Source organism: Molossus molossus, unplaced genomic scaffold (assembly GCF_014108415.1).
Source record: "Molossus molossus isolate mMolMol1 unplaced genomic scaffold, mMolMol1.p scaffold_m16_p_6, whole genome shotgun sequence".
NCBI lineage: Eukaryota > Metazoa > Chordata > Mammalia > Chiroptera > Molossidae > Molossus > Molossus molossus.
In genome coordinates, this window is record NW_023425399.1 from 33277026 (window position 1) to 33421204 (window position 144179).

The following is a 144179-nucleotide window of genomic DNA, read 5'->3' on the forward strand; positions in this document are numbered from 1 at the left end:
TCCTGCTTTCAACAATGGACAGAGCATCCAGACAGAGTATCAATAAGAAAACATTGGACTTGAACTATGCTTTAAGCCAGATATACCCAACTGACATCCACATAATATTTCATCCAACAGCAGCAGAATATGCACTCTTCTCAAGCACGTATGGAACATTCTCTAGGACAGATCATGTGTTATGTCACAAAACAAGTCTTAGCAAATGTAAGAAGAATAAAATGATACCAAGTATCATTTCTGACCAAAATATTATAAAACTAGAAATCAATAACAGGAGGAAAACTGGAAAATTCACAAATTTGTGGAAATGATACAAAATACTCCTAAACAACCAATGGATCAAAGAAGAAATCAAAGGGAAATTTTAAAAAGCTTGAAACAAACAAAAATGGAAACACAACATACCAAAACTTATGAGATGCAGCAAACAAAGTTCTAAGAGGAAAGTTTATACTGAATAATTTATTGCAAAAGAATAAAACTGAACCCCCTGTCTTACACCACTCACAAAAACTAGCTTGAATTTAATTAGAGACTTAAATATAAGATCCCAAAATATAAAACCCCTAGAAGAAAATATAGGGGAAAAGCTCCAACAAAAACAAAAATAAATATGTGGGACTACATCAAAATAAAAAGCTTTTTCACAGCAAATGAAACAATTAACAAAATGAAAAATCAACCTAAGGAATGGGAGAAAATATTTGCCATCTATCTCATAAGTGGTTAATATTCAAAATATATAAGGAATTCATACAACTCAATAGCAAATCATCATCATCATCATCATCCAATTTAAAAATGATCAGAAGATCTGAATAGAAACTTTCATACACACAGGGGTTAGACTGGTGGTTGTCAGGAGATAACGGGTGGAGAAAATGGGGAATTACTAGTGAAAGGGTACAAACCTAATTATAACATGAATAAATACTGAAGATCTAATGTAGAGCATAGTGACTATAGTTAACAGTACTGTACTATATACTTGAAAATTGCTAAGAAAGTAAATTTTTAATGTTCTTAACACACAAGCTAAGTATGTGAGATCATGAAGGTGTTAACTAATCTTATTGTGGTAATCACTTCACATTACAATATATATGAGTATCAAATCATCATCTGGTACACCTTAAACTTGTATAATGTTTTATGTCAATTATATCTCAATAAACTAGAAAAAATGCTATTATCACCTTAGATTACCTCAATTTATAATTAATTTAGAAAAAATAATAAACAATGGTCTTGTGATCCTGTGTATTGATTCAGAGTAAAGAGATTATTTTGTAAAATCACTAAGAGCACTGCATATTCAAACTACAAAAACCTTTTGGTTGGCTTAGGCTCAAAATTCAGTCCTTCTGTTGCCATAGTGCATAAAGGTCTATACTTTGCTTGATGTTATTTCTTGCTGCCTCTGAAATCTATTGAAATATTTTAATTATCTTCAGTGTTGTTGGTTCTCCCTAATTATTCTCCAGAGGCAGACGAGAAAACACAGATATGAAAATAAAGCTTGATATTTCTATGAAAACAGCTTGGTGGTAGGCAGTAGAAATGTCGGAGGAGTAAGTGGGTGATTTTTCTGCATAATTTATATGCAGAACAAAAAATTTCTATAGTCATAAATATTTATATAATGACACTTTTGGTTATAAGAATTCTAATAGTTTTGTAGAGTTTTAAAGAAACATTAATATATTTTTGTTGTTGTTAATTCTCAGTCGAGGATATTTTTTCCCTTGATTTTTAGAGAGAGTGGAAGAGAAGGAGGAAGGGGGAGAGAGAGAAAAAAACATTGATTGGTTGCCTCCTGCACGTGCCCCAACCAGGGCCAGTATCAAATCTGCAACCCAGGTGCATGCCCTCATCTAGGAATCAAACCCAAGACACTTTGGTGCACAGGCCAAATCTCTAACCATGGAATCACACCAACCAGGGCAGTACTTAATAGATTTTTAAATTCCTGTTTATGCTGATGCCTTAGCCCTGATTTTAAGAGAACCTAAAGAGTTTCTAATTTGAATTCATTAAATTCACTGTACATTTTCTATGAAAAGACCACCAAACAACATATTCCATTGTCAGGATTAAAAACTCAAGCCCAAAACCATTTTGTTAATCCGGACGTCTTTTTTTATTTATTCTCTATTCTTTAATCATTCAATGTTGAATCCACACACAGATGTAATGCAAAGAAGGATGTTCACATGGGTTTTTATTAATCTCAGGATTGCTTCTGAGCAAAAATGAGAGAGGGAGTAAATGAAAACGTCCCTCCCTTTCCATTTCTGGAATTCTATTTTGTACAAGGCATGTCTTTTCATAACGCATAGGAAAGTGGTTGCTTTTTCTTCCTGTGACAAATGAAATTGAATAAATACATATTGCTTTCTTAACACCTTTTGTGTTTGAAGTTAAGCAGGCTTCTAGAAAAGAAAAACGATATCACGTGAAATGCAAAGGTTGAAAGAGCATCTATATTTTATTTAATTTATATATATTACTTTGAAGCTTTCCAATGCTTTTTAGATCACCTCTGTAACTTCATACACATTTAAACATTTAGAGCATTTCTGCTTTAAACATCCTTATATTTTCAAACATTTTCAGCACGTCAGCAGGAAACTCAGAGAATGCTGAGCCTGCTTAATATAAACTGATACTAGAGCCTAGGTGATGTCCTGGGCCCTAGAGAACTTTTGAGAAGGTGGTAGCTTATGAGATTTACCAAACCTGGGCAAGATGTCAGTGAACTGGAAAGAAGATATTCTTACAAGATTCAAAAAAGTTGTATTTCCCCTTGATGTTACAAAGCTCAGATATAATCAAGCAAGGTTTACCTTTACCAGGTTAATCACCAACCCTTAGTCATTAAAGACATGAAACCATGATCTCTGCCAAGAGAAAAACTGAAAAAAATAAGGCCATTGATTTTATTAAGGTGATAAAATAGGGAGAACACCTACAGTGTTTCGGCGGGGCAGTTTGCCTTAGACTTCTACAGGGAGGAGTAGACAAGTTATATAGGTGGAGTAATCTACAGTTGGAATATTTTGCAATCAGATGATGTCAGTCAGCTGAACAGAAAATGTTTATCTCTGTGTCTAGCTAGCTAATCATTCATGAGACAGAGCTGGAAGTGCAGGTCTGCCTCTGGCCTTTCAATAAGCTCAAGCAAAAGAAGAAAGGTCTATTTTTGGCTGTCACCGGGTAAAGAAGAAAGTCATCTGCAATCTGATGAGAGTCATGAGAAAGAGTGGACCGCCAGTCTTATCTAAGTCATTTGGGGAGGGTGTTTTTATTCAGTAAATCATTTCCCAGAATCGGAAAAGGTGGTGGGATTTTGGAGAACAAACGCTGAGAGGATATCTTAACTGTTCTGTAATCTGGAAGCACAGGGCTCAGGTACAGTTCAACGTTGTCAGCTCATTGACTAATTGGCTTACCCACTCACACCAAGCTGCCCACCTTTCCTGAGAACAAAACCAATTCTCTATCATCACGTTCTCCCCTGTTTAATTATTCACCAGCAAAATATCAGCATTCCCCAATGTCAATACTGAAAAGACCAGATGCTCAATTTATTATTAAACTTGTTTACTTTGTGAGTTTGTTATCATTTATTTATGCTAAAGTGAGCTCCCAAGAATTTACACATAAAGCAAATGCTTATAAATTAGGTTGGAGGTCACAGAGTATAATGATTATAAGCCTGTGTTTTACTGTCGGCCTTGTTCTAAATTTGTCTTTTCAAAGAGAAAGCTTTCTACACCTCTGCTTTCTCATCTCTAAAACAGGATATTGCCAGGAATGTAAATTGGTGGAGCCACTATGAAAAACAATATAGAGTTTCCTAAAAAAATTAGATAAAACTATCACATGAATTAGCAATCTCACTTCTGGGTATAGAAATAATCTTTTTTTTTTTAATCCTTTCCTGAGGAGGATATTTTTCCATTGATTTTAGAGAGAGTGGAAGGGAGGGAGAAGGAGAAGGGAGAAAGAGAAACATCCATGTGAGAGAGACACATTGATTGGTTGCCTCTTGCAGGTGCCCCAACTGGGGCTGGGGATCAAAACTGCAACTCACCTATGACCTTGATCAGGAATCAAACCCACAACCCCTTGGTGCATGGGCCGAGGCTCTACCCACTGAGTCACACCAGCCAGGGTCGGATATAGAAAGAATTTTGAAGAGATATCTAAGTCCCACATTCATTGCAGGATTATTCACAATAGCTGAAATATAGAAACAACTTAAGTGTCCATCAACAGATGAAAGGCTAAAGAAGATGTGATATATACATATACCATGGAATATTATTCAGCCATGAGAAAGAAGGACATCCTGACCTTTGAGACAACATGGATGAAACTTGAGGGCATTTTGCTAAACAAATTAAGTTAGACAGAGAAAGACAAATCCTGTATATCACTTATATGTGGAGACTCAAAAAACCAAACTCAGAGACAGAGAGTAGAATAGTGGTTACCAGGGGCTGGAGGTGGGGGAGATGGGGAGATGTTGATCAAAGGATATAAACTTTCAGTTATAAGATAAATAAGTTCAAGGGATCTAATGTACAGTACGGTGATTATAGTTAATAATACTGTATTATATACTTGAAAGTTGCTAAAGGAGTAGATCTTAAGTGTTCTAACCTCAAGAAAGAAGTGATAAGTGACATGATGTAGGTGTTAGCAAACAATACAAAGCTTATCATTTTGCCACATATAAGTGTATAAAATCAACATGTTATACACTTTAAACTTACACAACACTATATGTTAATTATATCTCAATAAAGTTGGAAAAAAAGATATTATAAATAAATAAATGGGGCTCTGGTTCCTCCCATCCTCATGAAGACATAATCAGGATTAATTCTGATAATGTCTATAACTGAACTTCTCAAACTTTACTGTGTATCAGTATTCCCTGGGCATCTGATTAAATAAAGGTTCTGAGTCCATGGGTCTGGGGGTGGGCCTGACAGTACGTCCTGGCAAGTTCCCAGACCATGCCATTGCCGTGGATTCGCCACCACGCTCTGAGTAGCAAGCGTCTAAAGCTTAGATTGTACTGCCCGACTCATAGCAGTTAAGAAATAGATGCTATTTTTTTTCTCAGCCGCTTCTATGTGCTATTTTTATTAGTTTATACACCTGTGCATAAAATAAGGCCTGTATTAGAGGAAACATGGCATGAAACTTTCTGTAAGCTACATATAGACTCTATGGTCTTTGCCTTATGAATGTCCTAGGTGTGGCTAGAGAATAATGAGACGTAGAAACCACATGTGAAAATCACCCTGGCTCAGATTAGGATCAGTGTTCGACTTCGCAAGAATTGAGGATACCTCCTCAGCTCTCTCTCTAATGACTCTTAAATTGTGTTTTAACACTGAATTTTGCTTCCAACATTGTCAATCTTCTAAAGTACTCCCTGAAAGGCCGGAAATGGTCAAAGCAGTACACCAGGTTCTGCTGAAGGTCAGTCAGGAAAGGATAGGAAAGACCATGATGCTCATAAGACATTGATTCAGACATTTTTCTTTGGAAACCTGGAGCTTACTTTATTTTATTTTTATCCTTACCTAAGGATATGTTTATTGATTTTAGAGAGACAGGAAGAGATAGAGAGAGAAAGAAAGAGAGAGAAAGAGGTGAGAAAGAAACATCCTTTCCCATATGGGATAAAACCACAACCTGAATATGTGCCCTGACTGGGAATTGAACTCTTGACCTTTCAGTGCACAGAAGGACACTCCAACCAACTGAGTCACACTGGCCAGATCTGGATTCATTCTTTAAAAGACAATGCCAAGCCCTTGGCTCAGCGGTTAGAGCACACACCAAAAGACCTCAGGTTTGGTTCTGGGTCAAAGGCATGTACCTGGGTTTCGGGTTCTATCCCCAGCCCCAGTACACGTCATGTGGGAAGCAACCAATCTATATCTCTCTTACATTGATGTTTCTCTCTCTCTCTCTCTCTCCCTCCCTCCCTCTATTTTTCCCTCCTTCTACCTTCCTTCCACTCTATCTAAAAATCAATGGAAAAGTATCCTCAGGTGAGGATTAAAAAACAAACAAAAACAATGCCAAAAGAAAAATCTTCAGGAATATTTTGAGAAAGAAAAGCAGCCTATATTTCTAATGGAGGGCTACAATTTCCCAATTTCCATCTTCTTTTCACTAAACTGTAATGCTCCTTGAGCAAAAGCCAATTAAAGACGACCCAAGAGATTCCTCTCTTTTTTCCTGAAGGAAAACAGTCAAGGAGCAGAAGACCAGATGACGTTGAGTGCAAAATTAAAAGATCTGAAGAGGCCACAGATTTCTAAAAAGCTGCAAGAACAATGGGTCTGTCCGAGGGTGGGCCAGGACATCCTGAACAACTCACCACTGGCGCATTGATGTAGACGAATTAAAAGAAAGGGAGAAATGAAGGGGAGGCAGCTGTAAACTGCTTGGGGGGTGAATTGAAAATAATTAGCCCACATACATGATGCCATTTCTGGGTGCTCCCAAAGCTTTTCATTATTTTCCTAATTCCATCTTTCCCTAAAACTCATCTCCCAATTCAAATAATTTCTTTTTTATTGCAAGGTCTCCTGGTTGGGACTCTGAGCCTGGGCCCCAAAGGGGCCAGACAACTCTCATTTCAAATCCAGCTGGCTTGTGGGGGGAAAAAATCTGTTAAATGAGCTTTTCTAATGTATACAGCTGCTGTTGTTCATTTGTTTCCCTTCAGCTTTTCCGATCGAAGTTCACTCTTTTTAAATTTTTTTTATAGTAACTTGCAATGTGCACTCTCTTATCCATAATGCCTAAAGCTCAGAAAACTAAGTTTTTTGTAAATTTAATGACAAAACCAGACTCACGTGAGATGTTTTATAATGTCTACTTCTCATTCTTACTCTGAATTTTAATGTTTCATTGCATAGATTTAAGTGTGTTTATTACGGGATGCTGCTTTGGGCCTCCCTGGAGATATAACACAATATGCCATGCTCACTGCATTATTGCTTTACTCTCCGAAAATTCCAAATTCCAAAGCTTGTCTGGGATTGTGGAGCTGCAATCAAGAATTCCTCTTCAAGAGCAGAGATGAACTTGTTCAGCTGCTGGGGGGATTTGGGTTAAACTTGAAACAAGATCCTTATGGCCAGAAGAGTTGTAAAACATGGATATTTTCTCCTAAATGACTGTGTTGAGAGATCAGAAGCAATATTTAACATGGAGTTCAAACTTAAAAGTTAACACCAAACTGCTTACAAGACTCTGACCTTCACATATAAGAGGGGGTGGACAGGAAATGCAACTGAATGCATTTCGGGGAGTCACCAGATTAGGAAGAATAGAAAATAACATGTGAGCATTATGGCAATTTTATTTTATATTTATTTGGTTAATCCTCACGCAAAGATATTTTTTCCATTGATTTTTAGAGAGAGTGGAAGGGCCCTGTCTGGTTTGGCTCTGTGGTTAGAGCGTCAGCCCGTGGACCAATGAGTCTTGGGTTTGATTCTGGTCAAGGGCACGTACCTCAGTTGCAGTTTGTCCCTGGCCCTGGTTGGAGTCGTGAGAGAGGCAACTAGTCGATGTGTCCCTTTCGAGTTGATGTTTCTCTCTCTCTCACTCTCTCCCACTCTATCTAAAGATAAATAGAAAAATATCCTCAGATGAGGATTAAAAAAAAAAAAATAGTGTGGAAGGAAGGGAGGGAGGGGAAGAGAGAGAGAGAGAGAAAGAAATCTCATTGTGAGAGAGACACATCAATGACTGGTTACCTCCCACACGTGCCCTGGACCAGGGCAGGGGGTCAAGCCTACAATCCAGGTAGGTGCCATTGACCAGGAATCGAACCCGAGACCCTTCAGTCTTCGGGCAATGCTCTAACCACTGTACCACACTGACCAGGGCTTATGGCAAATTTTTGATGTGCCAACTTTGATGTCTCTGAAGCATTTAGTGTGGATTTCTCAATTAAAGGGGTAATTTTTAGAGTGATGACCTTGGTACTTAAAAGGCTCCCTGTGTGATGATAGATCTTTCCATTTTGTGTTTCACGTGCTTGAACTTGAAATACCATGAGCATTAGACTTAATGGCATAGGCCATGTTGCAAGTAGGAGTCGTGGCAATCAAACCAAACTTTAGATAATTGTTTCTCTACCTTGGCTGCATATTGGAATCACCCCTAGGCATCTTTGACAAAAAGGTTAATGCCTGCATCTCATCTTCAGAGATTCAGATTTAATTGTCTGGGTGGCTCCATGAATATGAGAATTTTTTAAGCTATCAGGTGATTTCAATATACAGCCAGGGTTGCGAATCCTGCTTTAGAAGAAGTCTCTTAACAAATTGGAAGACCTTTATTGTATATTATCTCCCAACATATCTTTTGGGTAAGCCCTTATAATGACTTTGATGAAGCTATCATAGGAGACATTGTGTCAGATACTGCTATGCAACAGAAACGGGTACAGGCTAACAGGAGGTAGGAGGTTTGTGTGGTGGTTACGCTAATTAAGAACTGAAAAGGGGTAATGTGGACAGATGGAAGAATAGGATGAGATTGACAGCTGTCACTGTTGGCTGACATAGTTCTTATATTTCATTCACCGGTCTGGGGCACAGGGACCACTCAAAGTCTCTGATACTTCAGTGTCAGCCGGTTAGAGACAGTGATCATGAAGCACAGCATTCAGTTTACGTATCGTTAGGACATCAGGTCTCAGACTTTAATGTGCACAAAAGTCACTTGAGCGTCTTGTTAAGATATTAATTCCCTAGAGTCAGAAATCCTGTATTTCAAGCCAGTGGCTAAGAACTTCTTTTCAAGGCCAGAGTTTTTCAAACTTCGGTGCTCATGTGAATAAACTGGGGGGCTTGTTAAAATGCAACCCCATCTCCAGATCCTGATTCTGTAGGTCTGGGATTGGCCTCAAATCCAGTATATTTTTTTCCAGCTGATGCTGCTAGTCCAGGACCACACTTTGAGTTTTCAAACATCAGTTAAATAAAACAGACTAGCATTCTTTTGAATTTATTGTTAACAGTTCAATATTCACTTTCAGAGGTAAGCATCTAGACATTATGTGAAATGAAAATGTCCTTATGAAGTTTATATATTAAAATTCTACCAGTCAATTGAAATATAAATATACATTTATTACTACAAGGGAAAATTGCTACTTTAGTTAATGATTACAAAAGTTGTTAATTTTATGTACTAAATCAAGGATTAAACACTTTCAAATAGTTAAATCAATAAGAAAATAGATCAGCAGCTAGTAAGGATATTACGCAAGAATGCCTCTAGATAACTTTAGGAAGAACATACTATCCTTTATGAGTCAAGAAATGTTTGCACAATTTTAAATAAGAATGGAAGACAGAATAACAGAGATTGCTTATAAACCATATTTATAGTCTTTGCAAAGGTATTAGTTTATTATTATTAATGATATTAACAAAATATGCTTCATAAATCATATTTTTATTTTGCTACTTAATTTCATTCAGGCTGTGAGTTTTTAAAGAAACCAACCTGCTCTAGAAGGTCATTCTAAATTAGTGATATTTGGCTTCACCCAATATTTATTTTAACACTAGGCCATTTGGCATTTAGCCAAAATGAATATTTGCTACACTTCCAACATGAATTTTAGGAGCTGAATCGAGGAAGCTCCAAAAAGCATGGGTCAGACACTGTCCAAAGGGCTCCTGGTTAACTGGAGCATCTCAGGCCTCCCTGCCCAGCTCCCCTCACTGAGAATCTTGTAGAAAGTCAAAATTGGTCCATTGATCTCCCTTATTCCAAGGGTTGGGTGAGTTAAGTTTTCTAGATTAAATAAAGGGTGCCTAGACAAATTGGAATCTCAAATAAACAATAAATTATTTTTTTAGAGTAAGGATGCCCCATGAAATATGTAACACATTCCTGCATTGTTATTTGCTATGCGTGCATTAAGTGAGGTCTTAGCTGCAAGAAACTTGTCGTAAGAGAGTGTTTATGAAACTCATTATTTCTTCCCTTCCAACATCAAATGGGAGACATCTGGAATAGAATGATAGTTTCTTTAAATTCATAAGGTGTGACAATAAAACAATTTGGGAAGGGCTCCATTTTTGTGTGTGTATCTATGACTTTGGTTTTGTTGTTGTTGTTGTTGTTGTTATAGACGTTTCTCCTTTTCTTCCCCCATTGACACCTTCCTGCCCATCCCTTCCACCCCGTCCCCGATTTTGTTGTCCATGTCCATTGGTTATATGTACATGCATATAAGTTCTGTGGTTTATCTCTTCCCTCCCCCCACCACCCCCTCTTCTGAGGGTTGTCAGTCTGTACCCTTATTCCATGTCTCTGGATCTACCCTATTCCTCAGACTGTTATGATCATTATATTTTACAAATAAGTGAGATCAGGTGGTATTTGTCTTTTTCAGCATGGCTTGTTTCACTTAGGATAATACTTTCCAGGTCCCTCCATGTCATCTCAAAGGATAAGAGATCTTTCTTTCTTACAGCTGCATAGTACTGCATTGTGTATATGTACCACAGCTTTTTTATCCATTTGTCTACTGATGGACACTTGGGCTGTTTCCAGATCTTAGCTATTGTAAATAGTGCTGCTATGAACATGGGGGTAGATATATTCTTTCTGATTGGTGTTTCAGGCTTCTTAGAGTATATTCCTAGAAGTGGTTTCACTGGGTCAAATGGCAGCTTAATTTGTAATTTTTTGAGGTAACACCCTATTGTTTTCCATAGTGGCTGCACCAGTCTGCATTCCCACCAGCAGTGTAGTAGAGTCCCCTTTTCTCCACACCCTCAGCAACACTTGTTTGATGATTTGTTGATGGTGGCCATTCTGACAGGTGTGAGATGATACGTCATTGTTGTTTCAATTTGCATCTCTCTGAAGATTAGTAATGTTGAGCATTTCTTCATATGTCTCTTGGCCATTTGTATGTCCTGTTTGGAGAGGTGTCTATTCAGTTCCTCTGCCCATTTTTTTTTTTTCCTCACCCGAGGACATTTTTCCATTTTTTGTACAGATAGAGTGGGAGGGAGAGAGAGGAAGGGAGAGAGAGAGAGAGAAACATCGACGTGAAGGGACACATCGAGTGGCTGCCACCCGCACGACCAACGAGGGCCGGGGACAAACTGCAACCGAAGTACGTGCCCTTAGCGGGAACCGAACCCGGGTCTCTCCGGACCGCAGGCCGATGCTCTAACTGCTGAGCCAAACTGGCCATGGCCCTCTGTCCATTTTTTAATTGGGTTCTTTGTCTTCCTTTTGTTGAGTTGTATGAGCACTCTATATATATTGGAAATTAACCCCTTATCTGATACATCATTGGCAATGATGTTCTCCCATACAGTGGGTTGCCTTTCCATCTTGATGATTGTTTCTTTTGCTGTGCAGAAGGTTTTTAGTTTGATGTAGTCCCATGTGTTCATTTTCTCCTTTGTTTCTGTTGCCTTAGGTGATGTATCAGTGAAAATTCTGCTGCGTGTGATGTCTGAAATTTTGTTGCCTACAGTTTCTTCTACGATTTTTATGGATTCATGGCTCACATTTAAGTCTTTTATCCATTTTGAGTTTATTCTTGTGTATGGTGTAAAATGATGGTCTAGTTTAATTTCCTTGCATGTAGCTGTCCAATGTTCGCAACACCATTTATTAAAGACGCTGTCTTTACTCCACTGTATGCTCTTGACTCCTTTGTCAAATATTACTTGAGCATAATGTCTTGGGTCCCTTTCTGGGTTCTTTGTTCTGTTCCACTGGTCTATATACCTGTTCTTGTGCCAGTACTAGACTGTTTTGATTACAGTCACTTTGTAGTATAACCTGATGTCTGGTATTGTGATCCCATCTACTTTGTCCTTCTTTTTCAAAATTGCTGTGGCAGTTCGGGGTCTTTTTTGGTTCCATATGAACTTTTGAAGTATTTCTTCTAGTTCTGTGAAGTATGCCGTTGGTATTTTGATGGAAATTGCATTGAATCTATAGATTGCTTTGGGTAGTATGGACATTTTAATGATGTTAATTCTTCTAATCCATGAACAAGGAATGTGCTTCCACTTTTTTATATCTTCCTTTATTTCTTTTTTCAATGTCCTGTAGTTTTCTGCAAATAGGTTCTTTACTTCTTTGGTTAAGTTTATTCCTAGGTATCTTAATTTTTTTTTTGCCATGATAGCAAATGGGATTGTTTTTTCAGTTTCTCTTTCTGTGAGTTCATCATTGGTGTATAAGAATGCCATCGATTTCTTGACGTTAATTTTGTATCCTGCTACATTGCCAAATTCATTTATTAAGTCTAGTAGATTTTTGATTGAGTCTTTAGGGTTTTCTATATATAATATCATGTCATCTGCAAATAATGACAGTTTCATTTCCTCCTTTCCAGTTTGGATCGCATTTATTTTTACTTCATGTCTGATTGCTGTGGTTAAGATTTCTAGTACTATGTTAAATAAGAGTGGCGAAAGTGGGCATTCCTGTCCTGAAGAAAAATTATTTTAGTTTTTGCCCATTGAGTATTATGTTGGCTGTAGGTCTTTGATATATGGCCTTTATTATGTCAAGGTATAATTGCTCTATTCCCACATTGTTGAGCATTTTTATCAGAAATGGATGCTGGATTTTGTCGAATGCTTTTTCTGCATCTATTGGTATGATCATGTGGTTTTTATTCTTCATTTTATTTATGTGGTTTATCACATTTATTGATTTGCAAATATTGTACCAGCCTTGTATCCCTGGGATGAATCCCACTTGGTCATGATGAATAATTTTTTGATGCATTGCTGGATCTGATTTGCTAATATTTTGTTCAGGATTTTGGCATCTATGTTCATCAGGGATATTGGCCTGTAGTTTTGTTTCTTTGTAGTGTCTTTCTGGTTTTGGAATTAGAATTATGCTGGTCTCATAAAAGGAGTTTGGTAGGCTTCCTTCTTCTTGAATTTTTTGAAACAATTTGAGGAGAATGGGTATTAGGTCTTCTTTGAATGTTTGGTAAAACTTCCCTGAGAGGTCATCTGGGCCTGTGCTTTTGTTTGCTGAGAGAGTCTTGATTACTTCTTCAATTTCCTGAGTTGTTATTGGTGTGATCAAGTTTTCTATCTCTTCCTGGTTCAGTTTTGGGAGACTATGTGTTTCTAGAAATTTGTCCATTTTGCTTAGATTTTCGAATTTGTTGCCATGTAATTGTTCATAGTAGCTGTTAATGATCTTTTGTATTTCTGTGGTGTCAGTTGTTACTTCTCCTCTTTCATTTCTAATTTTGTGTATTTGGGTTCTCTCTCTTTGTTTCTTGGTGAGTCTAGCTAAGTGTCCATCAATCTTGTTTATCTTTTTGAAAAACCAGCTCTTTGTTTCATTGATCCTTTAAATTGTTTATTTTTTTATTTTCTTTTTATTTTTTGGTCTCTATGTCATTTATTTCTGCTCTGATCTTTACTATTTTCTTCCTTCTACTTGCTCTGAGGTTTTCTTTTTGTTTGCTTTCTAGTTCTTTAAGTTGTGAGTTTAGATAGTCTATTAGAGATTTTTCTTGCTTCTTGAGATAGGCCTGTAGTGCTATGAACTTCCCTCTAAGAACTGCTTTTGCTGCATCCCATAGATTTTGTGTCATTGTGTGTTCATTTTCATTGGTTTCCAGGAAGGTTTTAATTTCTTCCTTGATCTCCACAGTAACTCATTCATTGTTTAATAACATGCTATTTAGCCTTCATGTGTTCCAATGTTTTTGCATGTTCTTGTTGCAATTGATTTCTAGTTTCATGCCATTGTGATCTGAGATGTTTGATATGATTTCAATCTTCTTGAACTTGTAGAGACTTAGTTTGTGTCCTAATATGTGGTCTATCTTTGAGAATGTCCCATGTGCACTTGAGAAGAATGTGAATTCTGTAGTTTTGGGGTGTAATTTTCTGTAGATATCTATTAAATCCATTTGGTTTAGCGCTTCCTTTAGAGTCTCTGTTTCCTTGCTAATTTTTGTCTAGAGGATCTATTCAGTGATGTCAACAGGGTGTTGATGTCTCCTGCTATGATTGTATTGCTGTCAATTTCTCCCTTGAAGTCCTTCAGAAGATTTATAATATATTTTTGTTCTCCTGTATTGGGTGCATATATGGTTATCAAGGTTATACCTTTCTGTTGGATAGATCCTTTCAATATTATGTAGTGGCCTTCTTTGTCTCTAGTATGGCCTTCATTTTGAAATTTATTTTATCAGATATGAGTATTAATACCCCAGCTTTTTTTTCCTTTTGTTTGCTTGGAAGATTTTTTTCCATCCCTTCACTTTCAACCTATGTGAGTCTTTTGTTGTGAGGTAGGTCTCTTGTAGACAACATATATGTGAGTCATGCTTTCTTATCCCATCAGGTACTCTGTGTCTTTTTATCAGAGCATTCATACCATTCACAATTAAGGTGATAATTGATATGTACTTATTTGTTGCCATTTTGTTTAATGTGGTTATTTTTTTCCTATTTCTTCTACTAATTACAGCAGTGCTATGAACATTTCTTGCAGTGCTGGTTTGGTGCTAATGTATTCCCTTAGCCTTTTTTTTTTTTTTTGTCTGGGAAGCTCTTTATTTGACCTTCTATTTTGAATGATAGCCTTGCTGGGTAGAGTTGTCTTGGATTTAGATCCTCCTTTTTCATGACCTGGATTACTTCGTGCCATTCCCTTCTCGCCTGTCGTGTTTCTTGTGAGAAGTCATCTGAGAGCCTAATTAGGGTTTCTTTGTAGGTAACCAGTTGCTTATCTCTTGCTGCTTTTAGGAGTCTCTCTTTGTCTTTAATTTTTGGCATTTTAATTAGTATGTGTCTTGGTGTGGGCCTGTTTGGGTTCTTCTTACTTGGGGCTCTCTGTGCTTCTTGAATTGGGATGCCTTCTTCCTTCACCAAATTAGGGAAGTTTTCTGTCACTCTTTCTTCAAATATATTCTCTAACCCTTGCCCATTTTCTTCTTTTTCAGGGACTCCTATGATGCGAATATTATTACATTTCCAGTTCTCTTACGCAGTCTTCCTGTTTTTTAATTGTTTTTTCCTTTTGTTTTTCTGATTGGTTGATTTTTTCTACCCTGTCTTCTAATTCACTGATCCGGTCCTCAGCTTCCTCTACTCTGCTGTTTAGACCTTCTAATGTGTTCTTTATTTCTAGTATGTCATTCTTTATTTTTTCTTGGTGGATTTTAATTTTCAATTGTTTGATCTTTGACGTTTCTATGTCTTTACTCATGGTGTTGATGCCCTTACTCATGCTGTTGAGCTTCCTCGGGATCATGGCTCTGAATTCTAGCTCTGTTAACTTGCTTAACTGCACCTCATTTATCTCATCTTTGGTAGAGGTTTCTTGTTCTTTCATTTGGCACTTGTTTCTTTGTTTCACCATTTTGGCTATCTCAGTGGGCTTTGGAGCCTGCAAATTTTCCCTGTGGGTGTTGGTGTTCTTCGGTTTGTGGCTCCCTTTCCTGGGTTTGGATAAGCAAGAGAGGACCCACGTTAAGCACCACAGTCACGTCTTACTTTCTTGGGTAGAGTTGAAAGCCCAGGAACGGTTCAGTTATTCTCTAGCTTTTTGCCTGTAGGCTATTAGTCCCCGGTTATTTGAAGAGCCTTGGGTTCTCAGTTGAATGAAAAATTCCCTCAGGTGCTCAGTATAAGGGGATTTCCCAAGGGTGGGGCAGATGCTGGTTGTTAATGAGCCTCAATTTGCATTTCAATGGCCCAGCTGGGTAGGGTTGAATCTCTGAGGGAGGTGCCACCGTCTCTTCCCAGAGCTCTGGGAAGGAGTAAAATGGTCACTGTCCTGAGTGGCTGCAACTCAGCAAAAGCTCTGAGCACCCTCCAAATCTCAAGTGTCCCCACACAGTTTCAGTCCAGTTCACCTTCACCGTGCTGGAGCCAAAGTGAGTGGCTCTGGCCATTTTGGTGCTCTGTCCCAGCTCTCTGTGCTGTGGAGCTGCTTGGGAGTTTAACCCGAGGGCACTGCTCACAGCTAAGACCGGTGCTGTGCATGGGCTCCCAGCCTTCCTCTCGTACCTCTGCAGTTCTACCAGGATCGATTCAATGTCCCTGGTTATGGTCCTCGCAAGCTGCTTTTCTGTTGCTTTTTCCCAACGATTTGTCTTTATTTTAGCTGTAATTCCAGTTTGGTCCTGGGATATGGTTTGTGTATCTTCCATTCACTTGCCGCCATTTTTTTGTAAAAGAGGGCCCCATTTTTTACTGGGAATGTTGTCTAATCATTAAAAGACTAGTTTAAACTGTGGTAAACTTTATTTCAATCCCTGTTCTACCATGGACTGGCTGTGACATTTTGACCTAACCTTTTACCTTATTTCATAGCTCTAAGACACCAGTGCTTAGAAAGTATAGCAATACAAAATGCCACCACGAAAGAAACAATGCTGCCAATTGAAGTATGACACAATGCAGTTCACATTGCTATGCAATATCTTCCTAGAACTTTTTCAATGATTATAAAGCATATCTTTATTTCAGAAATATTAAAATGTAGGGCAGAAACAAATGTCTTAGAATTGAATTATCGTATTTTGACTTGCCTCATTTATATGAGAATAATTATCAGTTTCCCTACTGAATACACACAGACATCAGACCAAGAAATTAATAATCAGCTCTTGTTTCCCAATCTAGTTTTAAATTGCACAACCAGGAACTTTAGCTTGCAGGTTAGAATGTTTTCCAATGTCAAAGTAGCATAAAGGGAAGTTGAAATTTCTTATAGTCTTTTTAGAACAAATATTGTATGATTCCACTCATATGAAGTATCTAAAATAGTCAAAATCATAGAGACAGGAGTAGAAAGGTGGTTTTCAAGAGCTGGGGTAGGGAAGTAATTAGTATTTAGTGGATATAGAGTTGTAGGTGTTGCAAGATGAAAAAGTTCTAGGGAGCTATTGCCTAGCAATGTGAATATCCTTAAGACTCCTGAACCATACATTTAAAAATGGTAAACGTGGTAAGTTTAATGTTATGTGTGCTTTACCATATTTAAAAAGTTCTTATTGTCTTTTTTATTTTTTTAAAGATAATTTTTTAAAAATTCTTTTTCTTTATTGATTTTAGAGAGAGAGAAAGGGAGAAGGAAAAAGATAGAAACATCAATGAGAGAGAACATTGATTGGCCCCCTCCTGCATGCCCCCCACTGGGGATCGGGTTCAAAACCTGGGCATGTGTCCTGACTGGGAATCGAACTGGTGACCTCTTGGTGAATGGGTTGACACTCCATTACTGAGCCACACTGGCTGAACCTTACTGTATTTTTTTTTTTAATTTCACCCAGGGACATTTTTGCATTTATCTTCAGATAGAGCAGGAGGGAGAGAGGGAGGAAGAGAGAGAAAAACATCGATGTGAGAGAGACACATCGAGTGGTTGCCACCCACACAACCCCAACCAGGGCCAGGGACAAACTGCGACTGAGGTATGTACCCTTAGCAGGAACCGAACCCGGGACTCTCCAGTCCACGGGCCAATGCTCTAACCACTGAGCCAAACCGGCCAGGGCCTTATTGGATTTTTTAAAAGGTTCTTTCATGTGTGGGTCAAAACTAAATAGTCTTTTGATCCACCAAGTGAAGAACTATCTTTATGATTATTATGCGTAAGAATACAATGTTGTTTAAATAGAAAGTAGATAGATCAGTGAGGTTGTATCATCTACCCACTCATCTATCCTTTGATCCATCCATCCATCCATCCATCCATCCACCCACCCATCCATTTATGCATCCAATAATCCACCCAATATTTGTTGAATTTCTATTCTGTGCCAGGTACTGGGATAAACTTAGAGAAATCAGAGATGAAAGAGTCCTTATAGTCAGGGAAAGCCCCCCAAAAGTACTACAATACCCTACTTCTTAACAGATGAGTCTTTTTGCATCTCAAATCTGAAAAATAGCTCGCGTCTCTTTTCCACATGTAATGCTCTCCTTTCTCTTCACAGACTATTCAAACCCCACCCATTTCTTCAAAAGTCAACTCAAATCCTCCTGCGCTATGAAGTATTTCCTGGCTTTTATGAACCTCCCCTTTCCCAAACTCCTAAGTTACTGAAGTATAAAATTTGGCTCCTTTCTAACTGGGTATTGGATAAGTAAAATGCATATATTAGATATGTTAGTGTGTTAGATAGTCATACAAGCTAAGGAAAAACATTAGGCAGGATTGGGAAATATAAATATTGGGGAAGAGGAGGGTTGAAATGTTAAATAAAGTAGCCAGTTAAAGGTTTACTCAACAGCAGAAGTTTGAGTAGTAACCTAAATTAAGTGAGGGGTGAGCCATGTTGGTACTTGGAAGAGTGATATTCCAAGCAAAGAAAACAGCTAGTACAATAGCCCTTAGATGTTGAAGCTACAAGACAAAGTGGTTCTAATGGAATGATAAAGGTATGAAGTTGGGAAAAGAACTCAGAGATAACATGGAGGCAGGTCATGTAGGACCTGTAAGTTTTACTGAGAACTTTGGCTTTTACTTTGAATGGAATGAGGCTGAGAAGTGATATAATCTAACTTATTTATTTTTCCTCATCTTATTTTATTTTATTTTTTAGTTCTCACCCAAGGACATTTTTTTCATTGATTTCTAGATAGAATGGAAGGGGGAGAGAGAGAGAGAAACATCAATGTGGGGAGGATACATCGAATGATTGCCTCCTGCACAATCCCGACCAGGGCCGGGAATTGAACCTGCAATCCAGGTAGGTACCCTTGATCAGAAATCAAACCTGCGACCCCTCAGTCCACAGGCTGACAGTCTAATCGCGAGCCAAACCAGCAAGGGCTCCTTAACTTATTTTTAACAGAATCTTCTTGACCTCTGTGCTGAGAGTAGATTGTGAAGGTGGGAACAAAAGGAAATGCAAGGAGACCAATTAGGAGGGCATTGCGATAATTTTATCAAGAAATAATGATGGCCCTGGCCAGTTTGGCTCAGCAGTTAGAGGGTCGGCCTGCGGTACAGAGAGACCCGGGTTCGGTTCCCACTAAGGGCGCGTACCTCGGTTGCAGTTTGTCCCTGGCCCTGGTTGGGTTGTGCGGGTGGCAGCCACTCGATGTGCCCCTTTCACGTCAATGTTTCTCTCTATCTCTCTCTTCCTCTCTCTCCCTCCCACTTTATCTAAACAAAAAAAAATGGAAAGATGTCCTCAGGGGAGGATTAAAAAAAAAAAAAGAAAGAATGATGGCTTAGACCCAGTGGTGGCAGTTAGGGGAAAGGGAAGTCATTGAATCTGGAGTATATTTAGAAACAGAGCTGTTAGGGTTTACTGCTGGGTTAGATGTGAAATATAAAAGAGAGTCAAGGATGACACCTGGGCAGCCAGAAGGATGAAGCTGCCAATAACTGAGACTGGGATGACTGTGGGAGGCAGGATTTAGGAAAAACCTTGTGAACTTAGTTTTGTACACGTTAAGTTTGAGAGGAGTATTAGACACGTAAGTAGAGATTTTGACTGGGCGAGTGAATGTGAGAATCTGGCATTTAGAGCAGATGTCTAGTTTGGAGTATATAGGTGATATTTAAAGCCATGGTACTGACAGAAATCAACTAAGAGAATGCAGGTGGAAAAGAGAAGAGAGCCAAAGCCTGAGCCCTGGAGATATTGCTGTAATGATCTCCATCAGGGCAGAAAACTGACCTGTCAGAAAGACTTGCTGCCGAGCCTGCATGGCCCTTTGACTGAAGACGGGGTAGGGAATCCTCCGGAGTGGAAAGCACAGGTGCTCATTGGGTATCTCTGGCATTCAGGGGAAAATGTTGGCCATGGAAATAGAGAGCTACCTGAGCATTCTGCGATATTCCTGTAAGCTGTCTCTAGTGGCACCACACATGTAAAATTCACTTTAAGACAAGTGAGAATTGCCCTGGCTGGTTTGGCTCGGTAGTTAGAGCATTGGCCTGCGGACCAGAGAGTCCCTGGTTTGGTTCCCGCGAAGGCCACGCGTACCTCGGTTGCAATTCATTCCCTGCCCTGGTTGGGGTTGTGCGAGTGGCAGCCAATTGATGTGTCTCTCTCACGTTGATTTTTTTCTCTCTCCCTCCTTCTCTATCTGAAGATAAATGCAAAAATGTCCTCGAGGATAAAAATTAATAATAAAATAAAAAATGAAAAGACAAGTGAGAATTATAAAAACATAAAAAGCAATTTGGTAACTGAAAATCACTGTTACAGGCTGTGACTGTCTGATACCAATTCTGTGACAGCAACTGGGTGTCCTACAATCAATTCTGACACTAACTGCCCAGAATTAGTGTAGACCCTACAGGTTAAGGACTAGTTCTCCACAAGTCTGCCCTTACTTCAGAGGCTGGCAACAAATGGGGTTCCCAGGACATCTGCATTTTATTTTTATTTATTTATTTATTTATTTTTTGGTGGTATGTGCCCCTAGTGGGAACCGAACCCGGGACTCTCTGGTCCGCAGGCCGATGTTCAACCACTGAGCCAAACTGGCCAGGGCAGGATATCTGCATTTTAACCAGCCAGGGACGAGGGTCCCCTAACCCTCTCAGGTTTTATAATTTGCTAGACTGATTTCAGACAGAAGTCAGGAAAGTACAGTTCTTACAATTACAGTTATATTATAAGGAGTACAGATCAGGAACAGCCAAACGAAGAGACACATAGAGCAAGGTTGGGAGCTGACCGGGTAGGGGTAGGGGGGCGAAAACGCAGAGCTTCTTGTTCTTTACTCATGTAATCTGGGTATGTCCCCCTCCCAGGACATCAGTGTATACCCGCCAGGAATTTCCACTGAGCCTCGGTAAAATATTGTACTTAATTTTATGTCAACTTGACTGGGCCTGGGATACCCAGATATTTGGTTAAACATTTCTGGATGGGTATATGAGGTGTTTTTGGATGAGAACCACACTTGAACTGGTTGACTGAGTGAAGCAGATTGCCTTCCCTAATGTCGGTGAACTTCATCCAATAATTGAAGGCCTGAATAGAATAAAAGCCTGAATAAGAAAGAATTCCTTCTCCCTGCCTGGATGTCTTTGAGCTGAGACATTGGTCTTCTCTTGCACTTGGATTAGAACTTGGACTGGAACTATATCACTAGCTCTTCAGGGACTTCAGCTTGCCAACTGCAGATTTTGGACTTCTCAACCTTCATAATAATGTGAGTTAATTCCTTATAGAAAGTCTATCTGTCTATCTATCTATCTATCTATCTATCTATCTATCTATCTATCTATCTATCTATCTAAATATTTCCTATATTTTATATCTATAACTATATACATATACATATAGGTAGGCAGATAGAATTAATAGATAGAAAGATAGACAGATGTGATAGATGAGAAAGAAAGACTAATAAGAGATACACAAATTTTGTTTTTCTGGAGAATTCAAACAAATACACTCAGTGTCCCAAGTTTTTATTGGGACAGTGTTCTTCTGAGTTTTTATTGGGGTTTCATTACTTAGGCATAATTGATTAAATTATTCATGTGATTGAACTCAATCTCCAGTCCCTTCTCCTCCCAGGAGGTTGTGCTGGCCCAAAGTTCCAACCTTCAAATCATGTGGTCAGTCTTTGTGGTGACCAGTCTCCAGTCTCCAACTAGGGTCCCACTCCATAGCACAACAAAGACACTCTTATTACAGGACATTGCAAGGGTTTTTTAAGCTTGGTGTCAGAAACTGGGGGCAAAGATGAGCTATATTCTCCATTGTACTGATTATATTTCCCAATGGCTGCAATACCGTCTCCTACCCCACATATTCTTTTCACTTTATTTCCAATGAGACATGGGAAACCTGTTTCCTCCCCTCGAGTCTAAATGTGCTCGTGATTACAGTGACAGTGACACTAAGTGACTTCTGAAATGGGGTCATAAAAGACGATGCAATTTTTGTCCGCTTTCTCTTGGGACACTTGTCCTGGAAACCCAGATACCATCTGTGAGGAAGCCAGGCTTCATGCAGAAGCATATGCAGGTATTCAGGTTGACAGGTCCCCCTGAGGTCCCAGCAGGCAGCAGCATCCATCCCCAGACATGTGAATGAGGAAGACTTCAAGAGGACTTGGGCTGTAGTTGCTATCTGGCTACAACTACATCAGAAACCTCTAAGTGAGAACTGCGTAGCTGAGTCCACTGAACCCCCAAAACCATGAGAGAATAACAATAATAAATTATTGTTGCTGTTTTACACCATAAGTATGTGGTTGTTGGTTTTGCAACAATAGGTAATTCATATACAGGGATTTCCCACGAATGAAATTTTGTGCCAGATACTAGCAACTCACTATTTTTTTAAATTGGAAATAAAAACTGGATGAATGCACTTAACAAAATGAGCATGTTGGAGACTTGCAGGCCTGGACTCCACTCCTAACGGAGCTGTCCCCATCAGTTTTCTCATTAGCTTCCTGCAGGACTTTGGACAGTCCTGACATATTTTTTGGCCGTGTTTTCTCATCTGTTAAAGGAGGGGGCTAATTTAGAGGACTAGAGGGTCTTGTCCAGCCACGTTTCTTAGGTTCTTATTTCTTATATATTAAACTTTCATAGATTTTTCTTCCACAAAAGGTAGTAATGAAAGATGGGTTCATTTTGACACTTTGTTACTACAGTTAAAGAACACACACACACACACACACACACACACACAATCTCACCCCACAAGGTGGTAAATCTTCATTATACATTTGGATGAAGAAAATGCAAATTCTCGGCAATTAAATTCCAAGTTAAGATTCGAACAAATTGGTATGAAATATTCTAAACTGATCGAGAAGTATCTTTCACTTAGAAAATGTCATCAATCGTTTTTTTAAATGTTCTGCTTTAGATAATTACCTGTCACTGATGATTTTCCCTCCAGCTTTCAGAGGCTGAGGATGATCTAAATCAAGCTCTGTGGTTTCTAAGCCCAGGCTTTCAACATTAAGAAACTAAATACATCCCTGCTCTTTCAGCTCCTCACAGTCTGATCACTTCCTGAGCAGATCCTTTTACTGAAGCTGATGGTACCTGCTATCCCCCTGGGCAGATTTTAAAGCACGAGAGTCTGAGAAATAATGAAGACAGACGGAGGCAAGGAAATTTAGTTTTATTGTAGAAAAAGTGACTTATGTTGGTTGTTAATAATATAAACTTTTTCCTTTATTTCTCTCATATATGATAGATATTTTATGGCTTTCACTTAACTTCTCTTGTTGTTGCCATATGCTAAGATGAACTCAATAATTTTTCCATCCAATGCAAGAAAAGAAGAAGTTTATACTGGAAGATCAATAAATAATATTGAATTCATCTCTCATCTTGTTCAGGATTACTGACGGTGGATAGAGTAATAAGACGATGCAGATGGGAAGACGTATACATTTTAAAAACATTTTTAAGTGTGTGGCCATAAACACCTTCCCTTCTTCCCTCCTCTATCAAATATACCACACATTAATTCTTTCAAAAGGACTCATCTTACCCCTGCAGACACGTTACCTATCTATGACACCTTACCCAAAAATAAATTCCAAATGGATTGTAGATCTAAGTATAAAAGGTGAAAATAATAAAGCTTTCTGAAAAAAAAATATAGAACATCTTCATGACTTTGGGGAGGAAAGATTTTTTTAAAAAACAGAATACAAAAACATTCACATAATTGAAAGAATTGATTTAATTGGGCCATATTAACATTATAAATTTATTTTCATCAAAAGGCACCATAAAGGGCCCTGGCCAGTGTGGCTAAATGATTAGAGCATTTTCCCAAGAACCAAAGGGTCATGAGTTTGATTCCCAGTCAAGGGCACATACCTGAGTCATAGGCTCAATCCCTGGCCTCGGTCAGGGTGCAAGCAAGAGGCAACCAATTGATGTGTCTCTCTCACATCAATATTTTTTTCTCTCTCTCTCTCACCCCCTCTCTCCCTTCCTTCCACTATCTCTAAAAATCAATGAAAAAAATATCCTCGGGTGAGGATTAACAAAACAAAAAGTCACCATAAATGTAGTTAACATACAACCACAGAAAGAACATTTTCAATACATATATCCAACAGAAGACTTTATCCAGAATAAAGAACTACAGATCAACTGAAATAAAAAGTATAAACAGAGAGAAATAGCCAAAAGATCTGGACACACATTACCCAGGAGAATATCTAAATGGTCAATGAACGTTTGAAAAGGTGTTCACCTTCATTAATTATGAGTGAAATGCAAATTAAAACTATACACAAATTGAAATCCACCAGAAAGGCTATTATTATGTTTTTTTTTTTCTTTTTTTTAATCTTTATTGTTGAATGTATTACAGATGTTCCTCATTTTTCCCCCATTGACCCCCTCCTCCCCACTCCCACCCCCCCTCCTGCCTTTTCCCACATTGTTGTGTCCATTGGTTATGCATATATGCATATAAGTTCTTTGATTTATTTCATCCCACCCCACAACCCCTCTTCCCTTTGAGGTTTGTCAGTCTAGCAACCAATTTGTACTTCTTAATCCCTTCACCTTCTTCACCCATTCCCCCATCCCTCCTCCCATCTGGCAACCAACAAAATGTTCTCTATATCTATGAGAATGTTTCTGTTCTGCTTGTTCATTTTGTTTGTGGACTCAGTTGTTGCTCGCTATGTATTCATTGCCATTTTGTTTGTTCATATTTTTTATCGTTTTCTTCAACATTTCATATAATACTGGTTTGGTGGTGATGAACTCCTTTAGCTTTTTCTTGTCTGGGAAACTCTTAATATGGCCTTTATAGCCAGAAGTTATAGGGATTCTCTTCCTGGCACTGGAACCCTGAGCAGGGCACCTGGTGTAAGATGGGGAACCCTCAGTCCTCAGGGAGGACCTTCCCAGCCGAGGTGTCCTCCTAAATTTTATCTACCACACATGGGTGTGGGACCAGCCCGTGGCGCCTCCGCCTCTCCTACCAGTCTCGACGCAGCTGCTTCTTTAAGTCCGTAGTTGTAGGACTTCCATTCAGCTGGATTTCAGGTGGTTTTGAATGATGGTTGTTCTGTAGTTTAGCTGTAACTTTGATGTGGTTGTGGGAAGAAGTGATACTGCATTTACCTACGCCACCATCTTGACCGGAAGTAGAAAGGCTAAAATTAAAGACACAAAGTAGGATGTGGAGCAACTGGAACTCTCACATGCTGTTAGTTGTGAGTTGCCCAAGCTTTATCTGCTAACACTGACTGGAAGCATACACCCTCCAGCAGCCCACTCCTACTTATATGCCCAACAGAAATGTGTACATATGCTCACCCAAAGACATGTACCAGAATGTTCTTAGCAGGATTATTTATAGTAGCCAAACACTGGAAATGACTCAAATACCCATCAGCAAAAGAACAAATAGATAAATGAAATGTGATCCATTTGGTTAATACAATATAAAAATAGCAATGAGAATGAAATATTTACAACTTCACAAAACACCATGGATGAATCTCACCAACGTAATAATGAGAATATAGAGATGGCCAATAGACATATAAAAAGATGCTCAACATTATTATTCATGAGAAAAACACAAAATAAAACCACAGTGAGGCCCTGGCCCACTAGCTCATTTGGTTAGAGCGGCGTCCTGATACACCAAGGTTTTGGGTTTCATTCCTGGTCAAGGCACATATAAGAATCAACCAATGAACGCATACATAAGTGGAATAATAAATCTCTCTCTCTCTCTCTCTCTCTCTCTCTCTCTGTGTGTGTGTGTGTGTGTGTGTGTCTCCCCCTCCCCTTCTCTCTCTAAAGAAAAAAATCAATAAAGAAAAATATATTATTAAAAAATAATAAAAATAAATCACAATGAGAAATCACCTCACACCTGTCAGAATGGCTATCATCAATAAATCAACAAACAAGTGTTGGCAAGGATGTGGAGAAAAGGGAACCCTCATGCACTGTTGATATAAATGCAGACTAGTGAAATCACTGTGGAATACAGTATGGAGGTTCTGTATTAAATTAAAAATGGAACTGCCTTTTGACCCAGCACTCTCACATCTGAGAATATATACGAAGAAACCCAAAGTACTAATTCAAAAAAATATATGCACCCCTATGTTCATTGCAGCATTGTTTACAATAGCCAAAATTTGGAAGCAGCCGAAGTACCCATTAGTAGATGAGTGGACAAAAAAGCTGTGGTATATTTTTTTAAATTAATTATTTTTATTAATTAATTTTTTTACAGATGTTTCTTCTTTTCCCTTCATTGACACCCTCCTCCTGATCCCCCCCACCCCATCCCCAGCACTGTTGTCTATGTTCATTGGTTACACATATATGCATATAAGTTCTGTGGTTTATCTCTTCCCTACCCACACCCACCCCCTCTTCTGAGGATTGTCAGTCTGTGTGGTACATTTACATAATGCAATACTACTCAGCTGTAAAAAAAGAAGAAAATCTTGCTCTGGTAGGTATGGCTCAGTTGGTGAGCATTATCCCATACGCTGAGAAGTTGCCAGTTAGATTCCCAGTCGGGGCACATGTCCCAGTTTCATGCTCAGTCCCCATAGGGAGCAGCTGATCAATGATTCTCTCTCCCTCTCTCTCCCTGTCCCTTCTTCTCTCTCTAAAATCAATAAAAACATATGTTTTAAAAAGAAGAAGGAAATCTTACCTTTGTGATAGCATGGATGGACCTAAAGGGAATTATACTAAGTTAAATAAGCCAGTCAGAGAAAAATAAGTACCAATATGATTTCATGAATATGTGGAATCTAATGAACAAAATAAATAAACAAAAAATATAGAAACCGATTCATAGATACAGAGAACAGACTGAGCGCTGTCAGAGAGGAGGGGGCTGGGGGCTGGGTGAAAAAGTGAAGGGATTAAGCAAGAAAGGAAAACTTCATAGACACGGTATGGTGAATTCCAGCAGGGAAATCGGGGGGGGGGGAGGGGGCAGGTAGAGGAGGGTAAAGGAAAGATAAATGGTGGTGGAAGGAGACTAGACTTTGAGTGGTGAACACACAGTACAATATACAGATAATGTATTGTGAAACTGTACACTTGATAATTTAACTAACCAATGTAACCCCAATAAGTTCAATCAAAACATATTTAAAAAATAATGAGAGAAAGAGGCTAGACATGGAGAGTACTTATTGACATTATGAGTCCTTTTACATAAAGCACAAAAAACAGGCAGAACTGATCTTTGTGATAAAAGTCAGGATAGTGGTTTCTCTTGGAAGAAGTAGTGACTGGAAGGGTCCACAAAGGAGGAATGTATGTTTCTTGATCTGAGTACTGATTAGATATGTATGTTTAGCTTATAAACATTCATCAATTGTATATTTATGTGCACTTTTTTTTGTTTCTGTATGTTATAGTTCAATAAGGCATAAAACACAAAAAAAATATTATCCAATCTTTTTTGAAGACTCCAGCTCAGAATATAATTACAGATATTCTACCAAATAGGTGTGCTCTTTAAAAAAAATAGAGTTAATCAAATTTGGGTTATTTTAAGTGCTCAAGTGGAAGCAGCTGTCTAAAGGAAGTCTGGGACAAATACTTTGATGAGATGAACAATTATTGTTGATGACATTTCAGAGTTCAGACATTCTCAGAGCGAACCTTTTCTAAAATCCCCTTTCACATTTCAACTCTCCAATTAATAGGTGCAAAATTAAATTCCGTTCTCTTGGGAGTCTAATAATTTTAAGACCTTTTGAAGATCTCTCAATCAGGACTCGATGTTTTCAATGTTTATTTTCACCTGCACTGGGCCAAATAATCAGAGATGTTCTTTTGAACTTTATAAATGATAAAGGCACTTAGAAGCAGAGAATTTAATGCATGTTCTATAAATATTCTCATGTCAAAGATATCAGATATGTGAGAGAATTAACATGGCATTCAATAATGCAAAAGAAAAACAGATTGGATTGTTATGAATTGTTACTGCTCTCTTGTGATAGCAAAATACTTTACATTTTTCAAACCTGTACAGAAATAGAGGATATAGTATAATGAATCCTCATGTACTCCTCACATAGTTTCAGTGTTTGTCAACATGCAGCCAAATGAAACTGAAGCCCAGAGAGATTAAGTAATTTATCCAATGTCATTAACTAAGAATTGGGAGTACTGGGATTGTAACCATTTTGCTTAACATCAAATCCATGCTCTTAATAATAGCCCTGTTCTATTAGCTTAAGCTTCTTTATTTATTTATTTATCTTCACCCGAGGACATTTTTCCATTTTGTTGTTGTTGTTCAGATAGAGTAGGAGGGAGAGAGAGGAAGAGAGACAGAGAAACATCGACGTGAAAGGGACACATTGAGTAGCTGCCACCCACACAACCCAACCAGGGCCAGGGACAAACTGCAACCGTGGTACATGCCCTCAGCGGGAACCACACCGGGGTCTCTCTGGACCACAGGCAGATGCTCTAACCGCTGAGCCAAACCAACCAGGGCTATTAGCTTAAGCTTTTAGAAAATATCCTCAGTATTAGATGTTGGTGTCCAGACCTGATTTCCATATTTTTCCAGTTGTTTCCTTATACATGTATTTCTCAAAGGATGGCCTGTTGGCCAACAGGAGGAATGCAAAACCTCAGCCCCCATGCCTGATCTCCTGTATCAGAGTTGTTGGAGTGGGGCACAGGGAACCTGTAAAAAGTTCTCCACATTTTTCTTATGCCAGCCCAAGTTTGAGAACCACTGCTTTAGACTGTACCAACTTGGTGATCAGGCTGGCTACTTGATTCTTCTACCTACCACTTTAAGGCCAGTTTAAGAGATATGAAGAGAGTTGCAACTCTGGATTATGTCTTTGGATTTTATAATCAGGGAAAGTCATAATAATAAATAGTTCTCTTTCTTGGGTCTTTTCCCTATTTATCTTCTTTTCCTCTATCATTTTTTCATATACTTCTCCATTTTCTTCCTTTTCCCATCCCCACTTGAACTTTGTGAAGCCAGTGCATTAATTTAGAAGTTTTGGGTACTGAGAAACACACGTGCAATGTGCTGATATATCGTGAAAAGCCCCTCTCTCTGCATGTTTTGTCTAAAGTCGGCATGGCAATTACCAATTCACCTTGAAGGCTCAGCCCAAATGGCATTTCCTGGTTCATCCCTCCATGACTGTCCTCTTTTCCCTGACAGAATTCATTGCAACTCATTTCCTTTATTCTGGCAGCTTGTACACAAGCATACCTCACACCCTCAAAGCACTTATCACAGGGGACTGTACAAGACATTTAAGTGGCTGCTTCTCCTGCCCCGGCCCTGACTGCTGGCTCTTTGAGGGCTGTTACTGTCTTATATTTTTCCTTTTATAACATGGTTCATGTCTAGCACACAGTGGGTAGTGAATGATTTCTGAATGAATGAAATGCGTCTTTGCTTTAGCATTCATGTAATGGGCCTGGTGTCCATGACATAGAGGTGAGGAGTGTGAAGAGTGGAGGAACATGGGATGGTGCAGAGAGAAATGAACAAGCCCCAAGAAGCAGCATGGTCTGATCATTGCTGCAGCCAACCAGACCAAATGCAGGTGAAATGTGCAAGGTAGGAGAGGGCACCCCCTGCCCATCAATGCAAAAAGTGGTACAACCGCTTTGCCAAGACTTGGTAAAGATTTCACTGGGAGAGTTATTCTGCTTGTCCCTTCTGTCTTCTGTTTCCTGGTGGTCAAGTTTTACTCCAAGGAGACTGGGGCAATGGAAGGCAGAGACCTGAGGAGTACAAGATTTGAGCACAAGGTTTGTTTCTAGTTCTGTAACACATGAAAAAATTCTACCCTTGGGAAGCTTTACTCTAGTAAGCATGTTTCTTGTTGCCTTAAACCAACTTCTAAAAATACTAGTTATTTTTTTATTATGAAAGTAATATATACTCGGTGTTAATGATTTTAAACATAGAAAAGTTGAAATATAGAACCATCCATACATTATCCCAAAATACCATGATTAATATTACTTATGTAATTTTTTATTTGCAGTTACAAATAAAACTCTATACAATGATTTAATTGAAATATACACCTAACATTTTCATTAATTTATATATATTTAAAAGCAAGAAGTGAGGTGGGGTTGTGCTGTGGTACGAAGGGTTTCTAAAATTCTTGTTTAAGAGTGCACAAAATGAAAGTCATCTGCTCTTAAATTTGGTTAAGGTTAGAGAACAGTCTCAATCATTTCATAATTTGACTGAAAATATTGACAGTGACCATTTAGTCTAAATGTTTTCTTCATTACAATGTATATTTTTCTAGAAGTATGTAAATCATTTCCTCTTATCTACAGAGCAGGCATGCCAAACTCATCATAGTTTTATTCATTTTAACATTGAACTTCCATAAAAATTATGCAATTTAATGGATGGGTCTGAAAAAACACACAAATGTTTTGCAGATTAGCAATGATATATACGCTCCTCACTGATCAGCCTGGTTGAGTACATTTTAAATTCAGACTTGCATAATGGCTGTTTGATGTACCTTTAGGCAGATTTATTTTGTAGCATTTGGAGATGGTACAAAGTCAAAGGCAGTGGTTTACTCTTCACTGAAAATAAAAGCAACATTTATTTTAAGAATAGTACTCAGCATACTTTACATTATTCTATTTAGATGGCAAGCTGTTATTAACAGGAAGCAAAAGGCTATTTGCAACATATGCTACAGGGTCATCATTAACTGTGCAAGCTTAGCATTTTTGTAAACTTTCAGACATACACTTCAATTTAGCTTGGTTATTCCTGTTATTTTCTAAGCTCACTTGATATATTTTAGGATGTAGATCCCAAACCGGAAAACCAAAAAGATCTTTCTTGTTTGGAATTGCCACTGTTATATCAATAGTTTATTGGAAAATCTATTTAAATAGCAAAACTTGACATTTGAAATTTTATAATAATGATAATAAAGCCTATAAATTAAATTATTTTATAAATTACTTATTTTCTATGTAAACTCCAGCATTTAAAGACACTGTTGAATGATATATATTCTTTTGTTCTATATCCCAAAATATATATTTCTTAGCAAGCAGGTAGGAATAAAAATTTGTAAAACTTGGAACATCACAAAAGAATATGAAAGAAAGTCTAACTACCCTCTTATTATTCAACTTTACTGGTAGTCCAAGTCACTGCAATGTCAGAAAAGGAAAAGAAGGGACAAAACTGTTATTATTTGCTGATGATACACCTCTTTAGCTTCAAAGGCCAAGAGCTTCAACTAATTTATTAGACTAAGAAAAGGGAGTTCAGTAAGAAAACTGAATAAAAGTTGAACATACAAAACCCAATGGTCTTTCTGTAGGCCAGGTATGACCAATTGAGAACCATGACATAGATATTTTATTCATAGCAACAACAACAAAAATTATAAAATATCTGGAAATTAACTCAACATAAGAAACATGCAAGGTATATAATGAAATAAACATAAAAGTATTAAAGTACTAAAAACCCAAGAGTCAAGATATACCATTTTTAAGGATGAGTAACCTGAATATTACATAGACATCTATTATGCACAAATAATAAAATCCCAATTAAAAGTCCAATGGATTTTTAAAGAACTTGTCAAACTAATTCTAAAATTTATATGAATCTCCAGAACATAAAACAGTGCCTGGCACATAGTAGGAGTGTGATAAATATTTATTAATTGAATGAATCAGTGAATGAACAGCTTCAACAACTATCTACATCAAATCACTCACATATTATATTTCTACCCCGGATCCATCCTCTGAGCTCTAGATTTGTACATCTCACTGCTATCATCATAATTAGCTAGTTATTAATATTAATAATAGAAAGAGAGCAAAGGGGAAATCAGACATTATAAGCATGATGATCTGAACAGCTCCATCAGAAAGCTACAATTTTATGCTCCCCAGGGAACCACTGCTCCATTCCCTGCAGATCACTGGGGGAAGGGAAAGGGAGATAGGGGCACACACACACAGTGAAGTTGGGGTGACGTAGGGAAGGTGCTTGCTTGTCAGTCTAGCCTGTGGAACAAAGACAATTGACAAAGAGTTCTTTCTCTCTTGCTTCACTCTTGCTTGCTTGCTCCTCTCTTGCTCTGTGACCAGTACTCCCTCTCCATAGCCACGTGGCCTTAAGCAGCCACATGGCCCATGGCCATGTAGACTCCACATGCAGTGGACTGCCACTAGGAACACAAGCTAAGCTAGCCAGATGCTAGACTAAACTGTGCTTTAATGTGGAGCAAAGACTCTGGGAAGTGGACTTAATTCTTGCTCTGCTAAAGACATAGTTGGATGTCTTTTTCCATGGTGAGATAAAGGGAACTGAGACATTGAAAACCCAGAGGTTTAATTCCACAGAAATAAAGATCACTCATCCTCCCATGTGAGTCTCAGGAAATTGCTTTCCTTGTAATATCGAAAGAACTTACTGCCACCAGTAACAGATGGGAACACAGAGGGCACCCCACCAATCACATAACAGCCTTCTTAATCTCTTCACTTGATTAGTGAGAGAGCAATTTAGACTCTTTATGTTTAAAACAAAACTACCATCCCTCCAGCAAATTTTTTCCACCAGTCATCAAAATAGTCAGCTAAAAGCAGGGCATTATCTCTAACCACCCAACTGTCCCTTTGTGATTATTTATTATAATATTTATTATAATTATTTTAAATGTTTTTATTGAGGTTTTAGAGAGAGAGGAAGAGAGAGAGAGAGAGAGAGAGAGAGAGAGAGAGAGAGAGAGACATTGATGTGAGGGAGAAACATCGATCAGCTGCCTCCTGCTTGCCCCCTACTGGGGATCGAGCCAGCAACCCGAGCATGTGCCTTGACAAGGAATGGAACCGGGACCTCTCAGTCCATGGGAGGATGCTCAATCCACTGAGACACACCAGCGGGGCCATATGTGATTATTTAAATCATCACATGTCCTGTTGTGTTTATCTGCTGAATATTGCTTGAAACCATCCATATCCCTCATCTATACTCCACCACTAGCTGTATCATTTCTTCCCTATTCTAGTGAATAACTTCCTAACTAGTTTCTCCTTGCCAAACTCATTACTTCTCCCTCTGCTGCCCTCCTACCTCAACTTAAAACAATGCCAGTATTTTTCCTGCTTGTAGTATTAATTCCAAACTCTTTATCATTACAAAGTTTGGCCTGGCCTGACCCCCACCGTAGTCTTCAGGATCATCTTTCACTGCATTTGCTCTCACTCTCTAAGCTTTGGCCACAGTGACCTTTCAATTCTTCAAATATGTATGTTCCCTCCTGCCAAAGGGTCTTTTTATATGCTATTCTTTCTGCCTGGAATCATCAAATTCTTTCTTTATCTTAATTAACTCTGATCATTCTATGATCTCATCCCAATCACCTTTCCTTAGGTAAGATCCTCCTGACTCCCTTTATGCTCTCTCATAGAAATGACATATCTCTCCTTCATAGCTCAGATTAATTTACCTTTATGTGGACGATTTTCAGACTTTACGCTCAATCAGAACAGGCAAAATGTTTTTTTTATACTTAAAATAGTGTGGGATGAGAAATAAAGGAATGAGAGAAGGAAGCTAGGTAGGAAAAAGATACACACACAATGACTTGACATGGTAAGCAATCAGTAGGTCTTCACTGAATTAGTGAGTTGAAACTTAATGTGGTTCTAAGAAAGTATAACTCATGGGTGAAATAACCAATTGCAGATTGTTTACATGTTGAAGTTGCTTCCGCAGGAGAGTCCCAGTATTTACATCAACACATTCATTATAGTGAAAATTAAACCAGAAAGGATTCAAATGTGAGTAGAAGGATTTATTCATGCAGATAATCAGGATTTAATTCATAGTAGAAAATGATGAAGATATTTCTTATAATGCTTAAAAAAAGTAAAAGAGTGAACAAGAACTTGAATTCATCTGTGTTTTAAAGACCTTGGTTTCACATGCTATAAATATAAAGTTAAATTTTCCATTATATTTCATCATCAAGTAAGAATAGCCTAATTTTATGCAATGTTCATGTATAATAAATTCATATTTAAAATAAATAATAATGACTAGTAATTTCTTTTGAGAAACATAGACATTTCTGTTTTAGATTTTAAGTCCTTATTTTGATGAGTAACCCAAGTGTTTCTTAATTTGTTAATATAATCATAAAATAGATTCCTACTTAGCCTTGGTTGAAGCATCGTTCAATAAACCAAAAGGTTTTGGGTTCAATCCCTGATGGGGGCACGTACAGAAGGCAACTGATCAGTGTTTCTCTCTCTCTCTCTCCCTTCCTAAAAAATCAATTAAAAAAAATATCCTTGGGATAGGATTAAAAATAATAATACTAAATTCTGATTTATACCACATATGTTTATTCATTTCTTTTTAAGAGTAAAAAGATGCAAAAGGTAGTTCTGATAATATTTTAAGCACACTGACAACACATGTTAATAATTTTTTGATACAAATTCAATCCATTTTTCTTAAATTCAAGGAATATTAAATTCCTTCACAATGAAGTCATCTACTCAATACTAAGATATATCAGATACTCTGATAAAGAGTAAAATATAGCTCATTAATCTATGTTTCTGTGAACCAAAACTGTCAGGGAGATTTAATAAATATGCCCATGGTGTATAGTCACTAACATAACCTAATGGAATAAGATTATACCCAGTTAAATTACTAAGCCTACAAGAGGACTTCAAAATTAAGAAAATGATTGAATAAAAGGTAACTCCACTCAACTTTATAAATTTATAGTTTTATAAGCTTATGCCAGTTAAATTTTTTAAATATTCTCTCTCTCTCTTTTTTTGAACTTCTAAAATAATTTGGGACTGTCAACCTAGTGGAATCCAAAGGAAGGTTTTGCCTAGCTCTCATTTGAGTTCTGATTATATGCCAACTTCTATGCTAAGAACTTTTAATTCACTATGTCATTTATTCTTCACAAAAACCAGATGAGGTTAAAAAGTTCACAGTGGTTAATAGTTTAATCAAGTATTTAAACCAAGGTCTCTCTGTCTTCAAGACAGAATTCTCAAACACCTTTGCTTCCTTCCATCTATGTAAATTGTATAGATATACTTATTTCCTCAAAATTGTAATAGTCTCTAAAACACGTCATCAACTTAACAATTGTTTTTGTATAGGGAAAAGGACACCAAAATAATGTACACTTGGATTTTAAGACACATTTAAATTTCAGAATAATGAAAATGGGAAAAAATAAACACATAAATCTTCAAAGTTATCTATAATTTATTAGTAGTGAAAGGTATTCATAATCTTCAAAAATATAGAAATATAGTATTAGGCATGGAGTAGTGAAAATTAATCCTATTCATAATAGAAACAAGATAATACAATACTTAAAAAGTAATGTATTAAAAAAGTTCAAGGTCTATAATAAAAAAAACTTTTAAAATTTTAATGAAGATTATGAACAAGATCTTACTTAATGAATAAAATGACCACCACATTCTTGGGTGGAAACATTTAATAGCCCCAAGTGTTAATTTTCCATGAATTAATATTCCAATTAGTATTCATTTTGTAATTGCATAAATTTATATGAAGAATAAAACTTAAAAATAGTCAAAAAGAGAGAAACAGTAAAGTAGAGACTTCCTTTACAAGATACTAACAATTTTATAAAGCCATTATAATCAATAGGTGAGGTATTGGTTTAAGAATAAGCAAATAGGGGACAGTGTAGTAAAGGGTAAAGGGGTTCAAATACATGGTGATAGAAGATTTGACTTTGGGTGGTGGGCACATGTTGCAATATACAGATGATGTATCATGGAACTGTACACTTGAAATCTATATAACTTTATTAACCAACGTACCCACAATAAATAACAAAAAAAACATAAACAAATAAATCAATAAAGAATTTCTTTTTAAACTCTAGAAAGACATCAGCACATAGAAGAGAATTTAACATAAAGACAGAGGTGGTATTTCAATTCATTAGGAAAAAATAATTTCCTGAATAAATGATAATGGTAAAACCAGTTCTTGATCTAGAAGAAAATTAAGTTGAACTTCTACCTAATATCATACATAAAAGTAAATGAAAGATGGATTAAAACTTAAATGTACAAGGTAAAATTCTTAAAAGAATATTTAGAAGGTTAAGAATCTTTTTAATCCTCACCTGAGGAAATGTTTGTTTTTTTATTGATTTTAGAGAGTGAGAAATGGAGAGGGAGAGAGAGAAAGAGAAACTCGATTGATGTGATCAGCTGCCTCGCTAGGCACCCCAGCCAAAGACTGAACCCTGCAACCTGGGTATGTGCCCTGCCCAAGAATGGAACCAGCGACCTTTTGGTATATGGGATGACGCTTTGTCCAGCTGAGACACACTGGCCAGAGCAGAATGCCAAAAGGTTTTAATCAAGACAAGAAATTCAGAAACTAAAAAACAGATATATTTGACAAGAGAAAAATTAAAGACTTTTATTTTTTTAAAGACTTTTAAATGGTAAAATATCCAATAAATGAAAGCAATGAAAAACAATGTGCAATATATATATGTATATATATGTACATATATGTGTATACACACACACACACACACACACACACACACACATTTGCATTACAGAAGACAAATAAAGGTTAATAGCTATAATAACATCTATAGTAAACAAAGCACTCTTCCAAATAAGAACATGGTCAATAGATATAGATAATTCAAAGAAGAGTAAATCAAATAGCCAACTATATATATATGTATGTATGTCTATATATATAGACATACATATATTTTTAAAGCTAAAGATATGTTTATTTATTTTTTAAATGTATTTTTATTGTTGAAAGTATTATAGATTTCCCTCCTCTTGTCCCCACTGACCCCTCCACCCTGCTCTCACCCTCATCCCAGGCCTTCACCGATCATCTGTGTCCAAGGGTTAAGCATATATGTGTGTGTGTGTGTGTGTGAGTGTGAGTGTGTGTGTGTGTGTGAGTGTGAGTGTGTGTGTGTGTGTGTGTTTATCTCTTCCTGCCCTCCTCCCTCTTTCCCTCTGAGATTCATCAATCTGTTCCAAGCTTCCATGTCTCTGGATCTACTTTGTTAGTTTATTTTGTTCATTAGATTCCACATGTAAGTGAAATTATGTGATACTTGTCTTTCTCTGACTGGCTTATTTTGCTTAGCATAATAATCTCTAGGTCCCTTCATGCTGTCTCAAAGTGTAAGAGATTCTTCATTTTATAGCTGCATAGTATTTCATTGAGTAAATATACCACAGCCTTTTTATCTACTCATCTACTGATGGGCACTTGGGCTGTTTCCAGTTTCTAGCTATTGTAAATAGAACTGCTATAATCATAGGGGTGCATATATTCTATCTGATTGATGTTTCAGGATTCTTAGGATATATTCTTAGAAGTGGGGTCACTGGGTCAAATGGCAGTTCCATTTTTAATTTTTTGAGGAAATTCCATACTGTTTTCCTTAGTGGCTGCACCAGTCTGCATTCCCACTATCAGTGTACTAGGATTCCTTTTTCTTCAAATCCTCACCAGCACTTGTCATTTGTTGATTTATTGATGGTAGCCATCTGGCAGGTGTAAGGTGATACCTCACTGTAGTCTTAATTTGCATCTCTCTGATAACTAGTGACTTTGAGCACTTTTTCATATGCTTGTTGGCCATCTGTATGTCCTCCTTAGAGAAGTGTTTATTCATGTCCTTTGATAATTTTTTATTAATCTTCACCCAAGGATATTTTTTCAAATATCTTCAGATAGACTGGGAGGGGGAGAGAGAGAGGGAGAGAAACATTGATATGAAAGAGACACATTGATCAGTCTCCTCCCACATGACCCCAACAAAGGCTGGGGACGAACCCTAACTGAGGTATGTGCCCTTGGCTAGAATTGAACCCACAAGTCTTTGGTCCATGGGCCGATGCTCTAACTGCTGAGTCAAACCGGTCAGGGTCCTTCGATCATTTTTTAATTGGATTGTTTGTCTTCCTTTTGTTAAGTTTATATGAGTTCTTTATATATTTTGGAAATTAATCTCTCATCAGATGTATCATTAGAAAATATGTTCTTCCATGCAATGGGATCCCTTTTCATTTTGTTGATGGTTTTTTTTTTGCTGTGCAGAAGCTTTTAATTTTGATATAGTCCCATTTGTTTATTAACCAAGAAGGTAAAAAACCTGTACTCAGAAAACTACATGACATTGGAGAAAAAAATAGAGGAAGATACAAGCAAGTTGAAGTATATATCATGTTTATGGATTGGAAGAATTAATATCATTAAAATGTCCATACTACCAAAGCAATCTATAGATTCAATGCAATTCTTATTAACATAACAATGACATATTTCACAGATCTAGAACAAATACTCCAAAAATTTAAATGGAACCGCCCTGGCCGGTTTGGCTCAGTGGTTAGAGCATCGTCCTGCGGTCTGGAGAGACCCGGGTTCGGATCCTGCTAAGGGCATGTACCTCGGTTGCAGTTTGTCCCCGGCCCTGATTGGGTTGTGTGGGTGGCGACCACTTGATGTGTCTCTTTCACGTCGATGTTTCTCTCTCTCTCTCTCTCTCTCTCTTTCTCTCTCCCCATCCCACTCTATCTGAACAAAAAATGGAAAAATGTCCTCGGGTGAGGATAAAAAAAAAATTTAAATGGAACCAAAAATGACTCCGAATAGCTGCAGCAATCTTGAGAAAGAAGAACAAAGTAGGAGGGGTCACAATACCAGATATCAAATTATACCACAAAGCCATTGTAATCAAAACAGCCTCACCCAGTGGGTATGCCTCTGTAGACTGAGTGTTGTCCCATGGACTGAGAGGTCCAGGTTCAATTCCTGGTTGGGGCACATGCCCCAGTTTTGGGCTCCATCCGTGGTGGGGAGTGTGCCGGAGGAAACCGATGGCTGTTTCTTTCCCACATCAATGTCTTTATCTCTCTCTGCCTTCTTTTCTCTCTAAAAAAATTCAATAAAAACATATTAAAAAAACACACAGTCTGGTACTGGCATAAGAACAGGCATATAGATCAACAGAGAACCCAGGAATTGACCCAAACCATTGCACTCAATTAATATTTGAGACAAGAGCACACAATGGAGCAAAGACAGCCTCTTCAATAAATGGTGTTGGAAAAATTGAACAGGTACATGCAAAAAAACTGAAACTAGACCATCAATTTATACCATACACAAGAATAAAGTCAAAACAGATAAAAGACTTAAATGTAAATTGTGAAACCATAGGCAGCAAAATCTCAGACATCTCACATAGCAGAATTTTCACCAAAACATTGCTCACTATATTTTTGATTAATAAGTTCTAATTTTTGTCTGGCTGGCGTGGCTCAGTGGTTGAGCGTCCACCCATGCACCAAGAGGTTGCTGGTTCAATTTCTGGTCAGGGCACATGCCCAGGTTGTGGGCCCAATCCCCAGTAGGGGGCATGCAGGAGGTGGCCAATTGATGTTCTCTCTCATCGATGTTTCTCTCTCTCTCTTCCTCTCCCTTCCTCTCTCTCTAAAGTCAATATTTAAAAAAAATAAAAAATAAAAGTTCTATTTTTTTCCGAGCAGTTTAAGTTCACAGCAAAATATATGTACAACCTCTCCCATTATGAACATCCTTCACCAGATACAATTGATGCACCTTCATTGACACATCATTATCACCTAAAGTCCATAGTTTAATTTTTTGTTTTTATCCTCACCTGAGAACATTTTTCCATTTTTTGTTCAGATAGAGTGGGAGGGAGAGAGGAAGAGAAAGAGAGATAGAGAGAAACATCGATGTAAAAGGGACACATGGAATGGCCGCCACCCACATAACCCAACCAGGGCCAGGGAGAAACTGCAACGGAGGTGCGTGCCCTTAATGGGAACCAAACCCAGGTCTCTCCAAACCGCAGGTCAACGCTCTAACCGCTGAGCCAAACTGGCCAGGGCAGGGTTCACTCTTGATGTATATTCATTCCGTGGATTTACAGATGTATGATGACATGTGTCTACATTGTAGCATCATATAGAGTAGTTACACTGATGTAAATATCTTCTGTACTTTACCTATTTATCCCTCCCTCCTCTCTAATCCCTGGCACCCACTAATTTTTTTTACATTGCCCTTAGTTTTGCCTTTTCCAGAATGTCATATAGTTGGAATCAATCATATAATACATAGCTTTTTTTTTTTCAGATTGGCTTCTTTCACTTAGTAACACTCATGTACATTTCCTCCATGATTTTTCATAGTTCATTTTTTTTAGTTCTAATATTCCATTGTCTGGATATACCACAGTTAATTTATCTACCATTTGGTGTTGTCAGTGTTTGAGATTTAGGCCATTATAATAGGTGTCTAGTGGCATCTCATTGTTGCTTTAATTTACAATTCCCTAATGAAGTCTCATGGTGAACATCTTCTCATATGCTTACTCACCATCTATATGTCATCTTTGGTGAGGTGTCTGTTCAGAACTTTTGCCCATTTTTTAATCAGTTTTCTTATTGTTAGATTTTAAGAGTTATTTATATGTTTCGAATAACAGTCCTTTATCAAACGTGTGTTTTGCAAATATTTTCTCCCTGTCTGTGGCTTGTCTTCTCATTCTCTTGACATTGTCTTTGGTAGAACAGAAGTTTATTGCATGTTGTTTACTTTTTCCATTAAAGTCCTTACTATATTAATTATATATTTTAAAAAATGTTTTTTTCTTTATCGATTTTTAGACAGAGAAAAAGGGAGAGGGAAAGAGAGAGAGAGAAACATCAATGAGAGAGAACATCGATTGGCCACCTCCTACATGCCCCCCACTGGGGAATGGACCCACAACCCGGGCATGTGACCTGACTGGGAATCAAACCGGTGACCTCTTGGTGCATGGGTCAATGCTGAAGCATTGAGCATACCAGCCAGGCTATTAATCATATATTTAAAAAAAATTCTTCGTCTGGTAATTCCAAGATTTATGGCATATCTAACTCTGGTTTTAATGCTTGTTCAATCTCTTCAAGCTGTGTTTTTGTCTTTGAGTATGCCTTGTAATTTTTTTCTTGAAAGGCAGACATTCAGTCCTGGAAAGCTAGAGGGGGCTAGAGCTGGGTATTTCCCTTCCCTCAGGTAGAATAGGCTCTGAGAAAATCCAGCAGGTTTTGTAAAATAGGCTTTGGCAAAACAGTTTCTCCTGAAGGCAGACGTATTAAGATGATGCTCTAGTGTACTTAAAGTGGTTGCTTTCCCCCTCTTGTTGGAAGCACAAGGGGATTTTTCTTCCATATTCACTCTAAGTAGAGCTCCTGAGGGGCAAAACTCACAGAAGTGTGGGTCTCCCCTATGACTAGGTCCCCTTGGAGTATTTAATTCTCAGCATTGTCCACACAGAACTTCCAGAAATTCATTAATTACAGTTCCAGTTTTCCTACTTGCATGCGTTCCTCCAGTGGATTTCTGTTTGTGGTTTCTGCTCTGATAAGTTGTGATTCTCTGTATCTACCTTGTCTGTCTCTCCTGTTTGGTGGGTAGCTGCTTGCTCTGAGACCTGCGTTCTCTGGCAGATTGTGATACTGTGATTTATAATAAGAAATACATATTTTGGTCTTTATCCTTGTTTCTGGCAGAGCTTCTAAAACCTATGGAATTTCATAAGAGATGAGAGCTAAACTGTCTTTTGTTATGCTAATGAGGTGAGTTTGGGATATCACCTTGGGATGGGGTTGGTTGCCAGGGGAACCAGTCAAGAATATAGAGTTGAAACTTTCAGTCCCACCCTCTGACCTTGAGGAAGAAATAAGGGATGGAAGTTGAATCAATTGCCAATGGCCCATATTCAATCAATGAGGCCTAAGTAATGAAGCCTCCATAAAAACCCGAAGGATGGGGTTGGGAGGACTTCTGGGTTGGTGAATACGTGGAGACTCAGGGAGAATGGTGCACGCAGCATGGAGGCTCTGTGCCCTTCCCCTGTGCTTTGCCCTATGCATTTCTTTCAATTTGGCTGTTCCTCAGTTCTATCTTTTTGTAATAAACCAATGATCTAGTAGGTAAAATGTTTCTCTGAGTTTTGTGAACCACTTTAGTAAATTAATCGAACCCAAGAAGGGGTTGTTGGAACTTCCAATCTATAGCCTATTGGTCAGAAGCCCCTATAGGACAGCCTGTCGGTGTCTGGAGAGTTTCTTGTTAGTTGTTATGACCACAGTTCAAATTTTTTATAAATTTGTGTTTCCTAAAGTTGTATACAATCCTTGTCAGAAAATACTATAAATGATTTTTTAAAACACACATTGCTTTTGTAGTTTTTAAATTACAGTTTACACTCAATATTATTTTATATTAGGCCCTGGCTTGTTTGGCTCAGTAGTTGGAGCATCAGCCTGTGGACCAGAGAGTCCCGAGTTTGGTTCCCACTAGAGGCATGTATGATTTCTATAACTAAAATTTCTTCAGTTATATATATATATTTTGTATTAGTCTCAGGTGTATAGCATAGTAATTAGACAATCACATACTTTACAAAGTGTCCCCCCTGATATTTCCAGTACCCACGTGCAACCATACATAGTTCTTACAATGTAATACTATATTCCCTATGCTGTAGTTATCAATAATTTTAAAACCACTTTCTTAAGAGCGCAAAAAAGTCATTATTAAATTTTTTTTTCTTAATGATTTCAGAGAGAGAGGAAGGTAGAGGGAGAGATAGAAACATCGATGAATGAGAACATCGATTAGCTGCCTCCTGCCTGTCCCCTGCTGGGCATGTGCCCTGACCGGGAATCAACTGGCGACCTCTTGGTGCATGGGCCAATGCTCAACCACTGAGCCACACAGGCTGGGTTCAAAAAAGTCATTATTTAAACTCAGATGGTAAAATATGAGATGAAAAATCTTGAAAATAATCTCAGAGGAGCTTATTTTGACAGAAATAAATGACAAGAAAAAACAGCAACTTAGTTAAGCCTCAGGCACTGTTTTGTGACTTACAGTAAGACCGAGGTCTGAATATTGTAGTATGAGGTTGCTCGGGATGCAGAATAGGAAACCCTGATAGCTACAAAAAAAGAAAAGGGAGCCCTGGCCGGTTTGGCTCAGCGGTTGGAGCGTCGGCCTGCGGTACAGAGAGGCCGGGGTTCGGTTCCCGCTAAGGGCATGTGCCTTGGTTGCGGTTTGTCCCCGGCCCTGGTTGGTCGTGCGGGTGGCAGCCACTCGATGTGTCCCTTCGCATCGATGTTTCTCTCTCTCTCTCTCTCTCTCTCTCTCTCTCCCTCCCGCTCTATCTGAACAAAAAATGGAAAAATGTCCTCGGGTGAAGAAAAAAAAAAAAAGAAAAGAAAAGGGAAATAATACAGAAGAGAATGAAATCAGTGACAGCTGCTCAATACTTTTGTGGGGCTCACAGGACATGTAGCATTCAAGTTGACTGAACCATAGGAGTCCACCAGGATTAGCATTTTATTAATCAAAAGAAGTTAGGATTTTGGCAGCACAGATAAAATTGGACAACTAACGCAAATTCAAAGAGCTTTTGAAGCCAAAATACTTATTTGGTCTTATAAAAAACCCCACTTCCTTAATTCTTTCATTTGTACTATATTAGAGAATCTTTCTTTGCATGTTAGACATTTTAAACCAACCATTAGTGAAGTATTTTCCACAGGATACTTAAATTACACATTGTTAGTATCTTTTATTATCATAGGTATCATGACCTCATTTAGTTTGTATAATCAAAGCTAGTTAGGCATTCATATGGTATAAGAGAAATTGTAGGTATCTCTAAGATCCATCATGCTCTGTATTCTCACATTGTTGAAGTGCTCTTTGGAGAACTTAAAATTAAAAATATATATTGTTTGCAGTCACATAAGTCATACAGGTTGTTATGTAAGCATATCAAGTACAAAAATCACTCTCATAATCAGTGCAGGCTCTGTCAAAACATCAAATTAGTTAGGTTATTCCTTTCTGATAATCTTTGGGGAATAGTCAAGGAGACTAAACATCTCGTACAGAGCCCTGTTTCAGCTGTCTAAACAAATCTCTCTCTTGATCGGAAGGAAAAGGCGAGCTTGCAAATCTGATATCTTTATCATTTTTTTAATGTGGTTGTTTCCACATAGTAACTATGGCATCCCATAATCCTTGGAAATTTTTACCACTCATCTATAAAATTTGAGTTTAGAAGTATCTAATCCGATGTTAGCCTGTATCTTTGGATTACAAGTAGATTTATTTACTTCTTTATTAAGAGTATAGTAATACTCATACAACAGAATGCAATCCCTGAAAACTATTCCTATATGGACACCAAGCCTTTGTTGGAGAGAGAATTTAGTAGACTAGGTGCACTAAAAGCAGTGGAATACCAGTACCTTAATAAATCGTGGCTTAAGAGGGATATAAAGCAACTTGACCATCTCCTATTAAAAATTTACATTGAGGGGAAATGGAAGCGAGCAGCGGGGCTGGCTAACGGTAAGTGAGCAGAGGCTGTTCACAGAGCGAGCTGACGGTGAATGCCAGAGGACTTGGATCTCAGCTAAAGGACAGTATTGCAGTTACCTGTCTTTTAGCAAATGAACCTTTTGAAAGTCATGATCTTCTTTGAAAGGTTTTTCAAAAAATGAACTTTTGCCCAGTCATCCTCTTGAATTACCAGGAAAAAAAAAATATTCCAGCTCAACCAAGATAAATTTTTCCATACTGAGAAATATCCAGTGTCTGTTTGCTCCACTAAAATTACAAATAGAATTCAAGGCAGCGCAACAGGTTCAGCATCTTCCATTTCTTGCAGCTCAAATCTTTCATTGGATATTTTGAGAAGTAATGATGAGACTTGGATTCGAAGATATTGTTAATGACCCATCACAAAGTGAACTAAAGGGAGAGCCACACTTTATGGTGGAAACAAACTTGGTTTACTGTAATGCCATGTGCTGATCATGAAAATAGAGGGACTACATCTGTTTTATAGTTGTCTTTTTAAAAAAAATTTTATTTCTTTACTGATTTTTAGAGAGAGAAGGATAGGGAGAGAGAGAGAGAAACATTGATGAGAGAGAACATCGACTGGCCGCCTCCTGCATGCCCCCCACTGGGGATTGGGCCCAACCTGGGCATGTGCCCTGACCAGGAATTGAACTGGCGACCTCTTGGTGCATGGGTCGATGTCAACCACTGAGCCACACCAGCCAGACTATAGTTTTCTTTTTGCTATAATTTTATGTATACAACATTAAGAGTATTGACACATAAAAAAAATTAAAATTAAAGAATAAAAATTTACATTGAGAAAATACTTATAATAAACATCCTATTTTAGCCCTGTAGTTTTTGTTTGAAGTGTTGTCATTTCATTTTAAAGAGTGTTAATTGACCTCTTTTAAAAAATAATTTAATAAAATTTTATTTTTCAAAATGTACAGCTGGTGGAACCTGTTCATGCATCTTCACCAGCAGCTGGGGCATCCCCACTTTTGGTGTTTCTGGTGTAAATTACTTGAGCTCTGTGCTTTGAAACGAGTTCAGTGAGTCCTTTACTAAGGAGCTCCCGAAGGACTGCCCTGGACAAGGAACCTCGGGTCTTCAGTTTCTCAGAGACAACAGCTGGGGTTATAAGCTTATAGCTGGGAACTTCCCTAGTTTGTCACGTGTTGCTTTGTCAAAGGAGACTTGGTTATGGAGTTGGTCCCGAACTTTGCCTTTGGACCACTCTTCTCTTTGGCTTTGCCCCCAGATTTCTTCACTGGGCCTTTGTCTTTTCTGGCTGACTTTCTAGCACTTTTCTTATTCTTGTCCTTGGGCAGCATATTGAAATTCGAAGGACAGCTGCTGCCACCACTGCCGTGATAAGACGTCCAGTTGACCTCTTTTCATTTGCCAGACACAATACTCCATGGTATTAGAAGTTAAAAAGAAAAAGATTTGCTCACAGTCCCTAACCTCAAGGAACTGGTCATCTAGCCAGTGGGACATATGCTTTTAATATTACTTTTCTTTTTATACAGAAAACAAACTGAAAAGATGCATTTAAAATGTGAACAGTGATGATCTCTGGGTAGTAGGACTGCATTTGACTTGTTTTTCTTTCGTGTGTTTATGTGTATGTGTCTAATTCATATTTTTCAAACGTTCTATTACAACATAATATTGATAATTATTTTATGGCTTATCTAGATCCTCTGCATCGGGGCCTCTCATGTGTCTGCGATGGCAGGGGCTACACTCATCTTGAGGTCCCACCAGAGTGGATCTACTTCCCAATTCACTCTGTGGTTGTTGGTAGGATTCAGTTCCTTGTGGGCTGTTGGCTGGAAGCCTCCCTCAGTCCCTTGCCATATGTGGGTCTCTCCATAGGGCAGTTCTCAGCCTGGTGGCTGGCCTCCATGAGAGTGAGCAAGTAAGAGGTCAAGAGAGATCCTAATATCAGAAGTAACATCCCTTCACTTCTGCTTTATTCTACACATTAAAAGCTAGTCATTAGGTCCCTCCCACACCCAAAGGATGCACTACCAGGAGGTGAGATCATTGGCAGCCATCTTAGAAACTACATGCAAAATACATTCGCACCCTCCCAGATCTCCAAGTCTCATTGCATTGCAACATCAGCGTGAAGTCCAAAATATCATCTGAAATCAGATCAGGGTGGGTGAAGCTCCTCGGGTGTAATTCTTTAAGTACAGCTCCTGGAGCACATTTCCTCTCCACCTAAAGACCCAGGAAGTTAATGAGACAAGTAACCTAACACTCTCAACAAATAATGATGGATCAGGCATGAATATTGTTCACAGAGGGGAAACGAAGACTCAAAAGAGTCACTACAACCAACTCACACCCAAGGGTAGGGGAGTATGCCAGGGCCTGAAAACCAGGAAGTGGGATCACTGGTGGCCATCTTGGAGGCTGCCTTTCTATTTGACTGTACTAATTAAAGAAGTAAAATTTTAGATAAATATTTTATGAAGCTTGAGGTATAGCTGATTTTTTTTTTATATATATATATATACTGCATTGTTGTGAGTTTGTACTGCAATTTTTTCTTTGGCTCAGGGTAAAATTCTTTTGGATTGAAAGATTATTGGAGGATATTGCTTAAAAATATCTTCCTTTATCATGGCTATAGACCTGATCACCAATTCTCAGGTTTTTCAATTTTTCAAAATGTTTTCCTAAAGATTAATTTAGCATCTGTTGCAGTCCCACACTTATTCCTTTAGCTGGATTCTGCTTTTTCAATTTATCAATACACCTTTCATTTGCATAGAATTCAAATTACATTCTTTGGGGAAACATCAGTGTCTCTACTTTGACTATGAGAGCTGTTCTAGTTTCTTTTTTGCACTACTGACTGAACTAGAGAAATAACTTTCCCACTTTTCTCTATGCTGCTTAGTTATTATATAAATCTATTTTTTCTAATCATATACTTCCTCAAAATGACAAAAATATAAAACTGTGATAAAAACTAGCAATTGCAGGTAGAATAGGTTCTACATCAAATTACTTAAACACTGATAAAGAACACTGAATTTTTACAAAATGTGCAGTTTGAGTACTTCTTTTGATTGAGCAATGTGTACTGATGGTTTGTGATATTTTGCAATCTAATTTTACTAACTAAAAATATCTGCAATTATATACAAACTAAGGCATAGATTACGGTAGATTAAGATTTTTTTTTATATATCTGCATGCTCTTAGAATGATGTCAAAATAACAACAGCAAAATTTAGAGCAACGAACAGTGGTATCTCTAATAACTGCAATTGCTTTAATAATGTTTCACATTTTTATTATTCTATGTATGGTATTTCTGTTCAAGAATCATAACTTTTTACTTATATAAGGAAATCTATAATTTCGTGAATTATCTTTCCAATAATGCAGAGAAAACAAATACACTCAACATTTCTTAACACCTCACTAGTTTTTATTTATTTTTTTGTAATATAAACCTGTTATTCCTTTACATCAGTTTTTATCTTCAATGACATATGAAAGATCCAAAATCAAATTGGCTGTCTCCACAGCCACCTGTAGGCCACTAAGCTTAGCAGTGAAACAGTCCACGGTCAGGTTGTTGGCTGAGTCCATGGCTTCGTGGGGAAGGCAGGGTTGTGGTGCAAAAGGATGGCGAGCACTCCTTAAGAAAGACCAGTTGAGTTCTTCCCAGCTACTGTATAATCCACAGCCACATCTCGAAAGCAAATCTGGCCAGTTAACAACAGAGGGAGAATCTGCCTGAACTGACCAAAAGTGTCCATACTTCATGTCAGTGAGAATTTCACCTCCATCATGTTCTAAAGAGCCAGTGAGAGATTCTAGCGCACTGCAAAATGCTTCAGAAATTAGTTGAAGTTCTGTTTGAGTACATCCACCATCTTTGAGAATGCTTTCTGGCTCATTGAAAGTCTACAGAGTAATGAAAGAATTAAAAACACATACAGTAATTAATGTCATAAAATGTTTCTGAAAAATAGAATACTTGATCAAACCCTTATTCATAAAGTTACTATTTATTTTCAGTTTAATTAGAGGTTTGGCACAATGCTAATGGGCAAATCTGAGTCAGCTGGCCTGGTTATTTATAATAAAAGTGTATGCTCTCAGTCATGTTATCAGAATGAGTGAATCAGCATAAACACCTCTTAATCAATGTATTCTGAATGACCGCCCAGTAGTGCCTCCTTAATATATGGAAAATAAGGCATAATGCTTGTTTTATAGGTTTTTACACAGAAGTTCCTGAAGACTAATGTCCAAATGAAGTACTTATTTATATTTGGAAAAATGTTTGAGATTTGTTTAAAATGAGAACACACATATTACTAGACAAAAACAATTTAGGAATGTGTGTAATTTTTACATTAATGTTTTAAAAATATTTTCTCTTTAAATTAATAAAAATTAATGACTTTAAATTGTTTTTGTTCTACAATCCTAAAAAGTTTATTCTAGAAATTCCATAATAGAAAAAAATGTAACATACTAGCAAACTTAATGATTAAGAATTCATATCTTAATCACTTAAAAACAGTGATGCCATTTTTTTTTCCCCAAGGAAGTTTGAACAAGATGAGATAATCTCTAATGTATATGATTTCCCCATATTTTCTCTTTTTTAACTTTTAAAAAATATGTTCTTTATTGATTTTAAAGAGAGGAAGGGAGAGGGGAGAGAGAAAAATATTGATGTGAGAGACAAATATTGATCAGTTGCCTCCCATATACACCGTGACTGGAGATTGAACCCAAAACCTTGGTATGTGCCCTGACTGTAAATCGAACCCAAGACCCTTCTGTGCCTAGGACGATGCTCCAACCAACTGAGCCACACTAGCTGGGGTTCCCACATTTGCAATGCTGTATTGTTTCTTCAAAATCCTATTCAAAATACCTTCCTCCTCCAAACTTTTTCTAGTTTACTCAATTCCATTTGCAGACTATATTATTGTCCATTCAGCATTTATAGATTGGCCCTGATTTTGTTTTCCATAATAGATATCTGATAACTTTTCATCAATGCGCTCTATCATCACATAGATTTTAAATTATTTGAGATAACAGGGTGGGGCATGTCTATAAAAAACACTAGAAGCTCTCTTGATAGCACTCCTGACGAACCAAAGAATCAACTTGCAAATATCTACAAAACACATACCTGTTTGCATCAACTTTCAAGTAAAGTAGGTCAGTATTTATGAAATAGTCAGAACTATAATGCACTACATTTATCTATTTTTAGGAAGTGGTTTTCTAGATTAATAACAAAGATTCTTTTTGAGAGAAATAATATATATCATAAGTGGATATCAATGTAAAAATTATAATAGAATGTAATATTTGGAATGCTTTAGAAAATAAAATTAATGAAGTCTTTTCTTGATGATCCAGAAAGTATTGAAGTATTTTGTAGAATCTCAACACTCTCCTTGTTGTACCACAGCAGTTGAGATCTCTAATATGACAACTCCCGTTAACAGAATGCTTATTTCAACATGCAATATTTAGACAATACTCAAAGAATGTGATCATTTGGTAATAAGATATAGTAATAATAATCATTGTGATAAAGATATTACCTTATATTTGGAAATGTTATTTTCCTCAAGTGTTTTCCAATACTATCTGATTTAGACTGCAGAGAAATTAAGCATTAAAGGCTCCAGGGAATTATGATTTGGCTTATCATCTCATAAAACGAATATTGTTGAGAACCGAGATAATCTGAAAAGGACTATGGAACCTACCTTGTGTCTGATATATGCTGCCAAGTGAGTTTCAGTACAGCCACCTCCCAACAAAACACATGGTTCCTTGATTGTTAACTGCAAAACATGCAGTGCTGTTTGACATGTGAGCTATAAAAAAAAGAAATCATCATAATCAGTGACATCAGATACACAAAGAAATATAGCCATGATCCCAAGGCAAATTAGTCAACTCAAAAAGCCTGATTTTAATTGCAAAAGAATAAAACCTGTGTTTCTAAGGTCGTAATGTGATAAATACATTTTGGAATAATGAAGATTAGAGATCAAATAAAAATACTTTAGCCAGATGTTTGTTTTCATGGACCAGATTAATATCATCTTTAATATATATGTAGCTCTGCAAGTTGAGATTTACAAATGAATGGCCTAAATTAGTTGAATGACTGATATAAAATTTATTTCAAGTTGCTCTGGAAATGATAATATAGCTACAAACTGGCAGTAATAAAAAAAAAATACATAGACTTTTAATATTTACCAATGATACAACCTTGAGCATATGTGATTCTTCAAGTTTGTGACCAATGTCATAGGTTATCACTTTCCTTATATAAAAGTTGCATGTGTTATTGCTGGTAGAGAACAACAAACACTATTGAGAGGTGGATGATGGGTATTATTGGGGAATTCATTATCTAAGTGAATTATTCATAGACATTTAACATCAAAGAATACATAATTCAAGTTAATTTCTTAAGTAAAGTTCATATGTTAAGGACTCTTAGATAATTGTAAATACCAGAAATAATAAATGGTAACCCACGCCAGGTCGACTCTAGTGTCTACTTGTGACTTACTTCTCCATTTTTGTTTTTGCTTTTCATACCACCTAGGGAAGTATGGGGAGAGGGAGGGAAGTATAGCTCACCAAATGTGAAAAAAAATTATACCTTTCTGAATGACTATTTAATCTCTGCCTCAGCCCTTAGATATGGAAATCCAAGTTCATTACCTACCTTCAACTCATCCCAGGCAGTGTCGTTTCTATTGCAGAGAAGCAAGCTGCAGACAGTTGCTTTGTTAGGAATAAGATGAATAAACCATTTGAAGCCAAATTTTGCAGTGCACAAATCTTTCACACTTCCATAACTACTAGGAGAGATTGAGCTGATGGAACCAATAGGCTGTGTTCCTATTTTTTAAAGTTTAGAAAACACAAAATATACGAGTAAAGATGGAGTATACAATCATTTAAAATTATATATTTTTTTCCTAGCCAATATAAGTCCCATAAGCATATCATTTAAAATATGACATATAGGATAAAGAACAAGATGTATCTTCTTAAACCTATATATTAGTATTCTGCTATTAAAATTATATACAAATGAAGTAAAGCAGAGGTTCTTTTAGTTACTGACTTTTTTTTTTTTTACCATATTTTAGAAGGTATTTTGTACTCTCCGGACACAAAATTTTGTGTACCTTTTCTGGGAGTCCAGGAACTCTGAAAGCCCATTCATGGATTAGAGATCTAAAATTAAGAACCCCACTAATCTGGAATAGGGTGAAAGTGAGGGCACAGGCTATTATTTTAAAAAGGCATTATCTTCACCTTAAAACATACAAATTAACCTATCCAAATAGCTGTTTTGAGCTCTATTTAGTGAACAAAAAGATTTTTCTTTTGCTTAGCAATGGTGTATATGTAAATAACTTTCTAATTTATGCAAAAAACAAAACATGCAACATTCTAATTCCATTTTGTTATTCTTTGATATATTATTTTGCTCACCCTCCAGCACAGTAAAATTTTACAAAACACAAATTAATGAAAATAGGATAAGTTAGAATGACTGGAAGGTTTCCAAAATCTCTAAAATGTAGTGGAAGTTATGTAAGAAAAGAAATGACACTGAACTTCTATAAGAAGTAACAATGCAAGTTTAAAGTCTTAATGTTAGAACTGTAAATGAGCAATGTACTCCTTTGGCCCAGTTTCTTCTTTCAAATCAATGGAGTTAAAACGCCTAATAACAAACACTTCCAGCTCAAAAAAGAACCCAGAAAATAATCACTGAGCGATTTCACTTCTTTAAATATCCTTTCTTCATTATTTTTGAAACCTCAAAGAATGGGGAATACTTGAGTGATCTAAAATTTAAGGGAAAAGAAAAAGCCTACATCTTATAGAATTTCACACAGTGGACATGACAGGGAATCTAGAGAGGATCTGACTTTATTGCTTATCAGTCACTGGACATGGAGTAAGTCATTCATGTAACTGTTCTGGGTAGGCTTCCCTATGTGAGTTAAATGGGAATAATGTCTATTTAAACCAAATGTAAAAAATGCCCTGTAAACCATAACAAGCTTCACACATACTTCACCCATGCACAGTAACTCCACTATTTAACCCAGATTATCAATAAAGAGGACTTTTTTTTGAAGGGGGAGAAAGGAAGTAATGTTAAACTAGATATACCCTGGAAGATGAATTAGGCCCCAAACATATTTTACCTATTCTTAGTTTACCTGAGCCATGTGTGTGTGTGTATATAATCCCCCCTTTCTGTCTCAAAAGGTCTCTTATCCTAAGATCTAAGCTCTGGCTATTAATACTATGCTCTAAATTGCATATGAGATAAATAATAATTGTGGGCTGGTGTAGAAACTCAGTGACCACTTATAATATTGTTTTTATGAGAAAATGCTTCATACTGACTAAATAATTTGTAATACTTAATATTCACAACTGCAATTTACCCAATTCACGAAAAGCCAGAAAATATTTAAGTATATGAGTCTGACTAATATCAACAACAAATTCCAAATCTTTCAATTTTTTAACAATTTCCTCTTTGACAATCATTTGACAGTCTTACAAAGGTAGGGCAGTAACCCAGAAATGTTATGTATTCAATACTTGACTTACATAGTACTCCTTTTTGATGATTTATGAGAAAAATTAGTGCACTTTAGCAATGATTTATCTAATACTTTAAAACTTACAATCAATCAGAATAGAATGACCCATTTTTCTGATAGTCAATGCAATGAAAGGAATGTTAAAAAGTGGCTCAAACTCGTTTGTCATTTTCCTTTGGCTCTAATAGGTAAATGTCAACCTTACATCTGCTTTTAATTTAGTTTGTAAAATAACAGTGAATTCTTTGCCTATTATCATTCTGCATGTTACTATATTATTATAGTCAATTCAACAAACATTTTAGAACACCTGTGTAGCAGGCCTGCTGTAAACTCTGAAAATAAAAGATCCTGGTTCTCGAACTCAGCTGAAAATATTTAAAGCTAGAACACACGTGCGCGCGCGCACACACACATACCCTATTAATTAGGAACCACTATTTAGGCAGAAGTACAGTTGTTTGCTGGGGTTATGAGTGGAAAGAAAATATTCTAGATGCAAAATTACCTTCTAAATTATAACGTGACTTGAGAGCTTTGTAAAACTCAAGTAGAATTTTGTGCAAAGTGTGAAAGACCTTATGATTATGAGGATGCTAATCTTCTCAATAATCTGGAAGATATTTGGGGATGGAGTTTTAGACTGTGACAGATTCTGTAGTACATTTTACAGCATGGGCAATACATAGAAAATAGCCATAATCACTCAATCCTTAGTAAGTGAACAACATAGGATATTTTTCAGAAACAGTTGCTGTCAAAAATGATACTCACACATGCTGTGAGATTGGCGGCTTCTAACACTTTTCAAGATATTAAGTGACACACACCGAGAATGTCTCTGCTCTAAAAAAGTGTGATACATTAACTATAAGGGGCAAAAGCTAAATGTTTTTACCTGTCACTTTACTCAGGGGTTCCATCAGAGCCACTCCAACTCTGTCTATGGCAATAACACGATGCATACCAAGAAACTGTTTCAGAGCTGGGTGAATAACTTTTTGGCACATGACAAGATCTACATGATCACTAACTAGCTGCCTTCCTAGGCTAAGCAACTGGTCCAAAACTGCATTTTCAAGAGAAAGCCCATCATTGACCACCACAGTTCCTTTTCCAGTGTCAGAAAGATCTCCACATAAAGATGCACGGAAGAGTGCCACCTTCAGGGAATCCGATTTTTTGATAGGCAGTATCTTCATCATTTGAACTTCTGGTATTTCAATAAGTATTCCAGGTAACACAGTAGAATCTATAACTCTTTGACCTTTTAAAGGTACAATTATACTCTTTCCTAAAATGATGTGGCCTTTGGTGTATTCTGGAATAGTTAGCAAAAAGGCTTTCAGAATCAGGGTACTGATGTGGTCTACTTCCTCTCTGGTGAGCATACAGGCAGGTTTACTTGTTAATATACTGCGTATCAAACAAAGGAGGATTTGAGTACTACTAAAGTCGACTGGGATTCGACAACCACAGACCTCAGACTTGAGGTAACTCGTGCAGAGGCTCAACAGATGCTTATTTAGTTTAATGACAGTGGTGGGGGTTAAGCCTAGTCTCTGGACACTTTCAATCAGGTTGCAGCACAGAATGGCTGTGAACAAGCCACAGTCACTGAAGCATGACACATGGTTCTGCACAGACACTGTCAGGATCTTTAAAATGGGGTGGGTGACGGAAAGGTTAGCGAGCAGGGCTGACGACTGTGAGGTTGTGCACACAGAGCCTCCAAGGCCATTGTGCAGCTGCTTCAGCCTACCTGAAGGGCCATAGCACGATGTCACAATTCCTTTCAAGACAGAAAGGGTGGCTCTGACGCTCTCACTTGTCAGTGGTTCACTTTTACACAGTGATGGCTTTTTAGCTTCTAAACGAGACATCTTACTTCAAGTGGTCATTTGTGAAGACAGCTTTTATTTTGTTAACCGGTTTTCTACTTATTTTAACATTTTAAAAAGTATTCTTCAGGAATGAAAGTCTGAATATGTAGCATTGTGGTTATGAAATTAAATAGCTTCATAAACATGAAGCTAATCAGCATGTAATAATTTAATGACATATTAGTAGTTATAAATTTTTATTTTACTTCATTCTTTGATACTCTTTTGTTTGCTTCCGGACTGAGACTTTACAGATTGTTTTGCAGCCCTCTGTATAAAGTATGTTCCAAGATGGACACTTATGAAAGAAACTCCAGCTACAAGAAGCCAGTTCCTTCTAATCCAACTGGTTTTTTTCATTTCTTCTTTCAATATCAAGCTCAGATTCAAAGCTCTTTCTTTCTATAGAAAATAAAAATAAAACATTTTAGAGAATAATTTCAAAACACGTTATAGACTGCAGTTTAATAATTTACTTCACAGCTCTGTTCCTTCTTTAGAAAAAGAAACTACCAATTGGCATAAGACTCTAGAAAATAAGAAATGTAACATTCATTCCTTTATTTTTCAATGAATTCCTACAAGAAAAGTGCTGACATTTCAATGATTTTGGAAGGCACAACACAGCTAGAAAGCTTACAGTATAATTATTTGAATATGACATGCTTCTAGAAGAGAAATGCTACATTATAAAACTCATAGAATTTGCCCTGGCTGGTGTGGCTCAGTTGGTTGAACATTGTCCCATGTACCGAAAGGTTGCTGGTTCAATTCCTGGTTAGGACATATACCCAGGTTGTAGGTTCAGTCCCATCAGGAACTGTACAGGAGGCAACTTTCTCACATCGATGTTTCTCTCCCTCCCTCTCTCTCTCCCCCCACTTCCTCTCTAAAATCAATAAAAACATATTTTTAAAAAACTCATAGAATTTGGTCTCTGAGTCTTTTAAAAAAAATCCCAAATGTTTTTATTTTATTATATTAATGTTATGTTTGTTTTTTCTCTATAACTTTGGTTTTTCTGGAGACCTTAGGTCTCAATAGAAACTTGCTTGTAAATAATTATGAAAAGAAGGTAACTGTTAGTATTCCTGCCGCAGAGATGCCAATGTACAGTCCATGTTTAGCTGCAGAAATCTGTACAACACACTGGATCAAAGAACAAACCATGTTTTATATCTGGCCACAGTCAGAGCTAATTTTCTGTAGTTTTACCCTATCAGTGATTTTTAGTTTTGATGTCCTATAACTAATCCTCCCCCAAACTTTGGTTAATGACAATAAATACAAGACTCAGAAAATGTGCTAGATGACATAGAAAAATAGGATTTGATTCGCAATTCAATCTCAGAGTTTAAATGCATAAAATGTTATTATATACCATGTATACTAGTTTTCTTAGCAAGGTTAAATAGTGTGCCTTGAAGCACAAAATCCGGACACTTTAATAATGTACAGAAAGAATAAAAATATCAGGTTTTGGATCTTATCTGTTGAGGTTTAGTGCCTTGAAGGTGAAGGTTCAGCCAATTATTAGTTATTTCCAGGAATATGCTAACTATGCTAACTACTTGACAGTATTTAGCATAAAATAAAACTCATTGAAATTCTGAGCACAGTATGATACAGACCAAAATGGTGATTTGATGATATGTAAAGAAGATAGGAAGAGAAAAAGAGAACGTTAATGTGGAGTGTTAATTTGTTTACCACTCCCTTTCAATTTAGTTAAAGGGCTGTTACCATGGCAACTAGGCCCAAATAAAGTAAAGACAATGATGGCCAGCTTTCTCCTGTGATAATAAAGTTATAGTCATCTTTTTTTTTCACTGCACGAGGAAAAAAAATCTGTTCATCTTATGCCAGGAACAGCTAAGGTACTTAAATATTATTTCAATGGTTATTTTAGTCAGCAAAATCTGTGAAATACATTTAAATGAAACCTCAGTGAAGTGACTTTCATACATTAATTTGCACATTACAACATACACAAAACACAACAGAAATCGTGATTAATAAAATGATTTCTAGTACATAATGGTGAGATATACTATAGATTTTCAGTAGAATGAAGTTAGTGCCTCCAACAGTCTTGTGGTGGTAGTGAGACCAGTAACCACATCTTTTGGCTACTAATTAATATTTTTCTTTTTCTTTTTTTATTTTATTTTTTATATTTTGTTCAGATAGAGTGGGAGGGAGAGAGAGAGAGAGAAACATCAACGTGAAAGGGACACATTGAGTGGTTGCCACCCGCACGACCCAACCAGGGCCGGGGACAAACTGCAACCGAGGTACGTGCCCTTAGCAGGAACCGAACCCGGGTCTCTTCGGACCGCAGGCCGACGCTCTAACCGCTGAACCAAACTGGCCAGGGCTCTTTTTATTTTTTAATGTTTTTGATTTTTTAGAGAGGAGAAAGGAGAGAAGATAGAAACATTGATGTGAGAGAAACACTGATTGGTTGCCTCCTGCACGCCCCCACTGGGGATCAAGCCCGCAACCCAGGCATTTGCCCTGACCAGGAATCGAACTGGGACTATTCAGTCCATGGGACACAGCTCAATCCACTGAGCCACACTGGCTGGGCTACCAATTAATATCTTTATAAAACGAGAAAGAAAGAAATCACTTGAAGTGTTGCTGACTCTCAAAAGTAACAAATTATTTTGAAGCTAAAACATTAGATACTAATAAATGAATACAATTAGTTTTGTCGTGGAAAAAATAGAATGATAATAAAAGAACTCTTTGCAAGTTCAGATATGTATGCTCTGGAATGGACTTATGGCAGAGACAACTGCTCTTTTGGACACATACATGATCCTAGTGGCACTGCTGGCGAAAAGGACAGGACAAGCAATGGGCTGATTGGCTTTTCTCTTTTCATCCAAATGGATCTGCCAGGTAAAAGTGTCAAAAGTCTTTGTGAAACAAACTATTTTAGAAGAAACCATAGAATGATATGTTGCTTATGGATAATAAAGTCAATAGGTAGTCAGCTGGTGTGGCTCAGTGGTTGAGCATCGACCCATGCACCAAGAGGTCACAGGTTTGATTTCCGGTCAGGGCACATGCCTGGGTTGTGGGCCAGATCCCCAGTGGGGGACGTGTGGGAGGCGGCCAATCGTTGCTCTCTCTCTAAAAATCAATAAAGGGAAAAAAGAAATCAACAGGTAACTTACCAATTTAAGCTCTTTTTGCCAGAACTCTACACTTTTTAAAAGAGAATATTTCTCATTGTTGGAACATACCATTTGGTTGGAACATACTGTTTGGTTACAGATTAAATCCACTTACCTGAAGAATGCAACCCTGCTATTTCTCTTGGAGGTGGTTCTTTTGAGGACTTGCAAGTGCCAGACTATCTGGCTCAGGAACGTTGTCCTTGTTAGGTATTTGGAAAACAGTGCTGCTTTTGATTCTGTGCCACCCCAAATGTATGAGCCCAATTAAAGGTACCATAACAACCAGAACTTTGTAGTCTCTCCAGAAATTCTGAAAACTCATAGTACTTCAGCATCAGTGAACCTAAGAAAAGGTCAACAGTTAAAAGAGAAAAACAAAAACAAAAACAATCCCTCAGATTACATCTATAAACCACTATAAGCATAATATCGCACTAATAAAAGCTGACTGTTAAACGTTTTTAGTTACAATATACTGCAATGTTAATTAGCTTTTTTTTTGTATGTGCTCTTAGTGGGAATCGAACCCAGGACTCTCTGGTCCACAGGCCGATGCTCCAACTGCTGAGTCAAACCGGCCAGGGCTGTTAATTAGCTTTTGAGATATGTTATAGATCTAAAGAAAAAGCAGGAAGTTGAGCTTGGGAAACCTATAAAGCATTATTAAACTTTTAGTCAACAACCATAAAGGAGTACCATTACCTGCTTGGAAAGTTTATGAATCTTTAGAGTCATTCATGCATAGATATAATTTTCTTTATATCATTTCCTTAAATATGCAATAAAAACTTAGATTCTTCGTTTTGACAGAATGTAAGTGATGGTGTTTCCATGGAGACTGGGAGAGTCACGCATGGATTCAAAAAAAGTATGGCTTGAACTCTATGAATTATGATGAATTAATACCATTGCCATATTTATGTGCGGAACCACTGCATTTTAGACTATTTACTCTTATTACTAATAACTCTACCGTACAGGGGCTACTGTTTACCCGGTTTACATGAAGAAATTAGGGCTAGTAAATTGCTTGGAGTTACAAAGCTAGTTAGTATTGAAACAGATATTTTTCCTGTCTGTTTTTGATTTGTCAAGTGTAGAGTGAGGCCCAGAAAGTCTGTTTCTGATATTCTGTTTGGTTTGGAAACTCGAGTCTAGACAACCTCTAAAGACTTCTAAAGACTTCTTTTACTTTCCTATTTCAGGGACACTCATTAGGCTACAGTGATTAGCTTACAGACTTGTGATGATATGAAGGGAGCCACTTTCCAAATTCTTTTCTGAGCACAGAACAATAAGGATTGCTTCATTATCCACGGGATATATCAAGAAATAGATTCAATTGCATGTATATGAGTTTCAGTATCATGAACACTTACAGCAATTTTATATGAATGTCATCAGAAAAATGTCTGAACACAATTTTTACTTATTTCTTCCCTTTAATCAAGACTAAAATATAGTACTAATGAGTTAAATACCTGAATTGTCTTTGTGTTCTGTGCATATATATTAAAAATAAACAAACAGAAAGCTTAGGAGTTAATGTCTATGTACATATATTATTCCTAGCATTAGAAACCATTTCTCCCAAAGTCTAAATTTATATTTGTAAGAACTTTGTTGCTAAACTTAAACTATTAGATAGAGAAAACATGGCCTACTCTGTAACTGAAGGCATTTTATGGCCTTTTCTTTTTTAAGTACTTTGGTGTCCTTCACATTTTGTGCAACCTTTAGAGACCATACCTTTTATTAACATGCTTATGTCCTATCTTTGAAGAAAGTCGATCACAAATAACTGTGTCATGATTAAATTTCATTGAAGCCCACAATGCAAAAGCACTTGAGATTTGAGGATAATTAATACAGTTGGGGGAAGCGCTGGGTGGTTTGGAGTAAGGAGGGGAGTATTGTAACTTCCTAGAAGTAGGTTACTTCCTAGAGGAAAGGAAGGACAGGTACTGCACCAAAGTCAACTGGCTTGTATTGAATGACATGCGGCATTTCTGTCCACAAAATACCTTGAATTGAAGGTTTAGAAAAATATTGTCATTCATATCTAGTCTCCTTAATACCTAAGGTGACTTTAACATCTGTCACTCTCAACATGAGGTTATCAAGTCACAGTACTTTTAATAGATAGCATTTCTGCTATTCACCGTTTTCTTCACCGTGATTACTAACATAACTCAGTACAAGGTAACCTTTTTCTTGAATTATAAACTTAGGAAACAGCTTATAGAAAAGAGAGTCATTTGGATAACAGGTTTAAAGCAGGGATAACCCAATAACTAAAATTCAGAACAAATTAAACTACAATCTGTAACAACATTGTCTGGGAAAATGTGGTACTATTCTCTCCCTGTAAATCACAGTAATGTGAAGTACAATGGATTTTTCTGGAGAAGAGTCTCAGATTAGTTAGCTCAAGTTAGCTCCCTGCACTCAATGAATTTTTGGGTCATCCATGGGTTCAGGACAAAGGAGGCATCCATTTTATTTATATTGTGTTTAACAGTCTATTCTTCTTATTCATTAGAATAACTTAAAGATCTATACATCTTTTTCTAGATTTAGGTTTAGTTAAGCCTGGGAATCACTATTGCCTAATATCACTAAGGCCCAGTAACAGTACTTTCTGGTTAATAAATGATGTTGGACTGATTTAATGATGATTACTTATATGTTTACTCAACACCTATATGCCACCATTCCCTCAAATTCTCCACATCTCATACATTGAATTAGCTAATGGGGGTGAGAGAGCAGGTAATTATTTTTTGACAATTATTCTGTTGCCCTTTGAAAGGCTTGAGAAATGATTAGGATTGGGATGATAGGGCTTTTTACTTTACAAAGTACTTTTAGAGTCTTCACATTTAATCCACATAAATACACTAAGTTTTCACACCCTAACAGCCCATTTCCACCAAGATAGAACTAGAACTCTTAAAATCATATAGTGACCTTAATTTATTTATTTTGTTTCCTTCGCTTAATAGCTTTTCAGCACATTATGTATATTCTTCTATTTCTTAAATAACCAACTTCCCAGGGTGAGACACAAGAGACTTTACTAAATAAGGCTCATTGTTAGTCTTAAGAAAAAGACAACAAAGTTTTGAAATCTGACATCTTGATGTCCTCATTGAGGTAGTTATGTTCCTTGTTTTGTTCATTTCCTTTTTTGGAGCCTTTAAATACATTTTGGGCATACCATTTTAACTCCTTTTTTCTTTTTAATTCTTTTGTGAGATTTTCCTTTCAAAATGAACAATAGCATTACTGTCCTTTTCTAATAAATGTAGACTTACTTTTTAAAGTTAAAAAATATATAAATAGAAAAATAAAGCTAAACACATCTATAATCTTTTTGGTTTTAACACAAATGTGAACATACACACTGTTCTGGAATCTTTTCTCCCAAGAATATAAATATTCATTATGATTTTTAATAGCCATAAAACTTTTGATTGTATAAAAATATCCTAATTTGACAGATTACTGATTGATAGAAATTTGAGATGTTTTTTCAATGTTTTATTGCTAAATATGCTGTGGCAATAAGTATTCTTATTAACACTCCAGAGCCCATGCTCACAGCCTCTATATGTTGCTTCTCAGAATAATATAAAGATGTACCAGATTTTTTAACAACTCATTTTTCCAATAAACTTACAAAGTTTTTAAAACCCTGACTTTTACAAAGGTTCATGGTGCTGAGCAGCAAGGAGACTAGGAAATCCAATGTGGGAATGGAAAATTAATCTAAATAGAATTTATTTTGAGATGGTCCTTCCCTCAAAACACAGCAAGTCATTCCAGGTGGTATATTATCTGGATACCAGAGAGTATCGAGTCTGAAATAAACATTTCTCAAGAATGTGCTCAAAACACTCAGATTTGATGAGCAATGACAGGTTGCTCCCTAAGGTAAGTTTGTGCTTGTTGTTCATTCATTGAGCTTTTCTGGGAGTAAAGCAGAAACAGAAATGACAGCAGAAAGATATTTTTCCTCTTCTTACCCTCCTATAGCGTACCTCTCACTATCCTTGCCTTATCGTTCCTGAATCTTTTTAAAACACACCTCTAAACAAACAAAAAATACCAAACAAAAACAGAAGGTATGGGACTCTTTTAGAAAGATGGAGGAAACCAAAACAAATGAAATTAGTGAATTATAGATAAGTAAAATTAGAAGTATTATTATGGTTTTATATATTGAAATATTTTTAAATTTAGAAAACATCAGAGGCAATCTTAACACAGATTATGCTTTCATCTACTCTTCTTTCAAAAGTATATACGTTGCATTATTCAAAAGGTTTCATATTTATTATTTTGTTTTCACAGCAATTTTATGAAACTGCTTTAGAAATAAGGACATATTAAATGATTGATTGCAAGATTAATGTCAGTTAATTGTGGCACTAGACTTAGATTTCAGATCCCAAAGGCCTTAGTTGATATTCTATTAAGCAACTTTCAAAAGTTAAGATTTAGCATCTCAGCTTTGGCAATAAAGTCAATCAGAATTTCCAGTGCACAATGATGGATGAGAAGAAAATTCTAAGTGCATGGTGTGTACTTGTGAGGATCACTGAGGTCAACTATCTAGTGCATTAAGCCTGGTGTGTTTTCCTGATTCTTATGTCAAGTATATAAGAGGTTAACTATAACCTCGTGCCACTCTGTCCAAAATGAGAGGGCCAGAGTCTATTATCCACCAAACATACAACTGGGACCTACTAATAGTTGAGACTAGCTGGACTAACTTTAGTTCAGTTTTCTTTAGCTCATTTCTTAGTACAGAATAAATAGCAAGAGATTAGTGAACAGAACGGGGAGAAGCTTGTTATATTGACACCTCATTAAAATAGTGTACTCTTTTTGAGTACCTATAAATATAAAGGCCAAGAAAGGAAAGCACTGATATATGCTTCTGTATGCCAGGATACTCTCTAAAGGCATTCTGTGCCTAGAATAGCAACTTTCCCTCCCCCTAATTTGTATTACAGAGATTATTATCTCCCAATTTCTACCACTAGGCCTCTGATAGGCTTACTCCAACTTGTTACATTCCAAGGTAAAGGAAAGTTTTTTGGTGATAATACTGCACAATAAGGTGAAAGGCAAAATGGCAATTAAGCTTCCTAGAAAATCCTAAACAGCCTGGCTCTATCTATCGGATTCCTCTTTCTATGTTGCATCATGTTAATTAAAACCATCAAGTGTTGTTATTGGCATTACTAAATTAGGTTTACAACAATCTAGATGCAGGAAATATTCTGTAAAAAATTCTCACTTTGGCCCTGGCCGGTTTGGCTCAGTGGTTGGAGCGTTGGCCTTTGGTCTGCAGAGACCCGGGTTCGGTTTCCACTAGGGGCATGTACCTCGGTTGCAGTTTGTCCTCGGCCCTGGTTGGGTCGTGCAGGTGGCAACCACTCAATGTGTCCCTTTCACATCAATGTTTCTCTCTCTCTCTCCCCCTCCCACTCTATCTGAACAAAATATCAAAAAATGTCCTCGGGTGAGGATAAAAAAAAAAAAATCTCACTTTGCCTACTGGGCGCCATCTGCTGGTCTTTTGGACACAGTGTTAGGTAAGTTCTTTTTTTATGTCTTCATTGCTGCTCTGCTTCAAGTATTTGAAAAATAAACCAAAGAACTTATATGCATATATGCATAAGTAATGGACATAGACAATTGTGTGGTGAAGGTAGGGAGTGGGGAAGGTTGTTGGAGGGAGTCAATGGGGGAAAAATGGGGCATCTGTAATACTTTCAACAATAAAGATAATTTCAGAAAATATTTTTAAAAACTTCCACCCAATGTAATTTAATCATGAATAGAACACTAGATAGATTGTTAAACAATTAATTAACACAGCTCTTGTGATATCTGATGAGCTTTTTTGAAACTGTATGCCTTTTCTTTTACAATGACAATGTTTGCTTTAGGTATTCTTGAATTCTTCATTCCTGGATTCCAATTGTTGATGCTAAACATACTTCTTTTTATCCTCAAGTTTTAATAGAGCAGTTAAAATTTTTGCAAGTTTCTGTGTATGTGTGTGTACACATCAGAAAGGACTGCATATTGTCTCATGCCTACTCAACTGACATAAAGAGAACAAGTTTCCTTTTCCCCCGCTAACTACATCACCTAAAATAAGTTTTGCTGAACTTTTCCAGTCTTGTAAAAACACACACATCAAAAACATTACTGTCAGCTCCTGGTGAACTAAATGGATCATACCTGAGTTCTAAAGTTTCCATTCAGCAAAATCCAACCACATTCCTCACCCCACCAGTGATGGTCAGCTTGCTAGGTAGCTGGGCTGCTGACAGCACAGCCAGGTCAGAGGTGGGTCAGAAGTAGTCAGAATACAGTGAAGGTCAACAGTTATGCATAAGTATTTCATGGTCTCTGCTATCCCCCTCCTCCACTACCTAGAAACCAATGTATTTATAAATAAATAATATATTGAAAACATCATGAGTTTTATTTGGGAGCTTTACTAATAGTTGGCAATACAAAATGTGAACAATGAGTGAGTGATTAGTAACTAATGAGGAAGAGAAAATCAGTTTACTGGCAGCCTGTGGCTTATCAGAAAGGTTGAAGTGTTGTTTATAGTTTATAGAGTAGTATAAAAATCTTTCTGTTCCTTCACTGTTTTTATACCTGGCTGCCATTAGATGCTGGGGTTTGTTGGGGGGGAAGGACAGTGGGTATCACAGATAGCCAGACTGTTCCAGATTAAATTTGCAGTTGATTGGGCCCATGACGCTATAGCAGGGACTCGATGTAACCTTGGTTAGCTCTGAATCTCTAAAGGGCCAATTTCTATATTCATCATTTTTGAGATTTCTTATTTTACCCTTTACCTTTGTTTCTGCAGATAACCAACCTATCAGCCAGAGGAAACTGTGGCTACTGTGTATTAGCCCTCTCAACTACCTGTCTCCACATGTAAACACTTATCCATCACAGTGCTCATCTCTTAGCTTCCTTCTTCGCTGTGTCAGAGGAAGAACCTGTACTGCTGTTGCTATGCTCCAGTTGGTGCCGCTTTCTACTATGGGTACAGATTTTAACTCCTTTACCCTCTCTCCTTTCCCTCACCTCCCACTGGTAATGGATCTCCCTCCTCTGCATAACCTGACCATTTTTCTCCACTGAAAAGAACGAAGAACACATTCCCTAAAGCAACTGCCTTTTATCAGTCTTCCTTCCAGCTACCACAGAATCTGATTTCTTTCAAATAATGCATCTTTTTCTAGAGTCACTTCCCACTTCCATCTTCAAACGCAAGTTATCTGCTTTCATTCCATTCTCCATGGAAATTGCTCTGACTATAAAGATCACCAATCTCTCCCCTTATTTGATCTCTCTAAGCATTTTGATGTGTTCTTGAAACTCTTTTAAGTACTTGAGATTCTGGTCTATTCCGTTTCAGTCTCCTTTAATGGCCCGTCAGTTTCCATCCACCTATTCACCCTTATTAAAGATCTGTCCTTGGTTGGCTTGTCCCTGTGTTCTTGTTTCCTGGGTGGTCTCATTCATATCCAAAGCTTCTATTATAACACATTCACTAATGACTCCTGCATCTTCATCTCCAGCTTAGACTAATATATCCAACTGCTATTGTTCATCTTTACCTTAACCATGCCACAGAGTCTAAACTCATCTCATGTAAAAATGAATCTCTTTCCTTTCCAAACTGCTGTTCAATCTGTATTTTCTGTTTGTTTTTTAAAGCATTACCTACCAAGGCATTCAATTCAGAAATCTGGATACACTGGACTCTACCCTTTTCCTCACACTCCGGTCAGTCACACAGTCCTACCACTTGACACGGCAATACTTTTATGTAACTTCTCCCCACAGTCACAGTCCTCATTACCTCACATGACCTCCTGGCTAGTTCTAGTCCAGTGGTTTTCAAAGTGTTATGAGCTAGTAACTTAATTAGAAATGCAAATTCTTGGGCTGCCCCGACCTACTGAATCAGATACGCTAGCTAGGATGGGGGACCAGTAATCTGTATTTTAACAAATTCTCTATGTAATTCTGAAGCTAAAGTTTGAAAACGATTGCTATAGTCTACTCACTAATCCTCCACACTAGTAACACAGCTATCTTGCAAAAAAAAAAAAAAACCCAATAAATCTGATAGTTTCTGCTTTGTTTAAAGGTCTTCAGTGACATTTTTTACTAGAAAGTATAGTCTAAATTTCTTAGTACAGCATAAAAAGCCCATCAGGATCTAGTTCCTGTGTACCAGCATCAGAAGGTAAATCTTTTAGTAAGAATGCATTGTCCTATACTGGATAAGGAGTTGAGTTGTGGACTCCTGCCTGGGCTTTCAGCCTCTACCGTACCATTTTACAACTGGTTGTATGACCTTAGATGAGTCATTTAATCTCATGAGGCCTCACTTCAAGCGTCTGAAAAATGAAAATGATGACTTCCTTATCACAAGGTTGTGCAGTTGGCACAATATGTGGCACTTAGTCTGGACTCAGTGATTGTTAGCTATTGTCACTTTAATTATTTTAAAAGGAAAAAAATATTACTGGGGTCAACTTGGAGGGTAGCAAGAACAGGAGAGGGCTGAAATGGCTAAGGGAAGTGGTCCCCATGAAAGAGGCCCACTTCTCTGGGCAGTTTCAGTTAGTCTAGATGTCAATCAAAATACCCAGATTCTCAAGAGAGAGGTTCTGAGGTCTTTGGGGCTCTTTTGATTAGAGCGAGGTGGGCCTATAATTAGATTCCACAATGTTATAGAAAAGATAAGAGACAAGCTTCTAAAGTGATAGTCAGAAAACTAATTGGCAAGGCAACAGGAAAACTCAAGGACAGACCAAAACACCCAACACAGTGAATAATTCCATATTTGTTTCTTAGATAAAAGTTAATAAAGTTGCCTATTGATTAAATATGAGAGTCCTAATACGATGAGGCTTTGAGTAATGATTGGAATGAAGTTCTAACCTTCACCACAAATTAGTTATGATCTTGGGCAAATTCTTTCCTGCCTCAATTATATAATCTGTAATATAGGGCTACATAATGAAGGTTACTACATATATACTTATATGTGTATTAGTACAGTGTCTAATATGTGGGAAGTATTCAATACATGGCAGCTATTATTATTACTATTATTGGAAGTACATTATCTTTAATACAAATCATATATAAAAATAGGTACCTTTGGAGATTCCTGTTTGACCAAAGCTATCATATATTATCATTTAATATTTCAACTAATATTTGGTTATAACATAAAGCTGGGGTATACTGTAAAGACAGATCCAAATATAATCATACTTATAAAGTTTACATCATTTAGGGATTATTGATTTTCACTTCAAATATGTGTGAGCTTAATTTTATTCACATGTTTACTTAGTGTTGATTAGGTGTTAGCAAAACATTAGGCTTGGAGGTGTGGAAGGGGGACGGGTAAGGGGGGCAAGGGACTACTAAGATGAGTAAGACATGATTCCTGTCCTCACAGAGAAAACAGGCTTGAGAAAAGAAAGGCACAATCCTAATAAGACACAATTAAATGCTGTATAGGAGAAAAAAAATACTGTATAGATTAAAAGTCTTTACCAAGTCGACTAATTTTTCAAAACTCTACTTCTTGTCTTCTCTACCTTCCTCTTATTTAGTTTCAGTCCATTTTTACTTACTCCATCTTTAGTTACATCAGGAAGTCAATATCTATAAAGACTGGTAAGTGCCACTCACTACAACAGAAGGTAGCAGCCATTTGTTTGTTTCTCTGCTATCTTCTCAGTGCAGAGCGGAAAGTAAAGTCTTGTTCCCTTTGCCCTACACAAGGTGGCTCATTCTGGTGCTTCAGCTGTTAGTTCATATGTTACCTACTCAGCCTTTCTCTGAGCTCCCACTCTAAAGTTTTCCCTCTCCCACCCCCATTATTCTCCAGCACACCTCACTATTACCTTCAAAGCCCTGCTTCTGTGGCTGGATGCTGTGATGAGCCACCCTAATCCCCCTTAAAAATGAGACACTTCCACAGCTCCTGGGAGTGCTGAAGTAGCACTCAGTTGTCAGTCCCCCTCCAGGGTTGACCAGGCTAAAAGAGAGCTGAGCTTATGTCCTCTTTCTAGAGTAATGGACAACCAATCAGTGCAGGGGTATAAAGCCTTAGCCCTTCCCTTCAACTTGGGACAACTTTGAAGGGCCAACCCAGCACCAGTGTTCCTGTGAGACAAGGGAGGCCTTCCTTGGGACTGCACAGCAGCTCAACTTTGTCTATCCACCCCAAACCTGCTTGCTTTCTTCCTTAGTAAGTCCTTCCTAATAAATGTCTTGTCCTCAAGTCTCCCGAGAGCCTGCTTCCTAGGGAACCCAACCTAGGAGACTCTGGAAACATTTTGTTCATTAATCAATGCACTTGTTTATTGTTTCTTTTCCCATCACTAGACTACACGCTCCATGTGGTCAGGGATCATGCCTGCCCTGGTCACTGCTGTACCTGCTAACTCAGCACAGTGGGATATATAAATGTGTGCACATACATATATATTAGTATACATATGTACTTAGCATATGTAAACTATACAGTATACACATATATTACATAGTCGATATATATAGTACGGATAGATCGACGATTTTAATGAGTGAATGAAACTGCCAGTATTGAGAGCCTCTTAAAAACAGCAATAGGATTTTAGGCATGGTCCACTTTGAGAGAAAGATGAACATGACCTCAGCAGGTCTCCACCTCAAACGGATTTCGACACTGTGGCCCCAAAAGGGCCGTGAGTCCTGCTTCAGCGTCCACACGGTGGGCACTACCACGCTCGCTGTGCAACAGTTTTGTTGCCACTTCCACATCAGAGGGCGGCCCCCACCTCCCAGCCAGACACAGGCATATAGTGCCGTCCCCGCGAAACAGGAGGGACCGAGTCACACAGTCGGGCGAGAAGGCGGCAGCGCAGGTTCGATCGGTGCTTTCACTGCAACACCTGTTCCGTCCCTTTCCCGTGCGGCCATGCAAATGCGAGGAGGCGGCTCTGCACCCGACTCGACCCACACTGCTGGAACGCGCCCTCGCCACCCACAGGCCTGCCACCGACCTCTTTACTGCCTAAGCTTTCTCAAAGGTAGGTTTTTAGGTTTTTAGCTTTCTAAGGCACCAGCCTCCTCCTTATCCCCGCCCCCAAATATCCTTCGGAAAGGACACCGGTGACCTTTCTGAGGGTGGAGGCACCTCAAGCCACCCGCCCCTTTCTTCGGCCGAGTAGAAAGCTGTCTTTTCCACCTGAGGTTCCAGCGCTCTCACCTGCCCACCAGCCGCCGCGCCTCCCTAGGCCGCCGCCACCAGCAGGCCCCAGAGGCCGAGCCTCACTCCGAAGCAGTGCGGGGCCTGGCAACCCGCGCCCCGCTCTTGGAGACGGAGCATGCGCAGCTCTGCGATTGCCCGCGGCTCCCGCTCACATTCCTCTCTCCGGGTTTTCCTGAAGTTCTCAGCCACGAAAGCAGTGACCTGGCGGAAAAAATAGGGGACCGGGTTCTAGCGGCACTCGGGGGCGGGGGGGAGGGGATTCAGCATCAATCTCAGCACATTGTTGAAACTGAAAATTTTAATATCATATCAAATTGGCACAGCAGCTTCCTTATAGCGTGTGCTTAAGAGGAACTTACCGAATGAATGAAAAAAAAATTGTTCTCAGTGGCTCCCAGGCCTCTTTAATTTGACCAATCACAAAAGCTCCTGATTCTGTCGTTCAACGCCAATTCCCCTCCTTTTATGGCTGCCGTGAAAACCAGGATAAAAGAATCGAATCATAATTTCTCTGGATTGGGTTGGAAAGCAGGCAGGGCATGCGCAGTGCGAGCTGGTGGCGCTCCAGCCGCGCTACGCTCAGTCCTTGGTGTGAAGGTTGCCAGTGTGGCTTTTTAGTTGAACAAAACTTTTATCTCCTCTACAATTCTAAGGAATTTATTGTGGAAATTATGTTTAAATCTCTTTTAAAGTTTATCCCGCGTTGTAAAAGCAACCTTTACTTTCAAAGCTGTCCTTTCTATATTCTTCCCAATTGAAGATTCCGAAGAATCTTTCCATCTTGTGCATCCGGTGTCAACACTCTGCCATAGAAATGTTGCATTTTATTTTGTCTTTAAATCCCTCCGCTGTCAAGCACTGTACGTAACCGCCTCTCACCAGCTGCCAATCAAACTCACAGCGTTCACAGGCTCTAAATAGTCAGCCTTTGCCGCCGTTTTTGTTTCGGTCGGTTCTTGAAACCGCGAGATCTTGGAAGGGGGCCATTTTTCTTTTGGGCAGAGTCCGTGCGATATCCAGGCTCTTCGACTAGTGTTTTTCCGCCATCTTAAGTCCTGGCAGTGGCTTCAAGCCGGCTTCGAGCCGACAGCGACGCAGCCCGGATAGTGTTGCGAGCGGCACCGTTCCCCAGCGCGGGGGAGACCCTGGGAAGGGGAAAGTGATCCCGAACCCTGAGTCGCCAGAGCTTCTGAAGGTTGACTTCAGAGCCTGATGCTTCTTTAGTCTGGGTTTCCACAACTAGATACTACTTACGAGTGATCCTCTACAGTAACAAAACAATAAAAGCCCGAACCCAAACCCTGCCACCGTCATAGGTAAGAACGTGGAACTCCTGACAACTTAAGATGCTCCTTCACTGGAACTGATCTGTTTGTCCATCTCTCCGCAGGGGTTTCACCCCACCCCAACCCGCCATTGATTTCTGAGCCTTTTCTGAGTCCTCCCTGTGCTTTCACCTCTCTTTATTGCTTTCAAAGAGCTAAAAATATGTTAAACATAAGGGAGTGGGAAGCCTGGGCTTTCAAGTTGGAAGTAATTGGTCTGGAAAATTCTTTTCTTTCTTTCTTTTTTCTTTTTTTCTTTTTTTAGGACAAATGGACTACAATGAGTGGGTCAGTTATTTGTATCAAACATCTGTATGTACAAATATAGCCCCCTTTCCCAAACGTTTCTGAGTTGTGACATAAATACAGGTTGAGTTTGTTTATGCTCGTTCATTCATTTACTCAACACACTGACTGAGTACCTAATGTGTGCTAGGCCCTAAGAATACTGTAGTAAATTGAAAAAACACCTTCTTTCACAGAGTTTACATTCCATCAACACTGACAGCTACTAGGTTAGGACGAGCAATAGTACAGATACACCTCCGCGATTTTGTGGGTTTGGTTCCAGTCCACCATAATAAATCAAGTCTATCATTTTGCTGGCGGTAGATCTTGCCTTTCCATCTGTAAAAAACGGAGCATCTGTGAAGCACAGTAAAACGAAGTGCAATAAAATGAGGTATGCCTGTATTCTTTGGTTTTAGTACTGCTGGACTAGACAAGTATTTAAGGATTCACTTGCTCCTTCTCCTGTCCTCCCCCTTCACTACGTTTTTTCTTTTCCTAGTAATACATTGTATTGACACTTATTTCCTGGAATCTAAACATAACCATATTTGTAGACCAATTGGTTAATTTTACAACTAATATTCAAGTTAGGTCTACCCACTAGCAGCATCACCGCCACTTGGGTGCTTGTTAGAAATACAGTCTTAGACCCCTAGACCCACTGAATCAGAATCTTCCCCAAGAAGTGCATCCTAAAGTGCAGCCATGGCTGGTTTTGCTCAGCGGTTAGAGCATCAGCCTGTGGTCCAGAGACCCCGGTTCAGTTCCCACTAAGGGCACTTACCTTGGTTGCAGTTTTTCCCCGGCCTTTATTGGGTCGTGTGGGTGGCAGCCAAAATGCCTTCAGGTAAGGATAAAAAATAAATAAAGTGCAAAGAGCATTCATTCAGGGCACGGACTGAAGACAAAGATGGTCTCTCTTCAATTTGTGCTATTTAAACAGTTTACAATATATTGTCAGTTTATTTCATGTTTTAAATGCAGTGAATATATGGCACATTTTTCAGTGCTTGTAGCTCATCACTTTGATGTCAGGATGCCAATCTAGCATTCTAAAAAGTTGAAGAGAATTTGTCAGTCTGGTATGTTGTTATGTAACTTCTGTTCTGATAACACCTATGTGCATATTTTTACTTTTACTTTATTAAGTGTTGGTCTACATGTGTTCAACAGTTTAATATTGATTTGAAAAACCTAGGGCCATGGTTTACCAAAGGTTTTCATGGCACCTTGCTTTCTTCTGTCTTCCTTTAATGAGAAATCTAAATCTGATTTATCTCAGGAGTTTAATATTACTGCTTTAGCATCACCTGGAGAGTATTTTCTTTTTAAATATTCCAGCCCAGTGTCAGCAGAGGTTGAAACCTGTGGATAGAATTAAGGGCCCAGTAAGGTACTAGAGAAGCCACATTGTTGTATGTTAGATTTCTATCTCCCTTACACGGTTTTACTTACAATAATTAGGAATTTGAAGGCAATTAAGAGAATTGGACTGGGAATGTGGTGAATCACCTTCCCAGTAATCAATCAATTTACATTCATTTATTCTCTGTCCTAAGCAAGTTGTCCAGCCTTTCTGTCTCTTCTCCCTCCATCTATTAATTGGGAAAAGAAGACGCTGTTGTTTTTTATTTGGACTCGTGAGTGTTGCAAAGGTATTGGATACTTATATCCTGTGAATATGAGAAAGAACAGGATTTCATAAGTGCAAAATTCATTCTGATTTTCATATACAGGCATACCATTCCTTGTATTGAGGATCATTTTATTGTACTTCACAGGTTTTGAGTTGTTTTACAAATGGAAGACAAAACCCTCCACCAGCAAAAAGATTGTAATATATGGTTTATTATGGTGGTCTGGAACCTAACCCAAATTATTTCCGAGGTATAACCTGTACTAGGCCAGGAAAATGTTTTATTTTTCTTATTTTTTTATTTTTTATTTCCCCATTGACACCCTCCTCTCCATACCCCCCATCCCATCCCGGCTTCATTGTCCTTGTCCATTGGTTATGCATACATGCATATAAGTTCTGTGGTTTATCTCTTCCCACCCTGCACCACCCGCTCTTCTGAGAGTTGTCAGTCTTTACCCTACTTCCAAGTCTCTGGGTCTACGCTAATCCTCAGACTGTTATGTTCATTATAGTATTCCACAAATAAGTGAGATCATGTGGTATTTGTCTTTCTCTGATTGGTTTGTTTCGCTTAGGGTAATACTTTCCAGATCCCTCCATGTCGTCTCAAAGGATAAGAGATCTATCTTTCTTACAGCTGCATAGTACTCCATTGTGTATATGTACCACAGCTTTTTTATCCATTCGTCTACTGATGGACACTTGGGCTGTTTCCAGATCTTAGCTATTGTAAATGTGCTTCTATGAACATGGGGGTACATATATTCTTTCAGATTGGTGTTTCAGGCTTCTTAGAGTATATTCCTAGAAGTGGGATCACTGGGTCAAATGGAAGTTCAATTTTTAATTTTTTGAGGTAACACCATAGTGTTTTCCTTAGTGGCTGCACCAGTCTGCATTCCCACCAACACTTATTGTTTGATGATTTGTTGATGGTAGCCATTCTGACAGGTGTGAAGTGATACCTCATAGTTGTTTTAATTTGCCTCTCTCTGATGATTAGTGATGTTGAGCATTTCTTCATATGTCTCTTGGCCATTTGTATATCCTGTTTTGAGAGGTGTCTATTCAGCTCCTCTGCCCATTTTTCAATTGGGTTCTTTGTCTTCCTTTTGTTGAGTTGTATGAGTACTCGATATATTTTGGAAATTAACTCCTTATCTGATGTATCTTTGGCAATGATGCTCTCCCATACAGTGGGTTGCCTTTCCATTTTGGTGGTTGTTTCTTTTGCTGTGCAGAAGCTTTTGAGTTTGATGTAGTCCCATGTGTTCATCTTCTCCTTTGTTTCTGTTGCCTTAGGTGATGTATCAGTGAAAATTCTGCTGCGATGATGACCCTAATTTTGTTGCCTACATTTTCTTCTAGGATTTTTATGGACTCATGGGTCACATTTAAGTCTTTTATCCATTTTGAATTTATTCTTGTGTATGGTGTAAGTTAATGATCTAGTTTCATTTTTTTGCATGTAGCTGTCCAATTTTCCCAACACCATTTACTTTATTTTATTTTATTTTTTTTTATCCTCACCCGAGGACATTTTTCCATTTTTTGTTCAGATAGAGCGGGAGGGAGAGAGAAGAGGGGAGAAAGAGAGAAACATCGACATGAAGGGACACATCGAGTGACTGCCACCCGCATGACCAACCAGGGCTGGGGACAAACTGCAACCGAGGTATGTGCCCTTAGCGGGAACCGAACCCCGGTCTCTCTGTACCGCAGGCCGACGCTCCAACCGCTGAGCCAAACCGGCCAGGGCCCAACACCATTTATTAAAGAGGTTGTCTTTATTCCATTGTATGCTCTTGCCTCCTTTGTCAAATATTACTTGAGCATAATGTCTTGGGTCCATTTCTGGGTTCTCTGTTCTGTTCCACTGGTCTCTATACCTGTTCTTGTGCCAGTACCAGGCTGTTTTGATTACAGTAGCTTTGTAGTATAACCTGATATCTGGTATTGTGATCCCACCTACTTTGTCCTTCTTTTTCAAGATTGCTGTGGCTATTTGGGGTCTTATTTGGTTCCATATAAACTTTTGAAGTATTTGTTCTAGTTCTATGAAATATGTCATTGGTATTTTGATGGGGATTGCATTGAATCTATAGATTGCTTTAGGTAGTATGGACATTTTAATGATGTTAATTCTTCCAATCCATGAACAAGGTGTGTGCTTCCACTTTTTTATATCTTCCTCTACTTATTTTTTGAATGTCCTGTAGTTTTCTGCAAATAGGTCCTTTACGTCTTTGGTTAAGTTTATTCCTAGGTATCTTAATTTTTTTGCAGCAATGGTAAATGGGATTGTTCTTTCAGTTTCTGTTTCTGTGAGTTCATCATTGGTGTATACAAATGCCATCGATTTCTTGACGTTAATTTTGTATTCTGCTACTTTGCCAAACTTATTTATTAAGTCTAGTAGATTTTTGATGGAGTCTTTAGGGTTTTCTATGTATAATATCATGTCATCTGCAAATAAAGACAGTTTCACTTTCTCCTTTCCAGTTTGGATCCCGTTCATTTTTACTTCATGTCTGATTGCTGTGGCTAAGACTTCCAGTACTATGTTAAGTAAGAGTGGCGAAAGTGGGCATCCCTGTCTTGTTCCTGTTCTTAAAGGCAATGCTTTTAGTTTCTGTCCATTGAGTATGATGTTAGCTGTAGGTCTTTCATATATGGCCTTTATTATGTTGAGATATCATCCCTCTATTCCCACATTGCTGAGCGTTTTTATCAGAAATGGGTGCTGGATTTTGTTGAATGTTTTTTCAGCTTTTATTGATATGATCATATGTTTTTTATTCTTCATTTTATTTATGTGGTGTATCACATTTATTGATTTGCGAATATTGTACCAGCCTCGCATCCCTGGGATGAATCCCACTTGGTCATGGTGAGTAATTTTTTTGGAGTATTGCTGCATTCTCTTTGCTGGTATTTTGTTCAGGATTTTGGCATCTATGTTCATCAGGGATATTGGCCTGTAGTTTTCTTTCTTTGTAGTGTCTTTCTCTGGTTTTGGAATTAGAATTATGGTGGCCTCATAAAACAAGTTTGGAAGTCTTCCTTATTCTTGAATTTTTAAAATAGTTTGAGGAGAATGGATGTTAGTTCTTTGAATGTTCAGTAAAACTCCCCTGTGAGGCCATCTGAGCCTGGGCTTTTGTTTGCTGGGAGGGTCTTGATTACATCTTGAATATCCTGCCTTGTTATTGGCCTGTTCAAGTTTTCTATCTCTTCCTGGTCCAATTTTGGGACTATGTGTTTCTAGAAATTTGTCCATTTCGCTTACATTGTCAAATGTTGCCATATAATTGTTCATAGTAGTTGTTAACAATATTTTGTATTTCTGTGGTGTCAGTTGCTTCTTCTCCTCTTTCATTTCTGATTTTGTGTATTTGGGTTCTCTCTCTTTGTTTATTGGTGAGTCTAGCTAAGGGTCCATCAATCTTGTTTATCTTTTTGAAAAACCAGGTCTTTGTTTCATTGATCCTTTGAATTGTTTTGTTGGTCTCTATGTCATTTATTTCTGCTCTGATCTTTGCTATTTTCTTCGTTTTATTTGCTCTGGGATTTTCTTTTTGTTTGCTTTCTAGTTTTTTAAGTTGTGAGGTTAGATAATCTATTAGAAATTTTTCTTGTTTCTTGAGGTAGGCCTGTAGTGCTATGAACTTCCCTCTCAGAACTGCTTTTGCTGCATCCCATAGATTTTGTGTTGTTGTGTGTTCATTTTCATTGGTTTCCAGGAAGGTTTTAATTTCTTTCTTGATCTCCTCGGTAACCCATTCATAGTTTAATAACATACTATTTAGCCTCCATGTGTTCCAATGTCTTTGCATGTTCTTGTTGTAATTGATTTGTAGTTGCATGCCATTGTGATCTGAGACGATGCTTGATATGATTTCAGTCTTCATGAACTTGTAGAGACTTAGTTTGTGTCCTAACATGTGGTCTATCTTTGAGAACGTCCCATGTGCACTTGAGAAGAATGTGAATTCTGTAGTTTTGGGCTGCAATTCTTTGTAGATATCTATTAAATCCACTTTGTCTAGTTCTTTCTTTAGAGTCTCTGTTTCCTTGCTAATTTTTGTCTAGAGGATCTATCCAGTGATGTCAGTGGCATGTTGAAGTCCCTGTTATGATAGTATTGCTGTTGATTTCTCCTTTGAAGTTTTTCAGAGGATTTTTAATATATGTTGGTGCTCCTGTATTGGGTGCATATATGTTTATTAAGGTTATATCTTCCTGTTGGATAGATCCTTTTAATATTATGTAGTGGCCTTCTTTGTCTCTAGTTATGGCCTTCATTTTGAAATACATTTTATCAGATATGAGTATTGCTACCCCAGCTTTTGTTTTCTTTCCATTTGCTTGAAAAATTTTTTCCCATCTCTTCACTTTCAACCTATGTGAGTCTTTTGTTGTGAGGTGGGTCTCTTGTAAACAACATATACTGTATATGAGTCATGGTTTCTTATCCAATCAGCTACTCCATATTTTTCTATGGGAGCATTCAATGCTTTCACATTTAAGGTGATAATTAATATGTACTTATTTATTGCCTTTTTTGTTTAGTGTGGTTGTATTTTTCTTCCTATTTCTTCTACTGATTACAGCAGTTCTTTTAACATTTCTTGCAGTGCTGAAATGTTTGGTGCTAATATATTTCCTTAGCCTTTTTTTGTGTGTGTCTGGGAAGCTCTTTATTTGACATTCTATTTTGAATGATAGCCTTGCTGGGTAGAGTAGTCTTGAATTCAGATTCTTGTTTTTCATGATCTTGATTACTTTATGCCATTCCCTTCTGGCCTGTCCTCTTTTGTTGGGAAGTCAGCTGAGAGCCTTATGGTGGCTCCTTTGTAGTAATCTGTTGCTTATCTCTTGCTGCCTTTAGGATTCTCTCTTTGTCTTTAATTTTTGGCATTTTAATTACTCTGTGTCTTAGTGTGGGCCTGCTTGGGTTCTTCTTATTTGGGGCTCTCTGTGCTTCTTTTTTTTTTTTTTTTTAAATCCTCACCCAAGGACATTTTTTTGTTTGTTGTTCAGATAGAGTGGGAGGGAGAGAGGGAGGGAGGGAGGAGAGAGAGAGAGAGAGAGAGAGAGAGAGAGAGAGAGAGAGAGAGAGAGAAACATCGATGTGAAAGGGACACATCGAGTGGTTGCCACCCACATGACCCAACCAGGGCCGGGGACAAACTGCAACCGAGGTACATGCCCTTAGCGGGTATCAAACCTGGGTCTGTGTGGAACATAGGCCAATTGCTCTAACCACTGAGCCAAACCAGCCAGGGGACTTCTTGAACTTGAATGCTTTTTTCCTTCACCAAATTAGGGAAGTTTTCTGTCACTATTTTTTCAAATATATTCTCTAACCCTTGCTCATTTTCTTCATTTTCGGGGACTCCTATGATGCAAGTGTTATTATGTTTCCAGTTGTGCCACAATTCTCTTAAGCTGTCTTTCTGTTTCTTAATTGAGGTTTTTTCTTTTTGGTTTTCTGATTGGTTGATTTTTTTCTACCCTGTTTTCTAATTCACTGCTCTGGTCCTCATCTTCCTCTACTCTGCTGTTTAGACTTTCCAATGTGTTCTTTATTTCTGCTATGTCAATTCTTCATTTCTTTCTGGTGGTTTTAAATTTCCAATTGGTTGATATTCATCGTTTCCATTTCTTTACTCATGGTGTTGATGTCTTTACTCATGCTGTTGTGCTTCCTCAACATCATTCCTCTGAATTCTAGCTCTGTTCAGTTGCTTAACTTTACTTCATTTATCTCATCTTTGATAGAGGTCTCTTGTTCTTTCATTTGACATTCGTTTCTTTGTTTTACCATTTTGTCTATCTCAGTGGAGCCTGCCAAATTTTCCCTGTGGGTGTTAGTGTTCTGCTGTTTGTGGCTCCCTCTACTGGATTTGGTTGAGCGTGTGAGGACCCACTTTAAACACCATTGTCCAGTATTACTTTCCTTGGCAGAGTTGCAAGCCCAGGAATGATTCAGTTATCATTTAGCATTTTGCCTGGAGGCTATCAGTAGTGGTTACTTGAAGAGCCTTGGGTTCTCATTTGAATGAAAAACTCCCTCAGGTGTTTAGCGTAAGGGGATTTCCCAAGGGTGGGGCAGATGCTGGTTGTTAATGAGCCTTAATTTGCATTTCAATGGCTCACCAGGGTGGGTTTGAATCTCCCAGGGAGGGGCCGCCACTTCTCCCCAGAGCCCTGAAAGGAGTAAGCTGGCCACTGTCCTGCATGGCCACAACTCAGCAAAAGCTGTCAGTGCCCTCCAAATCCCTAGTGTCCTCACACTGTTCTGGTCCAGTCTGCCCTCCCTGTAAGGTAAGTGGCTGTGGCTATGTTAGCGCTCTGTCCTGTCTCTGCACTGTGGAGCTTCTTGGGAGTCTAACCCCGAGGGCGCTGCTCACCGGTAAGACAGCTGCTGTTGGTGGGCTCCCAGCCCTCCTCTCGCACCTCCGCAATCCTACTAGGATCGATTCAGTGTCCCTGGATATATGGTTCTTGCAAGCTGCTTTTCTGTCGCTTTTTACCAATGATTTGTCTTTATTTTAGTTGTAATTCCAGTTTGCTCCTGGGAGATGGTCTTTGTAGCTTCCATTCACTCTGCTGCCATTTTGGAATCTGTTTTGTTTTTCTTTAAATGATCTTTTCTTTTTTAAATATGTTTCCATTGATTTTTAAGGCAGAGGAAGAGAAATAGAAACATCAATGTGAGAGAAACATTCATTGGCTGCCTCCTGCACACCTATGTGCCCTGACCTGGAATTGAACCAATGACCTCTTCATGCATGGGCCGGTTGTCAACCACTGAGCCACACCGGCAGGTCTGATCTTTCTTTTTAAACAACTTTATTGAGGTTTAATTGTCATACAATAAACTGCTCATATTTAAAGTACACAATTTGATATGTTTTACATGTATCCTCCAGTTAAACCATCAGTACAATCAAAATAACATTTATTACCCCCAAAAGATTTCTCTTGCCCTGGTAATCCCTTTGTCCTCTGTCTGTCTGTCTGTCTGTCTGTCTGTCTATCTATCTATCTATCTATCTATCTATCTATGTATCTATCTATGTATCTATCTATCTATCTATCTATCTATCTATCTATCTTTTTACTGGGGATTTTATCTAAATGGAATCTTACTGTAGGATCTATTACTTTTTCTTGGGGGTGGGGGTGTGGAGGAGCTTCTCTCACTCATCGTAATTGAGAGCTCATTTTGTTTTTATAAGTATCAATAATTCATTACTTTTTCATTGCTGAGTAGTGTTTGATTGCGTGGATTATACAGTAATTTGTTTATACCTTCACCAGTTGAAGGGCATTTGGGTTGTTTTTATTTTCACAGTGTTCATTTTACATTGCCTTGTTCTTCTCCAGTTTATTTGAATTGGCAAAAAAAAAAAGTCTAATTTGGTGGCCAAAACTTATACATACAGTGAAGCAGGAGGTGACAGAGATAAAATGTGTTTGTATTGGGACTTTACATTTGCCATTGTGCAATTTATGAATTGTTTTCTGAGTGAATCATATTTTGGCTTTCTTAAAATGCAAAATGTATGCATTGACATTTTAGTCTATTGTCGATGTGATGTGTACATGTCTAGTCATATTAAGCTTTATTAAATTTTTAAAGTTTATTATTTATATATCACTTTTTAGGGATTAAGAACAATAACGCATATACCTTAAGTAACCTATTCATTAAGCAGCAAAATAGAGATCTATGAAGTCAAGCCAAAAATCTCATAAAACTCCTTTTTGTCCATAAATGGGCAGTACTAGTCATATCTAGTGTTGATTTATGTAGATACATTTCCAAAGTCTTTTTGTTTCTATTATAGCAAAGTAGTATCTCATGTTTATTATGTTAATGACATTTTATGCTTGAATAAATCAGAGCTTGTAACTAAAATTGGATATGTCTTCTGTTAGTTATAGAATAATATATAGAATATTGCAGTTATAATATCTTGGGCATTTAAACATTCAATTGTGTCATTATTTTGATTTGGTCTTTAATTAGAAATGATTGGATTTTTTGGTTTTGTGGTTTAAAAATATTTTTAATTTACATGTGGTAGAATGTAGTCTTTTAGGTGTAAGTTTCATGAGTTTTGACCAATACATTGATCTTTTTTTTTTTTTTTTTTTTTATCCTCACCTGAGGACATTTTTTTGATATTTTGTTCAGATAGAATGGGAGGAAGAGAGAGAGAGACAGAGAGAGAGAGAGAGAGAGAGAGAGAGAGAAAGAGAGAGAGAGAGAGAGAGAGAGAGAAACATCGATGTGAAAGGGACACATCGAGTGGTTGCCACCCACACGACCCAACCAGGGCCGGGGACAAACTGCAACCAAGGTACATGCCCTTAGCGGGAACCGAACCCGGGTCTCTCTGGACTGCAGGCCGACTCTCTAACCGCTGAGCCAAACCGGCCAGGGCCCAATACATTGATCTTATAATCATCATCTCAATCAGGATGCAAAACTGTTCCATCGCCTCCCCCTCCCAATTCCCTTCTGATACCTCTTTGTAGTGACCCTCCACCACTCCACCCACAGCAATCAATGATCTGCACTCCATGTCTAGAGTTTTTACATCCAAAGTATTAGATTTTAAGATTATTGCATTAATGATTATCAGAAGCTTTTTTTCTATGGGGAAGGTGACTGGAAAACAGTAGTTATCATAGTGGGGCTTGGATTGATTATGTGCTGTCCATGTTGATAGTAATTATGATTAACAGAGACTGAGCACTCACTGTGCCCCAGGCACTGTATCAAATACTACACGTAATCTAATCTCACATAATCCTCAGAAGACCCTTGAGATAAACACTCATTATCATAGATAAAAAAGCCGAGATTTACAGGAGTTGAATAGCCTGTCAGAGGTCCCATGGAGGGGCATAATTTGAACCCGTGCCTTTTACAGAACCTGAGGATGTGACTGCCTCGTGTTGTGGTGCCTATGTCTGTTTCTGACAAAGTATTAAAAAGTAGATGTTGTCTATTTGTGAAGCATTCTATACAGCTCTGGGTGGGGATTTTCTTTGGGCACAGCAGAAAGGGGAGGCCCAGATCATGGGTGAACTGACTGAGTTAAGGGTATTGAGTGACTAAAATGACTGTTCTGTGGAATCAATCATAGTAGAGAATTTCAATATTTGACCAATATGTTAAAGACAAAGAAAAGAAAAAAAGATCTAACTTTTGTTGTTGTTGCCAGTTTGCATTATCTCCCTTCTATTGGAGCTTCCCAGTTTTTTTCCCCCGCTTTTTTAAGCAGACTTTGTCTTTCAGAATTCCAATATGAATAATGGGAAAAGGTGATCCTTTTTTACACTGAAATTGCCTTTTCAAACTTTATCTAGGCTGTCACCAGCAAGATCTTTGCTCATTTGTCATTTTTCCTTGGTATTTTGTTAAAGTTTGGAATTCCTTCCTTAATACTTTTTTTTTTTTTTGGTGATAAAATTGGATGGGGGTAGACAAGGAATGAAACAATTTCTCATTCTTGACTTACAGTTCTTCCTTCAGCAGTTCTAGGCCTTTGTCATTTTCAGATTCTGCTCCCATAGCTAAGGAAAGTTTTTTTTAAGATCATAGGAGGAGATATAATAATTTTCTTGATAAAATTTGAAATCCAGAGGTTAGAAACCTGTGATATTTTCTGGGCTTTTAATCTGGAGTGGTGGCTTTGGCTTGTTACACAGGCCAACAACACTAAAAGGAAGACAAATGTGAATTTCAGAGTGCTTTGGCTTTTCCCACTGAATAATCTAGAAGGTCATTGACTTTCTTTATTACAGTTTATCTCTGCTTTGTATTTAAATGACAGGACAATCATGTGATATTGTTTAATCTACTTCCATTCCCTCCCCAAATTAATTTTCTTAAGGATTTTAGGATCTTTCCCGTTCTACTAAAGACACACATGCACGCATTTTTGGTGGGGTCATATGCTATCAAAGTCTCCTGTTTGTGAAAGAATGCCTGTTTTCAGGCCAGAGGAAATGGGCTCAGGAATAAAGTAATAGAGAATGAGACAGTATTTTATGAGATTTATAATATACTTTAACTTGTCAGCATACTTATGCAAATTATATGCTTTCAGATATTTGGAAAATTGACCATTTTGGAGATTGTCCTGATCTTCTGAAAAACATGCAATAAAATAAAATTTCCACTGAATTTAGATTTGAACTGGCAGCTCTGATAGCAAGGCTTGTTAACATTTATGCTTTAGACCCTGGGCACGGAGCATGCTGCTCCGTCCTGAAAGTAACCTTAAAGGCCTGGCAAAGTAAAATTTTAAGATGCATACTTGCTTGTTGTATGTGTGCACATTTACTTGCTAGTGATCAGTAAAACAAGTATAGAAAAATCTCAGGATATTCCTAGGATAAAACCTAATACAGAGGCTAATACTATCTTTTTCATTCAAATGAATGTGTAGAATGTCAGTATTTTAAAGACAAAAGAAAGTATGTACTAAAAAACATTTCTGTTGCCCATTATTTTCAATACAAAGCACTTTGATCTTCTGTTTACATTTTTATATGTACTACAAGTCTCTCAACTTTGGCTTCATGATACATATAGTTTAAGTGTTATTTATGTATTGAAATAGGTCCAGTGCTTTGACCTCCCTTTGAAAAGACCTAGTGTGGAATTTGGGATTTGGGGACAGTAAAGATGCATTAGATAAATAGGTTTATATCTAAAAAATAATAATAGTCCGTAGCTGCTGATTTAGTAACAGCAACAGACTCAAGTCAGCAAACTTTTGACCCATACTTGCACCAGGTATCAAAGAGAACAAGAATGTGCTTCAAGAAATTTATAGTCAGTCAGGCAGGGGAAAGAGACTGAGGATCCGAGTTATATGTAATTTGGTGAGCTAAGTGTGAGGGTAGAGGTGGTGTAAGGTGCAGGTGTGGCCGGAGAAGGGATCTGCTCACTCTGAGATTCATGGGTAGCTCCAAGAAACAGGTGGCGTCTGAGTTGGGTTTCAGAGGATAACTTGCCTTAGGAAAGAGGACATCCTGTAGTGCAGCATGCCTAAGTGAAGGTGGGGAGAGCTGGAGCGGCATATTCAAGGGTGTATTTCAGAGTTTGGCTTTGTGGAGGCATTGAAACTGTGAAGGTGCCTGAGCTGTGAGATGGAGGTGTTGGAAGGAGCTGACAGAGGGACGGACTGTGATGCTGGGGAAGACCCCATTGAGAAGTTTTGAGTAGGGGACCCCTGCTTAGGTACCTCTAGTGATAGTTTTGGGATGGAGGCATGCAAGGATGGAGACAGGAGGTACTTGAAGAGGACATGGTTGTATGGGAGCCTTTAGGATAACCAGATCTTTGGGGTCTGGGACCTCCTGGCAAATAATGATTTTGCCTTCCCATGGGGTAGTCTGTGGCTGTTATCTATTCTGTCCCAGATGCCAGCTGTGTGCATGCAATAAGAGAAGAGAGCAGTGTGTGTGCTGTCCCCAGATTTCCTGGTAAATGGTCTTTCTGTATTTAGACTTCATGCTTCTCAGCTTTTATAAAAGAATGTTGAGGGACATTATTTTCACCTCCCTACAGGAGGTAAGAAGCTCATGACTGGATGTTGCACAGTGGTTGTCAAGGCATAAATAAAAAAAGGGATCAGGAGCCCTGGCCGATTTGGCTCAGCGGTTAGAGCGTCGGCCTATGGTCCAGAGAGACCTGGGTTCGGTTCCTGCTAAGGGCGCGTACCTCAGTTGCAGTTTGTCCCCGGCCCTGGTTGGGTCATGCGGGAGGCAGCCACTCGATGTTTCTCTCTCTCTCTCTCTTCCTCTCTTCCTCTCCCACCCTATCTGAACAAAAGATGGAAAAATGTCCTCGGGTGAGGATAAAAAACAAACAAACAAACAAACAAACAAACAAAAACAAAGGGATCAGGAAACTCTCCCACCTCTATCCCACACCACCTTGCCAGAGGCTTGGCTGGGAGACGGTACCTTGCTCTTGGCACCACTTTTGCCTGTTTTTCTATGATTGTTTTATTTTGCATACTCTGTTTCTGGTTATATATCTTATAACTATGTTCTCCCAGTTTATGATTACCTCCCATTTCTTTATATGTATTTTGACGAACAGAAGTTTTAAATTTTTTATTTTATTTTTTATTTTTATCTTCACCTGAGGACATTTTTTCATTTTTTGTTCAGATAGAGTGGGAGGGAGAGATAAGAAAAGAGAGAGAGAGAGAAAGAGAGAGAGAGAGAGAGAGAGAGAGAAACATTGACGTGAAAGGGACACATCGAGTGGCTGCCAACTAGGGCCGGGGACAAACTGCAACCGATGTACACACCCTTAGTGGTAACTGAACCTGGGTCTCTCTGGACCGCAGGCCGATGCTCTAACCACTGAGCAAAACTGGCCAGGGCTAGAAGTTTTAAATTTTTAATCTTTTTATTTTTAAATAATTATAGATTCACAGGAAGTTGTCAAAAAAGTGTACCCTTGCCCTGGCCGGTTTGGCTCAGCGGTTAGAGCGTCGGCCTGCGGTCCATAGAGACCCGGGTTCGGTTCCCGCTAAGGGCACGTACTTCGGTTGCAGTTTGTCCCCGGCCCTAGTTGGTCGTGTGGGTGGCAGCCACTCGATGTGTCCCTTCACGTCGATGTTTCTCTCTCTCTCTCTCCCTCCCACTCTATCTGTACAAAAAATGGAAAAATATCCTCGGGTGAGGATTAAAAAAAAAAAAAAAAAAAAAAAAAAAAAAGTGTACCCTTCACTCAGTTCCCCCAGCAGTGACATCTTATATAACTATAGTGCAAATAGTAAAACCAGAGAGTTGACATTGGAACAGTCCATGGAGCTTAATAGATTTAACCAGTTTTACATGCATTTATTTAGTTCTGTGCAGTTTTATCATGTGTCTATTCATGTAACTGACACTACAGTCAAGGTATAGAACTCCACCGCCCTAGTCTCCCTCCTGCTACCTCTTATAGTCACACACCCTTCCCCATCTCTAACCCCTGGCAACCACTAATCTGGTCTTCATTTCTATGATTTTGTTATTTCAAGAATGTTATGTAAATGGAATCATACATTATATCACCTTTTCAGTTTGTCTTTTTTTTACTCAGTATAATTTTCTTGAGATCCATTCAAGTTGTTACATGTATCATTCTATTTTATTACCGAGTATAGATATACCACAGTCTGCTTAACCGTTCACCCATGGAATGATATCTGGATTGTTTCCAGTTTTTGGCTATTATGAATAAAGTTGCTGTGAACATTTGGGTATTAATTTTTATGTGAGGCTATATTTTCATTTCTGTGGGATAAATTCCTAGGAGTGAAATTTTTGGGTCATATGGTAAGTGCATGTGTAGTTTTATAAGAAACTGCCAATCTCTTTCCCAGAGTGGTTGTACCACTTTTACAGTCCACCAGCAATGTATGAGAAGTCCATTTCCTCTGCATCCTCACCATTTGGTGTTATCACTAGAATGTATTTGCCCTTCTGATAGGTATGTAGTGATACCACATTGTGGTTTTATTTTGTATTTCCTTGATGGCTGATGATGTTGAATCTTTTCATATGCTTGTTTACCATATATATATGTCATGTTTGATTAGCTACCTGTTTATGTCTTTTGCCCATTTTCTGACTGGATTTTTTGTATTTTTACTTTTGAGTTTTGAGAGTTCTTATATAATCTAATTTGTATGTCCTTTGTCAGATATGTGGCTTGCAAATATTTTCTTCCAGTCTGTAGAGATGTTTTAATTTTAATATAGCCAGACCTACCATTCTTTCTCTTTGTGGTTTGAAGTTTTTGTATCTGGTTAAAAAACGTCTTTCTTACTCTGAGTTCATGAAAATATTTTTGAGAAGGTTCTAATTTTCCACATGTGAGTTTTTAGCCCATCTGTAATTGATTTTTCTGTTGTATAAAATAGTGGTCCAGTTTTATTCTTTTCCAAATGGATAAGGAGGTGTTGGACTACAATTCATTGAATGAATACAGTCAGTCCTCATTTATCGCGGTTAATCAGTTCCAGACTCTACTGCGATAAATGAATTTCCACGAAATAGGATTCTTTATTTATAAATTGTATATTTTCGCAGTTAGAGCATAGAAAACCTGTTTATAACCTTCTAAATACGTTTTTTTTAAACATTATTAGAACCCTCTACACAAGAAATAACACCCTTTAGTCACCATTACTCTTGTATTACCCAATATAGTAGACAAAATAAGAGAAAATAAGACATATTAGATGTTACAAATATATTATTATTATTGTACATTTAATTACATACACACACACAGTTCTTACACACAACAACTAACCTATGAAAATAGTGCAACTTTTTCGATGATGAAGCGATGAAGATGAAGAGAGGTACTGCACAGCAAAGAAGAGTAAGTTTACTGCCCTGGCCCGTTTGGCTCAGTGGTTAGAGCGTCGGCCTGTGGTCCTGAGAGACCCGGGTTCGGTTCCCGCTAAGGGCGCGTATCTCGGTTGCAGTTTGTCCCCGGCCCTGGTCGGTTGTGCGGGTGGCAGCCACTCGATGTGTTTCTTTCACATCGATGTTTCTCTCTCTCTCTCTCTCCCTTCCACTCTACCTGAACAGAAAATGGAAAAATGTCCTCCGGTGAGGATAAAAAAAAAATAGAGTAAGTTTACTGTTCCTCTGAAGGCATGACCTCAGTAGGAGAGTCTTCAGGTGGTGCAGTATCTTCAGCAGGTGCGTCGTAATCTTCTTCTGTTGGAGTACTAGGAGTAGGCAGTGGGTGTCTGGGTGTGCGGTTGAAGAACATTGTGATAGGCAGTTGCTGGCGCTGTCTTTGCATATGCGTGAGGAGGCTTTTGTAGGGTTCTATCGCTCCATCAAGTGCATTCTGGAACAATGGATGCATCATTTGTGGGTCCCATTTGCCAATCATGTCCTGTACTACCTTAATAGTTCTCACCACTTGCGAGAGATGCTCAAGTGTAAAGCCAACTTCTTCCTCCTGACCCCCAGGAACCTCTGGCTGCTCATCCTCCACCTCACTCACAGATTTAGTCAACTCCACCAGATCCTCATCAGTTAAGGACACCTGTTCTGGGTGATACTCACCCTCCTCAAGGATCTTCTGGAACGTGTTGTTCATATAGTCCTCTGCTGCAGGCTGGTCAGCAGATGCAGCTTCTCCGTGAAAAATGACACTCTTCAGATGATACTTCTTCTGTAACTTCTCAAACCAACCTTTGCTCACCATGAAATCCATGACCGTTGCCGAAGAGGGTCCTGGTTGAGGTTCGTCTGCCGTAAAGTGCTGATAGAGCTGCCTCACCTTCTCCTGGATGACCAGCAAATCCAATGGAATGTTTTTCTTGCAGCTGTCACTGATCCAGATGACTAGGGCAGACTCTGTTTTCACTATGAACTTATTATGACTTATCATGATGTGCTTTGCTTCCTTATTGAAAGAGACAGTTGCCATTGCACGGATGTTCTTTCATCTTTATGGATGGAGTGAATGGTAGACTCATTCAAGTCGTAATGGCGGGCAACCTCCATGATTTTCTTGCCATTTTTTATCATATGCAAGAGTTTCACCTTCTCCTGGTGGTAAGCATCTTCCTCTGGTGCTTGGTTTCATTGTCAGAAGGCTTAGAAGAAGCAGCGTGTTTAGGAGCTGTCGTGGGGCTTAGATAAAAGTTCTCAGAAATCGCAAACACTTAAAAGAGCTAAGATGGTTCTGATGCGTAGTGATGTAGAAGCATGTATGAGAGAAAGGAACTTGCATGAGGCTGAGCCAATCGGTGGCCAGGATAGGAAGAGGATAGGATAGCCAATCAGTGAACAGCATGCTCTGATTGGCTTGGTTTCACCACACCCAATTTTTTGTCAAAAAGTTATTGCCCACACACAAGGAGTGGCCCGGTGGTTGCACCTGGTGTTGAAGGATTTGCGGGGGTGCTTGAATACATAGGTCTACAGTCCATATGTATAGAACTTTTAATTTTAATTGTAATACAGGGGTGTATAATTGACTCAGACAACAGAGAGCGTGCTGTATCATTTTCACTGTCTTGATCAACTTTTTAATGAATATATTTGAAAAAACCATGATAAAGTGAAGCCACGAGAGTCAAAGCGCAAAGTGGCGAGGGACAACTGTAGTCTCTTCATTTCTCTCCGATCTGCAGTGCTGCTTCTATCATCTATTTCCATAAATGTGCGAGTTTGTTTCTGGTCTATGAAGTCTGTCCCTTCAGCCTGTTTGTTTACCCCTTGGCTAATATATTATTTTATTTACTATTGCATTTTAGTAGTTTGTGTTATGCCTGGTAAGACAAACCTCCTCCTTTGTTTTTCTTTTCTTTTTTCTTCTTTCAAGTCTTATTTTCTCCTCCTTAGATTCCCCATTCAAGGTTGTGGTTGGGATTATGTTAAGTTTGTAGGTCAACTTGAGGAATTTTTGTACATATCTTACTAAACTTATTTCTAGATATTTTACATTTGTGGAATGTTAGTTTAATAATATTTTATGTATTTTTTAAAGTATGTTTTTATTGATTTTTTTTTTTTTTTAGAGAGAGAGAGGAAGGGAGAGTGAGAGATAGGTACATTGATGTGAGAGAAAAACATCCATCCGCTGCCTCCTGCACACCCCATACTGGGATCAAGCCCACAACCCTGGCATGTGCCCTGACTGGGAATTGAACCGGGCCCTCTCATTCCATGGAACGATGCTCAGTCTACTGAGCCATACCAGCTGTGCAGTTTAATGATATTTTAATCAGTCTACATTATCTACCTGTTTCAAAGAAATTACTTCTCAGGTTCACCATTAAGCACATTTATTACATTTTTTTGGTAATATTCAGATTAAGAAATTTCTTTCTATTCTCAGATTTCTAATTTTTTAATTTAATTTTTATCTGCCTCTATTAAAATGGTCATGTGCTTCTTTTCTATTTCAGTTTATTTAATGTAGTGATTTTTTTAAACCAACCTTGTACTCTTCAGATAAATCTCAGTTGGCTCTTTTTTTTTTTCTTTTTAATCTGCTACATTCAGATTGCTTCTTTTTGTTTAGGATTCTTGCCTCTGTGTTCATGTATAGAATTGGCTGTGATTTTCCTTTCTTATGCAGCCGTTGTCTGGTTTTGCTATCAGGGCTTCAGAAAATGAGTCAGGAGGGGGGTTTTTCTTGCTCTCTTCTCTGGAAGAATTTATATACTGGCATTACTTGTTTCTTGAGCTGCTGTTGGATTTTGGGTCAGAGAGGTTTAGAAATGGAGGAGGCCTTAGAGGTCAACCTAATAGCATTGTTCTACCAAGTAAGAAAGAACGAAATGCTGAGGCCCAAGTCCAGAGGGTACTTTCCACTGTACTATAACTCTCTGATTTTATTGTTATAGAAACCCTAATCCTGAAGTAAAGATAACAACCACTTTATTTTCTTAGACAGGGCTCAAAGCCTTCACTCTGAAATTCATGCAAATCTGTGTAAGTGAGGCTTGGAAAACATCCTGTTGACCTGACAAACTCAGTCTTCTAGGTTCTTAGGCCTGCCTGATTAAACTGAAGGACTGAGAGGGAAAAGGCACTGCAGGGGATGGGCACTCTCACAGCAATCTCACAGGCTCCACTGTGGAGCAGCTCTGTGTAGGAACCAGAAGTTCCGAGTACTGGTAAGATGTATGTTGCCCAGTGTGATGATAGATGATCATTTTTATCTGGAATATCAAAGAATTCAATATATGGCATTTTCATGAAAGTCAGTACTCAATGTATTTTTTGGAAAATTTCCTAAAAACAGCAAAAATACACGGTCGTATGCATAAATGACTCAGCTCCTGTTACCTGGAATATTTCTTTATCCAATAGACATTTTTTTTTTTTTCTAGTGATTTTATTTATTTTGTATTTCTTCTTTTTTTAATTAATTCATTTATTTCTGTTACAGATATTTCTCCTTTTTCCCCACTGATTTCCCCCTCCCCCTCCTTCCCCACCCTGTCCCCAGCTTTGTTGTCCATCTCCGTTGTTCATGCATACATGCATATAAGACCACCCTCTCTTCTGGGGATTGTCAGTCTGTACCCCACTTCCATGTTTTTGGGACTACCTCATTCCTCAGACTGTTGTGTTCATTATATTCCACAACTAAGTGAGATCATATGATACTTTTCTTTTTCTGTTTGGCTTGTTTCCCTTAGGATAATACTTTCCAGGTCCCTCGAAGTCGTCTCAAAGGATAAGATATCTTTCTTTCTTACAGCTGCATAGCACTCCATTGTGTATATGTACCACTGCTTTTTTATCCATTCGTCTACTGATGGACATTTGGGCTGTTTCCAGATCTTACCTATTGTAAATAGTGCTGCTATGAACATGGGGGTACATATATTCTTTCTGATTGGTATTTCAGGCTTCTTAGGGTATATTCCTAGAAGTGGGATCACTGGGTCAAATGGCAATTCAGTTTTTAATTTTTTTATCCCCCCCTCCCTTCTTCTTCTATTCCTCTCTATCTTGACTACCTACTCACACCCAGGAATAAAATCAGATGTTTCGATTCCTATAAATTGGAGCATATTTCTCATTGGTGTTGAAGTATAAGCTTTCTCAACACCAGTGGGAAAGTTTGCTGCGGGTGATTACCGCTGTCTGGTACCTTGCTGCCGGGTTCTCCACAGTGGAAATCTTTCGTGGCCCAGACCTCCTATGACATGTGTATACTCCATGGGCCTAAAGAAAACAATGAACTGCCCGTCTGGTCCTGTACTAATGTCACAGAATGTTCACACCAAGCCACTGACACTAAATGAGGTACCAATGGTGTAACACAACATTTGCCTTAGAATAGATTGCTGTCATTTTTTGTGCGGGCCAGCGCCCTGGCAGGAAGCACAGTTCCACTCAAGTGGTTCGAGTGAAGGGATTGCAGTGAACGGGCTATTGTGAGAGGTGCAGTGCAGGAAGGGAACACAGCCTGGTGAGGCATCTAGAGGTTAGCAGGAGCAAAAAGCCATTAGCACCTCCAGGGCTGAAAGGCAAGGAGAAGGGGATTTGTTTTCAGAGTCAACTGAGAACTGGAGTCCTGGAGGCAGTGACCGGACAGGATGCTGCAGCCAGAGATGAGAGGTATTGGGACAGAGCAGAGAAATCCCTAGGTGAGCAGTCTCTCCTGACACTCTCCAGTTTCAAATGCAACCAAAGTCAGCCAGCCCTCCAAGAGCACGGACACTGTGCCCCCGGGGTGCAGAACAGGACAGAGAAAGGACATTGAGGAGGGCAAATACAGGATCTGGGGCACGGTGATCATACCTAACTCTCACCTGCTCATTGGAGCTTTTTCTCTATAGGGTCCACAGCAGCTGCTGCGACAACCCATTCTCTCCTTCAGTTGTAACAGACGGATGTTGAGCAATGTCACACTTGGTAAATGGTCTCCCTGATCAAAGCGCTAAGGTGACCTAATTCAGTCCCAGCATTTAATCTACTCTGTTTGCAGGAATCGGTCTGTGGAGACTTGCTCTGACCCTGTGTGCCCTGGCACTGGTCTCTTCTCTCCCCAAGTCCCCCCTTTTTGCATACATTAAGATAAAAGATCGTTTCAAAAGAATTTAATTATTTCCTTTCTAAGTAAACTCGGAAGAATTTCCTCTTCTAGTCAGTTTTTAGGATCTGTCTATAATTTTCTTATTCCGTCTTAATATTTTCTTTCATAAGGAAATTTAGGACTTGAATGTCATCCTAAGGTCACTTTCCTGCAATAGGAGCCATCCAGATGAAAGCACAGAGGACTGGGGGGCTGCTTGTCACCACCTGGCTCTTGCTGAAGCCTCCGGTGTGGCACTGCCTGGCTCTGGCTACAATCATTTCGTGGGTTACATTACAAGCTGCAGCAGTTTCTTTCCTAGTCGAAATAGTTTCCCTGGCCTTGTCTGAGAAGGTTGTTTTTTTTTTTCCCCATAAAAATAAATAAAAAGACAACCCTTGAGAACTTTGCCAAAGGCACAGACTCACACCTACCCAATAAATCTGTGTTTAAAAAATGTAATGGATCAGCTATAACATTTATATATTTTGAAAATTTATTTTTATTTATTTATTTTTAAAAATTTTATTTTTGTTACATATGTTTCTCCTTTTTTACCCCATTGACACCCTCCTCCCCATACCCCCCGCCCCGTCCCCGGCTTTGTTGTTCATGTCCATTGGTTATGCATACATGCATATAAGTTCTGTGGTTTATCTCTTCCCACACCCCCTCTTCTGAGGGTTGTCAGTCTGTACCCTACTTCCGTGTTTCTGGGTCTACCCTATTCTTAGACTGTTATATTCATTATATTCCATATATAACTGAGATCATGTGGTATTTGTCTTTTCCTGCTTGGCTTGTTTCACTTAGGATAATACTTTCCAGGTCCCTCCATTTTGTCTCAAAGGATAAGAGATCTTTCTTTCTTACCGCTGCATAGTACTCCATTGTGTATATGTACCACAGCATTTTTATCCATTCGTCTACTGATGGACATTTGGGCTGTTTCCAGATCTTAGCTATTGTAAATAGTGCTGCTATGAACATGGGGGTACATGTATTCTTTCTGATTGGTGTTTCAGGCTTCTTAGGGTATATTCCTAGAAGTGGGATCACAGGGTCCAATGGAAGTTCATTTTAAATTTTTTGAGGTAACACCATATTGTTTTCCATAGTGGCTGCACCAGTGTGCAACCCACCAGCAGTGCACTAGAGTCCCCTTTTCTCCACACCCTCACCAACACTTGTTTGATGATTTATTGATGGCGTCCATTCTGACTGGTGTGAAGTGATACCTCATAGTTGTTTTAATTTGCATCTCTCTGAAGATTAGTAATGTTGAGCATTTCTTCATATGTCTCTTGGCCATTTGTATGTCCTGTTTCGAGAGGTGTCTATTCAGCTCCTCTGCCCATTTGTCTTCCTTTTGTTGAGTTGTATGAGTACTCGATATATTTTGGAAATTAACCCCTTATCTGATGTGTCTTTGGTAATGATGCTCCCCCATATAGTGGGTTGCCTTTCCATTTTGGTGGTTGTTTCTTTTGCTGTGCAGAAGCTTTTTAGTTTGATGTAGTCCCATGTGTTCATTTTCTCCTTTGTTTCTGTTGCCTTAGGTGATATATCATTGAAAATTCTGCTGTGTATGATGTCTGAAATTTGTTGCCTACATTTTCTTCTAGGATTTTTATGGATTCATGAGTCACATTTAAGTCTTTTATCCATTTTGAGTTTATTCTTGTGTATGGTGTAAGTTGATGGTCTAGTTTCATTTTTTTTTGCATGTAGCTGTCCAATTTTCCCAACACCATTTATTAAAGAGTCTGTCTTGACTCCACTGTATGCTCTTGCCACCTTCATCAAATATTAATTGAGCATATTGCCTTGGGTCCATTTCTGGGTTCCGGGTTCTGTTTCACTGGTCTATATGCCTGTTCTTGTATCAGTACCAGGCTGTTTTGATTACAGTAGCTTTGTAGTATAACCTGATATCTGGTATTGTGATCCCACCTACTTTGTCCTTCTTGTACAAAATTGCTGAGGCTGTTCGGGGTCTTTTTTGGTTTCATATGAACTTTTAAAGTATTTGTTCTGTGAAATATGTCGTTAGTATTTTGATGGGGATTGCATTGAATATATAGATTGCTTTGGGTAATATGGACATTTTAATGATATTAATTCTTCCAATTCATGAACAAGGTATGTGCTTCTACTTTTTTATATCTTCCTCTATTTCTTTTTTCAATATCCTGTAGTTTTCTGCAAATAGGTCCTTTACTTCTTTGGTTAAGTTTATTCCTAGGTATCTTAATTTTTTTGCAGCAATGGTAAATGGGATTGTTTTTTCAGTTTCTGTTTCTGTGAGTTCATCATTGGTGTATACGAATGCCATCAATTTCTTGACATTAATTTTATATCCTGCTACTTTGCCAAATTCATTTATTAAGTCTAGTAGATTTTTGATGGAGTCTTTAGGGTTTTCTATGTATAATATTATGTCATCTGCAAATAATGACACTTTCACTTTCTCCTTTCCAGTTTGGATCCCGTTCATTTTTACTTCATGTTTGATTGCTGTGGCTAAGACTTCCAGTATTATGTTAAGTAAGAGTGGCGAAAGTGGGCATCCCTGTCTTGTTCCTGTTCTTAAGGGAAATGTTTTTAGTTTCTTCCCATTGAGTATGATGTTAGCTGTAGGTCTTTCATATATTGCCTTTATTATGTCGAGATATCATCCCTCTATTCCCACATTGCTGAGCGTTTTTATCAGAAATGGATGCTGTATTTTGTCCAATGTTTTTTCAGCTTTTAGTGATATGATCATATGATTTTTATCTTTCATTTTGTTTATTTGGTGTATCACATTTATTGATTTGCGAATATTGTACCAGCCTCGCATCCCTGGGATGAATCCCACTTGGTCATTGTGAATAATTTTTTTGATGTATTGCTGGATCCGATTTGCTAGTATTTTGTTCAGGATTTTGGCATCTATGTTCATCAGGGATATTGGCCTGTAGTTTTCTTTCTTTGTAGTGTCTTTTTCTGGTTTTGGAATTAGAATTATGCTGGACTCATAAAACGAGTTTGGAAGCCTTTCTTCTTCTTGAATTTTTTGAAATAGTTTGAGGAGAATAGGTTTTAGTTCTTTTTTGAATGTTAGGTAAAACTCCCCTGTGAAGCCATCTGGGCCTGTGCTTTTGTTTGCTGGGAGAGTCTTGATTACCTCTTCAATTTCCTTAGTTGTTATTGGTCTCTTTACATTTTCTATCTCTTCCCGGTCCAGTTTTGGGAGACTATGTGTTTCTAGAAATTTGTCCATTTCGCTTAGATTTTCGAATTTGTTGCCATGTAATTGTTCATAGTAGCTGTTAATGATCTTTTGTATTTCTGTGGTGTCAGTTGTTACTTCTTCTCTTTCATTTCTGATTTTGTGTATTTGGGTTCTCTCTCTTTGTTTCTTGGTGAGTCTAGCTAAGTGTCCATCAATCTTGTTTATCTTTTCGAAAAACCAACTCTTTGTTTCATTGATCCTTTGAATTGTTTTGTTGGTCTCTATGTCATTTATTTCTGCTCTGATCTTTGCTATTTCCTTCCTTCTACTTGCTCTGGCATTTCCTTTTTGTTTGCTTTCTAATTCTTTAAGTTGTGAGGTTAGACAGTCAATTAGAAATTTTCCTTGTTTCTTGAGGTAGGCCTGTAGTGCTATGAACTTCCCTTTTAGAACTGCTTTTGCTGCATCTCATAGATTTTGTGTTGTGTGTTCATTTTCATTGGTTTCCAGGAAGTTTTTAAATTCTTCCTTGATCTCCTCAGTAACCCATTCATAGTTTAATAACATGCTATTTAGCCTCCATGTGTTCCAATGTCTTTGCATGTTCTTGTTGCAATTGATTTCTAGTTTCATGACATTGTGATTTGTGAAGATGCTTGATATGATTTCTGTCTTCTTGAACTTGTAGAGATTTAGTTTGTGTCCTATCATGTGGTCTATCTTTGAGAATGTCCCATGTGCACTTGAGAAGAATGTGAATTCTGTAGTTTTGGGGTGTAATTTTCTGTCGATATCTATTAAATCCATTTGATCTAGTGCTTCATTTAGAGTCTCTGTTTCCTTGCTTATTTATTTATTTATTTATTTATTTATTTTTATCCTCACCCGAGGACATTTTTCCATTTTTTGTTCAGGTAGAGTGGGAGGGAGAGAGAGGAACAGAGAAAGAGAGAGAAACATCGATGTGAAAGGAACACATTGAGTGGCTGCCACCCGCACAACCGACCAGAGCCGGGGACAAACTGCAACCGAAGTATGTGCCCTTAGCGGGAACCGAACCCGGGTCTCTCAGGACCGCAGGCCGACGCTCTAACCGCTGAACAAAACCGGCCAGGGGCTCCTTGCTAATTTTTGTCTAGATGATCTATCTAGCAGTGTCAATGGGGTATTGGATTTCTTTGCTATGATTGTATTGCTTTCGATTTCTCCTTTGAAGTCCTCCAGCAGATTTTTATTATTTTTTGGTGCTTCTATATTGGGTGCATATATGTTTATCAAGGTTATATCTTCCTGTTAGATAGATCCTTCCAATATTATGTAGTGGTCTTCTTTGTCTCTAATTATGGCCTTCATTCTGAAATCTATTTTATCAGATATGAGTATTGCTACCTGAGCTTTTTTTTGCTTTCCGTTTGCTTGGAAAATTTTTTTCCATCCCTTCATTTTCAACCTATGTGAGTCTTTTGTTGTGAGGTTGGTCTCTTGCAAACAACATATAGATGAGTTATGCTTTCTCATCTAGTCAGCTACTCTGTGTCTTTTTATCGGAGCATTCAAACCATTTACATATAAAGTGATAATTGATATGTACTTATTTATTGCCATTTTTGTTTAGTTTGGTTATATTTTTCTTCCTATTTCTTCTACTAATTACAGCAGTCCTTTTAACATTTCTTGTAGTGTTGGTTTGGTGCTAATGTATTCCCTTAGCCTTTTTTTTTTTTTGTCTGGGAAGCTCTTTATTTGACCTTCTATTATGATGACAGCCTTGCTGGGTAGAGTAGTCTTGGATTCAGATCCTTGTTTTTCATGACCTCGATTACTTCATGCCATTCCCTTCTGGCCTGTAGTGTTTCTTGTGAGAAGTCAGTTCAGTGCCTTATGGGGTTTTCTTTGTAGGTAACCTGTTGCTTATCTCTTGCTGCTTTTAGGATTTTCTCTTTTTTTAAAATTTTTGGCATTTAAATTACTATGTGTCTTGGTGTGGGCCTGTTTGGGTTTTCTTACTTGGGTGTCTCTGTGCTTCTTGAACTTGAATGTCTTCTTTCACCAAATTAGGGAAGTTTTTTGTCACTATTTCTTTGAATATATTCTCTAACCCTTGCTCATTTTCTTCTTCTTTGGGGACTCCTATGATGCGAATATTATTACGTTTCCAGTTGTCCCACAGTTCTCTTAAGCTGTCTTCCTGTTTTTTCCTTTTGGTTTTCTGATTGATTGATTTTTTCTACCCTGTCTTCTAATTCAATGAACCGGCCCTCAGCTTCCTCTACTCTGCTCTTTAGACCTTCCAATGTGTTCTTTATTTCTGAAATGTCACACTTGTTTTCTTCTTGTTGGTTTTTAATTTCCAATTTGTTTATTTTCAGCATCTCTATGTCCTTACTCATGCTGTTGAGCTTCCTCAAGATCATGGCTCTGAATTCTAGCTCTGTTAATTTGCCTAACTGCTCCACATTCATCTCATCTTCGGTGGAGTTCTTGTGTTCTTTCATTTGGCTTTTGTTTTTGTGTTTCACCATTTTGGCTATCACAGTTGGCTTGCGAGCCTGCCAAGTTTTCTCTGTGGGTATTGGTGTTCTGCTGTTTGTGGCTCCCTCTCCTGGGTTTAGATGAGCGAGGCAGGACCCACATTAAACACCACTGTCAAGTCTTACTTTCCTGGTTAGAGTTGCTGGCCCAGTAATGGTACTGTTACCCTCTAGCTTTTTGCCTGGAGGCTAGTGGTCCAGGTTACTTGAAGAGTTTTGAGTTGTTAGTTGATTGAAAAACTCCCTCAGGTGCTCAGCATAAGGGGATTTCTGGAGGGTGGGGCAGATGGTGGTTGTTAGTGAGCCTCAATAAGCATTTTAATGGTCCACAGGGTGGGGTTGGATCTCTGAGGGAGGGGCTGCTGCCTCTCCCCAGAGCCCTGGGAAGGAGCAATAGGGCCACTGTCCTGGGTGGCTGCAACTCTGCAAAAGCTCTGAGCACCCTCCAAATCTTGAGTGTCCCCACACAGTTTCAGTCCAGTCTGCCCTCCCTCTGCCGGAGCCCAAGGTCAGTGGCTGTGGCTATTTTAGCCTCTGTCCAGGCTCTGCGCTGTGGAGCTGCTTGGAGTATAACCCGAGGGCGCTGCTCACAGCTGAGGCCGCTGCCGAGCTGAGTACCATGGGCTCCCAGCCCCCTTCTCACGCCTTCACAGCCCTACCAGGATCGAGTCAGTATCCCTGTTTATATGGTCCTCGCAAGCTGCTTTTTTGTTGCTTTTCCCGTCACTTTATCTGTGTTTTAGTTTTAATTCCAATTTGGTCCTGGGAGACGGTCTGTGTAAATTTCATTCACTCTGCCGACATTTTGGAATCCAATGTTTAATTTTTTGAGGTAACACCATAGTGTTTTCATAGTGGCTGCATCAGTCTGCATTCCCACCAGCAGTGTACTAGAGTCCCCTTTTCTCCACACCTTTGCCAACACTTGTTTGATGATTTGTTGATGGTGGCCATTCTGACAGGTGTGAGGTGATAGCTCATAGTTGTTTTAAGTTGTATCTCTTTGATGATTAGTGATGTTGAGCATTTCTTCATATGTCTCTTAGCCATTTGTATGTCCTGTTAGGAGAGGTGTCTGTTTACTTCCTCTGCCCATTTTATAATTGGTTTCTTTGTTTTTCTTTTGTGGAATTGTATGTGCACTCTCTATATATTGGAAGTTAACCCCTGATCTGATATATCATTGGCAATGATGCTCTCCCGTACAGTGGGTTGCCTTTTCATTTTGATGATTACATCTTTTGCTGTGCAGAAGCTTTTGAGTTTGATGTAATCCCATGCGTTCATTTTCTCCTTTGTTTCTGTTGCCTTAGGTGATGTATCATTGGAAATTCTGCTGCATATGATGTCTGAAATTTGTTGCCTACATTTTCTTCTAGGATTTTTATGGATTGATATTGTCACATTTAGGTCTTTTATCCATTTTGAGTTTATTCTTGTGTATGGTGTAAGTTGATGGTCTAGTTTCATTTTTTTGCATGTAGCTGTCCAATTTTCCCAACATCATTTATTAAAGAGGCTGTCTTGACTCCATTGTATGCTCTTGCCACCTTTGTCAAATATTAATTGAGCATATTGCCTTGGGTTCATTTCTGGGTATTCTGTTCTGTTTCACTGGTCTATATTCCTGTTCTTGTGCCAGTACCAGGCTGTTTTGAGTACAGTGGCTTTGTAGTATGACCTGACATCTGGTAATGTGATCCCTCTAACTTTGTTCTTCTTTTTCAAGATTGCTGTGGCTATTCGGGGTTTTATTTGGTTCCATATGAACTTTTGAAGTATTTGTTCTAGTTCTGTGAAGTATTTTGTTGGTATTTTGATGGGGATTGCATTGAATTTATAGATTGCTTTGGGTGATATGGACATTTTAATGATATTAATTCTTCCAATCCATGAACAAGGTATGTGCTTCCACTTTTTTATATCTTCCTCTATTTGTTTTTTCAATGTCCTGTAGTTTTCTGCAAAGAGGTCCTCTATTTCTTGGTTAATTTTATTGCTAGGTATCTTAATTGTTTTGCCGTGATGGTAAATGGATTGTTTTTTTAGTTTCTGTTTCTGTGAGTTCATCATTGGTGTGTAAGAATGCCATCGATTTCTTGACGTCAATTTTTTATTCTGCTGCTTTGTCAAATTCATTATTATTAACTCTAGTAGATTTTTGATGGAGTCTTTGTGGATTTTCTATGTATAGTATCATGTCATCTGCAAATAATGACAGTTTCTTTTCCTCCTTTCCAATTTGGATTCCTTTTATGTTTTCTTCCTGACTGATTGCTGTGGCTAAGACTTCCAGTACTATGTTAAATAGGACTTGCGAAAGTGGGCATCCTTGTCTTGTTCCTGTTCTGAAGGGAAGTGCTTTTAGTTTTTGCCCATTGAGTATGATGTTGGTTGTAGGTCTTTCACATATGGCCTTTATTATATTGAGATATGATTCCTCTATTCCCAGATTGCTTAGAGTTTTTGTAGAAATGGGTGCTGGATTTTGTCGAATGCTTTTTTAGCGTCTATTGATATGATTATATGAATTTTATCTTTCATTTTGTTTACGTAGTGTATCACATGTATTGATTTGAGAATATTGTACCAGCCTCGCTTCCCTGGGATAAATCTCACTTGTTCATGGTGAATAATTTTTTTGATGTATTGCCGGATTTGATTTGCTAGTATTTTGTTAGGGTTTTTGGCGTCTATATTCATCAGGGATATTTTTCTGTAGTTTTCTTTCTTTGTAGTGTCTATTTCTGGTTTTGAAATTAGAATTATGTTGGCCTCATAAAACAAATTTGGAAGTCTTCCTTTTTCTTGAATTTTTTTAAATAGTTTGAGGAGAATGGTTATTAGTTCTTTGAATGTTTGTAAAATTCCCCTGTGAAGCTGTTCAGGCCTGGGCTTTTGTTTGCTGGGAGAGTCTTGATTACATCTTCAATTTGTTTTGTTGTTATTGGTCTCTTTACATTTTCTATCTCTTCCTGGTTCAGTTTTGGGAGACTGTGTTTCTAGAAATTTTTCCGTTTTGCTTAGATTGTCGAATTTGTTGCCATGTAATTGTTCATAGTAGCTGTTAATGATCTTTTGTATTTCTGTGGTGTCAGTTGTTACTTCTTCTCTTTCATTTCTGATTTTGTGTATTTGAGTCCTCTCTCTTTGTTTCTTGGTGAGTCTAGCTAAGGGTCCATCAATCTTGTTTATCTTTTCAAAGAACCAGCTCTTTGTTTCATTGATCCTTTTAATTGTTTTTTTTTGTCTCCATGTTATTTATTTCTGCTCTGATCTTTACTATTTCCTTTCTTCTACTTGCCCTGGGGTTTTCTGTTTGTTTTTTAATTCTTTAAGTTGTGTGGTGAGATAGTCCATTAGAAATTTTTCTGGCTTCTTGAGGTAGGCCTGTAATGCTATGAACTTCCCTTTCAGAACTGCTTTTGCTGCATCCTATAGATTTCGTGGTGTTTTTTGTTCATTTTCATTGGTTTCCAGGAAGTTGTTAATTTCTTCCTTGATCTCCATGGTAACCCATTCATTGTTCAATAACATGCAATTTAAGCTCCATGTTTTCAAATGTCTTTGCATGTTCTTGTTGCTATTGATTTGTAGCTGCATGCCCTTGTGATCTGAGAAGATGCTTGATATGATTTCAATATTCTTGAACTTGTAGACTTAGTTTGTGCCCTATCATGTGGTCTGTCTTTAAGAATGTCCCATGTACACTTGAGAAGAATGTGAATTGTCTAGTTTTGGGGTATAATTCTCTGTAGATAATCTATTAAATCCATTTGATCTAGCGCTTCATTTAGAATCTGTGTTTTCTTGTTAATTTTTTGTCTAGATGATCTATCCAGTGATGTCAGCAAGGTGTTGAAGTCCCCTGCTATGATTGTATTGCTATTGATTTCTCCTTTGAAATCCTCCAAAAGATTTTTAATATATGTTGGTGCTCCTAAATTGGGTGTATATATATTTATCAAGGTAATATCTTCCTGTTGGATAGATCCTTTCAATATTATGTAGTTGCCTTCTTTGTCTCTACTTATGGCCTTCATTTTGAAATCTACTTTATCAAATATGAGTATTGCTACCCCTACTTTTTTTTGCTTTTCGTTTGCTTGAAATATTTTTTTCCATCCCTTCACTTTCAACCTATGTGAGTCTTTTATTGTGAGGTGGGTGTCTTGTAAACAACATATATGTGATTCATGCTTTCTTATCCAGTCAGCTACTCTGTGTCTTTTTATCGGAACATTCAAACCATTCACATTTAAGGTGATAATTGATATGTACTTATTTATTGCCATTTTTCTTTAATGTGGTTCTATTTTTCTGCCTATTTCTTCTACTAATTACAGCAATCCTTTTAGCATATCTTGCAGTGCTGGTTTGGTGTTTATATATTCCCTTAGTCTCTTTTTCTCTGGAAAGCTTTTTATTTGACCTACTATTTTGAATGATAGAGTAGTTTTCGATTCGGATCCTCTTTTTTCATGACCTTGATTACTTCATGCCATTCCCTTCTGGCCTGTAGTGTTTCTTTTGAGAAGTCAACTGATAGCCTTATGGGGTTTCCTTTGTAGGTAATTTGTTGCTTATCTCTTGCTGCCTTTAGGATTCTCTCTTTGTCTTTAAGTTTTGGCATTTTAATTACTATGTGCCTTTGTAAGTTAGGAAAGTTTTCTGTCACTATTTCTTCAAATATTTTCTCTAACCCTTGCCCATTTTCTTCCTCTTCAGGAACTGCTATGATGCGAATGTTATTACATTTCCAGTTGTTCCACAGTTGTCTTAAGCTGTCTTCCTGTTTTTTGTTTGTTTTTTATTTTTGGTTTTCTGATTGGTTGATTTTTTTCCTACCCTGTCTTCTAATTCACTGATCCAGTCCTCGTCTTCCTCTACTCTTCCGTTTAGTCCTTCCAATGTGTTCTTAATTTCTGCTATGTCATTCTTTATTTCCACTTGGTTGATATTTAGTGTTTCTATGTCTTTTCTCATGGTGCTGATATCCTTACTCATGCTGTTGAGCTTCCTCAAGATCATGGCTCTGAACTCTACCTCTGATCATTTGCTTAACTGCATTTCATGTATCTCAATTTCGATAGAGTTCTCTTGTTCTTTCATTTGAGACTTGTGTCTTTTTTTCACCATTTTGGCTATCTCATTGGTTTTTGGAGCCTGCCAAATTTTCCCTGTGGGTATTGGTATTCTGCTGTTTGTGGCTCTTTCTACTGTGTTTGGATGAGTCTGGGTGGGTCTACGTTAAACTCCACTCTCACGTTTTACTTTCCTGGGTAGATTTGCAAGCCCAGGTAGGGTTCAGTTATCGTTTACCTTTTTCCTGGTGGCTAGTAGTGTCAGTTACTCAGTGTCTTGGAATGTAGCACTGTTGTTCTGCCTAAGAGGATTTCTAGAGGGTGGGATAGATGCTGGTTATTAATGAGCCTCAATTTGCATTTTTTTGCCTCACCTGGGAAAGGCTGAATCTCAGAGGCGGCGGGGGCTGTTGCTTTTCCCCACAGCTCTGGGAAGGAGCACACCAGCCACTGTCCTTTGTGGCTGCAACTCAGCAAAAACTCTGAGTGCCCTCCAAATCTTGGGTGTCCCCACAGAGTTCCAGCCCAGTCTGCCCTTCCTCTGCCTTAGCCCCTAGGTGTGTGGCTGTGGCTATTTTAGTGCTGTGTCCTGGCTCTCTGGGCTATGGAGCGGGCTTGGTCTTTATTCCCCAAGGGTGCTGCTTACAGCTAAGACTGTTGCTGTTTGTGGGCTCCCAGCCCCCCACTCTCTCGCGCCTTCACTGTCCCTGGTTATATGGTCTTATCCTACTGCTTTTCTGTTGCTTTTTTCCAAGGATTTGTCTTTATTTTAGTTGTAATTCCCTTTTGGTCCTGGGAGATCGTCTGTGTAGCTTCTATTCATTCTTCCTCCATTTTCACATCCTCTAAGCCTATCTTTTGCCCAGCTGGGTTGCATAGGCCTTCCTGGTGACCCTACACCCTGTAGGTCCTGAGGGTAACTGTGTCGCACAGTTTCTTTGATGGCCCGACTCTATGCCTATGTTAAGGGCTACTGGGTCGCACAGGCCTCTCTGGTGCTTCAGCACCCCACAGGTCCTTCTGGTAACTGGATGGCACAGTCCCTACTGGGTTGCCCAGGCCTCTCTGGTGCTTCAGCACCTCGCAGGTCCTGCTGGCAATTGGATGGCACAGTCCCTGCTGGGTTGCACAAGCCTCTCTGGTGCTTCAGCTCCCCGCAGGCCTCGTGGGCAACTAGATTGTGCAGTCCCTGCTGGGTCGTGCAGGCCTCTCTGGTGCTTCAGCACCCCGCAGGCCACGCAGGTAACAGATTGCACAGTCCCTGCTGGGTGGCACAGGCCTCTCTGGTGCCCCCACACCCTGCAGTTCCCGAGGGAGGGCAGCTGGATTGCAACAGTCTCTCTAGGGCTCTTGTGAACTGCTGGACAGCACAGGCCTCTGTGGAGCTCCAGGTCCCACCGCTGGAGGTTGGGGAGTGCTGCTGCCCCCTGGGGCTCAACTCCTGCTCAGCTTTTGCTGTAGTTTTTGGGGATGGGTCTCAGCTGGTTGTCTGTGCTTCTGTTGCCTGGGGATGGATATCTGCTCCTCAGCCTCTGTTGCTGGGGGTATATCTAGACTCTGATCAGGCTGCTACTATGGGGGGATGGTGCTGGGCTCTGGGCTGTCTGCGGCTTCCGGGACCAGCACCTTGGGAGCTCCACTACTGTGCTCTGGTCTGTGTCGACACAGAGTGTCCTCTGGTCCAATGGTGCCAGGTGTGCTGGTGGGCTAGGGTTGCTGGGCTCTAGCAGCTCCCACTCCCTCCTCCCAGGCAAGACCCGGGATCTTCCAAAATGGTGGGACATCCCCGCAGGGCAGGGAGAAGTGCCCTGAAGGGCCGCTTACCGAGGTAGCCGGCTGCTCCAATCCACAGCACAGGAACTTTCTGCTCTGCGGCTCTGTACTGCTTGGGTTTGGTCATCCATCTTCATGTCCACTCACACTCTCTCACACACTGGCTAACTCACACACTCACCCTCCTTCTGGTCTCGCCTGCCGCCATCCGCACTTCCCAATAGACATTTCTTGAGCACACTGCTCTGAGGGCTGTTCACCTTTGAGAACCCACTCTTTCCATGATAGGTTAATTGATTTTTACCATATTTGAGGCTTAGCAAATTGGTTCTGTTCATTATTCATTTCAGATTTCAGTTCACTTGCAGCACGTGTGCCTAATGCATTAATGGAACAAAGGAAACATGCTTTCTTTATCTAAAATGACTTTGGCAAGGCTCAACGTCTGTGCAAATTGCTGTCCAGATATGTTATAGGGTTTATCTTTTTTTAAAAAAAAGTACATATTTTTAAATTATAGTTGACGTACATATTATATTAGTTTCAGGTGTCTACCCCAGTGATTAGACTAAGTTATCATCCTGATAAATCTTATACTCATCTGACACTATACAGTTATTAGAATATGATTGACTACATTCCCTATGCTATACTTTACATCCCCGTGACTGTTCTTTAACAACCAATTTGTACTTCTTAATCCCTTCACCTTTTTACCCATCCTCCAGCCCCTCTCCCATCTGGTAATCATCAAAATGTTCTCTGTATCTATGAGTTGTTTTCCATTCTGTTTCTTAGTTTATTTTGATTTTTTAGATTCATTTGTTTATAGATATGTATTTATTGCCATTTTATTATTCATAGTTTTTAACCTTTCTTCTTCGTCGTCTTCATCATCTTCTTCTTAAAGAAGACCTTTATTGCCTGGCTGGCGTACTCAGTGGATTGAGTGTAGTCCGATGGACTGAGAAGTCCCAGTTTGATTCTTGGTCAGGGCACATGCCTGGGTTTCAGGCTCGATCCCCAGTGTGGGGAGGGGGCATGCAGGAGGCAGCTGATCAATGTTTCTATCCCTTCCTCTCTAAAAAAATCAATAAAAAACATTTAAAAGAAAAAAAAAAAGAAGACCCTTTATTCATATAAAACTGGTTTGGTGGTGATGCACTTCTTTTGCTTTTCCTCTTCTGGGAAGCTCTTTATATGTCTTTTGATTCTAAATGATAGCTTTGCCGGGTAGAGTAATCTTGATAGAAGGTTCTTGCTTTTGATCTTTTTAAAAGTTTCCTGTCGATCCCTCTGGACTGTAAAGTTTCTGTTAAGAAATCAGCTGACAGTCTTATGCGAGCTCTCTTGTAGTAACTCACTGCTTTTCTCTTGTTGCTTTTCAGATTCTCTTTTTGTCTTTAATCTTTTGCAATTTAATTATGATGTGTCTTCGTATGGGCCTCTTTGGGTTCATCTTTTTTGGGAGCCTCTGAGCTTCCTGAACTTGTATGTTTATTTCCTTCACCAGGTTAGGGAAGATTTCTGTCATTCTCTTTTCTTTTTATCCTCACCTGAGGACATTTTTTTTTTTTTTTTTGCATTTATCTTCAGACAGAGTGGGAAGGAGAGAGGGGGGAAGAGAGAGAGAGAAACATCTGTGTGAGAGAGACACATCAACTGGTTGCCACCCATACGACCCCAGGGCTGGGGACAAACTGTAACTGAGGTACGTGCCCTTAGTAGGAACTGAACCCAGGACTCTCCACTCCATGGGCTGACACTCTAACCGTTGAGCCAAACCGGCCAGGGCTGTCATTCTTTTTTCAAATAGGTTTTCAATTTCTTGTTCTCTCTCTTTTTCTGGTATTTCCATAATGTTAATGTTGGTGTGCTTGAAGGTGACCCAGAGACTTGTAACATTATATTTATTTTGTTAGATTCTTTTTTTTTCCCTTTTTGCTGTTCTGATTATGTGTTTTTTTGCTTCCTTATATTCCAAATTGCTGATTTGATTCTCGGCTTCATCTACTCTACTATTGTTGCCCTTTTTTTTTTTTTTTAATCCTCACCGGAGGACATTTTTCATCTTTTGTTCAGATAGAGTGGGAGGGAGAGAGAGAAAGAGTGGAAGGGAGAGAGAGGAAGAGAGAGAGAGAGAGAAACATCGATGTGAAAGGGACACATCGAGGGGTTGCCACCGCACGACCAACCAGGGCTGGGTATAAACTGCAACCGAGGTACGTGCCCTTAGCGGGAACCGAACCCTGGTCTCTCTGGACCGCAGGCTGACACTCTAACCCCTGAGCCAAACCGGCCAGGGCTGTTGTTGCCCTTTAAATTATTTTTCATCTCAGTTAGTGTGTCCTTTATTTTTGTTTCTTTCTTGTGGTTTCTGTGTCTTTTTTTATGGTTTCCATATCCTTATTTATGCTGTTGAAGTTCTAAGTTCAACTACTCTTCCCTTAAGTTCGTTGAATATCCTTATAACCAGTGGTTTGAACTCTGCATCTAATAGATTGCTTGTCTCCATTTTCTTTAGTTCATTTTTTGGAGTTTCATTCTGTTTTTTGATTTGGGACATGGTTCTTTTTCTCTTCATTTTGACAGCCTTCCTATGTATTAGGTAGAGCTGCTACATCTCCCGGGCTTAGTAGAGTGGCCTAATGTAATAGATGTCCTGTAGGGTCCAGTGGCATAGCCTTCCCAGTCACCCAAGCTGGCACTCCAGGTGTGCTTTCTCCCCCCCCCCACCCCCCAGTGGTGGGTTGTGTGCACCTTCCCGTTGTAGTTAGCCTTGATTGCTGTTGTCACATATCAATGGGAGGGATTTATCCTCATGCTGATGGGCTGCAAGAACTGGCTATGACCACTGACTGCTTTGGAGGGTCAGTTGTGCAGGGGTCTGCTCCACATAGCAGGACTTACCTCAGTGGGGCTCTGGTGCCCTCTGAGTTCACCGCTTGAGTGTGTTGCTTGTAGAGGTGGTTGGGTGGTGCTTCATTGTGGTCTGATGCTGTCCACTGGCTGCACTGATGCTGAGGCCTCTCAAGAGGTGCAGATCAAGGTCAGCCACGAACTGTATTCTGCCCAGGGTCACCCTGCTTGAGCTACAAAGCAATCCGTAGATGGCTGCTACTTGTGCTGGGCTTGTAGGTGCCCAGGAGAGGCCAAGCTGTGAACCATGGCCAGCTGCTGCTAGTGCTGGTCCTGAAGCCACTTAGGGAGAGGTACAGGGCATGCCAAGGCCAGATGGTGCTTATTTGAGAGATTTTATGTAAGTCTGAAGCTTGAGCCAAGGCAAGTCATTCCTATGGAAAAACCACTGGAAATGGCTTTGGTGGGCCTGCAAGTTTCGTGGGGTCTCAGGGAATTACCAGGGCAGGGCAAACAGTGTGAGCGAAGTTGATGGAGACTCAGAGATGGTTCCTGTCTGCCTGCCTGCTCTGTGGAGTGGGTCTCAGCAAAGGAACAGTGGCCTCTGCCAGCACTTTTATCTGGCAGAAAGCTGCTTACCCAGTTCTCGCCATGATGCCAGACAATTCAGTTCTTCCATATATGTCCCTGGTACCATCCCCCCCCCCCCCCCTTGCTGCTATCCCGGTGCTGGAGCTTAAAGGAAATAATTCCAAGTTAAGTCTGTGTGTGGGCCCTAGGAGGAACTGCCTGGGACTTCAGCAGCCTTTCATTTTCCACAGCCTTAATCCCCACTGTTTTTTACAGCAGAAGTTATGTGGACTTCTCCTTCTGGCTCTGGAACCCTGGTCTGGGGTTCGTGATGTGGGGCCAGGACTCCTTGCTTCTCAGATGGGACCTCCGCAGCAGTTGAGGCATCCCTCCCAATTTTTATCCACCACCCTGGATGTGGGAGCAGCCCGTTGCACATCTCTTTCCCTCCTACTAGTTGATGTGGCTTCTTTAAATCCCTAGTTGTAGGGCTTCTATTTAGTAAGATTTGAGGCAGTTCTGACGGCTGGTTGTTCTGTAGTTTAGATATAATTTTGATATAGTTGTGGGAGGATGTGAGTACCATCTTGACTGGAAGTCTAGCCTTTATCTTGATAGTCTTTATTTTTTGTTTATGAAGAAGTGTGACATATTACATAGCATAGTGGTAAATTAAATTAATTCAAACCACATTTTCCTTAACTGTAGAATTCTTCCCTCCCTCCCTGTCCTCCCCCCAACAGGAGAGAACCACTACTCATGTAGCTTTACTTGAAGTCATACTCTGTGTTGGGAGTTTGTGCTGGCAGGAGACTAAGGGAGGAAGGGAGGGCATGCCTATCTTGACAGCCCAGGTAGCAGTAGACCTTGGCAGTGTTGTAGGTGACAGGTGGTGCTAGTTTGCTCTCAGTGAGCTGACAAGACTTTTCTCTCGCCCTTGGTCCTCGGATGTCAGACCTTGTCCTGGTCCCCCAAGTTCTCAATAGGGAAAGAGATGGTAGGACTCAGAGTAGGTGGTAAGGCCTCTTTTGGTCCTAAAATTGTGACTTTTTGAGGCTCCAGGAATTGTAGAAACAAATGAAAAAAATACACACATTGACAGGTAGAATGCCACATGGTATTAAAATGGATTAGTTCCTTTCTCTCACAGCCTATATTGCATTAGCAGACCACATTATTTTGTATAAAAATATATGCTTTCAGCCCTAGATTCCTACAGATTACATTTTTAAAATTGGGCTTTGATGATACTTCTTGAAGAATCCAGTTTTAAAAAGTACATGCAGCTGCTCTTTACCAATACAAGTAAAAAAAAAGGGGGGTTATTTAAGAAAAAGAGTCTTCTAAAACCTTACTGTAAGTTAAAAATGTAACCTTCACTGTAATATGGTTCAAAATCTATCTAACAGCAGATATGGTCCGAAAGCCATGCCACAGCCTTAATTATGATCAACCCGTCCTTCAGGAAAGGAAGGACATAGGGGAAAACTAGTATATAATTTAAAGTAATTAGAACACACATACTTCACCTTTGGTTAGATACTGCTGACAAAACTTTCTTTTCCTTTTCTCTGTTTAGCTGAACTATTTGAGTATCCTCTAAGTATCCCCAATAAGGAACTCCCTAAATTATTATTTTTTTTTATCCTCACCTGAGGACATTTTTTCATTTTTTGTTCAAATAGCGTGGGAGGGGGAGGAAGAGAGAGAGAGAAACATCGACATGAAAGGGACACATCGAGTGGCTGCCACCCGCACGACCAACCAGGGCTGGGGACAAACTGCAACTGACATATGCGCCCTTAGCGGGAACTGAACCCGGGTCTCTCTGGATCGCAGGCCGACGCTCTAACCGCTGAGCCAAACCTGACAGGGCGAACTCCCTAAATTCTTAGCAGAATTTATTCAAGCCTAATCTAATATATTTAAGGGGACTGATTTTATGTTTACCAGGCTCAACTAATATAATTTTAAGGACTTATCTAAAGTTTTCAGGACAGCCTTCATGTTTTCAAATACATGTTCCTGACTTTCCAGGAACTTAGTTTTTCTATTAACACCTGTGTCTAACGGGGCTTGCTAAGATGAACATCATTAAAAAATTTTACAAGTCATACACATTACATTATTTAGAGAACAGAAATGAATACCTAACATGATTTAGGGTTTAGATAAAGATATTTTTCTCATTTAAAGAATTAGAATAAAATGTTATCAGATTTAAAAAAAACATCATTGACTAGATAATAGTAATTATTAATGTTCATTGAGGGCCAAGTGTTTATAAATGATTATGTTGTGGGCCTTCATATGTCATTTTACTTAGTCCTTTTAATAATCTTGAGTTAAATATTACTATTCCTATTTCATAAGTAAGTAAGTAATCTGGGACATAGAAATAAATGCTTTTCTTATAATAAAACCAAATACTCTCAAACATGGTAGCACTAACCACAGGTGTCTGTTGAGCACATGACATATGTCTAGTCCAAGTTGAGATATGCTGGAAATATAAAATGCCTACCTAATTTCAAAGACTTAGCTAAAACACCAAGAATCGTATATATTTTTATATTGATTGCATGCTAGAATGATGTGTTGGATTTATTGGATTAAACAAAGTATTAATATTAGTTTCACCTGTTTCTCTTTACTTTTTTATCAAATGTACCTACTAGAAAACTGAAAATTACATCTCTGGCTTGTCCTGTATTTCTGTTGAACAGTGCTGCCCTAAAAGTATCTGCACACAATTTAAACAGGCAGATAGTTTCATGAACAAGACTTGTGAGTTATGGTATTCTTCCCATCCCATTCCTTTCTTCTTCATATCAGCTCTCTTCATCTTGCTCTTCAGTTGAGAGGAGAGTTTCACGTTTGAGAATTGGTTTCATATCACTAAATTACTTGCTGTATTTCTGCTTTATTATTACTGTTGTGGTTATTGTTTTGTTTTTCTATTGGTTTTAGGCCTTTCTTCTGAAACATTCAATTAACATTGAAGGGAACTTGGTTTGATTTAACCCCTGTGCCCCACCATATACACACCACATTCTCCTTCCTGTAATATTGCTTTATACATGATATCGTATAGGTCAAGATTCAGTGTTATCATGATTATAAATGCTGGTTGTAACTGAGCTGTGTATGAAGTACTTTTTGTGTAATTTTTATTTATCCTGGAATCAGTAATTGCCTTGATATTATTCAGTTGCTTAGCTTTTCATGCATCTGTCCTAATTCAATCTCATATTCTTTACCAGTTATTTAAAATGTGTCTGTATGCATGCAGATGCTTCTGAAGTTGCATTCTTCTGGAGCCGTGCAGCCTGATCTAGCCTGCACTGGTGGTTCTTTCCTGGTCAGGCCTCATGGTCTCATGCAGGGATCTACTTTCACGAGATCTGGGATTTCCTCTGCTTTTCGCCTGTCTCGGCCTTCCTGTTTCCTGTTTCCTATTTCTTCCTCTTTCTTGGTTAATTTCCTCATTTTGGTGAAGCACATTTTTAGTAGCTTCCTGAGGAAGAGTGCCTGAGTCTTAAATTTTTTAAGACCTTGCATGTCTAAAAATGTTTTTCCCTCATCATGTTTAAATTCAATCAGAGGTTGGAAACAATTTTCTTCAGAAATTTAAAGATACTTCTTCATTGCCTTTTAGTCTCCAGAGGTGCTTTGGACAATTTTGAGCCAAATAGTCTCTGATTGCCACCTTTCTCCCTAACCCCCATCCCCCACACATTTTTTAAAGATTCTTTTTGTCACCAGTGCCTGAAATTTTGAGTCTATTTCCAGCCTAATGTTTTTGGTCCTCCTATACTAGTTCTTTAATTTTTAATTTATTCTCTTATTTTTCATCTTTTTAATTTTTATTTAATTTTATTTTATATTAATCCTCACCTGAGGATATTTTTTCCATTGATTTTTAAAAAAAAAAATATGTTTTTGTTGATTTTTTAGAGAGGGAGAGAGACATTGGTATGAGAGAGAAACATTCATCGGCTGCCTCCTGCACACCCCCTACCAGGGATTGAGCCTGCAACCCGGGTATGTGCCCTGACCAGGAATCAAACTGGGACCTCTCAGTTCATGGGACAATGCTCAATCCACTGAGCCACATTGGCTAGGCTCCACTGATTTTTAGAGAGAGTGAAAGGGAGCGAGGGAAAGGGGAAGAGAGAGAGAGAAGGAGAAGAATATCAATGTAATAGAGACACATCAATTAGTTGTCTCCCAAATGTGCCCCAACTGGGCTGGAGATCGAACCTGCAACCCAGTTATGTGTTCTTGACCAGGAATTGAACCTATGACCCTTTGGTGTACAGACTGACACTCTAACCATGGAACCACACTGGCCAGGGACATCTTTTAAAATTTTGCTGAAGTTTCTGAATGACTTACTGAACTTAATCTTCCAGTCCTTCTACTTAATTTTAAAAATTTTAGCTAACATAGTTTTAATTTGTTGTTTTCCAAAAGTTCCTTTTTAAAAAAAGTTATTTATTGCTTTAGGGATGTAACATCTCCTATCTCCCTGATTTTAATGATAGTTTCCTTTAAAAAATGTTTCCTTTCCTTGGGTAGTCTTAGTTTCAGCCAAGTAGGTTTTCTTTTCTTTTCTTTCTTTTTTTTTTTTCTGTTTGTTTTGCTTTTTTTCATGAAAGAATCTTTCCTTAGATGGCAGGTAATTCCTGGTTGTTTACTTATATTTGACAGTGGACATTAAAAAGATGGAAATTGGTTCTGCACACAGATGTGGAGCGTGTGGGTGTGGGCTTCATTTCAGAGCTGTCTTTTTAGGCTGTTTCCTTGAGGAACACCTGATGTCAGTACGTAAGAGCTTGCCTTTTAAAGTAGTCCAGTTCCCTGCGTGGGAAGGTTTCAGTTTCCCATTTGGAGAGGCTATGCTGGGTAGAGAGGTTGTATTAGTTACAGTTCTCTAGAGAAACAGAACCGTAGAATACACACACTCACATATGCACGAATATGTGTGTGTATATACGTATTTATTATAGGAATTTTCTCATGATAATGGAGACTGTGAAGGCTCATGACTAGGTGTCTGGGAGAACCAGGAAAGCTAGTGTATAAATTCAGTCCAAGTCCAGAAGCCCCAAAAAACAGGAATGCTATTGTCTGAGGGCACAGTGCAGATGCCTGTCTCAACTCAAACAGAGATCAGCATCACCCTTTTTGTTCTGATGAGCTCTCAATGGATTGAACAGTGCCTACTTACATTGGGGAAGGCCATCTGCTTTACAGGATCACCAATTCAGATGCCAGTCTCCCCAAAATACCCTCACAGATACACCCAGAAATAATGTTTTACTGGTTATTTGGGCATTCCTTAGCCCAGACAAGTTGACATATGAAAACAAACATCACAGTAGGCATGTGGGCAAAGAAGGTGTAGTCAGTTTATAATTACTTCCTTAATTTCTCTTTTTTCAGCAGGGTACCCCCACCATAGCTTTGTCTGTTGTTTTCCAGAACAGAGATCCTCTATCTTACCTTCTTCAGAAAATAATTCTCCAGATTTCTGCAAGGGTGGGAGAGGGCAGTTGCCTGACTGATCACAGTAAAGGGGAGTATACTTTCTTGATTTCTTTTTATTGCCAAATAATATTTTACTGTGGGTACATACCACATGTAGTTCATTCATCAGTTGATGAACATTTGGGTTGTTTCCATTTTTTGGCTGTTTTAAATAATGCTGCTGTGAATATTCCTGTATAAATTTTTGTGTGGACATATGTTTTTATTTTTTTTTTATATTGAGCCTTGTCCTGTGGTTATTAGCCATTTATATGTCTTCTTTGGAGAAATGTCTATCCAAATCCTTGTCCATTTTTAAAATTAGGTTATTTTGCCTTTTTATTGTTGAGTTGTAAGAGTTCTTTGTATATTCTGGACATGAGTCCCTTATCAACTATATGATTTACAGATATTTTCTCCCATTCTGTGGGTTGTCTTTATACTTTCTTGGTAATGTCTTTTGAAGTATAGAAGTTTTAAATTTTGATGAAATCTGACTTACCAATTTTGCCTTTTGTCACTTCTGCCTTTGGTATTATATCTAAGAAACTATTGCTTAATGCAAGGTTACAAAACTTTACACGTTTATAGTTTTAGCCCTTACAGTTAGGTCTTTCATCCATTTTGAGTTAAATTTTATATATAATATGATGTGGGGATCCCGCTTTATTCTGTTGCATGTGGATATCTGTTTGTCCTGGTACCGTTTGTTGAAAAGACTATTTTCCCATTAAACTGTCATGGCACATTTGTTAAAAATCAATTGACCGTAACTATAAGTGTCTGTTCTATTTCAGGACTCACAATTTTATTCAATTGATTTATGTGTCTGTTTTTATGCTAGTACTACCCTTTCTTGATTGCTATAGCTTTGTGGTAATTTTCAAATAGGAAAGTATGAATTGTCCAATGTTTTGTTTTTTTTCCAAGATTGTTTTGACTACTCCAGGTTCCTTTAATTTTCATATGAATTTTAGGGTAAGTTAGTCAGTTTCTACAAAGAAGTTAGCTGAGCTGGGATTTTGCTAGAGATTGTGTTGCATCTATAGATCCATCTGGGCAATATTGCTTTCTCAACAATATTTAGCTTTCCAATCCATGAACATGGGATGTCTATTTTCTTAAGTCTTTAATTTTTTTCAATAATATTTTGTGGTTTTAGTGTACAAATCTTGTTCTTGTTTTATTAAATATTTTTTGCTAGTGTTCTTTTTGATGCTATCGTAAATGGAATTGTTTTCTTAATTTTATTTTAGGATTATTCATTGCTGGTATATAGAAATATAGTTGATTTTTAATATTCATTATATATCTTTCAATCTTGCCAAATTTATTTATTTTAGTAGCTTATTGTTTATTATTCTTTAGGATTTTCTACATATAAGAACATGTCATTTGTTAATAGATATAGTTTTACCTCTTCTTTCCAAGTCTGGATGTCTTTTATTTCTTTTTCCTGCCTAATTGCCCTGGCTAGAACCTCTAATACTATGTTGAGGAGAAGTAGCAAGAGCAGACATCTCTGACTTTTACTCATCTTAGGTGGGAAAGTATTCAGTGTTTCACCATTAAGTATTCAGCTGTGGGGTTTGGTTATGGATACTTTTTATCAGGTTGAGGACATTTATTACTAATGAATTGGATTTTTAAATGGGTTTTATTAATTTTTTTGAATTTGAGATGATCATGTGTTTTTTTCTTTCATTCTATTAATATAGTGTATTATATTGATTGATTTTCAGATGTTAAACCTTTTATTCCAGGAATACATCCATTTTGGTCATGGTGTATAATCCTTTTTATATGTTTTATATGTTATAGGTTTAGTTTATAGTATTTTGTTGATGGTTTTTTTGTGTCTTATTCATAAGGGACATTGGTATATAATCCTCTAGTGATGTCTCTGTTTGGTATTGGTATCAGGATAATAGTGGCCTCATAGAATGATCTGAGAAATTTTTCTTTTTTGGGGGGGCGGGTAATTTTTATTTTTTATTGGGAAACAAATACACAATTTGGAATAGATTTGAGGCAAATTGTACCATAAGCAAATTTTCTTTAAGTAGCCAAACAAAGTTTAAAAAGCAAATAACAATAAAAGAAAATGTTTCTGGTATAGGACCAGCAGTACAAAAAATAGTGTATGAGTACCTGGGTAATAGTGCAAATTTTAAGTAGTGATACCTCGGTTCTCGAACGCCTCGGTTTTCGACCAAATCGGTATTCGACCAGGAGATTCGAGAAACTTTTGTCTCGGAATCCGAACAAATATTTGGAACTCGAACTTCCGAGATGAGCCGAGTTGAGCCAAATGGCGTTCATTCGGCCCAGCGTGCCTTGCTTGCGTCATCAGTGTGAGTGCAGAGAGAGAGTCACGCTTTGTGGAGTCACGCTTTCCTATTGGTTTCATTGCTTCGGTTCTCGAACAATTCGGTTCTCGACCGTCCTCCTGGAACGAATTATGTTCGAGAACCGAGGTATCACTGTACTTATTGTTGACTGTCCATACATAGTTCATGCAGAGTTAAAATCCTACACTTCAAAAACAACATGATAAAGAAAACTACTTTTAAAAAGGCATAATCTAGATGTTTCCTAGATTTGGGAAAAATGGAGACCAACTCCATCTTTTAAATGTGCAGAAGGACTTAAGTATATCCAGAGTAAGCCACATGCAACACGTTACTTGATCTATCTACTATCTATCTATCCATCCATCTATCCATCCATCCATCCATCCATCCACCCATCCATCCATCCATCCAATCTATCTATTGACTTTGTTGTTCTACTTACCCAGTGGTTGATTCTTATATGTGCTCTGATCCAGGATTAAACCCACAACCCTGGCATATGGGGACATTTCTCTAACCAACTGAACTACCTGGCCAGGGCTTGATCAAATTTTCTAAAATAAGGTTTCAGGACAGTGATAGTAAGATTTAAGCAAAGAAAGCATGGAGGAATGAAGTTCTAATGCATATTTTTTGACAGTAGGGGAAACCTTTTACAGATAAGTTACAAAGAAAAGGCAAATAATTTTGTACAGAAAATTTAACACGTGTACAGATGTTGTCACTTTGCTGTTATCATTTGTACAAACTCTTCATAGTTTACTTGACCATCACCATCGATTATCTGCTTCCCTGATCATTTTATCATTCTCTTCATCTGTTAACTTCTCTCTAATATGTGTCACCACACAGCGAAGCTCTGCTGCACTAACATAGCCATTGCTATCCTTATCAAACACACAAATACATCTCTAATTTCTTCACTGCTGTCTTTTATTTTTTCACCATTATTGTAAGAAATTTCAGGAAGTCAATTGTGCCATTACCTTCAGCATCCATTTTGCTTCTGAGGGATTATGCCCAAGAGACTTCATTCACTACAGTTCTCTATTCCTTTGTTGTTACAGTTCCATTACCACCCTTGTCAAATAGTGAAAAAGCTTCTTTGAATTCAGCAATCTGCTCTTCAGTCAGTTGGTCAGCCATGCTGTAAGTGCTGTTGGTTTCCAAGATGCTACCACACAACCACTCAGCTCACTCACTCCCTTCAGACTTGAGAAGTTTTTCTTATGCTTCTGTTTTATTAAAGAGTTTGTAGAGGATTGGTATTAATTATTTTTAAATATTTGGTAGAATACATCTGGGCCTGTGCTTTTCTTTATGGGTAGTTTTAAAATTACTAATTCAATGTAATATTTTTGTTGACTTAGTTTATAGGTGAACATTCATCTTGTAGATACTTAATATTTGATTATTCAGCCAACTTTTTTCCAGTGTAATATTCAAATAGAGATTTTTGATATAACTATTTTTAACTTCCTTTTTTCTTCTATTAAAGGTTTGTAATTTGGATTCAATAAGCCATGGCGTCAAAGAAATTTGCTATTAAAGTAAGTAATGCTTAATATCCTTCTTTAAAATGATTAATCACTTTCTACTATAACCAACTTCAAATTGAAAATAGAAATTCTGAACTTTTCTTCTATTCTTTAAATTTGGTTCTCTACTGAAAACTTTGAGAAAGTGATTGAAAATGTTCATGTTTAGAATGAGATGGGGGAGAAAATTTGTAGTTCATATGGTTATGGGAGTTGATTGCTTTTGGCCAAAAGGCATAACATGGTCCTTAATTTTAAAAATTATTGTTCACATTGCATGTCCATGACATAATTTTTTTTTTTTTTTAATCCTCATCTGAGGACATTTTTTCCATTTTTTGTTCAGATAGAATAGGAAGGAGAGAGAGAGGGAGAGAGTGAAACATCGATGTGAAAGGGACACATCAAGCGGCTGCCACCCACACGACCCAACCAGGGCCGGGGACAAACTGCAACCGAGGTACGTGCCCTTAGCGGGAACTGAACCCGGGTCTCTCCAGACTGCAGGCCAACACTCTAACCGCTGAGCCAAACCGGCCAGGGCTCATGACATAATTTTTGATTCTGACAAAGCAGATGAAAGTAAAGAAGTAGGCATCAAATGTTGCACCTGGTGAATGCTTGGCTGCCCTGTTTTACTTTCCCTGACAAATGTCTCTTCTCTATCTCTTAATGGTTGGGGCCATGGGAGGATCACGCATGAGGGAAGGAAGCGGGAAGCACTGATAAACAGTAGATAAGGTCTAGGAGATGCTTTCATATATGTTGGCTCTTCTTTAGGACAGTTTCTCTATACTACTATTATATAAGTGTGAATTCAAAATACCAAAATAGACAAATTAGTTAACCAGGTCAGATACTATTAAGTATTGTAGTTGTATCTTTTTAGTATGTCAGTGCTTATTTAGATTTGCAACATATTTATAAATTTCATTGCTTAAAATTATTTCTTGTATCCATGTATTCTGTAGTATTTCTGTCTGTGAGAGATTATTAAGTGGTGAATTTTTACTATTTGTCTAAAAATATATTTTGATCTTACTCTAGAAAGATATATAGTTTGTTATAGAATTCTAGGTTGAACATTGTTTTTCCTCAGCACTTTAGAGATATTTTTTCATTATCTCCTGGAATCTGTTATTACAGCTGAGAAATGTTTTATCAATTTAAAATTTAAATTTAATGGCTTAAAAAATGAGCCATTTATTCTTTCTCATGTTTCTTTTAAGTTGCCTGGTATCAGTGGGATGGTTTCTCCTTTTGATGTTGCCTGGGGCTGCAGTTATGTGGGGACTTAATTCAGATAGAACATCAAAGATGACTACTCACATGGCTGTCAGTTGATACTTGGTTGTGGGTGAAATCGTACCTGAGGCTGTTAATTGTTGCCCTTCAAGTTCTCATTTATGTGGCTGCTCTGTGTGGATTGGGGTTCTCCTAACATGGTGGTTGAGATTTGAAAGATGGTGTTCCAGAGCAAGAGTTGCAAGAAGAAAGAAGTGTAATTTTCGAGTCCTCTTAAGGCATCCAAAATCTCAGATGCCATTTCTGCTGCATTCTATTGGTCAGAGCATTCTAAATCCAGACCCAGGGAAGCTGCACCTCTTGATATAAGCATCATACTTACAGGGAAGGGGAAGCTTGTCGGGGTACACCTATGGAGTCTAGTTACCTTAGAAATCGCTGTAAGCCTCATTGTGGTTCCTTTCTTGGTTATCTGTCTTTCCTCTCTGATTACTCTTAAGATTGTGTGTGTGTGAGATGTTCTGCAGTTCTACAATTAAATTTCAAGATATAGACTTGTATTTATTTATCTGGCTTGGGATGCAATATACATCTTCATTTGGAAGACTCAAGTCTTTAATTAGTTTTGGAAAATCTTGATCATTTTCTCTTTGGGTACTGTTCCTCTTTATTCTCTCGCTGCATAATCTTGGTTTCAGCCAATTAGAACTTGGAACTCTTTTTTTTTTTTTTTTAAAGTATGTTTTTTTTTGATGTTTTGGAGAGAGAGATAAAAACATTGATGTGTGAAAGAAACATCTATCAGCTGCCTCCTGCACTCCCCCACTGGGGATTGAGCTGGCAACCTGGGCATATGCCCTGACCAGGAATCAAACTGGGACCCCTCAGTCCATGGGACAGTGCTCAATGCACTGAACCATACTGGCAGAGTGAACTTGGAACTCTTATACAGAGTTTTTTGGATGGTCTCATATAATAGTTTCTTATGTGTTAGAGGGGTGATATTAACTTATCCAGGACTGAGCCCTTGTAGGCTGTCTGCTTAAAAAGGGGACTGGGCTCTTGCAAAGCTTTGCCAAACTTTCTGTGGCCCAGTAGAGCAGACAGTCCTGGTCAACCACAAAGCTTGGACCCCAGCCCCTAATTATGCCAGAGATGGATCTGTTGATTTCCAGGCCATACGCACTGATGTGGCAAATTCTGCTACCATGTTTTTCCATCTCACAGTTGTACCATGAAGGCTTGGAACCTAGCTCTTAGGTTGTGCCAAGCAGGGAGTTACCCCAACCATGAGTATCAAGCTAGCAGTTTGGGGATAGAAGCAGGGTTCTGAAACATTATATGAAAGATTTTATACATCATGTTGTGATTCTGTTCCTGCCTCTGATCATACAGGCCAAGGGCCAGGGCTTTCCTAATCATGCAGCTTAAAAGCCCCGCAACCCAAGCACTGGGATCCCACTCAATGTCTGACATCTCATCGTGCCAGATTGCTATGCACTGCCATAGAATGCCATGGTTAGTAGGGGACGTGCACACTTAATGATGCTGTCACCCTGTGCCTTCTCTGATGAATGCTGTTCCAGTAGGCTTATATGAGAGCTGCTTGGCTATTTGCCTTTTCCTGTTTCTCTTATCTTTATGTCTCTATGTTGCATTCAGAGTGCTTTTTATCAGACCTCTTTCAGTTCATGAAAAACTTTTCATCTGTATTTAATCTGCATTTAATCTACTTTAACTTGCTTATTTTTAGTGACTGCATTTTTCATTTGAGAATGTGTTTGGTTGTTTTTTTAATTCAAATTCTGCCAGTTCTTTTTATATACTTGTCCTATTTTTTCAACATGTTTCCATTTCCTTCTTTTATGTCCTTCATAATTTTAAAGTAATTTATTTAATAGTCTGTTTTAGATTGTTTTCTGTTATTCCCACTACTATTTACTAAGTGTGGAATAAATTGATCACTGAAATTGATGGATTGTTCATTGTGTAATTTTTAATTGTGCTCTTATTTTAAGTCACATCACACACACACACACACACACACACACACACACACGAAAGAACTATGAGCCCCACAGAGCAGTCAAGCAGTTTCAAGTTTACTTCTGCTGGAGCCCTTGGCATTTTAGTGTTTTGGACTAGGCTTTATTTTAATTTCATGGCTTGGGACTCCACCACCTTGTGTGTAGTATAACTGTACAACTCAAAACAATCTGTCACAAGGTTGGTGTTTTTAGTATTTTCTTGTATTTTCATGGCTCTTCTCCTTTCCCCTCCCCCCTCCCAAGGCCTTGGATAGATGGCAAGCTTCCATGTTGCTTCCCTTGTTCAGCCAGCCAGCAGAGGGTTTTTTTTTAAATTGTATTTTCAGGAAGGCTGCAGTTTCTCAAGAGAATGAAGGAAAAGCTATATTGAATAGAAATTATGGGCAAACTTATCCATATGAATCAGAGTGTTATATGAGGATATCTTCAAATTGAGTACTTATTTGTGTGTCAGGCATTGTGTAAAGAACTGGAAGCTGAAGTTCTTCACAACTCTGGGCTTAACTAGAATGGGTTCAGTCCCAACTCCCTTTTCTCTTCTACCTCTTTGGGGCATTAGAATACCAGCTCTAAACTATCCTGGCTCCCAAATATTCTGACAGTTAGGCTTGAACCTTTTTCCGAAGGGGTGATTATTTTCCCCCCTAGCTGTATTGAGACATAATTGACATATAACATTGTTAAATTCAAGGTATACAATGTGATGATTTGATAAACATATATATGGCAAAATATTTACCACAATAAAGTTAACACATCCTTCAACTCACATAATTACCATTTTATTACTGTTTTACTAAGAATATCTAAGCTCTACTCTCAAAGCAACTTTCAGATATAAAGCACAGTATTGTTAACTGTAGTCACCATGCTGTACATTTAGATCCTTATTCATCTTATAACTGGAAGTTCATATTCTTTGACCGACATCTCCCCATTTCCCCCACTGCTCAGCTGCTGTGACCCATCATTCTACTCAGTTTCTTGAATTTGATGTTTTTATTTATTTTATATTTTTTAAATTTTAGGTTTTTTTTTATTACTGTTGATATTCATTATTATTTTGTATTAGTTTCAGGTGTGCAGTATAGTAGTTAGACAATCAGATACTTTACAAAGTGATCCCCCCAATATTTCAGGGACCCACCTGGCACCTTACATAGTTATTATGGTATTATTGACTATATTCCCTATGCTATACTTTACATCCCTGTGCCTATTATGTAACTACTAATTTGTACTTCTTAATCCCTTCACCTTTTTCACTCAGCCTCCCAACTCCCCTCCCCTCTGGCAACCATTGGTTTATTGTGTATATCTACGAGTCTGTTTCTATTGTGTTTGTTCATTTATTTTGTTCTTTAGGTTCCACATATAAGTGAAATTATATGGTATTTATCTTTCTCTGACTGACTTTCTCTGACTGACTTACTTAGCATAATACCTTCTAGGTCCATCTAAGCTATTGCAAATAGTAAGATTTTATTCTTTTTTAGGTCTCAGTAATAATTCATTGTATATAAGTACTACAACTTTTTTATCCACTAAGTTTGATGTTTTTAGATTCCATGTATTAGTGAGATCAAACAGTGTTTGTTCTTATTGTCTGACTTATTTCACTTAGCATAATGCCCTTAAAGCCTATCCATATTGTTGCAAATGGCAGGATTTCTTTTTAATGGCTGCAGAATACTCCACTGTGTACATATACCACATATTCTTTATTCATTTTTTCATCAGTAGACAGTTAGGTTGTTTCCATGTCTTGGCTATTGTGAGTAATGCTGGACTGAACCTGGGAGTGGAGGTATCTCTTGAAGATAGTGATCTCCTCTCCTCTGGATATATACCCAGAAGTGACATTGCTGGATCATATGGTAGTTTTCTTTTTTTAAGTTTCTGAGGAACCACCATACTGTTTTTCATAATGGCTGCACTATATTCACATTCCCACTAATCCTGCGCTTGCCAGGGTTCCCTTTCCCCATATCCCCACCAGCATTTATCTCTTGTCTTTTTGATAACAGTCATTCTGACAACTATGAGGTGTGGTTTTGATTTACATTTTTAAAGGAGTAATTATTTATTATTACTGTTAGGAGTTTATTAATTTACTAGTTTTTTCCCCCCAGGAACCAACTTCTGACTGATTTTTTTCCTTGCAGTATAATTTTCTATTTTATTGATTTCTTGATTATCCTTCCTTTGCTTTCTTTGAGCAAATTTGCTTTCTTTTTTCCAGTTTCTTAAAATGGAAGCTTAAGTTATTGATTTTGAGCCTTTCTTCTTTTCTAATATATGCACTTAAACTCTAAATTTCCCTCTAAGCATTTTCTACTTTAATTGTACCCCTCTTATTTTTTTACATAAAAATACTTTCTTATTTCCATTGTGATTTCATTTTTTTATCATTAGGTTATTTAAATGTCTATTATATGGCCCGGCCAGTATGGCTCAGTGGTTGAGCATCGACCATGCAGAGGTTGCTGGTTTGATTACTGGTCAGGGCACATGCCCATATTGTGGGCTAAACCCCCAGTGGGGGGGCATGCAGGAAGCAGCCAGTTGATGTTCTCTCTCACTGATGTTTCTATCTATGGATATTTCTTTTATGTATATTTGCTTTGTATACCTTGAGGCTATGTTAATAAGTATGTACAAATTTATGATCTTTCTGTTGAATTGCATTCTTAATCATTATGAACTGTCTCTTTTTATCTCTAGTCATACATCTTAAGCTAAAGTCTATTTGTCTGATATTACTGAGCCTATATTTGGGATCCCCAAACAAATACTCAAGTCCAAACTGGATTCCCAAACCCCAGGAGTAAGTCCCACCCATGTACACCAAATTTCCAATCAACATTTCATTTTCTGTTCTTAATTATAAATGGATGAAAGAGAATCAGAGCGTTAAGGAAAAACTTAAAGAGAAAAAGGTGAACGAAGAAACTCAGAAAGTCTGAGTTTCGAGGGAGCAAAAGACTAAAACACTATAATTTTTATCTTCAGAGAAATAAAGGAAGCAATTATAACCATGTCACAAGATCAAGATTTTGTAAACAAGGGAAATTCCTGAGAATAGAAAAGAGCTCTTGTAAATTAAAAGTGTTTAGAAGAAATAAAAATTAAGTGAAGTACGGGAAGATGGTTGAGGAATACTGCCCAGAAAGTAGAGCAAAAAGATTATAGATAAAAAATTGGAGAGAAATCACAAGAAAATTAGAGGATAGGAAAATTAGAGTTCTAGAAAGGAAAACAAAGTTGTAGAGAGGGAAATTATGAAAGAAATAATAAAATAAAAATTTCTAGAAATGATGGACTCAAAGTTTCTATTTGATAGTTGCTGTGAGTGGGTACCCAATAGAGTTGTACCCTGGCACATCATCCTAAAATTTCAGAACATTGGGAATACAGAGTAGATTCTAAAGGAAAAACAAATCATGTACAGAAGAATGATGCAACATTTAGGCAAACAATAGATAGTGCAAGATAGCAAAGTAAGCATAGTATACTGCATGGATCAGCTTTGAACAAAGGATACGTTTCATATATTGTTAACTCCAAAATTTGGAAGGCTGGCAAAGAAGATGTTTCGGAGGGTGGGTTGTAAGCAGTGCCTCATTTTCAGTAGAAAGTATGTAAAATTAGAATGATAAGAAATTATAATGTAGACAAAGTATATAGGAATATGTTGGTGAATACCAGATCAAGTAGCTAGTTTTCAGTGTGGTTCAGTATGGTTGTTCCTGATCAGTGAGAGTTGGGGTGGGGTTAGCAGGATGGGACAGAAGAGGCCTGTTTTTGCTATGTCATTTTAATCTGTGTATGCATTACTATAAAAATTGAATGGGTAAATAAAATTGAAAAGGAATTAACTTAGGCAATTTTTATATAGTTGCATCTACTTTTGACTATTTGAGTTGAAAACTACTTGGTTACAGTATGGTTCCCAAAGGAAAGAAAACTAGATGAACATCAAATAGTTTTGCCAGATGCATCTCAATTGTTTATTCTCCTTCAGAATGGCATTAATCATCTGTTCTTCAAATGAAGAAAGGTCTTCTGATCTTCCTGCAAGAGAGTAAGAGGGCTTTTTTTTTTTTTTTTTTTCCCAAACTGCTGTGGCCCTGGCCTTGAACTCTTTTAGGCCAGAATTCTAGGAGATGGCAATAGTGGGTGAAACGAGAGAGTCTTTGGAACCACAGCTTTCAGGGTCTCTTGACTTCTGGGCCACTGCAGCTTGTGGCAGGGAGATACATCCTATATGTACTTTAATGACTCCTTTCTCAGTTGAATGTAGTGGTGATAGTAGACCCATCTCCCCAAGGCTCCTTAGTGATCTTAATTCTAGCTCTGCTCCCATGGCAGTGTTTTAGAATTTCCAAAATGATAAGGGGCCAAGGGTCAGCTGCTTGTTTTGTAAATATTTTTTTTGGAACATAGCCACTCCCATTTATTTCTGTATGGTCTCTGGCAGCTTTTATGCTACAATGGCAGAGTTGAATAGTTGCAACAAAGACCTCATTGACTGCAAAGTCTGAAATATTTATGTATAAATGCTGATTTGGCTATATAAATATACCTCTTGAAGCACATGGTAGCTTTATTGGACATCACAAGGGTCTGAATATTTGCATCCTCCTGGACACCATCCTCCTAAACCTTGTCAGAGTAAACTTGCAATGAAGTTACCTTGGGTTAAACTGGCTGCAAGGGCTGGTAAATTAGCAAGGCCAAAGCAAGGCCATTTCCTTTGCAAGTGGAAGCAAGAAATAGACATGGACATATAATGATCTTAATTGTGGACTTTTATCCATTAAAACACAAAACTTTAATGAAGAGAAAATAAATTTTAATAATAAATTATTGTCAGAGTGTCAAATTAATATGCAAGGCGTCTACCTCTAAAAAGTTTATGGGTCCATTCCCTGCTTTGAAGGTATTTTTAAAAGTATATAATGCTACCAGGTTTCACTCTTATGATTTTAAAATTTCAATTTGGGTTTCAGCGAAGCAGTAATATGAAAGGCTCCTACCTCATTTTTTCTCTCTCTAGATCATTTTCTTTGTTTTCTTGGATTACTTAGGTATTACACCAAAGTCTAAATTTCTTTTGGCTACAAACCTTGCTCTGCTGCTTCCCCTCCCCCAGTCCACTTTATTGTGGGTGGGAACATTTTTGTTGAGAGGGCCTGATTAATTAGAAGGGATTCCTGGCGCTCCTAGCTGTGGCAGCCTGGGAAGATTACAGAGCCTGGCTTAGTGACAGGCCAATCTGTATTTAGGAAAAACTCAGACCGGCCAAATTTCCCTGGAATGTGGATCTGGCTTTGTCTTCTTCCACAGGGAATGTGTAATGACCCCCTCCTCCTCCTCCTTCCCACCCATTCCAGGAGACTTGAAGCTTTAACTTTTGCTGTTGATAGTTGTCCACATTTTATTAGGGGGTGGGAAGTGGGGATGGGGTGGGGAGCTGGACTTTGGGGTAGGAAGGGTGAGTCATTTTCTAAATCTAGAATAACAGGTTACAGATTTTATTAATGTTAATGAGGAGAGGAGAGATTTTACATTTTTAAAATCTCCCTGAATCTTTACTATTTATGTTATTCTTTCCACTACTTTGTAGCAATTATAGTTTTATGTTCTGCTCAGAATTTCAGTTAACCTTAGTCTTTGCATTCCTTAGAACAACCACAGGAAAAAAAAAAAAAAGAAAGAAAGAAATATTCCTAAGAATTGACTATTCCCCGTTATAGTAAAAATAAAAGTGAAGCACAGTGCTTTGAACTTCCACCGAAAGAAAGTTGAATAGCAAATGGGCTTTTGTCCTGCTGGTTTGCCTCAATGAGTGACTTCAGTTCTGTGTCTTAGGTTTTTTTCTGTTACCTGAGGGGGAACGTGGTACTGACTTTGTCGTCTGTTCTACTTTGAAAATAGATGCATTGATTTTGTGTATTATTATTGAAAAAAAGATTTGTGCAAATATTTTCATATCAGTTGAGTTCTAAGTAATGCCTTTATACTAAATTTTAAGAAAAAATAAAACTGAAGTGTCCTAACAGAATAAGTAACAAAAATTTTAAATAGTTGCATTTTTTTAAACAAGAAATGAATTTGAAGGGTATGCAACCTTTATCCCTTAGAATGTGTTTACAAAGGCACTTATTTGTGAAACTTGACAAAATGAAAGAAGCACCTTTGTATTTCTTTGCCCAATAGTTAAATTCTTCATATTCCAGTTCTTAATTCTGTGTGTTCTTGGGAGAGCTTTAAGTTTTAAAGTCGTCAGGATCAATAAGTTTGCTTAGTGATTGATGACATGCTCAAACTAAAACAGGCTGCTGTTTTCCCCCCCATTGCATATTATCTCTTCTATTACATTGAGCAGACTGAAAACTATTCAACTAAATGTGTGCTGATTACTTGATAGAATTGAAGTACAATTCATAATAGTTCACCAACAGTTACCCAGTTAATTTTGCCTCAGGCATAAAGCTTTTAGGTACCTTTTCACTCAACAGGGCATTTGCTCTGAGTGTTGATGACTTTGAAATACAGTTCTTGTTGAACTTGAAATGAAACTTCCTTTTTCAAGTATTCTCTCTCTGCCTTTCTGGCTAGACACACAATTTCCTGGGCTTTATTTTTTCCAATTATTTCCCATGTGTATAAGCTCATCTATATATTTTTTTTTTTTTAAAGAAGAAATAGTCAAATTTCTTCTGTTTTTGTTTTGTTTTATCCTCACCCGAGGACATTTTTTGATATTTTGTTCAGATAGAGTGGGAGGAAGAGAGAGAGAGAGAAACATCGACGTGAAAGGGACACATCGAGTGGCTGCCACCCGCACAACCCAACCAGGGCCGGGGACACACTGCAACCAAGGTACTTGCCCTTAGCGGAACCGAACCCTGGTCTCTCAGGACCGCAGGCTGACGCTCTAACCGCTGAGCCAAACCGGCCAGGGCAGCTCATCTATTCTTATTCTGGATGATTAGCAAGTGTTTAAGTACAGTACTGGCTTCTCATCCTGTTTTCAGCTTCAACTTACTACTTGCCACCATGCAGTTTCTGCCTAAATTGATTCCTAAAACCTCAAACTAAGAATTCAGTTTGTCATAGTTTTCCTCCAAACTGGCTTTTGCTTGAATGTTCTTGGTCCTACCCTCACACATCCTGGGCTTGCCAAATTATGGTATTGCATCATTCTGTATTCATGATCACTTATTTAATGTATCCACCTTTTGTAGAGTATCTTGGACTTGCTACTTTTCTTTTATTACAAATCCAGCCTTTATTATCCTTCTTACTTGTATTTCTGCATTAATATCTATACCTTTTTTGTCCTGCAATTTTAGTTCATCTAGAAAAGTGATGGGATAGTGTTTTCTTAACAACATTTTCATGTTTCCTTGCTTAAGTGATGAGGTTGTAATTCCTTTTATTTAATCAGAGCTCATCCAGACTCCAGCTAGACTTAAAGTACTCTATTAACTCTGATAACTGTTCTCCTTTCCTTAACTTTGATCCATGTTTTCATCTTGGAACTTGGGAACATGCCCTTCCCCCCCCCCCATTCCTATGAAACTGATGCATTTGCCATTTCTTGAGTGATCTGACCTGTGGTTTTCTCTCTTCCTGTTCTCTCACCTTTTCTTTCTTAGTCTTTGCCCCATCAGCTTTGTCCAGGCTTGACCAATAACTTGCTTTTCTTTTGACTCATGATCCAAATTTTCCCCACATTGATTACCCTCTCACTTTGTTCCTTTGACCATTATGTTCAGCTTATGTCGTCATATTTTAGATATATTCTCCAGTTGTTTGTACACACACATGCACACATGCACACATGTGCATACACTTACATAAGCTTTTATAGCACACTGTCCCAGCCATATTCCCTGAGAAGAAGGACCTGTGCTCTGCTTCTTTTGTGTCTACTTAGGCTTACGGAATCTGGAGGTGCTCAGAACCCTTCACTTTCCTTGTTACAAAGATGAGAAGTTTCTTCCCTCATAGTTCATGGAAAACAGGGAAGTCACTCAGGCTCAGTTATTTTTTTACTGGTCTTTTTTCAGTTCCAGACAGAGAATGTTGTAATCTTCAATTTGTGGTCTATTTCTTTAAAAAAAAAGTTCATCTTAACCTATTTCTCCTTTCAGAAGTCCACAGTTCTACTTGAAAATATTTTAAGTAATTATTTTGAAAATAGATTCTCTTATTAGCCAAAATGACAATGTGTAGTTTGTGTCTTGATGTCCATTAGGAAAGTAAATAGTTTCAGTATAATAATGTTAATTATTTGGCATTATTATATTTTATTTTAATTAACACATTAGTGTTAAACCTTGATACTTTAAGTTTTCCAACACACATAGAAGGCATGTGCTTTGTATGTTACTAATTTATTGTAGAGTGAAAAATAATTCTTGGCAGAAATTAGACTGAGGATCTCTCACAGATTTGGGACTCCGTAAATTGTTTGGATTCTCTCTGACGGCTGTAGAGGGCGTTATTGTTCCATGTTTTGAAAAGTAACTGCAGGCATTGTGATCCAAGGAAGCTCAGCAACTGAAGTGCTTTTTACATCTCTGGCTCATTCCTAAATTATCCTGACATCCCAAATGCCTGTGTTTGTTTGCCTGGGAGTTGTGTGTATGCTCTCATCCATAGCCTGTTATGCCTGTGGATATTTAGATTGCTCTGTCTTACAGTTCTTCTCACCAGAAACACCACCATTAACTGCAGCAGGAGAAAACAATCACAACCCAGACTATCCAAAGTGGCCTCAGAGAAAGCATTCTCAGAGTAACACAGACTGCCTCTGGCATGCTTCCCTTCCAGATTCAGGAACCAGAATTGATGGGCTGAGAGTGAGGATCCCCTTTGTCACTGGAAACCTTTGGGACCCCAGCCCAGCCCTTGTCATAGTGGTAAAGGCTGGTGGGGTTCCATTGGGATTGGGATGAAGTGCTTGCCGTCACAGTGTTTATTAAGTTACTGCTCTTCTTCCTCACCTTTTCTTATTATTATTGTTACTGTTAGCTTAGGGGATTCGTGGTTAAGGAATCAAGAGGTAGAGTGGGGACTGACAGAGCATCCTTACATTGTACAATCCCTGGGAATTTCATGGAAATGACATTCCACTGAAATAGCCTGTGTGTTTATAGCAATCCAGTCATTAACCAAATAGTGTAAAAAGATGCACAGTGTCCACTTACTGTCCTTTATATGCTTCTTTGGTAGTAACCTTTTGGAATATCTATGATTCAGGAATATAGGAAACCAGGCCGGTGTGTGCATGTGTATATACTACTTTGTTGCATGTGAGTAGTATGTGACAATAACATTCTGATTTTAGGACTATTAGAAACATCAGGTGATGAATTTTAAATAGTGATCCTACACATTCATATAGGCACATGCTATATTTTGTGAGTGTGATTTAAGAAAGAATGTTATAAACAACAAGTGCTGGTGAGGGTGTAGAGAAAAGGGGACTCTAGTACACTGATAGTGGGAATGCAGACTGGTGCAGCCACTATAGAAAACAATAGGTGTTACCTCAAAAACTGAAAAATTGAACTGCCATTTGACCCAGTGATCCCACTTCTAGGAATATACCTCAAGAAGCCTGAAACACCAATCAGAAAGAATATATATACCCCTATGTTCATAGCAGCACTGTTTACAATCGCTAAGATCTGGAAACAGCCCAAGTGTCCATCAATAGATGAGTGGATAAAAAAGCAGTGGTACATATACACAATGGAGTACTATGCAGCTGTAAGAAAGAAAGCTTTCTTTGAGAGGACATGGAGGGACCTGGAGAGTATTATCCTAAGCAAAACAAGCCAATCAGAGAAAGATAAATATCACATGATCTTACTTATTTGTGGAATGTAATGAACAAAACAAGCTAATGAACAAAATAGACCCAGAGACATAGAAGTAGGGTAAAAACTGACAAACCTCAGAAGAGGGGGAACTTATATGCATGTATGCATAACCATTGACATAGGCAACAATGCTGGGGATGAGGGCAGAATTGGGAGTAGGGTATCAATGGGGGGAAAAGGAAAAACATCTGTAACAAGAATTAATTTTAAAAAAAAAAGAAAGGATGTTATGCTCTTTGGTTGACAAAGGTATAATATCATAGGTTCTGGCAAGGCATGTGCTGGGTCTAGCATCCCGGTTCTTATTACCAGAAAAATTCACTACATATTTATTGGAAAAAAAAATCCTCAAAAAAGTGGACCTGTGAAGTTTAAACCCATGTTGTTCAAGGGACAACTGTATATTCTATGGATCAGTGTTGAGATCATGTGTAGTTCTGAATTTCTGTGATTCTCCATATGCTATTAATTTTGCTGTAGTTTTTTTTTTTTTTTTTTTTATAGTACTTGAAAGTTGGATCATCAGGTTTTTGAGGAATGGATTCTAGAAAATGGAATTAACATCAGACTTTTAATCTAATTTCCTGAATTTACATTGTGGTTTTACTTGTGAAAATTTTATGGCTTTGGGTGAATCCTGTTACCTCTCTGAGCATCCATTTCTTCAATAATAGCACTGTATGTTTGACAGTGTTTCTTGAGGGTATCCGATTAATAATAAAAGACATAACTGTTATGAAAGTGTTTGGGAAAATAACATTTTATGCATGTTATGGGCCCTAAGTAATTATTTTGTGGTGACATTCTGTATAGTATTAGAAGGACTTGGCCTTAGCATCTTATTTGTTCCTGGTCTCATAATTCTTTGGAGTGAAGACTAGTGTAATTATTTTCATATGGGAGGTGTCAATTAGCAAATCTTCATTTATCCCTGGCATGCAAGGCCCTGGCTTAGGCACTGGGCACCAACAAGGCTTAGATTGTCTGTCCCTATTTTTAGGGGGATCTGCAGTGAGAAATTAATGTGTCAAACTTTAAATAGCAGTAGGTTAGTAGAACAGAGATGCTATAGTGCCTTGCTTAGCTGAGTTGTGAACAAATGAGCACAGTGATTTTGTTCAGATTTGTTTCCGAATAGGATGTCATGGCAAAGCCATAGGCATCAATTTGTTGGATCCCCTATTTGTGTGTCAGTTTTCTTAGTGGGCTACAGGCAGATGATGGGCTAGAAGTCAGGGGGTTAGATGTTAGTTCTTGCTATTTTGGCTCTTGACTATGGACAGGTCAGTTAACATCTTTTGTTTTAGTTATTTATATCTGTGTTACCAGCCCCCAACTTCTTATAATTTTATGGGTCGGAAGACCCAGCTGGACAGTTTTTCTGCTTTATATGGCATTGGCTAGAGTCTCTTGCTTGGATGCATTCAGATCACGACTGGGCTGGAGAGCTCAAGAAGACTTCACTCACATGTTCGGTTCTTCTCTATGATGCCTTTCTCTCTTCATAGGCCAGCTTGAGCTCTCTTACAGCATGGTGTTTGGTTCCCCAGAGAACATGACAGTGGAAGCTTTGAGGCTTCTTAAGGGCTGTGTCTGGAACTGGCAAACTGGTTTTTTTTTTTTTTTTACCATATTCTTTTGGTCAGCAAGGAGACTCCAACAAGGTTAGGAGGAAAGGAAATAGACTCCACCTCTTGATGGGAGGAGCAGTGTGTATATACAAAGGAGAGGAGGAATTATTGATGACTATCTTTGGAGATTGTTTACTATAGTTCCCTTATCTGCTAAATGAGGTGTTGAATTAGGGAGTCTCTTAGGACCTGTCTAGCTCTACATTTCTATAATTCTACACATTTATTTTTGAAGTTTTTTTGGTATATTATATAGTAGAAATAATTTGGGCTTTGGAGACAGGAAGGCCTGGGTTTGAATCAGGCCTTAACATTGATGTGCACTTTGAGAAGTGACTTAGTCTTTCGGAGATTTTGTATGCATGTTAAATAGGGTTAATATAAACTCATTTCTTGGATTATTTTTCATCTTAGCAATGAGTCATCACTCAGAAAGTGTTAGTATCCTTCCCCTTTCCCTTCCTTGTTACCTGATCTGAGCCTTTTCATAGTAGTGTAGTTGAAGACATTAATTGCAGTTCTTTTTATTTAATTCTAATATGAAGGTGTTCAGGTATTTAATCATGTTTTGTGATGCCAGACTATTTTTCTGAGAGCAAGATTCAAACACAACTGTTCAGTTTGTTCATCCATTATCCCTAGAAAATTGTTTTATGTAGAAAGCATGCTTAAAAATAACTAGTTCGAAATGCATTTTGGTCTGTGGACAGCTGACTTCTTTGGCATTTCTAGTATCTTTTGTCTAGAAGCAAGAAAAAGCTGTGTGGGGTGGACAGCACGCAGTCTGGCTGTTTTGGACCATGGTGGTGCCTGGCCTATAGACCAGGACTGATAGGCGAGATTGGGGCATGTGCTTCTCCCATGTTGAACTGGTCCAAAAGCTCAGAGACTAAGAGAAAAGAAAGTACTGTATTCTCTAAAGCGCTGGTTCTCAAAGTGTGTCCTCTGAATCAGTACTATTAGTATCCCTTGCAGTAATTGCAGTATTTTTGTCATAGTGCTATTGTGAAAGTTCAATAAAAGGATACATATAAAGTACTTAGTACAGGTAAACATTTTAATAAATGTTAGGTATTCTCAGTATTATTATAGTCATAATAACTATTAATCATTGTGGTTATTTTTTTCTTCCAGGATGTTTTTTGAAGCAGCTTATTTTGCAATTCTTCTGGAAGCTACCAGAGTTTTTTGTGGTTTTATTTGGTTAATCCTTGCTGGAGGATATTTTTCCATTGATTTTTAGATAGAGTAGAAGAGAGGTAGGAGGAGAGAGAGAGAAGCATCAGTGTGAGAGAGACACATCAATTGGTTGCCTTCCGCACAACCCTGACCAGAGCTGGGTATCAAACCTGCAACCTAGGTATATGCCTTTGACCGGAAATCTAACCTACAACCCTTCTTCTGTGGGCCATCACGCTAACCGCTGAGTCAGATCAGCTGGATTGCTATCAGAGTTCTTATCAGTGCTTTTTAAAATTTAATGGATGATCTGTTAGTCCAACAATATTTCAAGTTGTCAAGTAAATGAAAACGTGTTTAAGCAAAGTCTGGAAGTGCTTCTTTCAAAAGCCCATAATTGCAAAGAAGATATTCTTTAGTGTAGTGATGTTGAGAAACCATATAGGATAGGTACGTGAATATATTCAAAGCCTTAATGTTTGTGAGAGTCATTAATGGCATTTAATGAGTCCCTAGGCAATGTCTTAACTCTGGAATTTGCTTTTAAAAGCCAGTTTCTCTCTAGACCTTTTTTCTTTCTTCATTTTAGATATCGATATCCTTAAACAGAAGTCTTTATGTAGAATTTTTCCTTTTTCTTTTTTCATTTGTGGTCAAATTAGGATCATGGTTAACCCCAAAAGGAAGGCCAGCCGGGCTGTGGGGGCGTGGGACATGGGGATGTGGGAAGGGGCTGGAGCCTCTATATTTCAGCCTGCTGCCCTGTTCACTTCCTCTTTTCTTTCCTTTACCACTATGCTTAAGCCAAATCCCAAAGTGAAAAGCAGTTTGTTTGTCTTTGGATGCTGCTGATTCATAGGCATGGGTGCTCTCTGGGATGTCACTGTCTGACCACTGAGCTGTGGACCATAACTTACCCCAGCTTCCTTCTGGCACCTCCTTCCAGGACTGAAAGCTTTGCTTTCCCGAGGGAGTCACAGGTTCAATGATTGATGGCTTGTCTTGCCTGTGCTTACTGGTCCTGGCTTGAGTGTTGGTTCTTATTTCCTGTCTCTCACCTTCTCTAGGCAAGCGTGTGGAGTGGCTCACATAAAACTGCTCTTCTTTTGGAGGATAAGAACCCAGGCAGAGCCAGGGGCCCCAGAGAGCATCAGCCTCAGGGCTTCCAACAGTGTTCCCTGAAAGTGCCCAGTTCCATGGAGGCCCACACCAAATCTCTGTCCCTGAGTGGCTCGGCTGCTCTCTATTCTTTTGATGGAGTGAGGTTCTGCATAGAATTTAACTGGGATCGATGGGGAGCATAAAACACATGGGGAAGTGCTGATGTAGTCCAGCTTCTTCATGAACGAGATGAAAATTCCTGTGGAGCAGAAGATGAGGATCTGAGAAGTTGTCCAAGGGAACTTAGTGTCTTATTTAGAGACATAAGAACTATACAAGGCTGGTGCTAGTCAAGGCTTTTTGGAGGAAGAAACAAACCTGTGCAAAACTCCCAGAACTAGAAAGGGTACTTATGATAAGGGAGCAGGAGTGTCTCAGAGTAACTTGGCACTGAGCTTTGTGGAGACAGCTTCAGGCTGCCGGTGGCAGCTCCACAGTGAACCTTTGGAGAAGCAGGGCCCTCGTCTCTGAGTATTTCTTGTCACTCTCCCTCTGCTGGCCTCTCTCCACTTTCCTGTGCACATTGTAGATCAGGATGGCTCCTCACCTTTCAAGGGACATCTTTTACAAGACTGCTGTGTTATCTGCCCCAATAAGCAAACTTCTGGTGGTGACTTTGCTCTAATGCCTGTGGCACAGGTGGCTCTCTGTGTTCATGCCCACCATTGGACATTTACCCCCCAAATTAATATAGTAGTGCTTTATGGTTTAGAGACTTTACTATAAAGTTTCTCCTGGGCAATCCCATAGTCAGGCCTTCTTACAGAACATAATAATGAGTACTTAAAGTTTGTAGAGAGGCCTCAGGGGCATCCAAGAGTTAGCTGAACTAATCTGACCCTTGAGAAGATTCTCTTGGTTACTAGGGGTGAGGATGATCATAATTACTGCTTAACAGTTTGCAACTTGCTTTATTGTTGGTGTGCATGTTGAGGCATTTTTAAGTTGTTCACAATCTTTATAGTGTGTGTATGTTACGGTCAGTAAACCATAATATTGCACTACTCAAGTAAAGTATCAAAGAGCATGTTATTCTACTAGAATTTCTGAATATCTCCTCTATAGATGACATTCCAAGTCAGGAGAGGACCCAGCCTTCAGTAGCACGAATCTGGCATTAAATCTTAAATTCCGAAGCCCTGAATGCATTCTAGCAAGTCACTAGTTAGCTATGAGTCTGCATATTTGATTTTGACTCAGCATTCCATTTGTACTTCCTCTAGTGTGTGAAACAACAGAAAATGCATTGTAGCTTTAGTATTTTTAATTGTCACCAAGTGGTGCTGCTAGCCACTGTGCAAAGTCTTCCAACAGCTGATGAAATGCTTGCTTTTTCAAAGATGGCCTGATGGAATCATATGTCGCTGCATCAGCTATGATGCTGCTTGAGTCTGTTTCACTTCCCACAATGACTGATTCTCCATCTGCCATGACATTGCATTTCTGAGCTGCTGCCCCCTCACTGGTGGTGACTGGAATGTTTATTTTTAGGACAAATTAAAATTATCCAGAAAAGGGTGTCTTCTGTAAAATGTACATGAATCAGCCTCTCTCTGAAGGGGTCATGGGAGGTGTGTGTGTGTGTGTGTGTGTGTGTGTGTGTGTGTGTGTATGTGTGTACTTTAAAATTCCTTATGGAAAAATTTTAAATTATTAAAGGGGAAGAGTATAATGAACATTGATATACCTACCCATCACCCATCTTCAACATTAAGGACAATTTTAAATGAAGTATTTAAACCATCTGAAGGCCAGTTTGAAAAAAGTGAGTGGTACCATGTGACGTTAACATTTGTTAAGCTGAATTTAAGCTGAATTTTCCAAATTTCAGCACTGTTAGTAATTCTCCTCCATCAGACCAAAAGAGCCTTAGCTCTTTCCTTTAGTCTTCAGTTTAAGTTCTAAGAGATATTATTAGAAGTATAATAAGAGATCTTATTAGGGTGTTAATGTCGGTTTTCCCATGACAAAAAGCAGTCACTAAAACTTGATTTTGATTACCTAGGTTCTGAAGATATCACCAGTATTCCTTAGATTTATGATTTTACTTTGAAGAGAATTCTTGTTGGGGTTTTACACAGTAGTCAGATGGACCCACCACTTTTTCTACCTTTGGGCTCTTGATTCTTTCTCTCTAAGCTGGGGATATAAGTTTCAACCTTCATGACGTTGCTACATAAAAAGTATCTAACCTGGAGCCTGGCAAGTAGTAGGCATTTACTAAACTTCGCTATTAGTAATCAAACTAAAGATAACAGCAGGGAAGCAGACCAGTTTTAAGACTATGTAGGCTCCCTCCTATTCTTTTCAGGTCTATAATTTCAGCTGCATATGATGTAAAGTTTGAATGTGTTATGGTGTTTTCTTATTATAAGCTCTCTTTTAAAAGTGTTTGTGACAGCCCAAGAAGGGAACTAACATTTACTGGTTACCTACTAAGCCTTTTCACATATCGTTCTATTTAATATGTGTTTTTACACATCCTGCTTCATTCTCACAGTGCTGTCAACTACACCTTACTGCTGATGGGCCGTGGAAGTGAAAGGCAGTGAGCTGAATAATTTGCTCAGGGAGAGGTAGATAATGGTAAAGGCAGGTTTCAAGCCTGGCATCTTTTACTGAAAGTTTTATGCTTTGATGAAGATTGAAAGTGCTAGCTATAGTCTTGTAAAGAGACTGTTTTAGAGTTGCCCCTGTACAGTAATAAGACTACTTATAGTGATTTATAATTTTTAAAGTTTTATTAACTATATTACTAACTTCTAACCATGTTAAAACACATTATCTTGGGAAGTAGGCAGGGCAAGTGTAATGATTAAAGAGGATCCTAGAGTCCACGATTCTTCTTTTACTGCTACTTCCCCTCAAAATAGTCTTTTAGGGAAAAAGATTAATTGAAGACTGTTAGTCAGAGGTCAATTCTGGGTCCCATTCTCCTTTGTAGAACCTTAATAAAACAGGATACCTCTGCCAAACTCATCTGAGGGTGGGTGTCCCTATCAAGGGAGAGATTCTTGAGCTCCTTTGGCTTACCAAATGGGGTGGGGTGAGAGAATATGCAAAGCGAAGAGAGAAGGAAAGGGGTTAATCCTGGAGAAAAAGTCATATTACCTCCATAGTCAGGTAGAAGCAAGAGAAAACCGCCCAAGTATATAATTATATATATATATATACACCTGCTCTGACTAAAGCCTCTGCCCAAATCCCAACCTTGTCTTGGGGTTAGAAGTTAGGGAGACCTTGACAAGTAGGTAGGAACATTGAGCTCCACCTAGGGGCCATCAGTGACTATGGCTACTCCCCAAATGAGGAACCTGCCTCCCAGGAAAGTTGAGGACAATCTGGGTAGTCAGCTAGTGTGGATGCAAACCGAGAATTGATGTCATATAACCTCTATTATTTCCCCCTATGGGAAATGTAAAAAAACCTGAAGTACATAAAAAAGAAAAATTTCCATATTCTCACTCTCAAATTCCATATTCCCATTACTGTTAACATTTTGCAGTTATTAGCTTCTTAGGCTTTTATTTTAAAAACAGGTAAACAGATTGTTTTATAAAAAATTACCCATTTTCATTATGAAGAACTCAAAGGTTGAAAAACAAAACCACTCCAAATCTGTTATGGAAACAAGTCTTGTTAGCATTAAGTGAACATCATTCCAGATGGATACTATATCCTGTGTACAGGCAGAATGATTACAGCAAATGCTAGAAACACTTTTGTTGAATATTGGATATTATAGCTGTTATTTTAATTAAAAACATAAAGTGTAGTTTTATATTAATAATTGATAAAGAAACTGAATTGAAATGTTAGGAATTGTTGAAACTCAAATATCTTTAACTCATTAAATTTTGTTTCCTAAAATATTTCTGTAAGATAAATGTAGCTTATAAAATAAGCAGTTTAAAAATTAAATTTCAGTCTTAGACAGTATTGATTGACCCTCTTACTTTGAAAGAGGGGAACAACATCTCATCCTTTGTCTTCTGTCCTCTTACCTCCCAATTTTTGTTGTTATTTTTGTTTTTCAGTTTTTTTATTTATTTTCTTGTCCTGTGGTATTCAGTATGGTAGCCACTAGCTGTGTGTAGCTATTTATTTATTTTTTATTCCTCATCCGAGGATACTTTTCCATTTATCATCAGGTAGAGTGGGAGGGAGGGAGAGAGAGACAAAGAGAGACATCGATGTGAGAGAGACACCAATGCGAGACACATCGGCCAGCTGCCTCCCACACAACCCGACTAGGGTCAGGGATGAACTGCAACCGAGGTATGTGCCCTTGACCGGAATTGAACTCTTGACTCATTGGTCTGCAAGCTGATCCTCTTAACCGCCGAAAACCAGCCAGGGCATGTGTGTGGCTATTTCATTTTAAACATACCTTTACATAAAATTGAAACAGAGGGAACAGACTAACTTCTAAGGGAAGGAGAGAGGGGAGGTGGGAAGAGATAAACCAAAGGACTTATATGCATATATGCATAACCAATGGACAGACAACAGTGTGGTGAAGGCAGGGGGATGAGGAGAAGGGAAGAGGGAGGGAGTCAGTGGGGGATAAAAAGGGGATGTCTGTAATACTTTCAACAATAAAAAATTATAAAAAATAAAATTTAGTTTTTTAGTCTTACTAGCCACATGTTAGTTACTCAGTAGTCACACTAGTGCAGGTGTTGCAGAAAGGTCTCTCAGCACTGTCTTTTCAAGAACAGGCTATTGGTGTAGTGTTTCTTGAATTCTTTCATGTTTGAGAATGTCTCTCTATATTTGAATAGTACCTTGGCTGCTACTTTCTTTCCTTAAGAATTTTGAAAGCAACATTTTTACTGGTGTCCTCTGACATTGAGTACTGCTATGGAGAAATATAAAGCTAGCCCAATATTTCCCTCATTATATAGACTTGTTTTTTGTCCTTGGATGCCCAAAAGATTTTAGAAATATATCTCAGTGAATTATTGTTGCATCTTTTTTTTTTTTTTTTCTGGAACATGTGCTGCTTTGGTCTGCAAATTATGTTCATTCTTCATTTCAGAAAGATTCTTACATCATCTCATATCTTGAAAGTGAGAGAGGGTTCACAAGATGGAAGCCACAGTCTTTTTGTAACCTAACCTCAAAATGACATTCTATCATTAGATGCAAGTTATTATACCTAGTCCACATTCAAGGGGAGGCGATTATACAAGAGTGTGAAAACCCAACAGGTGAGGAACATTGGGAGCCATCTCAGATGCTGCCTACCTCACCCTCTTTTTCATTTTATTCCGTTTTATCTTCTGTCTTTGGGCTCTTGAGTTAATGAGTTTCCCCCTAAATTGCTCTGTCACCTGAAGCAGTCAGTTGGTGCTATTTTTCACATGATGTTTCCTTTTGGACATGCACTATTGCATGTTTGTTCCTTTTTTTATGTTGTGCTTTTGATAGAAACATAATTAAGCAATGTCATTTATTGCAACCTTGATCGTGTGCTCTATTTATACATTCTATTTGCTTTGCTATAGTGTAAGTAACTTTTTTATATTCTTCTCTTTGTATTTGAGGCTGGTTGTATTTCCCTTCAAGCTACAGTTAGAGCACTGGGCATTTTTGGCAGTCTACTTTTATGTAGCCATAAAAGATGATCTCTGGAGGAAAAAGGCTCCGTTGAGGTGAGGAGGTTAAACACCAGAATAACTGGATCATACTCTTATCTGAGGTCCTGTGAGAGGTCCTGTGTCAGAGTTTTTTCCTGGTTGGGGAGGAGTAAGGCCAGGGCTGGATGCTCCTCTGTGGGCATGTACTGTTGTTAACTCTGCCTCCTAAATGGCATTTCCCATACTTCATGGAAAGAAAGAAAAGAGTATTTGTTGGAGAGGGCAAATGTGCTGAGGGAATTTTTTGGGGTGATGGAAATACTATAAAACTAAATTATGGTGACATTTGAACAACTATATGAATTTGCTAAAACTCATCAAACTAGAAACTTAAAAGAGATGAATTTTATTATATGCAAATTATATTTAAATAAACTATTAAAAAAACCCAACAACACAGCTGTTTGATATTCCTTTTTCCAGAATTAGAGGTATTTTAAGAGTTTTCAGTTTGGTGATGTGATGACTCAGCAGTCCCAACCATTTATCTATCATTCATCTTTATTAATTCATTTAGAGAACATGTACTTCCATGGATAACTAACACTAAAAATATAGTTTTATACTTAGTATGGAACGAGTTAGTTTGTTTTCTTTAGCTTTGTTAGCAAACAACACATTAATCAAGAAGTCTCTATAGTATTGATTGGGTGATATATAACTGAAAAAGACCTACCTAAATGTTGTAAAAATGAAATTAGATTTTAATTACTTCTCAACTGTTAAAAAAATACAGTAGCAAAAAGGAAAATATATAATGTTTTCCTAAAAATATTCTGTGATGAAATTAACTTTTATTTATTTCATTCTAATAGTATAATATAGATTGTGTAGAGTCAAATCTTGATGGTCTTTAGATTAAGAAGATAGATATTTTCTTCCTTTTTGGCCAAGTAGTATTCCATTATGTAAATGTACCGGAGCTGTTTTATCCACTCATCTACTGATGGACTCTTGGGCTGCTTCCAAATCTTGGCTAATGTAAATAACACTGAAATGAATATAAGGGTGCATATATTCTTTCAAATTAATGTTTTGGTTTTCTTAGATAAATTCCTGGAAGTGAATTGCTGGGTCATAAGGCAGTTGCATTTTTAATTTTTTGAGATAACTCCATACTGCTTTACATAGTGGCTATGCCTGTACATATTTAATTCATAACTGAATGAAAGAATAAATAAGATGTAGTCCTTATCCTAAAGTATATAGATATAGATATAGATATAGATATAGATATAGATATAGATATAGATATAGATATAGTTAGGAGACTAAGCCATGCACATTTGAAAATCCTAAGTGTTCACATTGCCCACATAGTGCTTGAGGAGGATGAGGAGGAAAATGGTAGGTAGGACTGCTCAGAAAAGCATGTGGAGTTATTGGTACCCAAGTAGATACACCTGAATCCCTCACCAATAACAGAATGTACTTGGGGGTGCCACACACACAGTCTCCAAGGGTAAAAATGAAGATGGCTTGTTTCGGACTATGTAGAGAGAGGACTGACTAAAGCTGAGGGAAGAACTGGAAAACATAATTGAATGGACAGAATGGATGCAATTTGCCCATAAACCCAAAAGAAGAGATTGGGCTTCTTCTGTGGGGCATTATGGAATCAATGGGTTCTTACACCAAGAAATGATTACATAAAAATTTGAAAACCCACTCTTAAAGTTATTGATTGACCATGTGATAATTTGGCTGTTTTTTTTGCATCTTTTATGTGCAAGATACTTACATATTTAAGAAGGTTTGTATATTTAGTTGTTGCTTTTTTTGGCACCTTAAGCAACATAATTATCAACTTCTCATTTTTTTATTTTATTAGATAGGGATTCTAACACAGTCTTTTTAATAAGAACAAAAAAGTATTATTTGAAATGCTCAGGCAGAAATTTATTTGAGAGTATGTTGTATGCAGGATACCAAGTCCTGTATAGTTCAGAGACAAAGAAATACCCCTCACAGCGGGGGATAGAGAGTTAGAAAGGTGGCAGTGAGATGCTACTGGGGTGGAGAGGAAGAGGTGGTGTTTTCTGCTTGGGAGTCAGAAACTGAAAGACAGATGACCTGTGTGCCAGGCACTTTCCATATGTTTTCTTTTAATCCTTGCAATTTTCTGGTAAAAATTTCAATCCCTATGTACAGAGGAGAAATGAGGCTTGGGGGAGGGGGCTGATGTGTATGGTCATGAGCATTACAGTCATAGGTTTGGATGAATTTGCTGATAGAGGGCATGTTGATAGGAAAGGGGATCATGTCTTATAAAATAACTCAATATTGTTATATTTTTCCTGGGATAAATGATCAGGCAGAGGTATAAATAGTGTAGCTCAATGTTGTTTACAAAATTTTAAACTCGAAGATAATTGATAGTCCTTTAAGTAGTGTCTAGGGTCAAGCCAGTTACACTAAACATTTAATCCTACCATTTCTCACAGTATTTAAAAATTGCGCCTTGAACCCTGGCCAGTTTGGCTCAGCAGTTAGAGCATTGGTCCGTGGACCAAAGAGTCGCCGGTTTGATTCTGGTCAAGGGCATGTACCTTGATTGCGGTTCAGTCCCTGGCCCTGGTCAGGGTCATGAAGGAGGCAACCAATCGATATGTCTCTCTCACATTGATGTTTCTCTCTCTCTCTCTCTGTCTCTCTCTCTCTCCCCTCCCCCCTTTCCTTCCCCCCTTTCACTCTGTCTGAAAATAGATGGGAAAATATCCTCAGGTGAGGATTAAAAAAATTGCCCTTTGAAAGGATTCCAGGCTGAAAACAATTTCTCCTATTGGAACAAAGTAATGCATGAATCTCTACATTCAAAATTACTTTGTTTCTTTTGAATAATGAAATGAAGGGAACAATAAAGTGTTGATTTAGTTCTCTTCATCCTTGATTTTGATTCACTGCAGTGTGGGCCTTAGTGCCCTTCTTAGCAAAAGGGTTTGGATTAGAGCAGCCACATGCCCTTCCAGCTCTGAGCTCTTTGTCCTGTACTGAGAAAAATATTTATTCCTTAAGGCAATAGCTCTTTGAGGGTTAAAAACAACAACAAAAAGAGCATCCAGGCTAATTCTCCTCAGCTCTTATTCACTCAAAAAAAATTTTGGAACTGAAATAACTTGTTAGATCTTGTGCAATAAAACATAATTCTCAGTTTTCCGAGGCCAGCTGTAGATCGGGATCCTAAAGGCCTTAATGGAAAAGGGCAGGTGTGTGTTTGTTAAGGGGCCACTTAGGGAAATCAGTTCCATGTAATTGTTAATACAGTTCTTTGGATAGATTTTTTTTATGACTCATTAATACAGATTTCATTAATTTATAATGGAAAATGGTGAGACAATATGACAATTATCTTCAGACTCAAGAATACTTAGGCAGCAGGGTGAGTGATGATTGACTAGTTAGAACAGAGGCTGCTGCAAGATGCCACTGCCAGGATGAAGCACTAACTGAGGAATGAGC

The 144179-nt window shown here is 38.3% G+C and overlaps 1 protein-coding gene, 1 long non-coding RNA gene and 3 pseudogenes across 2 annotated transcripts; 2 read left to right on the forward strand and 3 right to left on the reverse strand.

The window, feature by feature from the left end:
- Nucleotides 1–5469: 5469 nt before the first annotated feature.
- LOC118618525 lies at nucleotides 5470–44986 on the forward strand (annotated as a pseudogene).
- A 499-nt stretch (nucleotides 44987–45485) lies between these two features.
- Nucleotides 45486–45855, reverse strand: LOC118618971 (annotated as a pseudogene).
- Nucleotides 45856–47969: 2114 nt separating this feature from the next.
- MKKS (McKusick-Kaufman syndrome) lies at nucleotides 47970–69693 on the reverse strand. The gene is made up of 6 exons (XM_036245585.1): nucleotides 69591–69693; nucleotides 58371–58601; nucleotides 54086–55472; nucleotides 51276–51451; nucleotides 50296–50406; nucleotides 47970–48457 (listed from the first exon to the last, which is right to left on the reverse strand). The coding sequence occupies exons 3-6, from the start codon at nucleotides 55068–55070 to the stop codon at nucleotides 48017–48019; spliced, it is 1713 nt and encodes a 570-aa protein (XP_036101478.1). The 5' UTR covers nucleotides 55071–55472; nucleotides 58371–58601; nucleotides 69591–69693; the 3' UTR covers nucleotides 47970–48016.
- A 47402-nt stretch (nucleotides 69694–117095) lies between these two features.
- On the reverse strand, nucleotides 117096–117408 carry LOC118618461 (annotated as a pseudogene).
- A 19356-nt stretch (nucleotides 117409–136764) lies between these two features.
- LOC118618463 lies at nucleotides 136765–143500 on the forward strand. Its single transcript, XR_004957056.1, has 4 exons — nucleotides 136765–136843; nucleotides 140120–140291; nucleotides 140628–140735; nucleotides 143427–143500. It is a non-coding gene; the product is annotated as an uncharacterized LOC118618463 (long non-coding RNA).
- Nucleotides 143501–144179: the final 679 nt, after the last annotated feature.

Bases quoted from the DNA above. Each gene is read 5' to 3' on its own strand.
- MKKS (XM_036245585.1), bottom strand. From the start codon at position 55,070: ATGTCTCGTTTAGAAGCTAAAAAGCCATCACTGTGTAAAAGTGAACCA. The intron at 51,452-54,085 runs GTAAAAACATTT...TTTAAAAAATAG, and splicing joins ACCCCTGAGTAAAGTGACAG to GAACACAGCCTATTGGTTCC. The intron at 50,407-51,275 runs GTAGGTAATGAA...TTTTTTTTATAG, and splicing joins CTGCCTGGGATGAGTTGAAG to CTCACATGTCAAACAGCACT.